The sequence below is a fragment of the Coffea arabica genome, chromosome 9e (assembly GCF_036785885.1).
Source record: "Coffea arabica cultivar ET-39 chromosome 9e, Coffea Arabica ET-39 HiFi, whole genome shotgun sequence".
In the NCBI taxonomy this organism is placed as follows: domain Eukaryota; kingdom Viridiplantae; phylum Streptophyta; class Magnoliopsida; order Gentianales; family Rubiaceae; genus Coffea; species Coffea arabica.
The window spans coordinates 27003534-27147712 of NC_092327.1; the positions used below are offsets into that span (position 1 = coordinate 27003534).

General features: G+C 34.2%; 4 protein-coding genes, 2 long non-coding RNA genes and 2 pseudogenes across 22 annotated transcripts; 6 read left to right on the forward strand and 2 right to left on the reverse strand.

The window, feature by feature from the left end:
* Window positions 1-9756: 9756 nt before the first annotated feature.
* Window positions 9757-13200, reverse strand: LOC113709714 (uncharacterized). The gene is made up of 3 exons (XR_003452778.2): window positions 12677-13200; window positions 10654-10732; window positions 9757-9924 (listed from the first exon to the last, which is right to left on the reverse strand). It is a non-coding gene; the product is annotated as an uncharacterized lncRNA (long non-coding RNA).
* Window positions 13201-16489: 3289 nt separating this feature from the next.
* On the forward strand, window positions 16490-36238 carry LOC113710533 (cysteine protease ATG4). 7 transcript variants are annotated; one of them, XM_072066362.1, is made up of 11 exons: window positions 16490-16623; window positions 17152-17185; window positions 26027-26175; window positions 27669-28107; window positions 28205-28290; window positions 28375-28425; window positions 28592-28971; window positions 32328-32466; window positions 35311-35366; window positions 35521-35591; window positions 35676-36238. In XM_072066362.1, the coding sequence occupies exons 4-11, from the start codon at window positions 27672-27674 to the stop codon at window positions 35894-35896; spliced, it is 1440 nt and encodes a 479-aa protein (XP_071922463.1). In that variant the 5' UTR covers window positions 16490-16623; window positions 17152-17185; window positions 26027-26175; window positions 27669-27671; the 3' UTR covers window positions 35897-36238. The 7 variants fall into 7 exon arrangements, with proteins under 7 accessions (XP_071922463.1, XP_027089389.1, XP_027089390.1 ...); XM_027233588.2 differs by lacking the exons at window positions 16490-16623; window positions 17152-17185 and adding exons at window positions 24391-24623; window positions 26620-26826; XM_027233589.2 differs by lacking the exons at window positions 16490-16623; window positions 17152-17185 and adding an exon at window positions 24392-24627.
* A 508-nt stretch (window positions 36239-36746) lies between these two features.
* Window positions 36747-47302, reverse strand: LOC140004321 (uncharacterized). Of its 7 annotated transcripts, none has more exons than XR_011821537.1 (7): window positions 46795-47302; window positions 46680-46721; window positions 46473-46550; window positions 45978-46040; window positions 45808-45900; window positions 41096-41156; window positions 36747-40913 (listed from the first exon to the last, which is right to left on the reverse strand). It is a non-coding gene; the product is annotated as an uncharacterized lncRNA (long non-coding RNA). The 7 variants fall into 7 exon arrangements; XR_011821536.1 differs by lacking the exons at window positions 36747-40913; window positions 41096-41156 and adding exons at window positions 43690-44040; window positions 44324-44381 and having other exon boundaries at window positions 46795-47300; XR_011821538.1 differs by lacking the exons at window positions 36747-40913; window positions 41096-41156 and adding an exon at window positions 43690-44040 and having other exon boundaries at window positions 46795-46894; window positions 47028-47298.
* Window positions 47303-51914: 4612 nt separating this feature from the next.
* On the forward strand, window positions 51915-63372 carry LOC113710518 (protein BREAST CANCER SUSCEPTIBILITY 1 homolog). 4 transcript variants are annotated; one of them, XR_011821491.1, is made up of 16 exons: window positions 51915-52054; window positions 52191-52244; window positions 52333-52403; window positions 54134-54247; window positions 55230-55702; window positions 56148-56258; window positions 56356-57324; window positions 57436-57536; window positions 57964-58150; window positions 58224-58324; window positions 58479-58602; window positions 58698-58863; window positions 59038-59156; window positions 59658-61718; window positions 62722-62811; window positions 62901-63372. XR_011821491.1 is itself a non-coding variant. In XM_027233569.2 (14 exons), exons 1-14 carry the CDS (start codon window positions 51996-51998, stop codon window positions 60006-60008), a joined length of 3000 nt encoding a protein of 999 aa, XP_027089370.1. In that variant the 5' UTR covers window positions 51915-51995; the 3' UTR covers window positions 60009-63372. The 4 variants fall into 4 exon arrangements, 1 of the variants encoding a protein (XP_027089370.1); XR_011821489.1 differs by having other exon boundaries at window positions 59658-62811; XR_011821490.1 differs by having other exon boundaries at window positions 62722-63372.
* Window positions 63373-72745: 9373 nt separating this feature from the next.
* Window positions 72746-74478, forward strand: LOC113709721 (uncharacterized). Its single transcript, XM_027232567.2, has 2 exons — window positions 72746-73088; window positions 73430-74478. The coding sequence occupies exons 1-2, from the start codon at window positions 73007-73009 to the stop codon at window positions 74347-74349; spliced, it is 1002 nt and encodes a 333-aa protein (XP_027088368.1). The 5' UTR covers window positions 72746-73006; the 3' UTR covers window positions 74350-74478.
* An 11542-nt stretch (window positions 74479-86020) lies between these two features.
* On the forward strand, window positions 86021-97876 carry LOC113710374 (transcription initiation factor TFIID subunit 5-like). Of its 2 annotated transcripts, none has more exons than XM_027233336.2 (20): window positions 86021-86221; window positions 86525-86919; window positions 87501-87582; window positions 87668-87746; window positions 87828-87925; window positions 88021-88077; window positions 90002-90089; window positions 90234-90343; window positions 90886-90993; window positions 91141-91292; window positions 92185-92295; window positions 92402-92471; window positions 92564-92603; window positions 93840-94004; window positions 94156-94232; window positions 94810-94926; window positions 96851-97116; window positions 97233-97328; window positions 97412-97487; window positions 97599-97876. In XM_027233336.2, the coding sequence occupies exons 2-20, from the start codon at window positions 86741-86743 to the stop codon at window positions 97650-97652; spliced, it is 2025 nt and encodes a 674-aa protein (XP_027089137.1). In that variant the 5' UTR covers window positions 86021-86221; window positions 86525-86740; the 3' UTR covers window positions 97653-97876. The 2 variants fall into 2 exon arrangements, with proteins under 2 accessions (XP_027089137.1, XP_027089138.1); XM_027233337.2 differs by having other exon boundaries at window positions 86027-86221; window positions 86469-86919.
* A 38032-nt stretch (window positions 97877-135908) lies between these two features.
* Window positions 135909-138608, forward strand: LOC113709739 (F-box protein SKIP19-like; annotated as a pseudogene).
* A 4924-nt stretch (window positions 138609-143532) lies between these two features.
* The window catches only part of LOC113709930 (probable cellulose synthase A catalytic subunit 3 [UDP-forming]), a 7763-nt pseudogene continuing 7116 nt past the window's right edge, over window positions 143533-144179 (forward strand).

The following is a 144179-nucleotide window of genomic DNA, read 5'->3' on the forward strand; positions in this document are numbered from 1 at the left end:
AATGCACCTTCAGAATTTCAAAATATAATGAATAATATATTCAATCCATATAGTTCATTTAGCATAGTTTATATTGATGATGTATTAATATTTTCAGAATCATTAGAACAACATTTTAAACATTTAAATATATTTCTAAAGGTAGTTAAGGAAAACGGATTAGTTGTTTCAGCATTAAAAATGAAACTATTCCAAACTAAAGTAAGATTTTTAGGACATGATATAAATAAAGGAACAATAAAGCCAATAAATAGAGCTTTAGAATTTGCAAGCAAATTTCCAGATGAAATAAAAGAGAAAAATCAATTACAAAGATTTTTAGGATGTTTAAATTACATTGCTGATTTCTTTCCTAAATTAAAATAAGAATGTTCTATACTGTTTGATAGATTAAAAAAGAACCCTAAACCATGGACAGAAGAACATACTCAAAAGGTTAGATATCTTAAAGAGAAGATTGAATCATTACCATGTTTATGTTTACCTCATCCTAAAGCTTTTATGATAGTCGAAACAGATGCATCAGAATTAGGATATGGAGGAATTCTAAAACAAAAAATAGATGATTCAAAAGAAGAATTAGTTAGATTTCATTCAGGAACATGGTCAGGACCACAAAAGAATTATTCAACTATTAAAAAAGAAATTTTATCTATAGTACTATGTATATCAAAATTTCAAGATGATTTATATAATAAAAAAATTTTACTTAGAATAGATTGTAAATCAGCGAAAGAAATTTTACAAAAAGATGTTCAAAATATTGTTTCAAAACAAATATTTGCTAGATGGCAAGCAATTTTATCTGTATTTGATTTCGAAATAGAATTTATCAAAGGAGAAAATAATTCTCTTCCTGACTTCTTGACTAGAGAGTTTTTACAGGGAAATGGAACGTGAAACCCACAAAGAATACATTCGCAGGCTGAGAAAAGAAAGGGACGATCCTATTCTTCAAAGAAAAGATAAAAACATTTCCCATAAATATCATACTTACTATATTAAAAATTCACAAGGACAAATTCAGCCTATTCCTCATCATCAAATTCAAAATCATTCCCCAGTTTATATTCGACCAAGTTTTTGGTCTGTTCAGACTCCAAAAGAAAAAGCCTTTCTTCTCAAAAGACAAATTAATTCCAATATTATTTTTAAAGATGTCCTCAAAAAAGCCGGTCATCCTCAAGAAGAGATTCAATATTATGACCAACAAATTAAACAGCTTCGAGAGAAACTCAACAAAATTATTTCTTGACTTTGAATTTTGCAGGATCATGGATTCAAAAGCAGGAGGTTCTTGACCTAAGACTCCTCAAGACTATGAGATGAGTCTTACTCCTGTAACTCAAAATAGATTCCAATTATTGCAAGATTTTCCAGCATTGACTTATAGTCAAGCTGCTCGTACCCCAACTTCTTCTCAAATAAGACCCATTCAACAGATTCCAAGAACCTCAGAAAAACCCAAAGAAAATTCATATTTTACTAAACCATTCACTCAACATATTACTTTGACTAGATTCCAAGAAGTCCCTCTTTATAACACTCTCAATTCCTTTACTCAAAGAATCTTTCCTTCAAAATGTTTCTGGCAATCAGATGATCCGTTTAAAAATCTGGATTATTATGAATTGATCCTTACAGATACTCAATCTGTGGAAATTTTTCCTATTCCAGATCAAAAGAACCCTGAAATTGTTAGTCATTCAAAATGCATTATAAAGAAAGTTTGTTCTCCCAATGAATGGACTTCTCTTTATTCAAAGAAATCCTTCTCAGTCAGATTCATTCCAGATGGATTTACTTATCAAGATTACAAAATGGCATGGTATCGTGCTTTTTTGTATAGACCATTCAATCATTCATGGTTTTTTACATTCAAAGAAAGTTGTTGCAGAGAATTCCCAATTTGGTTCAATCATTGGTGGCAATGGTTTGGTCCTCAAAAGGACATTCTACCTCCAAATATACTCGTGGGATTTCAAACATATCTCAAAAAAGCAAGGGGGGAAGAGTATACATGACCAATATTATTCCATATGGAATTCAAAGTACCATGGATTTTTTGCTGGAGTTTCAAAATTCATCAAGAACTTGAAAAACCACTTCCAATGTCACTAGTTCGAGAATTCAAGATCAAATGGTGGATAGGATTCAATCAAGAATTCTATGACCAGAGAAATGTTTTAAGATTCTTGGAAACAGGAGAGAAGCTCAATGGACAAATCCAAATCAGCAAAATACCAAAGGAGTTAACATTCCAACAACCCCACAAAAGAAAGAAAAAGAAAGCTGCTCAACAACGGAAACAGTTGCAAATGATTTCCTGATGAAAAAGATGATGCAAAATCCAGAAATGCTCAAAGAATATCTGAATTATTTGCAAAATCAAGATGAAAAGGAAGAAGACAAAAAAGATGAGTCAGTCGGATCATCATCAGAATCCACTTTTGATCCTTTTGTGAATTTATATTTTACTTGTAAATTTTCTCCATTTGCTGCCATTAATGTTTCTTTTGTTCTTTCACAATATTTAGTAGGGATTATTCCTTCTTTTATACAGCTTGAATCTACTCCACTATCTAATAAAACTACATATGTTTCTTTAAAATCTTCTACTTTTATTGTAACTAAAGCATACCACTTTTGAAATGTTATTTTTTCTATTGTATTTAAATACTGTTTTTCATCCAATGGTTTTTCTGAAATAATTATTTCTTCCGTGGTTAGAGGTTTTGAAGTAGAAGGTTGATTTTCTATTAGTGTCATTTTAGCTTCTATTTCTAAATCTTTAGTTTTTAATTCTATAATTTCTTTTTGTAATTGTTTTACTTGAATTTTTAAAATATTAATTTCTGTTTGAAGATCTTTAGTAGTTTCTTTTTTTCATATTATTTATGTTAAGGGATTTATCTAATAGTTTTGAAATACTAAATGGTTCAATTATTTTTGGCATTTTTTCTTCTTGTATAATTAAACTCTTTAATCTTTCTAAATATTCTTTTTTAGCTAAAGGATCTTCAATTTTTTCTATCATATCTAATAAAAATTCTTTATCTTCCTTTTTTGTTATTACATTTATGTATTTTGGATTATTTGAGCAGTTACAATCTTCTTCACTTTCTGAAGTACTTATGTCATTATAATAATCGTCTTCTGAACTTTGTTCCTTTTCATTTATTAATAAATTCATTAATTTATTCTTTATTTCTTCATCTCCTGCACAGATTTCATTAATTTTTTCTTTAAGTTTACATTTATTTGATTTATGTCCTATTTTCCCACATTTATAACAAACAATTTTCTTTTTATAAAATTTTTTACTTTTCTTTTTATCATATTTTTCATCTTTGTTAGAATTTCTATGTCTTTTATATTTTTTATCTTTTTTATTTTTCTTTTTGTATGCTGAAGGTGATTTAATTCTTTTGATACCAAATGCTTCACAAAATGATCCTACTTCTTTTGTTTTGGAACCGTACTTAATTTGAAGTTTTAATTCTGAACATAATATTAAACCTTCTTTTTTAACAAAAGCAAATAATTGTCCAAAAGTAATATTTTCGAATGAAATAACATCTGTTCCCATTTCTTTTTGTAAATTCTCCATTATTCTTTGTGAAAATAAACTTGGTAATCCTGTAATAAATCTTTCTTTCCAAAATGAAGCATTACAATCTGGTCTTCTTAATACATTTGTTAAAAACATATCTTTTTACCATCTAAAATCTGACAAAGTTGGACATCTTAAATTTGTTAAAAATGTTTTATTTGCATTTAACTCTTCTTTTGGATTTCCTACAAAATACATTACTATGGTAACAATTAAAAATTCTGCAGCATCTGATTGTACTTGGATATTACCTTGATCATCTTCTACTTCTATTGTATGATCTAATATTGATAATTTATCTTGAAGTGTTAAGGCATTATCCCACCAATTTTTTAATTGTCCGGTAAATCCTGATACTAGTAATGTTGCAATATTTCTTTCTTGAATATTTTTTAACTTGTAAGCTAGTCTAGCCATTCCCATTTCCTGTAAAGTGTTTAATACTTCATATTCTGCTCTTCCATCTATATTCCATTCATAAATTGAATCTCCATCATATTTTGTGGTATGAAATTTTGATCTTTCTTCATATTGAATATATGGGGGACTAGGTCTTGGATAATAATTTCTTGTGCTCACTATTTGCCAATCTTTTTTATTATTTTTAAAAGGTCTTCTTCTTCTTATTTTATTTATTTGATTGTTATCTTCTTCTTTAAATTGCTCTTCTATAGGTAAAATTTCATCTTCATCATTTTCTGAGTAGCTTGATTCTTCTGATGATATTTCTTCGTTTATTATATTATCTAATGTATTTATTCTAGGAGTTTGAGTCTGAGCTTCTGTTGTTAGACTTTGCAATGTTTGAGATATTCTATTTAATATATTATCTGTATTATTTATTTTTTGAGTATTAACACTTTGAATTAATTCTTGCTCTCTATCTCTTGTTAAGCTTCTAGGTTGAAAATGTGGTGTTGAAACATCATTAGGAAATTTTGTAACTGGTTTCTGAATACTGTCTATTTTAGTACTTATTACTTCTATATGTTGTGATATAGTATGAAGAATTTGATTTGTGTAATTATTTTGCTGATATAATTTTTTAATATCATCTAGATTCACATTATTGCTACTACTACTTGCTTCTGCTTCTCGTCCTTTTTTGAAAGGGGATGCAATAACTTCTCCTTGTCCTAAATTAATTTTTACTTCTTGTAATGGAGGATGAATTGAGGTTACTACTTGATCGTCTTTTAATTTTCATTTTTTATATAAACTAGTTTGAACATTTATCTGTGGTGTATTATATATATCAATTATTCCTATTTTTGAAATATAGAATGATAACCAAGTAAAGAAGGGAAAATCAAATTTTTTATTTTCTAATTCTTTTTTCCATTCTAATATTAAATTTTCTTTACACTGGCGATAATTGAAAAAATCAAATTCTTTTTTCTGTATTTTCTTCATCATCAAAATCTTCTTGTAAATATTTATGATTTATTTTATATTCTTTACTTATTACATTTATTTCACCTCGCATTTGAGAATGTGTTGGGGAATATTCTGATTTATTTTGATTGATTACTTCTGGAACAGGAGTTTTAAATTTAAATGTTGAGGAACTTTCGGCAATAAAAGTTGTATCAATTGATTCATAACTAGATCTTCTAGCCGGAATCCATGAATGACTTGAAGTTGAAGATCTTTCTCTAAATGAAGAAAATCTTAACAAAACTTTTCCACCAGGTTCTTCTATAATATCTTCTACATTTGTTTGTTCTATGTTTCTTGGTGCTTGTGGATTTTGAATTATAAATTCATTAGGTATACTAATTTCGTTCCATTTTAATCTTTTGGGAGTATAAGTAGTAGGTCTATCTGCATCAACTTGTAATAATGTTGTTTCATCTTTTAAAGTTGGAGTCATGATAAATTTTGGATTTAATTGAGAAGACAATGGTCTATAATACATTCTATAGATTATAGCAAAATTCTTAGTATGTTTTTCAAATTCATCACCTTGTAAATGAATATCTAATATGACTGAATTCAGAACATGTGGATCTGTTAAGTCTACTGAAAAATTTGGAGCACAGTTAAAGTAAATTGGTCCATTACATACATTTGTTTGAATCATAGATAAAAGAGAGGTTTTATATCTTTTGAGTCTCGTATCTCTTAAAGCTAGATATATAGGAGCATCTACTCATAGATGGAATGATGGTTTTACCGCAACTTGAATTAAACCTATATGAATATATCTATATCCTTTACTAAGATATTTCTAAATTGTATTATGATTTAATAACGGAATTGTTTGATATTCTTCTTGAATAGAAATCGTTTCCTCGTGAGTTTTAACTGATAACGCTATTTTGAAATCTAAAGGGCCTATTCTATAAATATGTTCTATTTTTTCTTCTGGAATAGTCCAATCTGAATTATTTACAGGCATATGATATTCATGACTTTGTACTGTATTTGCTTGTTTTGAATTAGATCCTATCTTAAATTGTCTAAGAAATGCAGCCATGTTTAATATTTTATTTAGTCTTTTATCTTATCAGGAACAATCGAGCCTATGCGTGGAACATCCTATCCTGGACTTACCAACCGACTTACAAAGCTTCAAAATCTTACCAATAATAAGATAAAATCGTAAATGAAATATATAACATAAAAGCATAAATTAGAAATTTTATATAAGAAATAATTCAAAATTAGCAATAACTATGGTCTGGCTCTGATACCAGAACCAACCCAGGCATATAAAAGCATATAAAATTTAGATAAACTTGAGAAATAAGACTTACAAATAATCAGAGTGACCTTTGCAATGGAAGCTTTAAATTTCAGAGGCTTTTGGATGAGATCAAATTTCGAACTTTTATTGAACTTCTTGAATTAAAAGGCGTACAAAGAAATATAAAAACTGGAAGAGGAAAGTTTACAGAGAGAAATTCTTAGAATTGCTAAAAGACTCGATCCTCTTTCTTTTGATATTGAATCCTATTTATAGAGACTTCTTTCTTTGAATTTCATTTGCATTTTCATGCCGACACTTTCATTTGAATGTCATTTGCTTTTCTTGCCGACACCTTATCTTCTTGTAATTGGTCCTTTTGAGATTCTTATCTTATCTTGAAATCGGCATCTTTGAGATTGGCCGACAACTTTATCAAAAGTCTGTCGGGTCTTGAGCACATGGGCCACCGAAAGGATCAAAAGTGGATTCTGATGATGATCCGGCTGACTCATCTTTTTTGTCTTCTTCCTTTTATCTTGATTTTGCAAATAATTCAGATATTCTTTGAGCATTTCTGGATTTTGCATCATCTTTTTCATCAGGAAATCATTTGCAACTGTTTCCGTTGTTGAGCAGCTTTCTTTTTCTTTCTTTTGTGGGGTTGTTGGAATGTTAACTCCTTTGGTATTTTGCTGATTTGGATTTGTCCATTTGAGCTTCTCTCCTGTTTCCAAGAATCTGAAAACATTTCTCTGGTCACAGAATTCTTGATTGAATCCTATCCACCATTTGATCTTGAATTCTTGAACTAGTGACATTGGAAGTGGTTTTTCAAGTTCTTGATGAATTTTGAAACTCCAGCAAAAAATCCATGGTACTTTGAATTCCATATGGAATAATATTGGTCTTGTATACTCCATTGGGAGTTATACCCCAAAATCGGTCAACAGAGAAAGAAAAAAACAAGAAAAATCGTTGCCTCCGTTTGTTTCTAGCAGAGCATAAAGAGAGTTTGATGTCTCTCCAATTCGGTCAAACATAGGAAAAAAAAAGAATTAGACCAAGTCCACAATTGTGGCTTCTTTCGTTCGTTTCCTCCCAATTGTGCTAAGAAGCAAAAAAAGTCAAAGACAAAAGAAAGTACAATTCTTCTATGCATTTTTATCCTCCCAAAAGAAAACGGTCCTACAATCTCTCCCTTTTCCTACTTTTTTTCCTACTTTTTCTCCTAAGTAATTGGTATCCAAAATACCAATTACTTCCTAAATAGCAATCCTATTGCAATTCAACTTCTTCAGCGTTTGCTTTCCTTTGGAGTGATCCCACTAATTTCCCAATTTGTAGTCAGCTACTTCACTCATTTTTCTGAAGCTTTCCACGTGCGAATAATCCGGAGAATCCGGCTTTGAAGGTTGGAGTTGGGCGGGGGCACGTCTAACTGTCAGGAAGTTTTCTGAAATATTGATTTTCTGCACCTTTTCTTCACCACTTCCTGCAATTAACACCAAACACAAAACCTGAGTAGAATCCACCAAATAGTGCAATATTTAGTCAAAACAATTATGCAATATTATCAAAATATCTCACTAAAATGCACCCTATCAGTTCTACTTTTCGAAACTAACATAAATCCATAAACCATACGAGAAACCTCCAATCACATGACTGAAAGAATCTAAATGCTCGTCACAATCAAAATCTCCATGACCAATTTGGTCAAAATAATAACAAAAAATAATAAAACTAGTATTCAAATTTTATTATGCATACCTCTTATTCAGCGAACAACTTCATAATTCATTTCAATGAATTGACTAGTTAAAAATGGATCTTAAACCTAAGATTCATGCCCCATGACATTTTTATCGCCCTTTGCGCCATAACTTTCATAACATCAGTTCTATTGCCAATAAATTCTGTGATTTGAGCATCTATCTATCAAGTGGAAAAGTGATCCAAAAAGAATAGGAATCAAATTTCGCTTTTGGTAACTGAACGCTGCCAATATAATCTCTAATAACAAAAAGGTGACCATCAAATATCCATAGACATCCTAAGATCACTTTCTTTGTGTCAACCAAGCTATTAAATGTGTATAGAAGGAGAAATGGTATTATTTTCAATTGTTTCATTAGGATGAATACTGTCAATCTAAATCTTGTTTTAATATGACAAACATTATTTGATGACTTTATTTAAGTATGCAGGATACTTTAAGTGAAGACCTTGTAGTGTTTGACATGGAAAACAAGGTGACAAAAGAAATAAGCCAATTGAGGAAAGCCTGATCTTTTGAATTTTGTTAGAATTTTGTTGAGGAAATCTTTACTTAATTATCGTGATAACATTGAACTCTAAGGTCATTCTCTAGTCTCTAGGGTCAACCTGTTTATCAGTGTCTAAGATATTTCTCAAATTATTTTTGAAAAGTTTTTAATAATATATTTTGTGGTCAAAATTAACTCTCTATGAGTTTCCTAGCATTTAATTTTTTTTTTGAATTTCTATAAATTAGTCAAATAATCTTTCATACAAATCAAAGTTAGTACTTTCATAAAAGATCTTGATTCATTTAGCAATCCATCTTTGTTTACATGCTACCCTCCCCTTTTCAAAGTTAAATTGTCATTTTATGAAAGTCAATGTTATATCTGACTTTCTCATTAAGGTCTGATAGATTTGATTGTTTTCCAATTAAAAATATCCATAAATCATTCATTATATCTAGATTAAATCTTTAAATTGAAACAATAACATTTTCAATCATCAAACACAAAAACCAATAGTCAGTTCTAACATAAGTTTTCTATGACCTCTTATTTTGTGGTCAAAATCTTTACAAACCATTAATTGTCCAATGGGTAATTAGTTCCATATGATTCTACAAACAACAGAAGTATTCTTCATTCTAAGCATTAGACTTTGTGAAGTGTTTAAGTGAAAATCTTTTATTGAGTTCTTGTGGTTATAAACTAACCTCTTATTTTTCTTGCAAAAATAATCTAGAGACATCAACGGTGTTTTAGAAAATTTGTGCAAGATTGAGGGCAATCTAGTTGAGCTACAACTTGCTAGCATCGATCCTTTGAATTTGATCTTCTCTAGTATTAGGAAAGTTGCTAGGGTTTGATCTTTTCTTGTATAGGGAATTAAATGTTGGAAAACCTCCATGGTTAGGCCTTGGTGCTGAACTATCATAAAAACCCTATTCCTTACTCTTCAATTTCTATAATTTTATTTTATGTTATTATTTTTCTATATTTTTACTCTGATTCTTTTATTTCTATTCAAAATATTTGTTTGGGGTATTCATTAGGAAAGGTTATGTAACGACCCCACTTCCTTATAGGGTGTACTCTAAAAGTTAGCGGATCGTCTGTCTGGCTCTCGCCAGAACTCGTTGATTTCACATTAACTTCAGAGATAACCGTTTAATAATTTCCATTAACCATACATTAACTCCAGAGATAACATTTTGATAAACCAAAACCAACCGTTCACATTCTTTTACAATACCTTGATGATACAATATTCCTACCTTATTAAGATACTAATCACAAGGCTAAAGTCTTCACGATAAATCCCCAAATTCCCTCGTTCGATCCCCGACCTCCAACTCCTGTAAGGAAAACAAAGCTAAAAGGGCTGAACTAATGCTCAGTGAGGTTTGCTGAGCAAGTAACATTTAATAAACACTTAAATCAGTACAATTAAGCAAGTAATGCACAATTCACTTTACAATCACTTTCATTAAGCAATTGAGGAAACACTTCACTAAACAATCACTTTTAAAAGGATACGGTACTCGCATTAGAGCCACTTCAACGTCATTGAGCATTCATTTTAGTGTCAAGAGACACTCATTTTACTGTCATTGTATATTCATTTCAATATCATTGCACATTCCGCCGATTCACCCCCTTATGTCCTCCAAAACAATTAACAATCCCCTACATTCAATAATCAGTTCAATAATCTCCCAACCTCATAGTAATACTCAAGTATACTGAAACATTTACCCAAAGCTACTGTCCTACCCAACCAAGCCCTTTGCTGGCTCGAATAGTCCGTTGAACAGAGGATATTGGGGCCTAGTTCAGCCGATGCGGCGAGGCACACATACGGCTTACATTCATGCATACTTACAGTAACATTCAGTCAATTATCGACCTTCAAACTCAACTAAGCCAAGTGCGATGAAGTACACCCTCGACTTAGAAGGCGAGAGACAATTGAGATACACTTCACAATGAATCATTTAGTAATAATTCATAATAAACACATTTGTCACATAATTGCACTTAGGTACACATAAACAATTAAACACATAAATTCAGAAAACACTCACCAAATATCCAAATGAACTATTCAGGAGCCAATGAACTATTCGCGAGCCTCGCATTTGCTTCCTGACTCACAGCTACTTCCTGGGGCAATTTAATAAGTTCAAAGTAAATATATAATTTGTAGTCGCATTTGCTTCCTGACTCACAGCTACTTCCTAGGGCAATTTAATAAGTTCAAAGTAAATATATAATTTGTAGGTAATCACTTATCATTCTTACTTTATTATCTAAACTATTATAATCAAGTTTGACCTTAAAATATAAATATATTCTTTATTTACCATTTATCCTACATTTTATTTCGAAACCTATTAATTTTATCATTTAAACCAAGAATTATACATATGTTCTAAGGTTATAGTTTTTATAGGTATTTAAATTAGCTGTAACCTATTTTCCACCCAAAATCTTAAAATGCAAGCTTAGAAACACTCCATTGGTTCTCCTTTTATCTAGCCAAAGTCTAAGTTGTGTGCACTTTAAATTTTATTTCACTACACTAGCCTCTAAGTTTCATAGTTTTTAAAATACTTGTGAAGACAAGCTCAAGTGATTATAAGCCATTTTAGAAATCAAAGTTCAAAGTTGATAAATTTTTTAGAGGTTGGCAACTTAGTATTCCTATGAACTTCCTTGATTATATCCTATATTTTGAATGAATTTTCACAAGTAAAATTGTTATAAGGTGGTTTGAAGGGGTTTTGATCAGTTTTGGTTCAAGTTCGACTTTTAGAATTCAAGTTAAACTCAAAATTTAAGCACTTGTTTAAGAATGGTTCAAAACAGCTTTTCAGCAACAGGTAGTCAAGTTTCTTCCTTTAGTTTGCTATTTTCTCGCTTAAACTTCCTCAAATTCAAGGTACATTTTACTGCCATTCTGTTATAGGTCGTTTTTGGTTAAGGCTTAGCTAAAATTTTCAGAAAAACTCAACAATACAATCGAAATCATCCAATCAACCCAAATCTACCAAAACAGTTCCGCATGCTTGATTAGCTCCCCTTTTCTTTCTCTAAGATTCAATTATTTCCTCTCAAATTAGGACAATCACAATATTCAGAGTAAAACAGAGGAGTAGGGATGTTTTGGATCAATATATGCATATATTCCAGGTTACAAGATGAAATCTAAGTTTGAGAAAACACGAGAGCATTCTTGGTTCAAATCTGGGATTTCCAGCCATATATCTTTACCAAAATTGCATTTAATGCATCAAACATTAACCAAATTTGACATGCATTCATCATTGAACATAATATATAATCCCTAGTAGGATTTCCATCAAGAAATTCACCAAAATCAACATTTAAAAGCTATCTAACTATCCAAGTTTCAACATAAGCAAAGCTGGGAGGAAATCCAGCAAACATTCGGTTCAAGTGAGGGATTTTCCCAACAAATTTCATCAAATCCATCCCAAATCGACATGCAATCTCATGACCACTGAAATGAGAACATGTAACTTCTAAATCCAGCAAAATTTTGAAGAAAAGAGCCAAAAATTGCAGCTTTTCTCTCGTTCTGTTGTCCAGAAAATTTTCCAGCCTTGCTTTTGCTCACATATCGATCTTTTCCTTGCTTTAACCTCTTAAAAGTCACATGCATGTTAAGGTTAATGTGTTATAAGGTGTTTTGAACTACCGTATGAAAGCTTGCAGCCAAATTCATAGCGAAAAACTGAAAATTTCTTCCTTTCGCTCTCTCGGCCATGTCATCAAATTTTTAGCAGCTTCTTTCAACAATTTCAGCCAAGTTTGTCAATGATTCACTAGTTTCAAAACAAATATCTTATAAGCCATGAGATTAAACATATATCATACATTTTTAGTGAAATTTCCTCCAAGTTTTCGAATGGACAGTTGTGAACTTCAACTCTCCTACCCTTGGCCAAGTCGAACTTTCCAGAAACGAATCAGTTTTCACACAAGATTTCCTTCAGCAAAACTCACTTTTCTTGGCTAAAAACTATCATGCAACATGAGAAATCAAGAGTGCTAGAAGATTGAGAGGTTTATTACAATTGTTACCTCCCTTTTGCAGACAATCTCAGCTGGAAAAATGTGGACAGTTTCCTCCCTCTGCTCCTCAAAGAATCGCACCAGATTTCTCTCTTCTTGCTCCCCCCGCTGCCTCTAGTTTGCACGCCAAACAGCTGCAGTCCTTCCCCCCTCTCAACTCTCTGTTGGTTGGCTTGGTAATAGGAAATGATTCACTCTTTCTCCCTTACTCTCTCTCGGGTGCAGACTTGGAGCAATGAAGAACCAGAAATGTTTCTCACTCGGTGGTGTTTTGGAATGAATGGTTATGACCGAAACTCTCTCTCTCGGTTTTGTTTCTACTGCTTGGTTGATAAGAAGAGAATTCGACTTATTTCCTTCAATCAGCCGACCACTCAAGCTTCCTCATTCGGTGCTAATCAATCCAAACTCTCGTTCGGTCACTGCCTACTCAACAATTTCGGTGGCAAGTTCATCTGGCAGCTGTCCAAATAACAATCATGCACCGCCCAACTATCACACAAATTCCACTCCTTTTCTTTTCCACCGTTTAGATAGCAGCACCTTACGTTTCCAAGCCCTCCACTTATATGTCTCCCTTTCAGTTTTATGTTATGAAGTACCGTTAGCTGGTTTCTTGGCTGCATGGAAAATTAACCAAAACTCTAAGGTTGGTTTGGTCTTCTTTTTTTTTAATTTTTTTGGTTCATTTGTTTGTCATGAGTTCGTGATTTTATTGCCTCACGCATTGCCCCAAAATTTTTCGTTTGTTCTAATTTGTATGTACCTTGAGAAATTTTCCTTATATCGATCCAGTAAATTTTCACACATTTAGGTTTTAAGGAAAATTAATTAGGCATGTATTTATTCAACTATACAATGAATTAAGATGTCACAATTTGCAATATGTCTATCGTTTGTTTATTTGATTCCTAAAATTTTCTACACCATTCTAGGATATTTCTAAATTCTCAATTTTTATATAAATTCAATTAGACATTTAATTTAACCATTTATTCGTTATAATATTTCTAATAACAAAGCAAATAAAACAAAATAAATTCAAGGCATACACATAACTCTTTTTTTTTTTTTTTTGAGTTCTCACAGGTTAACCTATCTAAGACATTACTATACTCTACCTACCAACTTATTCATTGCTCTAGGTTTGTCTATTCAAGACAATAAATATGTTCAAATAACATGAAACTAACATTAAAGGCCCCCTTTCCCACCCCATTATGCTCAATATTGCAAAAACACCAGCATCTGTCATATCTTCATTTCTCACGCTTTAACACTTCAACAAGTATGCCACCTCTATATTTGACATCTACTTCTTTCTTTTACCTCTCTCTCTCTCTTGGATGCACCCATCCTTCCCTTCACCTTCCTTTTCTTGGTGATTTATGTAGTGCAATCAATTTATAAAACTAAATAAACTTGAGATTAATTACAAATCAAGATTCTTTCAACTCTTAGTTTTATTGTAATTTAATATTTCGTAGAGCTCCTCCTAAGAATGAGAGAAACAATAATCTTTCCTTTATCAGTGATGTACATTGCAATACAATAAACGTAAAGGAGATAAAATCTTCCTCTATGATTTTTTCTCAATTACCCAAATTGTAATAAGCTAACAACTCATCTTGAGTTCCAACTTTATCATTATGTTGTTTGCAATTCATTCTAACTATTATTGATACTAAAATGAGAATAATAATCTACTACATTTAATTGGATTCAAGTGAACGATAGTATAGAATGTCAAAAGTTAATTTGTATATAGATTTGTGAGAGTGAATCACATTGTGAATACAGAATTGAGAATCATATTTTCCAAAACTTGTTTAGAATTTCATCATGATTAGTGATTTCTTGATTTGCTCAGTTTGTTTTTTTACCTAACTATTGAGAGTTGGTTTGTCAAACTACTAAGTCTATTGGCGACTATTGAGAGAAGAAGGAGAAGAAAGAGGGAACAGAGGTTGAGGAGAGGGAACAGAGGTTGAGTTGGAACTTAGGATATATATATATCTTGAATAGGTTGCCATATGAGGTGCCACATATGAGTTGGAGCATCAGACACTAGCCTATATATCATTAATCTAAATAGAAATACATTATCTCCCATGACAGTGTGTATCAAACCTTGAAAGGAAATCTAAACTTTCATCATTGTGGACATTAGTACTTCATCATTAAATTATTATTGGGTAAGCTACTTTGCAAGAATGCAATAAAAGTAGATGCATCACTATCCTATATTGACATCAACATAACCTCTTTTTCATCATTTTTTAGTGTCAAACTTGGCAAATTTTCTCCAACTCCTCTATCATGTTCAGTTGATCATGACACAATCATAGTAGAGAAATTCAAGATGCCAAGAAAAAGAACCAATTAATTAGATTAAGAGATTTATCAAAACTACCAATAAAACAAAGGTGAGAGCATATAAAATGAAAAGAGAGAAAAATCCTAGATATTGATTACTTAACTAAAGTAAAACAAGGAGAATAAAAAGATAAAGTGGAAAAGTGAACCAAAAGGAAGGCACTCGTGGAATAAACTAAAAAAGGAAAAGCAATTGATAAAAAGGATCAAATAACAAAAGTACAAGATTCAGCACTTGTAACGAATATAGACATTTTCAATAGAAGTCCTAGGAAAGAGAAGACTTGCATTGAACAGAAAGCAAAATACTCATAAGGAGCTAAAAGTAAATTACTTTATATTCACTTAATTTAGAAACTAAAAATAATGGTTTTATTTTACTAGTTGTGTCTAGCCATATATACATAGGCCATGGAAGTGGAATTTGAAACTTAAATTCTAATTTCAGTTTCTCAAATGATCTTTTTGTCAATTGAGTAAGAATGAAAAAAAATTGCACAAACAATCCATTACATTTGTACTTTGACTTTCTTTTGGTACTTGCATAAAAAAGAGGATTTTTTTCCTCAATTGTTAAGATTATATAATTATAATCCCGATTGTTTTTAGTTTAAATCATGCATATGTAGGTTATATTGCCAAAAATTTCAAGGTGAAAATGGAAACCATAATTGTTTCCTTCCAAAATAAACAAGATATGTATACTCGCATGCCTCTTCCTTCTTTTAAGTCCAAGTCACATTCAAAACAATTATTTTTATATTTGGGCAGGGATAGAGGATTGGAGTTTTGTGATCAAATCCAAACACAATTGTCAAATGACAATTATATTTTACCTTGAAATCTATACTGCCACTTAGATTTATTTAAGGCCCAAGTTTTAAGCTACTTTTCGAAATTTAGATCGAACAATGACTCAACAGAGTTCAAGGGTTAGGGGTCAAAATGTTCGATTGATTAGTTGTGAGTCAAACGGAATGATGTTATATTGATGATATAAACATATTTTAATTATACATAAAATAATTAAATAGAATAAACATATACTCATTGTCATTTTAATTTTTCCCTAGATGCCCTATATATTAACTTGTCAAATTTATAGTAACTAAGTTGTAATAGTCAACTCATATGTTCCGTTAGCTTAACTTTTGTATATCTGAAATGCATATTATGACTCTCTAATCTATAAGATGACTAATTTAGAATGAAATTAATAGTCATTTTAAATATGCAAAAACTAAGGTAGCAAATGAAAATAATAAAAGAATTTTAGGTGTGTAATTATGATTGTCCAAAATTTTAGGGGTAAAAGTACAAAATGAGAAAAGTTTTTAACTTTAAAAGAAATTCCTTATTAGTTCTCCGCCGTGAAGGCTTCCAACTCCTTATGTCCCCGTCACAAAGTTTTCACTTTTGCTGGTCATGTGTTTGCCTTGTCTTTTCTTTTTTTCTTTTTTTTTTAATGGTTTGTTTTGATTTCTTTTTTCATACTCACTTCTTCATCTCTCTCTCATCTTCCCTTCCATCATTCTTCATTATTTCTTCTTTTGATTTTAGATCTTTTCATCCTTTCTTATGTAAGATTTCTTCACCTTTTTCTTCTTTTCTTTTCATCTTTCTATCTTTTATTATTCATTTGATTTCAGATTTGTTCAAAATTCAACCAAATCTTAAGCTTTTAAGGTGCTCTGTTATGGTTGGTCATTTAGGAAAGTCTAAGAAAAAGATGAAATTTCGACAAAAATAGAACAAAACAAAAAACCAAGTTTTCTTAGATTTCAATGGTTTATGTCAAACTGGGTTTTTGACCGATTTTAACAGAGTTTCTTGCACTCGAGTTTTAATACTAACTTGAACTGGAGAACTAGATGGTTCTCGATTCGACCAGTCAAACCAACCAATATGCTCTAAGTTTAAAGACACAGGTTTTTAGTGTCATGAATTTGCTACAGCCATAGATGGAGTGAACTCTTACCCTTTTTTTTTTTTGAGCTTTTGAACATTTTTTTTCTCAAATTCAACCTATATTTTTCCACAATTGCTTTGAATGTGATTGAGGTTTTGGGAAGAAATATGTAATTGACATGTGCCCATTTTATTGCCAGGAAGGAGTTACACATTGTCCAAGTGTCGCCACTGGTGAGAATTGCTATATTACCTATAATTTTCTTAATAAATTAATTTTGCTTTACTAATTTGTAAATGTGCCCCTAAGTTTGCGATTTACAAAATTGTACTTTTATGCTGAAAATTTTGAGCACTATTCTTAATTAAACAAACAAATAAAGGGCATGGTTCATCATTTTAATGATTACCAAGAACTCTAATACTTTAAAAGAGTGCAGTCCTCTATTTAGTATTGCTATGATGGTACTCTAACGAAATATAAGGCATTAGTGGGTTCCTCGTATCCTCTTACGTCATTTATTAATATGCATGTCGTTTCTTGTTAGTTATTGCTATGTGCATATTTTTGGATGAATTTCATTTGGGCATGGTTGAAAACGGTAAAATAATGTTTATGAGATGAAAAGGGGCTTGATACAACTAGCCATGGGTAATTTTGGAATGTCAGGTTATTTTTTTTTTAAAAAAAAAAGATCTTCAAAATGGAAATGAAAATATATGAATGTCAGGTTATCAAGGCAATGGCAAGCCGAGCAAGCTCTATTACTGAAGAAGCTGGCAACCATCATATCAACTCATTATCGTGTTCCTTGCCTCTCTCTCCTCTACTAATATCACTACTGAAAAATTTACCAGAATTGAGTGGGCGTTGAAAAGGGTCATTACTGTCAGGTCTAGTGGAAGGGGAAAAGGGCACTAAGAATTTAAAACAAGATTTGAGTTTCCAAGCTTCTTCGGCGTTTACGGATGAAGTTTGTTAGGGAGAGCACATAAGAGTTTACAGGTCCTGACAGTGTTCTTGGGTATAGAAATGATAGAATGCTTTTGTGTCTGGGTTTGGGGATTGGGGAAGAATAGTGACATTGAGGAGACGGCGGTGGTAAGGGAGCAGGAGAGAACTACACCAAATTTGATCAAGAGAAAAGGTGGGATTGCCCATCATTAGAGATGAAGGGGTGACCAAGACCCGTCCTTGTTACTTTTTCATGCGGCGGTGGCTGCAGCACAACTAATATGAAGGTGGTGATGAATGGTGATGGTGGATGAATATTGCAGACTTATTATTTGAATCATCTGCTGAGCCTCAGTTGTCTGTTATAGGATAGAATATTTACTTTTGACTTAGGAAAATGGAGATGATTATTGAAATGAATTTAGTCATAACACCTCCTCTGAAGAACTTCCAGTTACCCGCTTTTCCGACGAAGATTCTTTCTATTAATGGTTTACCTATTTTAATCACCCTAAATAAACCCTCTAGCTTAGATTCATCAGAACCAATATTATACCATCGTCATAGCTGCTCTGAGAATACTTAGGAGACTATTGAATGTGTGGGGGAGGGATAGATTGAATGATTTGGAAGAGAAAATGTAAGTTAGAAATCTTGAATTTGACTTCTCCCACTTATACTATAAAAAAAATTTTAAAAAGAAAGGAGACTGTTGAATGGCAATCTTGCCGATCTTATGGGTCCAGTACTACATTCATGGAACGTCTCATATTAGACGGGCATTGGTTTCTTTTGCCTCATCCAGTTATGAGCTAAGAGGCATAAAATCTAAGGAAGGGACCCTTTCTTACTTGGAACAGCATTAAGAGTCTTAGGACTTCAGAAATCTTGCCGATTTGTGATCATGATTTTGCTCTTGCCTGTTTTCTAAAGGTTTATTTGTTTTTTTTTTGGGTAACCTGACATGTCATAAATATCCCCAACTGATTGTGCGAAAGAGAAAAAATGTGGTGGTGCCGCCAGTAAAAGGTTTACGTTGGAATGGAAAACATATAGTTAGAAGGCTAAAGCTCCATTTGGAGTTGCAGTGTTTTTTAAAAAACACGTTTTGGTACTTTTGAGGCATTTGATGAATATTATTTCATAAAATTAGGAGTGAAAATATTGGTGTTAAAAGTACTTTTAGCAAAAGTTCAAAGAGGACTGTCAATGGGTTGGGCCAGCCCGAGTTCGATCCGAGAAAAAGTTTGATAAGCCTAACCTTACATTGAGTCAGGCTGAGATTAGACATAAATATTTGGCCTAAATTAAATGTGAATCAAATTTGGACCTTATTAGATTCAAATCCGATATAAGCCCGATCTTTTAATATGTATATGCTATAAAACCTTTTTAAATTAATAACCTTGGAACCACATAAATTCTATTAATTTAAAGAGGTATTAATTGATCAATAAATTAATAATTTATCAATTTATGAAGTATATTACAATTCCAAGAAACTCTCATTTAATTAACTAAAATTTTATTTTATAAAAATATGAACTATTATATTAATAAAAGGTGGCTAAAAGTTTACTTGGTTTGCAAATATAATTTAATTCTATTAATATTTTCAATTTTCAATTTTTGTACATGACTGATATCATTTTTCTATAATAAACAGGTCAAAAATATATAGGGATATTACATGATAGATGCCCACCTTCATTTTATTAATGTATTAGATTAACAATATTATGTATATAAATGACAAGAAAATCTTATTAGATTAACAATATTATGTAGATAAATGACAAAAAAGTCTTCTTATAATAAACAAACACAAATTCTTCTCACATATCTCATTATTAGACTATGGTTTTCTAGCTAAAAGGTGTTCATAAATCAACAATAGAATCATATTTTAGGAAAATATGTAATTTTAGTGAATTATTAATTTATGATATGTACGGGACCAAAGGATTACATGATGTTTTCAAAAACTATATATTATCTTATTATTTTATCAAAATTATTAATTTAGCTCGTTAGCCAAAATTGGGATTGAGAAAAATTATTATTTAATAGAGGTTATTAATTTATCAAATATTAATATATAGATATTTTACTCTATATGTATATATATATAAAAATTCATATTTTCATATGTATAATTATATATCTAAATATATAATACTAATATTTTATACTCATGTGTCAAAATATATTAATATATATAATAAATATTAAATATACAAAATTGTGCCAAAAGATTCAGAACATAAACAATGACCCAAAATCCTAAATAAACTTATGAGTTAGAATCAATCATTCTGTTGCTTTCTTGAGGGCAAATAGGGGTAATTCATAGCTTAAACTCTAACTTTCTTTTTGGTTTAGTAAATTTTTGTATTGGTATGATATTAGCTACTTCTTATGCTAGGTAGGCAGATTCTTGGTTTAGTTGTTTCAATATCTCTAACTAGGGAGGGACAGCCGCGCGACGCGCGGGAATTTGGTGTTTGTGATTCAAGATAATTAATAATTATTGTTTAATATTTTGTAGTATAGGAACTGAACTATGATAATTTTATCATGTGATTTTAATAGAAAAATTATAAGTTACATAGTGAGTCAATAAAATAATGTGCAATGAAACATCCTTATCGTTATACTATGTAAGAATCCGTTGTGATCAAAAGTTATGTTTGAATTTCAACTGCAAAGATAAGGGTAGTTTGAAAATGTAAGAATGTTTAAAGTGCAATTGAAAATTATCCAAAAGTCTCTTCTAAAACTTATCCAAGATGATAAAACATTTTAAAGCATCAATTGGACCCCTCATCCCTCGAATCTATATATGTTCATGAAAGATCCCTTAAGCAATGCTTTTGATTTCTCCCTCGACTTAAGCTCAACCTGAATTATCAAGTCAAATTTATCCATCAATCACTTTGCGTCCAATCTAATCTAAAATAATTTTATTTTAGACTAACTATTTATATAATTTGGTGGGCATAATACGACTTAATCACATGTTTCTTACAGAGATAATAATGCCAAAAAATGATAGATAGATAAGAAACTTAAGTGGTCTTTTTCAAAGTTTTGTAGAAACTATTCAGATTTGGTGTTTTTTGCTAAGGGCATTTCTTTATAATCTCATAAATAAGTTCAAATTTGTATAATTGTTAAAGATCTGAATTGAAACTATCTTGATTATAAAAAATTGGTGCAAATAATATTTTCTAAATTTGAAACCGTAGAAAAAGGTAACTAAAATCAGAAGAAATTCCTCATATGAATTCGAATTGCAAACTATAAGTAGAAACTGCTTAATGATATTTTCCAATGTTTACTTGTATGAGTATCCAATATAGCAACTCTACTTAATTGACTCGTTTGAACTATGGATAATAGTTGCTTCAATCAAATCAAGAAACATTATTTATCATTGAACAACATAAAATTATGAGTAAATGAATTAATACAATACAATCAAAATGGTGCTATAGCTAAAGCATTTAAACTCATCAAGTTCCACTACAAATTCTTTTAGATAGCATAAAAAGCAAATTTTTTGTATTTGAAACTATATAAACAGTAGAATACAAGAATGAGATCATAACATGGAAAGCAAATAGAGTGCAAATGACATCTTAGTACTGTGTAGCATGATTAATTTTCTTTTTTAGTTTCAATGAAGTACAAAATTCTAAGTTAATAAATTTTACAATCATAAAATTCTCAATTAAAATAAACACAAGCTGAATTCCAAATCATATTACATGAAAAAATAACTACTTGAACCATACTATAGCCATAATATACAATGCCATAATAATTTTGTTCAACTATCAAAAAAATTTACAAGCATTAAACTATTGGCAGAATCACCGGGCCTCGACTCCATCCCTTCTTGCTATGCTTACTGCAACACCCACACCCATAAGCCTATTGCCTCAAACCCTCAAGTTTCAATCGCTTTCATCGATTTTTCATACTTTAGTTTCAACAATACTAATTAGCGTCTTCAAGCAATCTGAGGCCTTAGAAGAAGATGTCAAGGTTGGGGCTTCTTCATGGTAACTGGCGGATCATACCCTTTTGTTTTTTCTTTTTTTTTTTCCACTTGGGAATTTGGATTCCTAGCTACTTGGTAGCAACAAGACATCAGGAATTCTGGAAATTCATACTCCTTTCTTTCAAGAACTGTCAAATATATATCATGCTTCTACATGGTTTAGTTTGAGTGATATATAGTATGTGACGGTGTGTGTAGGTGGTGAATCACGACATACAAGAAAGTCTTTTTTTTTTTGCAAAATAAAGATGCATTAAAACAATGTCAAAGTCTATAGAGTAATAGTTAAAGTACAGTCATCCGTATGTTAATGACACCATTTTAAGTCTTGCAAAAGTAAGGGAAGAACAAAATCAGGATAGGATTAAAAAAAGGTGAAGTCTTCATTGCTGCTTCTTCCCCAGTTCGCTAGCATGTTTGCACACTTGTTTACTTTGCGGTAGTTATGGTAAAAACATAACTGCTGGAATGTAGTCAACAGATCGCTGGAGTCAAGAACAATAGGAGAAAGCTCATGAGAAATAAAGTTATTTGACTTAAATAAAGAGATAATACCTTGGCCGAGGAGGAGAAGATGATAAAATTACTTTTCTGATTATTTTAGAAAGTGACAACATTATCTCAAATCAGAGACAGAATCTCTAGGATCTACTAAGGAAAACAATACAATTAGTCAGTTGTTGGAATTAGAAGTATCAAAAAGCAAACTATATGGAGTTCTTGAATAAACCAATCATCAGAAGAAAAAAAAACTACATTCGAACCCAAAGAACTCACCTCAATTTAAAGGAAAAGCTATGCCTTCCACCAAATATTTAATAGCCATAATAAAACCAAAGGGGTGAAACCGAAAAAAAAGAAAGGGTATCGGCTAAACATGGGGGCATAAATATGATAATGGTTGTTCATATAATAATTAAATAATAATTAAGTTAATTAATTATAATTAAAATCCAATTATGTAAACATCCAATTAATTCCTTAACGGATGAGAAAGGTTTCAGGAATTTGGAAGGCTTGGATGTTAGTCTAATAAATGATTAAAAGGGCTTTTATATAATTCTATCAAAACACAAGCTTAATTCAGTTGTACTTGATACTCAACTTGGCACCAAACATATTGTAACATACCAAACTTGCCCCTAACCTTAAATGTCTGAAAGGTTATATAAGTAATTATAGCGAAATTAAAGCTGTAATGACTTGTACTCAATACTCCAATTACACTTCAAACACTCTCACATTCCCAAAATAGCCCCACCCTTGCAGTTGAAATCTAAAAATCGTCTTTGTCCTAAACTCGTTCTTATATAGTATAAGAATATGTTACCTAAATGCATACTCATTGCCTTTTGTACTCTACTTCTATTTTAACTAAGTATAATAGGTAGTTTCAATGACAAAACATGCATTTTATATACACCAGTTTAAACTCTATTTGAATCGACCACTATTATTTCTTGGTCTATTTTCTTCTTTTCTGTAGGTTCTTATATGACTCATTAGACAAATCTATTTGTTTACTTCTATTTGGATTCAAAAGTTATGTTTCTATTCAAACCTAGTCAGTGTGAACAAAAGGAGTGGACAAATCTTAGTATCAGTAAATTGAGGACCTTTGAAAATATATTGACTGTTGATCATATTTTATTACTATTTTCCATGTACTTTGAACTAATTGAATATATTATTGTTAAAAAATTCTTGATTTATGTACTTTTTAATGAACAGCTACTACTTCGTATATAGTTTTAATGTTCTGGTCCTATGGATGTTAAACCAGCTTTAGAGCTTAATAGTTATTGTAATTATATTAAGGAAATTAAGGAGCAATAAGTATTTTATGAATCAAGTATGAGTTTTATTTATCAACACGAAACTCATAGTCCGAATCCGAAAGTGGTACTAACTATATGACTCGAATCTAGACTTATTAAAACCTAATTTAGATGGCCTCGAATGACAGGTTTAAGCTCAATTTTAGTACTTTTAGAATAGCTTTTGTATTTAAAAAAACATTAGATTTAATCATTTGATCCTAAATTATGAACTAAATAAAGAAATAAATATATTTTAAAATTTTAAAATTACACATTATCCAATATACTAAGTACTTATTGAATTATATATCCAAACAATAAACTTAAAATCACTTAAGCACTTAATAAGTGCTTTTATTAAAATGTTTAATAGTGAAGTATTTTTCAATAAGTTACCACTATCCCAAATGGCCCTAAATTGGTTGTTTTTTTATTTTTAAAAAAAAACTATTAAGGACTAAATTGGTTTAAGTGAAAAAGTTCAGGGATGAAATTGATGAAATACCCAAACTTTTCCATTGAAATGTGAAGGACTAAAAGAGTACAAAGAGCAAAGGTGATGGACTTTATCTACGATTTTAGCAAAACTTTAGAATTGAATTCGATTTTAATACCAATTCCCTTGCACCCAATAGCACCCAATAGCACGCTACACCCTGTTGCGAGTCTCTGTCTCCGTCCCTCTTTTCTCTCTCGTCTTCTCCCCATCTGTGATCGAGCTCTTCCGCTCTTTCTGTGCTTTTTCCCAGAATTTTGAGACATTTGGTTTCGAGTGTTTCTGAATCTCAAGCTCACAAGTTAACTTCCCTTTTGATTTTTTGCCAAACCAAGGTAGGTTAGTTGATTTTCTTGTACTTTTACTGCTTTTAATCGTGTAAGATGGTACTAATAATTCTTACTCTTAATATGATGCTGTTTTTGGATGAAGAACGGGTTAATCTTCTTCTTTTTTTTTAAAGTTTAATTTGTTAATTTAGTCAAATTTATAGCTTTTTGTGGGATTACGTTCTGATTATTCAGTGTTTGGTTTCAAAGATTTTGCTGGTATTTATTTATTGTTTCTGTTCTTGAGCTGTGGTAGCAGGTTTCTGTGGTTGTAAATTTAGCCACACCTTAACTTTGAATTGAAACTTAAGTTATTGTTCTGACCTCAAAATTAATTTGAAACTAAAATTTTGAGCTGAAAAAATTGCAGTATAAGTTGCTATTGTCTTCTAATTGGTGCTTGGCCTTAAGATTACAGTCTGGTAAAGGTTGACACGATGAGCCCATGAAGAATTTAGATTGGCTAAGCTGTAGGTGCATATGTGTTTGTGTACATGGATGAATGGTACATGTATATGGGTATACATCATCTTTCTTTTGATGCCTTGTTTGTGATTTTCTCCGACTAGTTTGCTTCTATTTATGTAAGATAGTACATGGAGTTCTGAATAAGCTAAAGAAGTTCTGTAAGGATTTGAAGCTTGGTAATTGATCTTGCCAGTCATGCACCTGGTAGATGATGTAAAAGATAGAATTTTTTTCCTTTTTGGGGAAAGTATGCTTCTCAAAACAAAGTTGATTTTGTATTACCAAATGGAGGGTGGAAATCTTAATTAGATATGCTTAAATTTGGTTTTTCTTTAAAGTAAATAGCTGGTGTGTCAGAGCACTTAGTATAGAGCCTAATCTTGAAATCAAACAATTTTCCCAGCATTCTTATGTTTTATGCACAGGCTTGAACGCTCTGTTGTGTTATATGTGGGCCTGATTTGTGAATGGACCCAAGCTCATAGCCATTTTGTTCGTTATTGTGCAATTTTGTAGATCTCCCTGACCTGCTATGGAAGATAGTAGCCTGGGGTAACAGTATTTGAAATCATTGTTATTTCTAATATTTAATATTGAATTATCGGTCTTGGGTCATGCTCTCGTGATTAAATTGTACATTTGAATGTATTTACTTTCATTATTAATCCTTTTAATTTCTGTGGCAGTGAGATTATGCTTTATTTTGAGAAAAATTTTGTTTCTTGATGTTTGCTTTTCTTCTAGGATCTGCTTTTGTACCTAAACAATTGTACCTTTAGTTTTATAAAATGAAAGTTTCGCAACTCCAAATAAATTTCTTATCAATTCTACACATTTTCCATACCAAGGAATTCTAACACTTGGAAATTACAATATTTAGTTTTACAATTCTGTGATAGTGTAATTCTAATTTGATTCCCATTCTATGGATCAAAATGCAGACTAAAAGGATTCCTATTTTGCAAACTCAGTCTTTCAACTAAATGCGTGCATTGAAGGATATGACTTGATCTGGAAGATTTTCCAGTGAATAATTCAAGCTGGGCTGGGATATCCTTTCTAAACAAGTTCGAGATGTTCCTTCATTCATGTAAGTACTCTTTTTAGTTTTCTGAGAATTCCCTAGTTTCATAACACTTAATAGGCAATTCTGGGCCTTTTTTAACACCATCCTTATAGGAAAAAGTTTAAATTACATGTGAAAATAGTGCCTTTGGGATGCCCCTGATTGACGGGGTCCCAAATTTGAGGTTGATGGTTGTTATTTGTGCGTGACTTAGTGCAATTGTTGGTTGCTTGCTGTCAGAAATTATACTTGGGAGAGAAGGTAAACAATTTTTTTAAAGCCATTCTGAATATTCAGAACAATGTTGTCAATTTATTATTCTTTGGTTGTTATATTGGTTTTAGGGATATGATTACTTGTTCATGTTGGTTTTTTAAATCACATTCTCAGGCTGTATTTCAATGTGATTCCTTTGGTTTTTTGGCTTTTTGTTTCTTCTGGGCTTTTCAAGAACTATCTTGGTTTCAGCTTGTTATTTCAACGTTGCCAAAGAAGAATGATGGTGCATGTTTATTTGCAAAAGATGTGATCCAATGATGATGTGTCAAAATTCTAGAGAACAAAGAATCATCTAGAGGAGGAGGATTCAAGGCCTAGTCTCTACAAAATTTCTCAATGGCCTTGTTTCATGATAGAAATCTTGGCAAATTTTGTTGACAAACGAATAAATACAAGGTAAAAGGTTTACCTTTCTTTGTAAAAGGTTTACCTTTTGAGCACGGGTTTTGTCGGTAAAAAAAATTTGAAGTATTCTCTCAATTCTAATAAAATGTAATTGGATCAAGTATGAGTTTGCGATCAGAGCATATATGGATAGAACTTATAATGAGGTCTCGAAAAATAAGTAATTTCTGCTGGGCCTTTATCCAATGGAATCTATTCCAAACATATATGCCATGGTTCCTTACTTCGACAGGGTACAAATATCTAAAGATGGACAATTAAACCTATTTTTTGATTCAATAGAAGCTCAGAGAGGTGAATGGGGTCCCAACAAATAAGGAGAGGTGTGTTAGAGGTGAATGGTTAACCAAGGAATTTAGTTGGGGGATGAAAGACTGTTGCTATTGTGTGTTTGACTTGAGTCAAGATAGTGGTGAAGTTTTTGATGGCTAACTGTACTATCATATACATGGTTGATTTTAGTAGTGTTCTAAACTTTGTCCATGGATTATGGATTTACACCCAAGAGGAATGATTATGCTTCTCTTTTCAGAATTACTATACTTTTGGAATTACTGCATTACGTTTCTTGTCTGTAGCACTAACTTTTTCTTTCTTTTTTTTTTTATATATTTTTAACTGTAACCTTTTGTTTATCTCAAAGACATCATCTTTCTATCTCTACTCAAGTTTCTGGATTATTTAGATTGCTCATTTTGCCTTTTCCTCATTTGATATGCGTTTTCTACGGGCATGGAGTTTTGGTGATATGTTTTGCGCTAGAGTTCTTCTAGATCTTTGAACTTTTTGCTCATTTCAGCTGGTTTAATTATTATATGTTTCTTTTTGAGCAGGTAATGAAGGGTTCCTCTGAAAGGATTGTTAGTTCTAAACATTCTTCAATTGATTCTCCAAGAACAGTTGCTACCTCAACTTCTTCAGAGGCAGGACCAAGCAGCCATAGCATCCACAAGACCTCAGTGTGGTCAGGCTTCTTGGTGTCTGCTTTTGCCATCTTTAACAGTTACAGCGAGCCTAGAGGTAATAAAGTTTCCTCTACAAAAAACCTTGGATGGACTACGGCCTTGAAGAGAGTAGTAAATAGTGGCTCAATGAGGAGAATACTAGGACTAAATAAGCCTGGCATTTCTAGCTCAAGGAGCGACATATGGCTTCTAGGTACCTGTTACAAAGTCACTGACGATGACTCAATAACTGATCCTAGTCAATCTGAAGGATTTGCTTCATTTGTAGAAGATTTCTCGTCAAGAATTTTAATCACATACCGCAAAGGTTTGTTCATTGTATTACTAGTTTTTCACAGATTGGTCAATTTCTAGTGGAAAACCATATTAATTGATGATATAAGTCCTTTCTTGATGATCTGCAGGATTTGCACCTATAGGGGACTCTAAGTATACCAGTGATGCTAGCTGGGGTTGCATGCTAAGGAGTAGTCAGATGCTTGTTGCTCAGGTATATAAACTTGTGTTTGCTTTGATTTAGTTGGCTTACAATAATATATGACTTTCTTCACATAATGCTACTTGTACATGTCAGGCCTTACTTTGTCATCAATTAGGAAGATCATGGAGGAAAACTGTGGACCAGGTAAATAAGAAAATCATGAAGAGTTTGTATGCTGTTGAAGATGCATTTTTGTTTTGGTAATTTGTAACCAATGCATCCCTTCAGTACTTGTTTAATGTTGTCTTATCTGTAAATTTAGCCTCAACTAATGGTTGAATTGAATAATTTTGTCCCGTTGATCTTGTAGCCAATGGACCAAAAATACATAAAGCTATTGCACATGTTTGGTGACTCTGAATTGTCAGCTTATTCCATCCACAATCTTCTTGAAGCTGGCAAGAATTATGGTCTTTCTCCTGGCTCATGGGTTGGCCCATATGCAATGTGTCGTACTTGGGAAACATTATATCGCAGTAAGAAACATGATACTCCAGATGAAGATCTTTCATCGGTGATTGCTATATACGTTGTTTCTGGTGATGAAGATGGAGAAAGAGGTGGGGCTCCTGTCATTTGCATTGACGATATAACTACACATTGTGTTGAGTGCTCGAAAGGCCAAGTTAATTGGCTGCCAATCATTTTGTTGGTTCCTTTGGTTCTTGGACTGGATAAACTCAATACAAGGTATATCTTGTCTGATTCTTTTTAGTTGATGATTTCATTATTTAATGACCTTTTTCTCTTTGACACATAGAACTTAGTGCCATTGGATCTGTTGTAGTCTTCAATAGGATATTAACCAACAACTGAATACAGTGAAACCTCTGTTGGAAACATGTAATCATGAAAGTAATATTTGATTTTATTTCACTACCTTGTGTTTTCTAGGCTTTTAAAAGACATATGGCTGGGAACTTTTTTAGAAATAATGCACTGTTTCATGTCAAGAATGTAGTGGTGTGTCACTGGTCCTATAATATATTACCTCCAATCTTTTAAAAGGGTAAATTACATATAACCCCCCGTGGTTTCATCTATTGCCATATGACCCTCTTAATGTTTCAAAAAGTTCTCTTCACCTCCCTATGATTTTATGTAACGTGGAACATGACGGAAAATAGCCTGTGTAACGTCGTTAATTGAAATACCAATAGTGCCCTTAATCAAATGCTAAATCAATTGATGGCTTAAGTACCTTGAATAAAAGCATAGAGGATTACGTGGATAAATGCAAAAATCACAGGGGGTTAAAGTGGATATTTATACAAACTATAAGGGGGTTACATGGAGATTAAAATTTTATCACACGCTTTTAGAGCGCGTTTGGTATAAACGCTGTAACTGATTGTGTATTCCATCCATTTTCCACTTTACATAAAACCATAGGGGGGCTATGTGGCTATTTTGAAAACTTAGGGTGGTCATCTGGCATTATGTAAAATCAAAGGGGGGTTATAAGTAATTATGATAGAACCAGCATTCAATGTTTCGTTAGATATGGGGAGAGCTTTAGGGTTGAGAAATTTCTGAACATGGTCATTTAATTCTTGTTCAGATTTTTATTCAGTATGAAGCATTTTTTTTATCTGCCTTTTTAAGTGCAAATTGTAAATGTTGAATATATTTAGTGAATTTAGTTAGTTGCTCCCTTTGAAGTGTGAGTTCAACATACCTTCTGTACTTTTGCGTCACATAAAAATTCTTTACCTTCCTATTTATTTGGCAAGGAACATTTTTTTTCCTATACAGGTTTTTTTTCCTTCAGGTGATTTTTTGGTTATGATTTACTGAAAGTTGTTAACATTATGCTATGTTGTTTATTCAAAAACACGAACTTAAAAGAGAAAATTTTAGCAACTTTCTTCTTATTTTGTTATTTCTTGCTTTATTTTCTTACAAGCATCAGCAAACTACCTTGTATGTGTAAAAAAGAAAATAATGTGCTCGATAGAATTAAGTTAGTGCATAAATTTGTCCCATTAACTGAAAGAAATTCTTGGAAAGTTTTTGAGGTACAGTAAGAAGATGATGTCCTTAGAAACTTATACAAATTTACTGCTACAGTGAAGCCTCTGTTGGAAACATTTAATCATGAAAGTGATATTTTATCTCATTTCACTACCTCATATTTTCTAGTCTTTTAAAAGACATATGGCTGGGAACATTTTAGAAATAATGCACTGTTCATGTCAAGAGTGTAGTGGTGCGTCACTGGTCCTATAATATATTGCTTTCAATCTTTTAAAAGTAATGATGCATTAAATTATGATAGAACCAGTATTCAACATTTCCTTAGATATGGAGAGAGCTTTAGGGTTGACAAATTTCTGAACATGGTCATTTAATTCTTGTTCAGATTTTGATTCAGTATGAAGCATTTGCTATCTGCATTTTTTAAGTGCAAATTGTAAATGTTGAATATATTCTGAATTTAGTTAGTTGCTCCCTTTGAAGTCTGGGTTCAACATACTTTCTGTACTTTTGCATCACATAAAAATTCTTTACCTTCCTATTTATTTGGAAAGGAGCGTTTTTTTCCTATATAGATTTTTTTCCTTCAGGTGATTTTTTGGTTATGATTTCCTGAAAGTTGTTAAAATTGTGCCATGTTGCTTATTCAAAAAACACAAACTTAAAAGAGAAAAGTCTAGCAACTTTCTTCTTATTTTGTTATTTCTTGCTTGATTTTCTCTTACAAGCATCAGCAAACTACCTTGTATTTGTAAAAAAGTTAATAATGTACTCAATAGGATTATGTTAGTGCATAAATTTGTCCCATTAACTGAAAGAAATTCTTGGAAAATTTTTGAGGCACAGTAAGAAGATAATGTTCTTAGAAACTTGTACAAAGTGGTGAAAATTTGATTGAAAATCTTCAGATGAAGGAAACATTCTTTTGTAATGTTTGCTTTAGCTTTGCTCTGTATGGTTATAGAGTCAATATTGAGGAATAGTATGAGCATTTAGATTTTTACAGTATGTAGTTCTTTCAATTAGATTTCATACCTAGTATGTAGATTAGTACTTGTGTTGAGTGTTATTAACTGTAGTTCTTTCAATTGAAATTCCAAGTTAACGTACACTGTCATTCCATAGATGTCTACAATAATGTCTGCTATAGGAACTTAAGTATGCTTCTTTTCTGTTCTTTCTGCAACCTGTGTTTGGTTCCAATAGGAACACAGTGTGTTGCGAAATATGTGAAGAATACAAATCAGTCCATTGATTACTTTTGTTAGTAAAGAATCCTGTATAAATTGCTGCGGAGAGCATGACCACCTGGCCTCCTTTGCTTACCTAAAACCATCCACTTCCCTCAAAATTGCTTTGTCGGTGCTTGAAAGAAAGTATAAATATTGTAACATCCATTAGTCAAAAATTCCAAGTACACTTTAGGCATGAAAATTCCTGGTAGTGGCAAGGTCGGTCTAATCTTGCCTGATACTGCTAAAGGAAGAATGAAAGGGTGGTGGTACTGTTTTAAGACTGTGAACAGTTCCCATGAACAGTAACTTGAGGGGAAAGGGGAAGAAGAAAGGTATATAGGGGGATCTTGAAGTAGAGAACAAAACAAACTAATAAACAAGTAGCTGAACTTTTTGTTAATCAATTTCTGCCTAGAGTTATATAAACTACACAATTGCTGAAAATATCCTGCTAACCTAATCAAAGTGCATAATCTCCTTAGGTTCAGATTTCTAGGAACCATACATCTTGGAATATATAACTAGATGAACTCAAATAAATATTTAAATAACGGCATATAGTTGACATTTTTTTGCTCCTAATTCAGCTGCTTATCTTCAGGGGATGCCTAGGATGCCTAGTTGACACTTGAAGAAAATCATAAAAACCTCCGACTTTCGATTTTCTGGGGCATTTCATTGACTGCATTATTTATCATCTATATACAAAGTATCTTGCATCACAGTTTCTTCCTTAGCGCTGCAAAGGTCCTCATGTAAATATGTATAGGCCGAAATGTAAGCTTCATTCAAGTATATTTCACATGTTTAATGTAGCTTTTATATCTTTAATAGGTACCTTCCTTTGCTGGGAGCTACATTCTGTTTTCCTCAGAGCCTTGGCATATTGGGAGGCAGCCCTGGAGCTTCAACATATATTATCGGCTTGCAAGATGATAATGCATTTTATCTTGATCCACATGAAGTTCAGCAGGTTGAGTTTTCCAAAATTTTGTTCATATTAGCTTTGCAAGCCAACTATGTTTATCATTCTCATATAAGTCATAGAACTATTTAATCCTATTTTTGACTTCAAACTTATATGTTTGAAAAGTATAACAGGTTTAAACACAAAAACCTTTTGCTGTAATTTGCTACTTGTCATCTCCAGCATCATTTATGTGCTAGAAGGTCCATGAACATGCAGTGCTTGCTCTTTTTGGATGATATCTGGGATCAAAATTTTTATCTAACCTAACAAATAGGGGAAGGAATTTGCATATGCACTGTTGGTGTGCTTGCTCTTTTTGGATGATATCTGGGATCAAAATTTTTATCTAACCTAACAAAAAGGAGAAGGAATTTGCATATGCACTGTTGGTGGCTCAATATAACTTTTATTTGTATGGTTTCATGAAATTTGAAACTTAACTGTTGGAAAAGCTTATTCTCATAACTATATATGTTATTGGAGAACTACCTCATCTAAGGGAAGATTACTTCATACTATTGTAAATATGGAAGTTATCTTGAGGAAAATTAAATAAAACCAAATCAAATAATTATCCTTTTAGATCTTTCATGAAATTTGACATGTTAGTTTTTGACCTACTAACCCAGTCTCGTGGAATGAGCTTCTAAATGAGACACCTCTAGGACATCAAGAGACTTCTTTTGTACCGACAACACATTGACAGAGGTCTTTTTAGATCCACACAGGAATATGATAGGTTTTGATTTCTTCCTGCTGCCCAATCTGCTTCCCATCTCTAAACTTCAATTTTGGGGTTAAGGATTAGTAGAGACTGGGATTGATTATCCAAAAACTTTCTCTAATTGATTAAGACATTCTACCTGGGGCCATTGCTCCGCATGTGTGGATAATATTCTCACTACCTTATATGTTTTTGAAGACATTCCCCTAAGTTTGTCCTTCAGTATGAACTTGCCACTTTTGTATTGACTAAGGGTTTTAGAAAGCTAGCTTAGATTAAAAGGTTAAGGGGTCTTAAGATATGTAAAAGTTAAGAGCACACATTGAACATAATAATATTCTCTATATAGCATGATGACACAGGACACATTCTGTTGAGATAGGCTTGAGGGTAATCAAAAAGATACATTAAGAAATATATGAGGATAAGAGGGACAAATAACTTTTATGGGATTAGGATTCTGAATAGGGATTAGACTTCTACGAAGCATAGCATTAGCATGCATAATGATTCAATTTTCGAATTTATGAGAATATGTTTTTCATGTTTTTTCAAGTAGATTTCTATTTGCTTAGCCTATAAACCAAAGCTTTGATCATGGTCCAAATTAACTTTCCTACATCTTGCTTTCTGCCTTCATCACATGGAGAGGAGGAGACTTAGGGTACAGGAAGAATATTAAGAAGTGATTGTATTAGATCTGTCCCATTATAAAGGCTGAGATATTATGTGACTACACTATGGCTCAACTAATGGAATATCTTTCAGGAATATACCATAAGGTTATGTGCATTGACTTGAATGTAGTCATAGCTATTCTTTGAGACGGATGTTCCTCCATTGGATCTCTCTCTCTCTCTCTCTCTCTCTCTCTATATATATATATATATATATATACATATATATATAGGTGTATATAGGTGTTGCAATCTACTGCGGTGCTTAGATACCATTATTGCAGAAACTAGCTATTGTCCAAGTCACTTAGAGAAACTTGCTTTACAATTTCAGATCACATAAACTGAGTCACTTGGATAATCTAAAGCAATTTTTCATTTGAGTCTGATAATTAGGCTGCAGAATGAACTGTATGCAAAGCATTTTGGACTTAGTTCTCAACAAGCCTGATTGGTAAGATAGAAGAAGAATTGTTTCTTGGCAGAATGTTTTGCCAAGTCTGACGAATCAGCTGAAGAAAATTGTATGCCAAGTGTTTCGATGTAATTAGTTCTCAAAAAAGCCTGATCCATAACTTAGAGCAAGAACTGTCGCTGGATTGAATAGTTAGATTGTCCTTCCGCATTCTGGTAGTTAAATTTTAAAGGAATTGGCTTTTTATATCAAGTTGGTAGGCCTCGAGTGCGATAATTCGATTATAGTAATTTGTCTTGAAAATAAGCGAATTCGAGCATCAAGGAATAACAATGTTCATTGTTTATAAAATGGTAGAATTGGAAAATTTGTGTCTCATAGTTCAGTGGAAGTACCTAACAGAGAACAAACTAGTGGATGTCTTATTTGAATCACTCTGGTAAACTTTAGTCTTCTATGCACTAACTTTTTAAGATATACTGGAAGTACCTAACAGAGAACAAACTAGTGGATGTCTTATTTGAATCACTCTGGTAAACATTAGTCTTCTTTGTGCTAATTTTTTAAGATATACTGTTCAGCCTTTCAAATTAGGCAGCTCAACAAAAGATATAAGAAAAATCAGTTCTTTTACATATGGTCTGCCAGTAATCCCCAATGTAATGAAGATAGTCTGAAGAGGAAAGAGGAATGCGTGATGCACCTCCTTCAGGAATTTGATCCCCTACTTTTCAAAACATATACTTTTTCTTTTTTGGGTTCCAAAGGCTTGAAAAATGCATTTGATAGTTTCAGTATCTCAGTTAATAGCTTTAGAGTCAAACTCTTTGATGATTAGTATTTGGAGGCTATCTGAAGGATGGTAATACTTTATATTTTTACATAGTTTACAGTTATTTATGCTGTGTTGTGCATCTTCGTTTCGCACCTTCAGACTCTTTGCATCATAAATGTCTTCACTGTACAACAGTGTTGTTATTGTAATTGACTGCTTAGTTACCACTACTACTCAAATATTGGTTGATTCTCAGGTTGTCGATATTACGAGGGATAATCTGGAAGCTGATACCGCCTCTTACCATAGCAAGTGAGTTATTATCTACATGAATTTGCCTTGGTGGTTTCTCTTCCGTATTTGTTCTCCTCCTGCTTTTTCACTTCCTTCCACTCTTCTTTGTTCTCATTTTCGTTCATTGTTTTGCTCCATGTGCTCTTTGCCTCATTATCATTTTTCTTTTTAGCATTCTGCGACATATTCGTCTCGACTCACTAGATCCATCCTTAGCAATTGGATTCTATTGCAGAGACAAAAGTAAGCAGCCTTTGTCAGATGATTTGTTTTAGAATTGCATTTGGAATACCTGAGGATGATATTCACTTTTCCCATTTTTATCAGGTGACTTTGATGATTTTTGTGTACGGGCCTCAGAGCTAGCAAATCGATCAAACGGTGCTCCACTGTTTACAGTGACACAGTCCCGTAAATCTTCCTACCCTTCCCGTCACAATGATAACATCAATAATAATGCTGAGTTTCCACTACCTGGCTCCTACGATATGGTGCCCGAAGGTGAACCAGAAGGTTGTGCACATGAAGATGATTGGCAACTTCTTTGACTTAACCTCTGGGGGTTATAGAGACCAAATCAAGGTTGCGAAATTGTATGTAAGCTCTCTTAGTCTATTTATCTGCATGCACAACCCCAATTAGTCCATTTATCTGCATGCGCAACCCCAAATTCTCCTGATTGGGATCCCAATATATACGGCCAGGAGCACGATCTGTTCCCCAAAAGATGTAACATGTAACGTAGTTTTGGACTGCATTAACTATGCTTGTTCAGAATCCATATGTTATCACAGAAGTAAAATTTTAGATGGATGTTGTAAGCTAGTGAAGGTGCAATTCATTCTTTTGTTCAATGAATCATTGTATCCCGTGTGGTGCTTTCGTTCAAACGTTCCTTTTAGTTCTTGTTTCTCTGTGTTTCTTGATTTTACTGATTTTCCCTAGTGCATTTTGAATGCATGGCCCTTGAGATGTAAGATAAAACAAGTTTACTCTTTGCTTATATGCCCCTCTTAAAAGAGATGAAGCCTTCCACTCTCCACATGTTTTGGCGCTCAACAGTGGAAGAGCCAAAGAGTCGATTGACTTCAATGATTCACCATAATTACTTGGTAATGCATATTGTACAAAATGCAAAATGCCTATTTCACAGTGATGTACACAGTCATCACTGGTAGTGGTAGTGTGACGGCCCCACCTTCCCTTAAGGCGAACCAAAGGGTTCGATGGATCGCCTGTCCAGCTCCCGTCAGGACTTCGAAGTCGAATCTCATAAACCCTATAGTACGCGCGATGGGATCCAAAGAAAACGAACAAATGAAAACCACCAAGCTCCCATATAACTTACCAAACCAGGTGGTGAAACAGGACATCGATTAAACACTCACCAAAGCCATAGAAGCGTAACATCTCAATGAATACATTTAATAGACAAGGTTAAACTTGTAAACATGTATTTACATCGGAGACTTGAATAAATTAACATAAAGTACAATCCAAAGTATTCATACTACACAAAATACAATTAGGGTTTCATTTTAAAAAAAACTTAACAACATGACATTTATACTAGTTTGACCCCTTTCTTCCAAAACCGTGATTTTCAAGTTTGTTCCTTGTAAGGAAAAACAAAGGTAACAGGAAGGGGTGAGCTTACGCTCAATGAGGTACCAAACATATAGGAGTAAAATCATGGCCTTTCACGTTTAACCAATCAGATACATATACCAGATAAAGGAAAGCAGTTAAACACAGTGATTCAAAGGGAAAGGATACAAGTGGTCCTCAGGAGCCAGATTTCCATTGCAGTACTTGATCCGACCCCGTTGACTCTCCGTCAACGTAAATAGAACCAACATATCCGTAGACCCCACTTTACACCAATTTTCATCCATCAAACATACCCCTTACGGGGCCCGAACACCTCAATAGATACAGAAATGATAATACTCGAGTATACCGGAATCAAGAGTCTCAATACCCAAAGATTTCTAGAACAGACTACTGTGGTTCGTTATTTAATTGACCAGGCCCTTGCCGACTCGACTCGAGTAATTGAACCACAGGATTTGAGTTCAGAGGTCACAGAAGAGTCGTTGGATTCAAATCTCCAAACGGCGTCAGAACAAATACAGATACAAATAACAGGTTCAAATTCACATAGTAAATTGGCATACGAACAGACAAGAGAACGAGTGTGATAAAGTATACCCTCGTCTCAAGCAGAATAAACAGATAGTACATGTCGCGCCCCATTTTTTCGCGATGGAAAAATATAAGTATAAAAATAGGTATTTACAAAATATGTAATTTTATTTTAAAATAAATGAAAAGGACCTAAAATGGGACTTTAAAAAATGCAACAATTTGGGTCCAAAAATTTAGTCTAAAAGGGTTTTTAAGAAAAAATAGGAGTCGCCACTTGGTATGGAGTTTTGGTGTACCAAGTCACCCAAAAAATATTTTTGACAAAAAATAAAATAAATCAAAACCCTTTTTGACAACTCCAGGTCTTTGAAAACAAGAGAAAATAGGTTCGGGAGTCACGGTTGAAGAAAGGGAAGGCAAAGGTTTAATTGACTCAAACCTAAGGCACCATTTCAACCTAGTCTAAGCTAGTTGCGAGGTTTAGTCAAAATTTTCCTAATCTAACCCTTAATTTTATCACGTTTGGATGTTTCCTACATGGATGCAAATCTAAAAATATCGAAAGGGACAAAATGTTCATTCAAGGGTTTAATTGGATCAATCGCATTAATTGCGAAGGCCAAAATGAATCCTTGAAGGTGTCACGAGGATGCAAATGATGAAAAATAAAATAAAATAAAATAAAATAAAAGAAATTAAATTATATACATATATATAAGTGATCAAAGAAAAAGGGAATGCAACATAAAGGGTACGGGAGGCGAAAAAATTCGTGACATAATTTTCTTATACATGGATTAATAGGGTATTTAAACTATAGAGTTATAATCACCCATTTTCCATGTTTGAAAAATAATTATCCTAACATGAACAAGCAAATGAACTAGCTTAAATGAGATGCAATTCTAAATGACATGATTAACACCTATAGAGAATATGGGATAATATAATAGGGAATATCATACAAATGAGAAAATATCCTAAAAATGAAAATATGCATGAAAATGTAGTGAATAGCACACAAAGATGAATCTAACGCAAGACGGCCTAAAGGGTCTAGCGTTGGACTAGCCCATTTTTAAAAATCCTTACTAGCGTTGGACTAGCAAGTAAGCGGAGGGAGAAACCACAACTAGCGTTGGACTAGTGTGGTGACGTCATGCATTAACAATTTATAGTGAAACAAATAAAATATAAATTAAAACAAATAAACACATAAGAGCACGTAGCACATAACACGTAAACATAATATCTAGATGCCAAAATCCTAAGAAAAGCGGATAAAACACATAAACCACATAAACACGCAACCTATCTATTACATCGGGGAGCGCCTAACTACAATCTATGAGGGAAAAATATAATAAAATAAATATAATTATCCTATCTATTACATTTTTGAGGTATTTAAATACCTCTTGAATCATTGTAAAAATTAACTAAAACATATATAAGAAAATTTGAATGAATATTTAAATCAAATAAATAAAGCATATAAAAATATAAACACATAGGAACACATAAGAGCACATAAGAGCACGTAATTGACATTGAAATAATAAAAATAGGGGTACCTCCCGTTTGAAGTGGTGACTAAATGGAGTCAAATTGTCCTATTTATACTCACAATGAACAAAAGAATCATGGCACCAATTTAATTGAAAAAGAAAATAATAATACAAGTACTAAATTCACACTAATATATCAGACGTAAAGAAATTTAAGTAAATCTAAAAATTCCAAATTAAGTATATTCAAAAGTAGCATAATTAGCTATTAAAGAAAAGAAACAATCATAATAAAGAGAGTCAAAATTCATCAGGGACCGAATTGCAAAAATTAAAAACTTTTGGGGGACAAAAATTATATTTTTCAAAGCTCAGGGGTCAAAATTAAATGAAAGATAAAATTCAGGGACCAAAATTCAATTAATTTAAGGACCTAGGTGAAAGGAATTTAAAATGTTCTGGGCAACAATAAAACTACTCCAAAGATCAGGGGCCAAAGTGCAAATCGTAACCAGATCTGGGCAAGAAAAAGGGCATCGGGCCGCTCTTTTTATTTTACTTGGGCCAAACCTACCTAAGCCCAACTGAAAACCCAAGCTAAAACACACAGGCCAGCCCGTCTTTTTATCCCTCAAACCCAGCCAAAAACACATGGGCTCCAAGCTCCTAGCCTAACTGAAACCCAAAAGAAAACATAAACCAAAGCCCAGCCCCAAAACCTAACAAAACTAGCTCTTGGCCCAACCGAAAAATAAACATTAGCCCAATCCCCTTTTTTTTTTTCTTTTCTTTTTCTTCTTCTTCTACCCTTCCGGTTCTTCTTTTCCTTGCCTGGCCGGCTGAAGCTCCTCGCCACCGCCAACCATGGCTGACATGGCGGCTGCCGGCGCCGCCACCGCCGGTCGCCGGCCATTTTTCCGATCACAAAATTTCACCAAAATACACCCCCTCACTCGATTTTTCGCGTAGGTTCCGTTTTCGGAATTAGTTTTTACAAAAGATGATCCAAAAGTGGCCAAAATATCAAAATACAGTCCAGTTTTCATTTTTTAAAACACCCAAGTCACCACTAAAAATCACAAAATTTATACCACAACACTCCCTACAACCTCTACAATACAACTATGATCTTAGCTAACCGGAAAACAACAACAAAAGACTACATTAAGGCAAAACAGTCCCTAAAATTCTTTTTGGCATTTTATCAAATATTTAGCATACATACAGAAATATTACTTCTCTTTCTTCAACTTTGCTCAAGCCATTTCCCAAATTTTGAACAACACAACAACAACAATAAAAGACAGCAAAAGCCACAAAATTAAACGATAAAATGTGGGGTTGACATGGTTAATAAAGCTGGAAAAATACCTCCACTCCCGCAAGAGCTTCTTCGGTCAAAATTTTGAAGGAATTTCAGCACCTCACACTCCAATTGCTTGTTGTCTTCATTTCCTTCCTTCACCTTTCTTTGCTCCGAGGACAGGTGCATGTGAGATTGAGAGAACCAGAGATGGAGCCAAGAGAAGATTGAGGGAGATTTTTCTTCTTTTCTGTTTTTGAGAGAGAGAGCCGAGAGAGTCAGGAGTCCTTTTTTTTTGTTTGTGGCCTCTCTGATGAGGGAGAGAGCCGAGAGAGGAAAATTGAGCCAAAAAGGTGGAGTGTTTTCTTCACCAAAATGATTTTCTTCCCCTAATGAAAAGAAAGGTGCATGGGCTATCAATGATGAATTTTTTACCAAAATGGGAAGAAATGTTAATGAGGATGGAGTGTAAAAATGGGTTAATAGTGGTTCTGATGAAACAAAATGATTAGAATGATTTTTTTTATTTTCTTAATTTTCCTTCTTTTGTTTTGTTTTGTTTGTTTTGTTGTTTTTTTTAATTTTTCTTCTTTTCCTAAAACAAACCTGCAAAAATGAGAAAAATGCAAATTAAAATGCAAGAAAATAAATAATTCATTAAATAGAAAAATCTTGAGAAAATAATAAAAATTGACAAAAATTTGGTGTCTACAGTACAGTCATTCATATCACAGATTGCATGTACAGAAACCAAGTTAAACAATAAGTGAGGGGAGTGGTACACTTACCAGTTCAAGTACAGATACTTCAAAAGTTTTCACCCAAAGTGACTTTAATCACCGTGAAACCCTAAGAATAACAAAGGAAAAGTAGTTGAAGTTTCCACATCCAAAACCGAGTAAACAGGATGCACAAGTGAGGCTCGATTACTAGTCGGGTGCCTCTCCAAGTTATATACTAGTACAAAAGAATAAAATGCAATTTTTTGAGCAGACGGATAACAGTTGGTACGAGGGTTACAAACAACCCTAAACCCCCTCATTCTACCACAATGCAACTCCAACTTAAAGGAATTAGACGGCCTAAAGATTTGGACAGCATTTCCTCCTAAATTTCCTTACTTTTCCAGCCATCATGGCTTCATTTTTTCTCAAATCAGCCCTAATGTCGCCCACAAAATACGCTCATTTCAATAGCCGTTCAATAGATTCAAAGTCATACAAGTACAAAATTAAACTAGGAAAATGTCCGGAAATGAAGTTTAAGTCATAAAACAAAAGACAGGTTTGCCGTCGCTTAGCGTAACGGGCACAACCGAAGCTACGCCTATCGAATTGGTGTGAAATTTATACCATTTCGAAGCTAAGAGAAAGGGCTACAACTTTGATGAAAACCACTCAGTCCAGTTCGTAGTGTATCCAGGTCAAAATTTCAAATTACAAAACCAGAATCTCACAATCAGGCTAGTTAACTGTACTATACGTAAACGACAATAACTCAGGCTACCGAAGTCCGATTGAGGCGTTGTCAGGGCCGTTGGAAAGCTAATACATAGCACTAAAACTTCTGTGTTTTAGCCAAATGCTAATTCACTACAGATCAGGGTGAACAGATGCGATCAAATTGGTGAAATGTCAACACTGTCTACCGAACTCTACCTATGGCAGTCAGGGGTATTTTTGTCTTTTCACATGCTACAGTGCTCTGATTGGGCTGAAATTTTACAAGAAACTATAAAACATCATTTTATACAACTTTCATGTTTTAATCTAAAGTTGATTCGGCCTCCATCATGGCCGAACAGAACCGGGCAGAACAGGGTCAGATGAAACCCTAAACTGAAATTTATGCACTCTAGCTGAAATTTCTTTAGGCAATCAAAACTAACATACCAAAGCTTCATTTCACACCATTTTATGCTATCATTCCATGTCCCAACAATAGTCATCATATAAAATCAGAAAAATCACCAAAAATTCTAAAATTTGTCAAACTCTACTTTAAACCCTAAAATCTTCCACAAAATAATCTATTTAGCTACTACAACCCACTCATCAACTATTATGAAAGCAACTAGGAGGGATAAACGCGCTTCGCGCGATGAAAATGTAAAATGCCCTGCCCAATTTTGAAGCAATAAAAATTGTAATTTATGTAGAAAAAGTACATTTTTAGTATAGGCATTTCACAAGTTTAGATAGTTAGAGCCTGTGCTCTAAATCTGTAGATGGCAAGAGGGATATAATTCATATATAATCATATGGCGTAATTCTTATCTTTATTTTAATGGGATCCTTCATACATAAAGTGCGTTTCACAGATAAAATTTCTTTTGATGCAGAAAGTGTCCTTAATAATTTTCATGCCACGAAGGACCACCAAATCCAGTAAATATATTTATAGTTGAAAATAGTTCTTCATTTCTTGGTAAATTATTTTGAATTACTATGTAGTAATTTCAGTGTAGATAGTCCAGAGTTTCCATTAACATACTGGACGGTGCAATGATGTACTTTCCTCTTATTTTCTGTTGATTCTTGTCCACACATTTTTTTGGTATTTCCATGCAGATGAAGCCAAAAACACATTACCAAGGAATATTTAGACAAAAAGTTTGGCTCCTTTGGTGTTTGCAAATCATATTCATCCCAAAGGAACTGCAATGACTAATTATTAGTTAAAAAAGATCGAGAGGACATCAAAGTAACCAAAGAAACTTTTCAAACATTCACTACTAAAGCTTGATGAGTGCAGCAAGTAGGTTAACATCAATTTTGTGGCTAAACACCCATTAGCAAAGCCTGAATTGCTAAACAAATGCAATAACTTGTTGAACATTAAACTTCTAGTGCTTTGAATGGAGAAAAACGAGTAAAAGCAAACCAAGTTGTTTTGTCTTGTTTCATTTCTTGGTTTAATGAAGTGCAGAATAAAAAAAGTAAATGAACAAAAAAACACAGTACAAAATCTGCTATGTGGAGCAACATGAGACCCATATTACAAGACTTGTCAATTTCACAAAGTTGAAACCTCTTGAATTCAACGGGAACATAGACAAAGATAACAAGAAACCCTTTCATTCAAAGGAATCTAGGCTCTAAATTCTTCAATTTATCCATGTCTTCTCTAAAACCTGACGCAGCATGCTCTTGCAAATACACATAATGCTTAAAACTATCATTTTTCCCTTCATTTGCCGAAGAATAGGGCAAAAGAAACAGGGCTCAACACTTCCAAGCAGATTTTTTAACAAAGAAAAAACTGTAATGCAACCTCCCCAGCCAAAGTCAACTATGGACAGTTCATTTATATGGCTATAGTTCATTTATTGCAAAAAACAGCCAAGAATTTGGCAGTTACAAATAATCATCTACAAAACAAATTGTCATAGAACGGAAAAGCATCATGTTCCATAAATAATTAGATACATATACAAAACGTAAGCCATGTACAAACTGAAATGGCAATTGAGCCATATCAATTAGCAACCTAGCTACTACAAAAGTTTCTGCAGTTAAGTTCTTTAACAATGATAGATACATATTAGACATTAACTAAAAACGTCTAATAAAATTGTTATCTAGAAAAAGGCTAAAAAAAAAATAAAAGATTACAATAATCAATTTAACATTGAGCTGCATTCCTAATCAGAAAACATGAATGTGTCACACAGGCAGGACAACAGATTCTTTCCTCTTAGCCGCCCAGCGACACGATCACTCAATTCAACGTTCTGTAGCAAAACTCAAAAGCATAGTCATAAACTGCATAAGTATGAACAAACAATACATTGCTAGTCTGCACACACTACTTATTCACAGTCAAAATCCAAACCCTTAGCTGTCTTACAATAATCAATTTAACAGTAAGCCGCATCCCTAATCAAACCAGATGAATGCCTAACACAAGATCACTTAGTCTAACATTTTACAGCGATAAAAACAGAGACATAAACATAACTACATAAGTATAAATAATCAAACAAAATACAAAATACAAAAACAATCCTAATATACCTCATGTTTAACTTCATAAACATGAAAACCAGCCAAGCTAATCAATCGCCCGGCTTAGCTGCAAAAAGCCAGAACATTCACAAAGCCTAAATCAGGAAAAATCTCTTTTAGAGAAGAAAATAACTGTTAGTCTGCCTAAAAAGGATTAGTCCCACAATACAAACCATAAAAACCATTAACTCATTTCATTTTTTCGTAATCCAAATTCTATTCCTTCAATAAAAGAAGAGATACACACAGAATTTGAGGTTTACACAAAATCAACAGACAACAAGCACAAAATTTCCTTCACACATCACAATCTCAAACACCAAAAGCAACTCAAAGCAATGACAAAATTTAACCGATTACAATAGTCACAAGTACAAAATTTCTGATGGAATCCACTCATTAACTGCAAATGGCTGATCCTTCAAGCCTCAGAACCACTAAGCACCAAAGCAAAACATAACAAAAAAAAAAGAAAAAGACAGCCTCACATGCACAGAAATGAGAAGAGATGAGGAAACCAAGCAAAAAATGCAAAATCACCCAATTAAAGAATCTCCCCGGGGAAAAAATACAACCAACAAGTCTAGATCAAAGCAACAATTCAAATATTAAGCACATAATAAAAATCCCCTCTGAGCATAACTCATTCCTGGAAAAATGTCAAGACAATTAATCAACATACAATTTTTGGTACAGAAGGCTCGAAAATTTCACAAATCTTGAGGGAAAATATGTCCACCATGGGAGAATACCAAGAAAATTAATGGTGACTAAGTTTTACCTTTTAACTTTAGCTGCCAGATTTTCGCTAAAGCTAAACACTCAATGGAATTGCTATCAAATATACTGAAATTCTTAACAAAATAGCAGTTTGATGTCTAAACTCCCTTTTTCAGGTTTTAATCTAACTAATGAAGTTAGTGAGGTTGCTCAAATCATATGCCAAAATCATGAATATCCACAAACTTAGTATCCAAACATTTCTTGATAAAAAAAACTAACCAGTAAACCACAAATCCATTGTCAAGGGCTGAAAAATTAGGAACAAGCTCTTATTCATTACAATAGAAACCATGGCATAAAGCAATACAAAAGATATTTTTTAGCATAAAGCACTGAAAAAGGATCCGTGGTTAAGTTTGTCAATAGAAACCAAACTTTTTTGTTTTATTTTGTCATTCTCCTACAGACAACTTGTTAAGTTTATTCAGGCCTTTAGTTTCATTAAGGCCCATAAAAATTACACATAATACATTGACAGGTAACCATATCACCATACACGTAGACCAGATAGTATTAACCACAAATCCTAACTTCATGGTATCTAAGATTTGACCGTACCCTTTTTCATTTCGGGGCAGGAAGATGATAGATGATAGATGAAAGGTTGTGTCTTATCTTATGTTTAGAGTCCATCAATTCTTAATGTAATACGTAATAAAAAAACGTAGTACGAAGAATGAAGAATGCAGTACGAAGGTAAAGGAACTGACCACGTGAGACATGGAGTAATTGGTTAGATGGCATGTCTGAACATGGACCGCTAAAAGCTTTCTCGCATCCAAAATCTTGTTCGTCGATATTCCCTGCAGTAAAATGTCCTCCAATTGGTGCACTTTGGTGGTGTTAACAGAATTGGCAGAAGGCTAGAACATGAACTTACCTGTAAGTGTCACTTGTGAATCCTCAGGTATATCTACTATTATTTCTATAACTGTAGGCATTACTGCAAGAAAGGCCAAAACAGCTGTAATTAATCAAGACTGAACTAACTAATTGGAAGACCAAAAAAGTGCAAAAAGCTGAGGCTTGTTTAACACACACACACATCTAAAGTGCTTTCGACCAACAACATGACAATAGGTAATAGTGCCACAAAACAGAAGAGTAAAAGGGAACTAAACTCGGTGTATAATCAGTGCAATTGAGAAGTTTTGGCTCAAAAAATGTTTTGTACTTGATGCAATTGTTATGATAATATGAATACTATTCTGTCATCATGGTGTTTGGACTAAAACATGGAAAAGTGACCTTTTACAATACTAAGAACCAAACAACACAAGAAAATCTCAGAATAGGAACTTGAACTGCTCTTGATTCGTGATGCAGCAATAGAAAAATGAAACAGAATTATTCCCGATGCCACAGAAAAGCTTACCCACAACATCTTCTCAATTGAAGGTGAGCAGAGAAAATGACAAGCTCTTGCTTTCTCCTCATTTATACATTGCTCAACCTAACACACAGCTCAGCACCCAGAAAAGAAAACAAAATAAAAGGAAGTCAATAAAGAATGACAAATATAGCAAAACTGAAAGACAGAGACAAATAGAATTTGCAAGAAAAACAAGAACAAAAAAATTACCTGACGGAAGAAACTCCTATCAGACCTCGCACGTAAAAGGATCTGCAGAAAAGAGGAGCTTGTTAAAAATAAATAAAAAAAAAAGAAGAGGGAAATGGAGGAAATATTGAAATACCAATCTAAAGCATATATCTTCAAGTGCTAGTACCCAACATCCAATTCTTGCATCAATAAAGTGGAAATCTTTGAAACCCCACCTCACGGGCTCATCCAAGCTACAGAAATAAAAAATCTAAAAATTAAAAAGAATAACATAATCCTCATAAACAACAAAATAGTAGTAGCAATCAGAAAAGGGCAAAAAAGCAAAAAAAAAAAAAAAAGATCCGACAAGAACAGATAGTGTACTCGTTGTCTATTTTCAAAAAAAAAAAATGCAAGATCTGACAAGAAGAGACGGTAAGATCTGACGAGAACAAGAATGCACGAAAAAAAATGTGGAAGAAAAGGATGATTAAAGGAACAGAGAGAGAGAAACGAAGACGGTGGAAAGATCTGGAGAAGAGACGGCGGAAGAAAGAAGCGGCCGAGAGATTCTTGAGTTTTATGCGGCTAACCCTAAGCCGAGAAAGAAAATGGACACACGAAGCGCATCGCGCGAAAAAGATGGGATGATCCACGTGCGCGGCACGTGAGAGGACGACGAAAACCATTCCAGGTCATCAGAGGCCTTCGGCTCTTTATCTACTTATGTTGAAAAGAAGGAACTTTCTTAGCAACTTACCTCAAAAACTCAAGAAAGCTAGCAACTTAGGTCTTCCCTTTCCAAAACAACTCCACCAACCTCCTTAATCCTCCCTAGCAAGACGTTTCTATGGAGTAATTTGAGATTCCAATGGTTGGAACTTAATATTTGGCTTGGATTTGAAGTTGAAGATGAAACTTTTCCTCTCTTTCTTTCTCTCAAGTGTTCGGCCAAGAAGGAAGAAGAAATGGGATATTTTTGGTCAAATTTTTGGTATTTAGTAAAGGTAAGAAAGTTAGGTCAAAGTCCAACTCCAATCGGGTCGCGACACCTAGCACCTTTTAATGTTATTTTCATCCTCTTGTCTCCCAATACAAATTAATCTAGTTAACCTCCAATTATCTCCTAGGACCTGGTAAAATAACATTTCTTAATACAAAACTTCAATTAATCGTCAAAAATTTATCGCACTTGGCGCACTAGCGGGTCCCACATCTATAACGCACTTCAAACTTATCATGAACTAACTTATTTTATGAAAATGATTTAAAACCTATACTCACTTATAAAAATCTCTGAAAAATCACATAATAGGGTTTAATGAAGAAAATGCATGCGAGAAAAATAAAATAAAAGATTATGAAATAAAGAAAATTTACGGGTCCTCACAGGTAGTATGTACACCATCACCGTTGGATCTATAACATATGTGTAAAAGTTGAATTTTAAATTTAAATTTTGCATAGTCATCATTTGTTCAATACTGACAGTGTATAGGAAAAATTATTTGGAGACAAAAGAATAAACCTTTTACTAATTGGTTGAGTGTTTGGGAACTTGCAAGTGAAAAAATGTAACAAACATGACAAAGAAAAAAAATTTCACATAAAGAAAAAAAATGGTGAAACAATATGAAGGTTGTACTGAATTCTTGATTATAACTTTTCCCATTCCTCAATTTGCATGTTTGAGTAAAATCAAGAAGAAATCTTGCCTATGCAACTCCATCAAAATTTTGAATTTTGTTTTTTAGATCTACAAAAAACAAAATAGAAAATTTTGCACTAAATTCAGTAAATTGAGTTGCTCTTTAGACTTTTCATTGCAGCAAACTAATTTCGAGTGCATGTCTAAATAAACAATCTAACAACTTTTTATTTCCTTTCATTATAGGATAATACTTAACTCAACGATCAATACTAACAAGGGATATCTCAACAATATTAATCAAGCCACAAATTGTAACATAAAAATCAACTTATACTTGGGCCATTCTAATCAACAATATCTGAGACTTGAATTTAGGACTTAAAACTCTTGATGCCTAAACTTTGGTTGTTTGACTACTAGACAAACTTTGTGGCTCCAAAATAGAGCATTTTAAAGTTATGAAAAATGTATAACAAGAAATTTAATTATTGAAAATAGGTCATAAATTTTAATTTGGAAGTAGAACCATCAAGTTGTCACTACGCAACATCTATAGCGAGAAACAAATCCTGAAATGGCCGCATTTGGATTTGGTTGAAAATTGTTGCATATACGGGTGCAGCATTTTTACTTAATCAAGAATTGATTGATATCGAGATTATAAATTCAGTATTATTGAGTAATTTAACGACTATAACAACAACTTGTCTCTTTGCACTGATGAAAAACCACTAGTAATTAACATAAAACAAAGAAAATAAATTTTTTTTCTCGTGGGGAAGGGAGAGGAGGGAGAGGGAAAATTCACATGATGTGATGCTTAAGTTTAGATTGAAGAACCTTAGAAATTAGAGATGGTAGCGAATAGGGTAAAATTTGATATCCATCGGTACTTGACCCGATGGTTAATTCGACTAGATGATTAATGGGTAATTTGTTAGGGTTTGATATTGATGATAGGTTACGAACGTTTAGCCCAATAAGGTTGGTAGTAGAATTCTAAAAGTCCAATACCCAATACCCGACACACACACACACACACATATATATATATATATATATATATATGCATGCATGTGTGTGTGTGTGAAAAGAATTAATAACTCTATAAAACTTGTTTATTCTCTTTAGTTTGCAATCACACTTTCTATGCAACTCCTTGTTGAAAAATGTGGAATAGTTGTTCGAATCTTCTTTTAGAGTATTGCTAAATTTACCGTTCATAAATATTGAATTTCTCTATAGCTCTACTTAAGTTTAAAATTCAATTTAGTGTGTTGATTTAACATGATATGTATTGATTTTAGTTTGATAAAAGTTGAAAAAAGTTAATTTTCTTTTCTTGAATTATTCAGATTAGTAGATAGAAGGTACCCGATCAATAATCTAAACCCAAAATGAGAGGGTTTGATTATGAGAATTAAAACTTGTAGGGTTACCCAATAAGGTTCAGTAAAATATTTACATATGCAAGTTAGAGTTTGGTAAGAGAGATTTTTTAGGGCACTCGACTTGTTGCTCTTCCTATTAGAAACAAAATAATTAATGGAAAACAATGAAAATAAAAATTTTCTCCAGCAACAAAATAATTAATGTAAAACAATGAAAATAAAAATTTTTCTCCAATAACTAGGGTATTTTTTGTTGCGTTTTTCTAACATGTGTCCAATAACACGTTTAAATCCCACCTAATCTACCATATATATGCACACATTAATAATTAGTACTCTACATTTCATTTATATATTTGGGTCAAAAACAAAAAAACCCACTGTGATAAGTCTAATACATAGAAAAGCCCCCTATGGTTTCAAAATATACAACACGATACCTCATGTTTTGAACTAAATTGTAAAGGTGACAGAATCCGTTAAATTTAACGGAAATGACTTATTGGAACCTAAAAAAAAATTTTTATACTTAATTTTTATCAAATATACCTATTCTACCCCTTAACCCTCAATTCTCTCTATTTAGAGAATAAAACAAATGATTTTTTTGAGCTGTCTTTTGCTTAATTATATCAAGGTATTTTGGTCATTTTGTCTATTTCCGTTAACTTTAACGGATTCCGTCACCTTTACAATTTAATTCAAAGCATGAGGGGTCGTGTTGTATATTTTGAAACCATGGGGGGCTTTTCTGTGTATTAGGTTTATCACAGGGGCCTTTTTTGTTTTTTACCCTATATATTTTTTCTAATTAACTTTACCTTTTTAAAAATCTTACACCTGAAATACATATTAATGGGTGCCCAATAAACAAGACCCTTTTTTGTTTATGTAAATTTACATCATCATCTATGAACGTTTATATGACCAAAGTGAAGATTTGTGCAAACCTTTGGAGCCATATAGTTGATTAATTAGGTTATACGTAATTCATCTTACATAGAGATTTGAATTGTCAACAATCAAGTAATTCAATAGATCAAAAAGTCAAAGCCTCCTCGTTATAATTGGTTGATAGGGACGTACCATTAAGGTCATACCTTAACAAAATCTTAAATTCTTTAATTTCTCCTCATCATAACTTGGGGTTGAATGACTTTCTTTGAAGAACCATCCACGTGGAGCTACCTTGATTAAAAGTAATCACAATTTTTCATCAAATTAGAGTACTGATTGAGTATGTAAAAGTCTGAATCTTGCAGATTTAGTTCAACATTTATTGATATATTGCCTTTTGTGGAAAATTTTTTTAAAATAAATTGAGAGTGTTGGATAGAAGTTTGAAATAAATATTATAATGCTTTTTATGATGTGATATATGATATAGACTAGTGGTTGGAAAGATAAAAAAAACAATTGAAAAATGTGTTTGCGATCCAAAAATAAATATTAATAGAAATGGTGACATATCCAAACACATTTATTTGTATGAAAGATTAAGAGGAATGACCCGTATGCTTTTTGAATTTTTGAATTCAAACAATAATTAGGGCTTATTTGCGGTCGTGATAGTTTATTAAAAAACATTTAATTAGTAGAGCTTTTGATCGAAGTACTTTTTAAATGCTTAATCATATTGTTCGGATGTTTATTTGTATAAGTACTTTTTCTATTTGATAATGTATAATTTTGACTTTCTAAAATATATTTATCTCTTCACTTAGTTCAACATTTATAATAAAATTATTAAAGTTAATTTTTTATTTTTTAGAGCACAAAAGTTGCATACTGTTAAAGTTAATTTTTTATTTTTTTAAAGCACAAAAGTTGCTCTAAAAGTGCCATTTTTGAGTTTATGCCAAAAGTACTTTATTGATACTAACTAAAACTCTCACTCCTAAATTCAAAGAATAATACTCACTAAACGCGTGTACGTTAAAAGTGCTTTTGTCCTCCAAAAGCACCTTTTAGCAAAAACATTTCTTAAGTCTAAACGGGGTCTTAGTAATTTAAGTGGGCTTATGTGACTTGACTTTAGTAGCTTACCTCAAATTTTATTTATCCATTTATTTTTTTGATAAAAGTAATTTTTAAGAAAACTCGCGGGAATGAATAAAACTTAAAGGCGCGGTTTTTACTCTTTACAGAACTTTTGAAAATGAACCAAAAAAATTTGAAAAACCCGCGCCCTTCAAATGTCTCATTCTTCTTCTTCACTCTTCTGTCTTCACTTCTTTCTCCTCTCCACCTCAATTCACACATACCAACACACGCTCAGAAACACACACACGTTGATCGGAAGAGATTCTGATGGCGGCGGACACTTCTCATCTGGAGAAAATGGGTAGAGAACTCAAATGCCCCATCTGGTAATTGAGAATTCTCATGATCCTTAACCTGTTTTTCCCCCCCTCTTTTTATTTAATTTTTCTTCTTGTAGAAATAATTAGATTGGTTTGGTTTAATCATCGTGTGAATTTTATTACTCTGATTTGATTTTTGCAGCTTGAGTCTGTTGAATTCTGCTGTCTCGCTCTCATGCAATCATGTATTCTGCAAGTAAGTCTTTTCTTTTTCTTTTTTTTTTAATCTATTATATGCCTGAAAATTGAGATTAAGAAACAAAAAATTTTGTGATAAATTGCAGTTGCTGCATTGAGAAATCTATGAAATCAGCATCAGATTGTCCAGTATGTAAAGTACCATTTCGCCGTAGAGGTATTTGTTATGTTATGTTAATGCCTTTTTGTTCTCTGTTTTTTCCCACCGGGCAAGGTCATTCAAATTTCAGCAACTGTTACAAATAGAATCTAGTATTTTCGTTAAGAAGGAGAATGGTGAAAAGTTTAGCCATAAGAAATTTGTAATTTTATCAAATGGAGCTGAAGGGAATTTGATTTGTTTCCGTAGAAACGAAGGAACTAGATGTAACAAATATGAAATGAAACAACTATTGGACATGACATGCAAAAACATCACAACTCTAAATGGGGTCTTAGTATTTGAGGTTAATTTTTTTTCTATAGCAGAAATATTAAGATTTTTTTTAGCTTAGAAAGGCTTTATTGTTTGTTTTGATTTTCTGCATGCGACATCTTTTCTTTTTCCTGTAGTATACATTTCATTACAATTTTCTGTGTTTCTGTGGTATGTTTTGATTCAGATTCTTGGTCATCATTATGTGGTGTTTCTGTTACGAACTTACCATTAGACTGAAAAATTGAATTGAATTCTGTAAGCAGCACTTAATCAAATCTTTGAATGTGAATTTCTGCATCAGTCAACCTTAAGTGGGCTCATGTTTAGTGTTTCTTCTGTTGATTAGCTCATATACCCTTATACTCTCTGTACAAATCCCTAAGGGAGTTAAATTCATTCTCTTGTTTTTTCCCCTGCGTGTAATTCACTTGGTCACTACTTTGGATGGATTTAGGTAGGGGTGAAACATGAGTCAAATTACTTGAGGACTCTAACTCAGTCTTCACTCTTTAAGAGCTTCTTCCAGCTTGCTTTAAAAGTAAGCAACCCAAACTTGAATTGTACAAGTAACTCGTTCTTTGGTCAATCAAGCTACTTAAGCTTGATGTCATAAAGCTCATTTGGATCTTTTTCAAACAATTATTTTATGAATACTTTCTTTACAAACTTGTTAACAAAACTAAACCAAGCTTTAATAGAAATAGAAGCCAGCTCTGCTTGACTCATTTAAACCCTGGATTCAGGTTAAACGGTCTTACCTAGAAGAATGAACTAGACTAGGAAGAGGATAACAGGGATTAAGACGATTGAGTCTTTGCATTATTAGGTGAAATATTGCATAAAATATTGGCTTTAGCTGACAAGTAGGGCACTAGCTGGAAGTAAAATTGTCAGTATTCTGGAGATTGATTGGGGAAAGTGCTACCACTGCATATCTGCAAGTAATTGAGGCAGGTGCTCAGAACTCAGAACATCCAAATGCTAGCTCAAGTTAAGACATTAAATCATAAGGTAGTAATAGAAAAGGACGTTTCTGATTCTCTTGTACCCATCTTTGCATTTTTTAGCTACATTCATTCTAAAGGTACGGAAAAAATAATCTTGAAGAACATATGGGGGCAAAGCTACAGGACTAGAAGTTTCCATGTAAGTGCTGGAAGCAGGAATTACAAAGTTCTAGCAACCAGATGGTTTGCTAGATGAGGCCAAAAGAACCCAACAATAAAAGACTGAGGACATGAATTGTGTTTTACTCTATTCTTGTTTTCTCCCTTATGTCATTTAAATTCTAAAATTTGATCTTCATTGTACTCATCTCAAAAAGATTAAGAAGCAATATATTATTTGTTTCTCGCTGAGTTTGCTCCTGTTTAACTACCTTCAAGTAAGATTAATAATTGATTTACTTGATTTAGTTTCAATATATTTAATTTGGAAGATCACATTGGTTTTTTGCTTCACAAATGAAGAAATTCGTCCTGCTCCTCATATGGACAACCTGGTCAGCATTTACAAGAGCATGGAAGTAGCTTCAGGAGTCAATATTTTCGTCACACAGACAGCCCCTACAACTAGACTATCAGGTAGTATAAGATTTGTGTTATTTATTGGCCATAGAGTAAATATTAACTTGTAGAACTACTTCCAGAATGTTTTCATCAACCAAAGGTGTTAATCAACATGTGCATAGATCGCAGGCTAGCATTGCTGATGTTGCTTATGTATCTTTGTTTCCATTTATATGGTTCTTTGTTAGGAGTTAGTCAACCTGCTCCAGTACTGCAGTTTTTGGTTCATTTTCTTAAATGAATATTTGTGTCCTTTCAACTTTTACATGTTGGCTTCTAAAGTAAAAGAAACCCATGGTTTCTTATGTGGTAATAGATTATTCTCAATTAAAAGAAGCAAATGATCATACTCTGTGACACAGAAGATATATCACCTTTTACTTAAAATAACTGGAGCAAAGGTTAATTAGTTATGATCCTACCTGAAAGTGCTTCTTTTGTGTATATATGCACAAGACTAACTTAAGTGAGATGTAGCTTTGGCTTTCAATCAGCCATTCTGTTTACTAGTTTTTGTACAACATGGAGGGTGTCAGAGTCTATCCTCGTTCGAAAAATTAAAAGCAACTATGCCTGTTCACTTGCTGCTAATAGATCTCAACAAGCATGTAGCGCATGCACGGTTGACCGCACTGTCAAATTTAAGCCACAAGATCTCTTTCGCGGTTGTATGTTCAGGTTTTCACTATTATAGTTAAGCTTTTATTATATTTTGCCAAAAATGTTCCCCCAGCAGTATCCATGTCCCTTCCCCAGGATGGATGCTACTCAAGTTTCAATGTCTGAATCTTAGCATTTTGCTCTAAATAATTTGATGATATCTCGAGGCAAGCAATGAACTGCAATCCTTTTAGATCACTTAGCTTGAGAATGGAAATAGTTACCTAGTTGCTTGTGCTCATATTGACCCCTCCTGCCTTTTAGCCATTTGTGTGATGAGAAATGAATTTGACTAAGATATTAAGGTTAGAAAATTACCTTTTATTGTGTTGTACAGGGCATGAGAGCCATTCTGATGGTGATAAAATTGGTGATATTCAAGAAAATATTAATACTTGCATTGGGACTTCAGCAGAGGAGAACCAGAAAATATGCAAAAGAAAGGGGTCTAAAAGATCAACACAAGCTAAATGTCCTTTGAAGCCTTCCTTTCCAAAAAAGAAAAGGGTTCATGTTCCACAAAGTCCACCTTCTGAAACCCCTATTAGGCTTGAAAAATTGGTAAATGAAACTGCTGAAATCAGCAAAAATGAACCTGAGAGCTCTTTCCTGATGAAGGAAAAGCATGTGTTCAAGAAAAAGGGAGAGCCTTTATTTACTCCATTCTTCTGGCTGAGAGATGAAGAGGATCCTGAGAATCCTACTCAGCAAACAGATGAAGATCAGATCATGGATACACCACCTGATGCTCCTTGCTTCAGTGATATTAAGGATTCTGATGATGAAGTCCCTAATGAAATGCCCCCAGATGTAAGTATTAGATAAAATGCCTGCAGTATAAGTGTTTTAAGTGTTCAGCTGCATCACAATAAACACATCTATCTGTTCTGTTGATCTAACCTATCATAATACTGATCAGGATAATTGTTTAAAAATTTTCTTCATTACCAAACTTGCACTGGACAGAGCTAGTTTTACACGGTGCTCTGTATTCAGTGGACTTCTTCAATTAATTCTCTTAAGAGTCCTCAATTGTCAAATTCTTATATGCTTACAAAATCATAAAAGCTGCCAGAATCCTGCACATGTTTTTGTTTAGCATGTTTTTGTTTACCTAGATTGTGTTAACATCTATGATCAAGTTTGGTATATCACAATAGGAGTCACATAGCTTACTTTCGATCAATTCTAGAATGAAAGCTTTGCATTTAATGACAAAAATAGTACAGCAATACATGCTTTTCACTGCACGCAGGGGGAAAAATGTATTGCATACAGTGACATGGACTTGTTTGATAGTGAAATGTTTGAATGGACACAAAGAGGATGTTCTCCAGAACTTCAGTCAAGCCCTGTTCCAATGCAGGTATTTTCTGAAAGCACATTTCATTGTAGTAAATGTCCTTTTGTTCTTTAATCTTATCCATGTATTTTTCCATTAAACCAGCATTTAAGTTGTGCAGGCAGAGGAATGTGGAGAAGACATAATAGAGCCTGCCACACATATTACAACTACAATTGTGGATTCTAAAGTTCAGAACAGAGAAGTCAGGATAAGTGAAACTGACAAGGAAGATTTGGGTTTACCATGTCTGTCAGTTGAAATTCCCATGGATAAAATTGCTAGCAAAGCAGCTGGGATGTCTAGAAAGAGAATTAAGAAGTCAGTAGAAAACAGCCAAAGTAAGCGAGCCAAGATGACTACAAATAAGGCACGTAGAGCTCATAAAGAATCAGAACAAAGGCCTGGAAAAAGCATGCCAGAGGAGCAGTTTGGCAATAATGATAATGTATTCAATTTACCAAGGAAAACATCTAAACGGAACAAAAAGGTTTCCTTTGATGCTAATGTTGCAGAGGCAGCAGGAAATACATCTACTTCATCTGGTGGGACAAATCCTTTGTTCAAGGGTAAAAACAAAGTAATGATTGGTCTTCCAGATTTATTAGGTCACAAGAGGCAGAAAAGGGGAAGTAAACGTGAGAAAATTGGCAAAATGAAGGATAGTCTTAAACTAGAGAAACATAGCCCTAATTTAAGAGCCAAAAAGCCAGAAGAGTTGGATGAGAGGTTGACTCTGAAGCAATGTGGGGGTTTGATTTCTCATTCAGGTCAAAAAGTAGCTCCTGAGGAGGAGGGAGCTTTTGGTATGGATAGGGTACTTAGAAGATGTGGGGACAACCATGGAAAAAAGAAAAATAATTTGAAAATGGCAAGATGTTTCAAAGGAAATAAATCTGGAAATACTCTGACTGATCTGTATCAGAATGGTGATGGAGAGGTTGCTGCAGAAATTATTCCAAGCGTAGGAGCAGATCAGGAGAAACCTACCAGCAGAGAGACACAAAACCCAGCAGGTGTTCACCCGCAGGGTGCGTCCAGTCCTAACAAAATTCAGTGTGCATTCTGTCAATCTGCTGAAGACTCTGAGGTACCAACGCCTTTGATTTCGAGTATAGTCTTTCCTAAGTCCTCAATCAATTGATTTCTATTCTTGCTTGCTGAGTCAACAGCATAATCCATTTTCTCTACAAATCTATAGGCTTCAGGTGTCATGGTTCATTACCTCAAAGGCAAGCCCATTTCAGGTGACGAGATTAGAGGACCAAATGTCATACATTCTCACAAGTATTGCACAGAATGGTATAAATGCCTCCCAAGTTCTGTAAAGTTAACACTTACATGTTCAAACAATCAACATATGGTTCGCAAGATTGTATTGCAAATGCTTGCTAGGCACTCAACTTCATTCTTAGTGACTTCTTATGACACTCAGTATTTTCCTTTAGCATCAAGTATAATGCTAAGCAGAATGGATTATGATGCTCAAAAATTTAATTTCATATTTCAGCAAACATTTGGTGTTTCTAACATTCAGTAAGTTTAGATTTTGACTGTCTTTAAAATGAGCTCCCAGTATATTCAAATGATTATAGGGAAAAAACAAAACTGACAATTTTGCAGGTGAAATGCATTCTGAGACTTACATTAAGGCTTCCGCATCCAATAGTTGTAGGCTTGAAACCATTGGCTGTTGATACTACATTAACGCTTGTAAGCACATCTGCAGGGCTCCTAATGTATTTTTTCAAGATGATAATGCAATTAACCTTGAAGCTGAGTTGGCAAGAAGTCGAAAGATAAAGTGTGGTTTATGTGGAATGCGAGGGGCAGCTCTTGGGTGTTTCCAGAAGAGTTGCCGCAAGAGCTTTCATGTTACATGTGCAAAGTTGACCCCAAACTTTCGATGGGATTATGTAAGTGTAAAAATTGATTCAGCTCCAATGAGGCACTGATATTGTCATGCAAATTAACTTGTTTTGGTTGCAGGATAACTTTGTAGCATTATGTCCCCTTCATGCCAGTTGTAAAATGCCATGTGAAGCAACTGGATCTGAATCCAACACAAAGAGGAAATCTGCTCCCAAAGGGTCTGTTGATTTCCAAAAACTGCTCCTTCAACTTCTTTTCCACAAAATCTTAAGCCTCCCAGTCTCAAGAGCCCCAAACCCCCCATTGCCATCCCAGCTATTTGCTTAACCAAGAATTTATTGTTTCTTATTCCTAATTACATTTATTTCACAGGGATTATCATATCCAAGGGCCACAAGTGGTTAAGGATGATGTTAAAGAACATCTGCAGTGGAAATGTGACAAAAAGGCCAAAAACTTGATTCTCTGCTGTTCAGGCCTCACTAATGCTGAGAAGGTAAACAAAGGCCTATGGAGTATAGTTGGCAACTTGGCGTGAACTCAAACAAGCTCATTCAGTCAACTAATAAACTTAATTCATTGGAATTGCAGGATATTGTTTCCCAATTTCAGCAGTTGTCTGGAGTTATAGCACTGAAGAATTGGGATCTAAGTGTGACCCACATTGTTGCATCTACTGATGAGAATGGGGTTTGCAAAAGAACCCTCAAATTTATGATGGGTGTCTTGGAGGGGAAATGGATTGTGAACATTGAATGTCAGTAACAATGTTTTTCTACACACTGATTAAACTTATCTTAATTGAATCTGTTAAATCAATTCAAGTAGTTACAGTTTATGATTTTGCAGAAGATGATTCTCTTAATTGATTTATTTGGTTTAATTTAATTCTTGTTTCTGCTTAATCATCTTGCTGGCTTTGTTCCCACAGGGGTTAAGGCCTGCATTAAGTTAATGGAACTTGTTGATGAGGAGCTTTATGAAATCAAGGTTGATAGCCATGGAATCAGGGATGGTCCTAGCCGTGGAAGATCAAGACTTCTGGACAAGGTTATTTTCTATCTACACTTCGTTTTATGTGAATGAGCTTGTAAGTTAACTAGATCGATCAAATTGCATGAACAAAGTCTGATACCATCTCCAAGCCAGGGTTAGAAAATCTGAGTCATGTGTAATCATAAGGGTGGTTTGAATGTCAAAGCTTATGATTACTTCTTTTGAGACTTGTCCAAGTACTTTTAAATTTGCAGTAGTAGAGATGTTTACAAATGTTATTTCAATTATCTTTGTATCTTTTGTAATACTACGTCCTCTTTACATTCTCCGTCTTTCTATACTACCTTTTTGCTGGAAACCATTACTTTAGTCAAAGTTTGACTTTTTTCCATTTGTAGTCGGGACCCTTTGCTCCCAGGGTCTTGTATGCTTCAACTCATTTTACAGATCTATCAATGTTGATGCAGCAATTGATACGTTAAGTATACTTCTTTTTTTCTCCTTGATTTTGCAAAAGAAAATGGAACTTTGACTGTCAATTCTATGAACTTGCAGAAGCCAAAGCTCTTCAGTGGGTACAAATTCTATTTTCTGGGCGAATTTGTTCCTTCATACAAAGGGTATCTTCATGATCTGGTTATTGCTGCTGGAGGAACTGTACTAAACAGAAAGCCTATTTCTGAAGAGCAGAAAATCTTTTCATCGGAGTGCCCTCCTTCAACTACTTTCATTGTTTATAGCCTTGAGCAACCGGAGAAATGTGGGGCAAGCAAGAGAAACACAATACTGAACCGTAGACGTTTTGATGCAGAGGCTTTAGCTAGTTCCACAAGAGCTGTTGCAGTAAGCAATTCATGGATTTTGAACTCAATTGCTGGCTGCAAATTGCAAAACCTTCCGGAATGATGTTTCATATTGCATTTCATCTTCATTGGCATTTTCAACTAGAACATTTATCTGTCATTTTGATATGACATTCTTGCTAATTATCTATACAATGTAAAATGATGAAATATTATCAAAATTTCTTATGACACATTTTTTGGGAAATTATTTAAATGATCAGATGGAGAAGGGAAACACAACTGAAGTAGGAGAATTGAGTATGCTTGGGTGATGGCATTCTGAATGCTAGACTTTGCCAAGGCAAGCAGCGCCTGAAAATGAGAATACAGTCTGAGTCCATCTTTTATGTGAATGTAACGCTCATCTTTTATGTGAATGTAATGCTTGACGTGTACTGCCAAAGTGAAGTACATTGAAATTTTACTCAGCAAATGGATTAGTCCTATTTGAAATTATGGATGCATAAGGTAGTAGAGAGAATAGAATTCCCAAAAGATTCAGGAGGGAGTTCTTGCTAGTTACAAATTAAGCAGTTAGATAAGAAGCTACGAGTGCAATGTCACAGGTCTTCCATACATCAATTCTGGTCTGCATTGTGTTATATCGGCTGTGCTTGTGCCCCATGAATGCTTTGCTAACCAATTTTTAGTGCCATCTTCAAGCTCTGAGCTGTAACAAGGTCAAGCCAAGTACACAATCTCCACCAATGCTGCCGGAGTAAGGTTCAAAAGCAGATCTATTGCATCACGGGCAATAGATGCTGGTTGATTGAAAGCACCTTTCAGCAATCTCAACCTGCTGTTTCCGTGAACATCTTCATGACAAGTAATTGAAGCATGCGATCCTGCATTTTGCTTGTCACTACTCTCAACTATCATCAGATGCAGTGTTTTGATAGTTATATTCTGTGGCAAAGCCAAAATTTTTTCACAATATAAACTCAAAAGCCAAGTCATTATACCACCCGGACAACCCAGATCGTCATTTGCATTGTATCCAATAAGTTCTTGTTACTGAAATGTCGCTGTTTTAAGTTGAAATGCTGTTTCTATATGTCAGAGTTCACCCAGCAACATCCTGTTTGTTGGTACAAGAAAATGAAAAATTTTGTTTATTTGTTATAGTTAAGCACAGATGCCATTTAGGGTGCGTTTGGTTCCCATGGAATTGAGGTTTAGAATTGGAATTGGGGTTCCAATTTCAATTCTGTCGTTCGGATTCTGCTCCACTCAAAGAATTAGAATTGAATCTGAATTCTATGGGGTTCAATTCCATGAATTGAATTCTTTACTGGATCAAAAGAATTCTAATTCCAATTCCACAACTAAACCCTGATAAACGGGTCTACACGCGGATCTAATATGGGTCAAAAATTAAAATCGGGTCAAGCAGAAATATGAAACACAGGCATTCTCTCTCCATCCCGATCGCTCCTTCTCCACCATCTTTCCTACTCCAACCTAACCTCTCCCACTACGGTCTCCCTCTGCCTTCCGTTTCTGTGGATTGTAGTCGACAATTTTGTTGGCGAGCACGCCTTGAGGTAGGCTAACCTTCAAGAGTCAGAGAGACGGAGATCTGTTGTGCATATGCATCTTTTTGGGTTTATCTAAATTCGTCCCTATCAGTTGTCCCTATCAGTCCCTATAATCATGCGACTGAATATGAGTTGGCCTTTCGGCCCCATAATCTTATAATCCTCTTTCTAGGTTCTTTCCTTCAGCTTTTCTGCTTTCCCCAAATTTTAGACACATTTAGGGCTTGTGAAAGGTAACTTTATCTTTGAAATTTTTTCAATTAATCATTGGTTATGGGCTTTATTACATAGCTTTTTTTCATTGAATACATTGCAATGATTTGTTCTGTTTTCATTTCTATTTTTTCTTGTGATGAGTGCTAATTCACCATCTTGCTCTGTTATCTCTGTGTTTTAGGATGGAGATGGTAGTCTTGGAAGAGGGTTTATGATTGTAGTGTTTTCTAGTTTTTAGTTCAATAAGAATGAGCAGGTAGCACTTGTGAATGTGATAGCCCGTTTCCCGACTTTTTTTCCTGTTGCAATGCGCTACACATCAATGATATCTGCTCTTTTTTTTTTTTGGGTTACAGAGATATCTGCTCTTACATTAGTAGCTCTCTAAGTTCTAGTGGAGGTGCTTGATTCCAAATGGGTTTTGACTGAGTTGGAGTTGAATATGAAATCATGTGAAGTCTGTATAGAAGAAATTCTAAAGGCTTAATAGCCAAATACATCAAAAGTTAATTTTTTTTCAAAAAGATTGTAGTGTTTTCTGTGTCTAATGGTATATTGTGGCATTAATTTAAATATTAATCAATTCCCTAGTTGATTTTTCATCTCATGTAAATTGTCAAGACGTTTGCTTCATGGTCTTTATTTCTATAAGCATGAGCTACTGTTGATTGGGATTCTTGATGTCAATTAGTAATTATATATCCTGAATAATTATTAACTATCCAGTTATTAGTTTGGTGCAATAAACTGAGATACTTTGTATGGGTGGCAACGTTTACTGATTAAGTGCTAGTTAATTGTTCCTGAAATGGTTGCTTGTCTTCAGTTTTTGCATGCTTTATGGTAAAAGCATGCATTAGTTATTCACAAATATTCAGAATACCTTGAACACCAATCTGCTTATGCGCTATATGCTAGTATATTGGTTTTCTACTAAGTTACACAAGCTGAGTGGGAAAATTTTTGGACTGAAGAGCAAAGGAAGATTATTCCTTTTTGTTTTTGTATTCTGTTGAGAAGGTAGGTTTCAACCTCTTGATCAGTGTCTGGCTCGTGAATACCGGATATTCTTGATTTGCATTTCTAAACAAGTGTAATGATTTCTGTGAGGTATGATTTACTCCCACATTGCTCTTATCCAATTCATTGAACACAGTTTTGTTTCCATATTAACTTTGAGTTTGAACATAATATGTAAGGTGTTCATGCGAGATTGGTAGACAAGGACTTTGCTCCAAAGGTATCTATTAATCTATGTTATAAATGTCAATTTTCTTGGGAGGCGCTGAACATTAGATGAGAATGATATTAAGAAACAAGAGGAAAAGCTAGAGGCAGGTGCTTCCTTTATTGGATGAAGTTGATGCTGAGATGCGAAGAGTACAACATGGGTTGATGAAGATGAAATGGAAAATGAAGAAGAGGAAGATGGAATGGAAGATAATGGTCCAAATAATGATGGTGGCATAAATGCTATTAATGAGGAATCGAACAAGGGAGTGGACACAATTTTGGAATGCTCTAGCACGAGCAATGATTGTTGACTATCAAATTAGACAAAGCTATTATGCAAGTTGAAGTTTGATAGGAACTTATTCAGACTTAATTGAATATTCGAGTGGCCATTTACTAAAGAATAGTAGTAATGTATAATTGTGCTTTTCTTTCGCATTTTTTTTTTTGCTTAAATCACTTTGTTTGCATATTTATCTATTGAAATTTTTTGTAAGATGCAAAACTCAAACATTTATGATAGGTACATGCTATGACTTCCCTCCCCAGTTCATATAATAGAGTAGGTTTTTAATTTTCTAAAATTTAAAGTTCCTAACTTAAAAAAAAGTAGCAAGGTTTTAACTTGATAAATATGAACTACTTTTTAAGTTAGAATATGTAATTAGTTTTTTATTTAATATAATTTAATTAAGAATATTTTTTCTTGCAGAAAAGGAACTAATTGGTTTATTTCTTTAAAGCTTTAGTAGCAATTAGTTAAATGGAAGAAAAAAATTATTAAAGGCACTAATTGGTTTTTTGCTTGAAGCTTCAGTAACAATTAGCTTAGTGTTAAAAAAGTATTACATAGGAAAAAGAAAAAAAGAAAAATTTTATGTAAGCAAATGTTGGATGGAAACAATTCTAATTTTTAATGAATTCTTCTCCCATCCAAACAAAGAACTTGGAATTCAATTCGTATCAATTTTATGCATTTTCCAAGCAAAAGAATTCCAATGTTTTGGAATTCCAATTCATAGAAATCTAATTCTATAGAATTTCAATTCCAATTTAATTCCAATTCTGTAGAGCCAAATGCACCCTTAAGGTAACCCTTGATGATTTGCACAGCTCCTTAGGCAGTGACATTATGATAAGTGAATGATGCTGTCTCAGGTGATTCCAAAAGTAGGAACACCCTGTAAGGGCATCTACAGTGGATTAGAATATAATTCATATGTCACATCAGTATTTTACTATTTTCTCTTTTATTATACTATCACTCACAATGAATTACACTCTGCACGGTATAATAATATGGGTCTACAATCAAATCAAACATTTATTTTCAGGTTCTTTCGAGCATCTTGTCATCATCCACACTCCATGGAATGCATTTGCAATTAGGTTCTTCCACCGCCACATTGGTGAGAGTAATGTTTTCCACCCCTCATTGTGTTGAATACGGTGGAAATTGGGAGTCCGACATTGATTCCATTGATGTTGCATTTTCCTGCTGCCCGACGAAATCAAAATGCTTCCTTATCTCCGATGGAGTTTTTGAACCTCCACAACCCATACCAAGGTTATAATATATGATGTGTAGTGCTTTCTCATATTCGGATTAAAATAAGTAGGTCGCGGATACATGGAAATTGGATATGAAAATTTTGGTGGATTTTGAAAATTTGTTGGATGGTTGGAAGTGGATAAATTTAAGGGATATGCATAATTTTGCACATTCGTAGGAATACCAGAAAATGAGAAATTTGGGTAATTTGGGAAATTTTGGTGGTTTTGATTTTGTGAGGAAGATGAATTTTCTATGTTTGGAGCATTTAACATATTTGTAACACTAATAAAATTCTCATCCATAATCACAAAATATTGAAATTTTGAAAAATTGTGCAAAGAGGTTGAGCAAAATGAGTGAGAGAGTAATAGAAATAATAGAGTAGAATAGTGAGATATGAAAAAAAAGGGGTGACTTGTGTGTTTTATATTGAGAGAACCAAAACATGACCGTTGAAAAAAAATTTTGAACGTTGTAAATTTAACTTGCTGCACCAAATTTTAGCCATTGTCCGTGCCAAAACAAATTTATCTATTGCTCCAAAATGGCCCACCATTTCTCTTTTTCAGCAACATTACATGCATCAGGCCACAATGGTTGGCCGTGGAATGAGGCCGTGTCATGGGAGGCATTGACACTCCACGGGAGATGCTCTGACAATCAGTAAAGGTACAAAAGTACTCCTAATTTCTTGGACCTAAAAGTCTATTGATGCCTAGCTTGTGAGGACTATTTGCAGGTGTGTTTGGATCTTGGAAAACTAAGTGAACTCCACATTCTCCTTGAATATCTTAAATAGCTTTTGGCTTTTCTGCATCAGCTGGGTGCATAATCCACGTACATACTCAGTCATCAACTGCTCATGTCTCTTGAGGATGGAAGCCTGGTAAATCATGCTGGCTGTGACACAACATGCACATAATCTGCTGGCTAACAATAATCAAAGGATCATATATGTGGAACTTGATGCCTTGTTTATCAAACTTACTGTTCTGGCTTCAGCAAAGTATACATGTTCACTATGGATGTAAATCAATAGGGACACATACTAGTGTTTTTAGAAAACGTGCTATCTACAGACTTCCATAAGTTATTGCTCTGGGGAAAACAGACGAAACAGCAAGTCTACCATTTATTACATGGATGTTGTGAACTCGTGATAAGGAACAGAACCGAATTAAGAGCTTGGCAAGGAGTGTATGACATTAAGTTATTGGCGTTACAGATTTCCTAGACGTTTCTCTACTTGTATTTTTCTATTTCAATTTCTGCTCAAAGTCAGTTTAACGCATGTATTTCTACTCCAGCGTAGGACAATGAGAGTGATTTACTATGGTTCTATTAGTCCTGTAATTTCAGTTTATATGTTAAATGCATGGTAGTTCTGGTTCAGGTCGCAGTTGCAACTCTTCAGTCTCTTGGACTTGCTGATCACAGGCCTTGGTTGTTGGTTCAGGCAGCCATAGTCACGGACAAGAATCATCCTTGCTTCAAGAATATGCAAATCCATGTTCATTTTTAATATTATAGTACAAAAGTATTGTAGTACCAAGTAGAAAGTAGTAATGAGCATTTAGAATTCTTTGCCTAAGATTTATCTTACAATGCATTAATGACCCATGCAAAGGAAGAAAGCAAATTCACCAGCTAGACTTCCCCATGCATGTCATTAGTCATCATTTGATTATTGTCATAATTTATACCAAATTCACATAAACCAAGTACCAAATGTCAATGGAATAACAAGAAAATGTCCACATTAAATCCATTTTTCGTTTTAGTGAATTATTACTCAACATACAATGGGTGCTGCGATCGGATAACTTTTCTTAGTTTTCTAATTAAGACATATGCTGCTAAGTAATTACTGTAATTGATGAAGCCAAATCCAATGGGGAGTACAAATTTGGTTTTCTAGCTGCACCATAGAGCAATAAAGAGCACAAAAGAATACCTTGCTTCACCATAGATATTGAGGGCATATCAGTCACAATATTATTTTTTGCACTAAAGTTAGCTTTATTTAAAATTGTGAAAAAAGAAAAAAAAAAAGAAGAAGTTCCGGGAGTTAGGTGCAAAAATATTAAACGTTGGGGCACAAAGTGTGATTTTAGTATAATTGAGAGGTGCAAAGTAAAATTAATCCTTAGGTTTTAACTTTTGATATCCTGTAACTCAAATGATTCTTATAATGAGTTTTGGATTCCATAGCCGCTAATAAGAAATTCACAGACACAAAGATAACATCATGTCAGATTAAAAGGGCTTTCTAGAATTGGATAAATTCTATTTTGTACCTTAAACTCTTCAACCTCACTTTGCTTCCATAATTGGCGGATTATAAAAACTACGTAATGACTCATTAATTTTATGAAATCCACCATTAGTTGAACCAAATGGTTCAAACTTGCCGAAATTAGGGTGAAGTGTACCAAATCACGTTTTGGAGTACAAAATATCCCAAATTTAATGAACTTGTTTGGAGTAAGAATGAACGTAGTATTTAAGGGTGCAAAATGAAATTTACCCCATCACAAAATTATGAATTTTATATGCATTGAACTTCACACCATGAGCCAAAAGGACGTTTGAGAATTTGCCTATTTTTTCCTCTTTGGACTCCGCAAGCATATTCTCCATCTTATATTGTATAAAGCAATTTTATTCTAGTGTAGATCATTTCAGTAAACCCTCCTGACGTATGGACTCATTGCACGCCAATTGTTCACATTTTTATTATTTTTAAAAATACTAGCAATTTAAGTGATTTAGCTTTTAGTATCTTTAAAGTGAAGTTTATAGAGTAAAAATTAAAAATACGATTTGAGAATCAATAAAAACATTACATTCACCAAATGAAAAATTTTCAACGGTTTGAAGAAATTTTTTAGTACCCTCAGAGCTTTGTAAATAATCAACTAGTATAGCAGGGAAGGAAAAAAAATTGAACTATTAAAAATTTAAAAAAAGATATTCCATAAATATGAGGACTGAGGAGGGACTGAACTACACAAATTTTTTTAAAAAAAAAGGGAAAAAAGAAATGGAGTGGATAGTGGAGGGAGGATAGTAAATGAAGAGATTGGCCTGAAAGAATGAAGAGAAGATGGTGACGATTGACGATTGAGTAGGAGTAGAACTAGGAGCAAATGATGACGTTTGACTAAAAAGAAAAAAAGAATGAAGAGAAGAAAATGAAAAGGAAGAGAAACCGAAGAATGCCAAAAAAAAAAGCTAGAAAAAATATTTCTAAGAAAGATTTTGTCCAGAAATATTTAGACACTGTTTGATTTGAAGGAAAGAAAGGGAAAGACAAGGATATTGACAGAAAATAAAGGAAAAGAGAGCATAGGGAGAGTGGTTTCCATCTATTTTGTGTGGATTAAATATGGAACGAAAAGAAAAGAAATACTAAATTTTTATTTGGTTTGAAGAAGGTAAAGAAAGGAAAATAAAAGATCAAACATTAATTTACTGGAAAATTTATCTTTTAAAAATTTAAATTATTTAAATTAATTTAATTTCATTTCCCTCCATTTTCACTCACTTTTGGACGGAAATTATAATTCAACAAACTAACTAGACCCTTTCCCTCCCTATCCTTTCTCTCCTCAAAAATGAATTCAAACAACAAAAACTAAATCCCTTAAATTTCTCTCCTTTCCTTTGTCACCCGTTCTCTCAATCCAAATGGTGCCTTAATAAATCTAACTGCTTTACATAGAATATTACTTGAGTTTTTTAGCAAAACACTCCTATTTGTATCCAGTTCATCATAATATGCTTTCTAATCTAATTACAATGGATTAAAATAAAGCTAATACCGAGTGTGTTCGGATAGCCATTATTTGATTTCAAATTATTTACTTGCATCACAAATACAATTTCCAACACATCTTTTTATCTTCCCAATCACCTTTTATCTCACATATATCATATCACAAAAAATACTACAATAATTATTTCAAACAATCTCCTATTCAAACACGCTTGGTATTACATTTACGTTAAACTACAAAACTACTCATAAATCATCACATTTTTGATCTGCGACTTTTCTTTGCCTTCATATCAATCTGATGCATATACAGCGTAGTTGTGTCCTCTCTCTTTTTTTTTTTTTTGGGCTAAATCTTGCTATCATAACGCAAAAAGTTAAGTTTTCGAGTACTTTACTCCATCACTCTTTATTGCCTCTAATGATTAGTTGCCAAACTTTTTTAGCACTTAACCCCCTTAACTAACCATGAATCATTGGGATTAGTCTAATAGTCAAGGGAGGGCTTTTAGAGTTTTTCACTACCAATTCTAAGATTCAAATTTTGTGCTTGATAGGTGCAGATGGAAAGGGCGTGGAGAGGGACATGAAGATTAAACAAAAAAAAAAAAGACTAACCATCAATGCTAATGATGTAATTTGTATACTTCAATCAATGAAAATTTTAATTTTAGCACTTTACTTTCTAACTTTTAGTTCCTCTAACATTTTTATCCTTGGCATTATTTTTAAACGGTTAAAGTCAGGAAATATTAAGAAAAAATAAGAATTTTTTTTTTATGAGGATTTGAAACCAAAATCAATATAGAATTGAAACTCTTGCATCATGAGAAATTATCTGATGTCCAAATTGTCAGAATTGGGTACTGAAAATAACTTTGACCTAGACATGCATATAACATGCATATGTGATTTTTTTCAGCCTCTTTGTCAATGATTTGATATGATTGGTCTAATCATGTTCCTTATGCTGGAATGATAGTGTGGAAACATTTTTTTTACTCATGAAATGAGAGATTTTCATGAGTTTGGCAAACAGTAGACCCATTTTTGTTATGTTGTTATTAGTTAATTATATGTGTTGACATATTTTAAGCCAAGCATATTTAGAATTTCAATAGTTTTAGAAATTGATTTGTTATTTGGTAACTATATTAGATTTGGTATCACAGTTGGTTTAGGAAATAGGTTGAGTCATGTTTTTGTGTTATAATTAGAATATCATTGTAGTTATGTTTCTCTATTTAAGGACTTGGAATCCTAAGTTTATAGTTGAGGAAAATTAGTAAAGTAAAGCAGAATATTTTGTTTCCTCATGTGCTTTTCTTATTGTTTATTATTTGTAAGATTTTAGTGTCACTTCCACTGCTGATTGTTTGTGCTAATAATTGGTATTAGAGCCCTACGTTTAAGAGTTTGATCTTGGGGTGTCTCTAGTGCCTAGAGGTTTACAAAGTTTGTGATAGAGGAGCTTGTGCCATAGAAAGGTACAGAGGTTATGGTAGAATACTCGTTTATTGAAAAATTGGACCACGAGAATTGGTCTTGGAGTACTCACTTGTTGATTGAAATTAGGAAAAGCGACCCTAATGGGACAGAGGTCTAAAAAGAGAAATTCTATTGAGATTCTTGGTGTTTTGCAGTGATTAAGGAAAAGATCCTGCCAGATTATTGATTGTCACAGTGGTGTTTGATGAATGCTGAAACCACGAAGGCCAAGAAATTCAAGTAAGGAAGAAAAATTTTGTGAAGGTACATAAATTATTTTAAGTTACCATGAAGAAAGAATTTGTCAATGGTGAAAAATTAAAAATTTTGCAAACAGTAAGTACTATTGAAGAAAGACGAGAATGGAAGTAAATAATGGAGAAATATCTGACAAGGTGTGGTTTGGGTGACATTTTTAAATTAAATTCTTTCTATCTTTTGCCAAAAGAACTCAAGAAACAGAAGGGAAAGTTTTTTCTTTCTTTTTTTTAGGATCATACGAAATCCATGGTTGAAGAATATTATATGAGACTCTTTATTGATTCTGAAATGCCTAAATGTTTTTAGTCAGATCTCTGTTTCATTTCAATGGAGTATGATTATGTCTAATCATAAATCAAAACTTGGTTTGACATGGGAAGTTAATTTGGAAAAAGATACGTTTGTTAATAAAGAGACTTTTGAAATTTTTAATATGGGTAAAAATTATGATTTGCATACTTTGTTTGGGGTGATTGATGAAGAAAAATTTGTCAGTCAGTGCATTAATTTGATTGTGGATGAAGATGGAAAAGAAATTGTTAGTGAAGGTTTTGATTTGAATGACGATGTGCATGACAATATTTTTGAGGTGGTTGAATCTATTGGAAATTTTTTGCGATGAAAATTATTGCCATAAAGGAGATTATGAAATGCATGATTTTTTACTTGAAGATAGTGTGGGTTATTATTATTCAAGAAAATATGGTGGCTCTAATTGTGAACGGGTCAATATGGATTACTTTTTTGATCGAGGAAAATCCGCAAAAAAAATCATATGCAAAATACAAGTTTTGTCCACCTCAACGTGTGAAGAAGAAATTAAAGATTAATTACAAATTGGAGTTGCAAATTAGCTACACTACAACAAAGATTTGCATGGAAATTGTTGCTCGTGATGGAGTTGGACTTGAAAACTTAGAAAGCTTGGTTTAAGAGAGGCATTGTTGACATATTTTAAGGCAAGCATATTTAGAATTTTAATAGTTTTAGAAATTGATCTGTTATTTGGTAACTATATTAGATTTGGTATCACAGTTGGTTTAGGAAATAAGTTGAGTCATGTTTTGGTATTATAATTAGATAGGATTTGTGGTTATATTTCTCTATTTAAGGACTTAGAGTCCTAAGTTTGTAGTTGAGAGAAATTAGTGAATTAAAGCAAATATTTTGTTTCCTCCTGTGTCTTTCTTATTGTTTATTATTTGTAAAATTTTAATGTTACTTCCACTATGTGATTGTTTGTGCCAACAATATGTTTTTACCTTCAAATTCTAATCATGAGGAATATTTTGATATTATATTTTTGCAATTTCATGTTCCTTTGGGTGAAGAGAAGAATAACAGGCAAAATAAAAAAAAGAAGTGAAAATAAGGTAAGAAAGTATTCTGATAGAGTTGGAACAATTGAAAGGGGTAGAGTGCTCTAAAGACAAGTTAAGGACTGACATGTTAATTCTCCAAAAAAGACTAACATGTTAGATGTGACAATGATTAAGAGCGAAATGAAATGTGTGAAAGAAATGCAAGTAATTTCATCCATGAATTCACCACGAAAAGTGGAGCTTAATAAAAATAAAATTTTCGGATTAGCAAAAAAGAGAATGAATTAAAGTATATAATAATAATAAGTTTCTATTATGCGGCAAGGAAAAAAAAAACAGAAAGGATAGCTGGAGGTTGGTTTGGAAGGTGCGGAAAACTGAAAACTCAAGCAAAAAAAAAAAAAAATGTTCATAGCTTCTGAGCCTTTTTAACTGACAATTGCAAATCTATCGAATTGGGCTGGTGCCGATAAAAACTACAAAGATTTGGAAAGGTAACATGAAACTACTTTTAAACATGTGAAGATTAATTCAATAATAGTCTTACATATACATACATGTACATATACATATATATACTTTTCAACAAACTTATTATTATATGTATATGTATATGTATGTATGTATGTATGTATGTATGCATATATATATGTATGTATCTTTTTTGTTCTTTTGGTGAATAAGATTGAGTGCAATTCCATCAAATCTATCAAATTCGGGCTTAGTGCAAGTAAAGAGGAAAAGTTTTGAAAAGGTAACAAACTATTGTGCTAAAATGTGAAGATTGAGTAATACTTTTTTTTCTGTGTTTTTTTGGGTGGATTAGATTAAGTCCAATTCATCTTAAACTCCTTCATACTTTGTTTTTCAACTAAATTTGACTACTTTTCTAAAAGTAATTCTAAAGTAGACATAAGGATATGTCATGTACTTAAGGCACAATACTTAGAGAACTTTTTATTTTGATTTGGATCAACTACGTGGCAAATCTAATAGTCATTGGCATTTAATCAATATGCTATTGCCAATTGAAAACAAGTGTCCTAAAATTTGATTCGAATGGTGTCTCATGTATAATTAATGGGTTTCACAATTTTGTTTGGAGTATTTTACTGATAAAAAATCAACTACTAAACTTACCAAATAATTAGTCGGCCAGTGAAATTGCTCCTATATATAATATAATAATAAGAAAAGAGTAGGCAAGGTCTTTTGGGCACATGCAACCAGAGAGCAAATTTTTGTCTAAGAAGTCAAAACCAAACAACAACCAATGAACGGAACCAATAATGACCACTGATTGCGCCAAAACAAGAAAATATAATGCTATGAACCAACCATTCTTTGGTGAGCTAACACCATCAAACTTTGACTAATACAATCAACAGGAATCAAGACAACCCAGATACAGAGAAAGGGAGAGGATTTGAGAGAAATAATACAAAGAGGGAGGGAGTTGAAAGCTACCTCTCTTTTTGGATCTCTCAAAATATCTTAGATTAGTTCTATACATTGTTTTTGTTTAACCCCAAAGAGTACTTTTTTCTTGTCAATTCAGCATTAATTCCCTTCCCTATTGCCTCCCTTCAATTTCTTGAAAGGTTTCATGTTTTGCTTCGCCTTTGTTGTTATCTCTTGAGGTTTCTAGTTGTTTTTGGAAGAAGAAATATGAGCAAATCTCGAGTACATTCTACTCCAGATTTGACTTCTTCTACATCTGAAGATGATTACGATGATTCGGGTTTGGAAGGTAAATTCTTTCTCCTGCTTCATTTTACATTTCTTTTGGCTTGCATTTGATGCCAAAGTCACTTTGGAAAATCATGTGTTTAAAAGGAAGCGCGGTTCTTGAAGAAATATACATTTTTCTATCCTTTTTGTTAATTTTTGGATCAAAAAAATATCAGACAAAAGAGATTTCAAAAGATTTTGCACTTGTGATCCTAGGTATCAAAAAAGAACAAAATTTCTTAACAAAATGTCTCAAAATTTGAAGGGCTCGTAGCATGGAAACCTATTGCCAAATGTGCATTATTTGGTTCCATTGATTTTCGAGTAATTTTGTTATGTTGATCCTTTTTGATGTTTCAGGGGTTGCAGCAAATGTGAAATTGTTGCTAAAACTAATCCAAGATCACAACAATGCCTGTCACAAACAAAAGAATGATGGGAGGAGAAAGCTAAGAGTGGCTACAATGATGACCATCCTTGACAATGTTAGAACCCGAATACAAAAGTGTCAATTTGTTGGGAATAAGAGATCAGAAGCAGAACTGAGGCGATGCAATACAGATGTTCAGGCTAGGGATGTCACAAGGGAGAGCAAGCATGGAGGAGATTTAAATGCTGATGAGCAAGAAAAGCTAAGAAAAGCATTGAACGCGAGCTTGGCAGCACGAAAGAGTCTTGAAGCAATGTGTTCAAGCCTAGGGAAAGAGAAAGAAATCATGGAATGTGAACTTGCGAAAAGGAATCATGAGGTGAATGAAATGGAAGAACTGATAAGCGACCTGAAAGAACAGAATGAGACATTGTTAGAGAAAGTGAAAGAATGTGCTTTAGAGCATAGAGACTACAAAAAGTCTGCTGTAGGTGGTGCAGGATTAGTAGTTGGGGCTGAAATTACACAAGGACATACCAATGCTATCCTCCAGGAGCGTAATCGGGCACTTTCAGAGCATCTCTTGCGATCACTCGATGGATATCGATCAATCAAAAGGAAGCTAAAAGAGGCAGTAGAGGAAAATTTGGTAGCTCGAGTGATGATGGAGGAAATGATGGTCAAATTTAAAGGAAGCTTAGAAATATTCCGCAATTTCAAAGAAAAAATAGCAGCATCAGCCTTGAGTGATCCTTCAGTTGATGATATCCAAGAAGAAATCGATCAATTGGAGAACATTTTTGAGTCTTTAACAGTGCAGGTTGCAAAACATGGTCAGAAAAAGGCAGAATGCATGAAAGTAAAAGGCGAGATCATTGGTAATCCTTCAAAGACCTCTGTTGTTGTATGAGAAAAGGTGGGGTTAAAACTTACAATTGTGTGTTTTTTCGGATATAGTGATGGTGAACACAACATTTTCCTTCCTTTTCAAATGGAGTACTTAGGGACAAAAGGAAATGTGACAAAACAAGATTTATTACTGAGATTGGTTGGGATTCGGGGCCTTTCCAGTTGAGGTTTTGTCCAATTTTGTGAACTGGTATAATGTTGATATAAACTAACATATTTTTATTATTCTCATAAGTTTTATATCAATTCAATTATAATGCATATTTACATCAAAATTGTACTAATTTATACTAAAATTCTATCAGTTTACACAATTGAAAAGAACTAAAACTTGAGAGGCCTCATTTCCGGTTGCATATTTTGATTCATGTGCAGTTGACTAGTGATTAGCTTTCTAGATTATCTTATCCCTTGAGAACTTGTAATATGCCAAATTCTTCCTTTTTAGAAAGATTGGATAGGGAATTGTAACGCTTGATGATAAGTTAAGCCTTTCTTGATGATAAGTTAGATACCTTCTTGTAGCTTTAGATAGGGTATAAAGCCCTTGTTTTTGGCATTGGCAATTTGATCAAGATACCCAAATTTATCAATACTAGTGCTTGACGGTGTGCAACTAATAAAGAAGATAGTAATAAAGATTCAATTTATTTTTTGTTCAAAAGTATTAATTTAAAAGAGTTCAACTATATTAGTATTTTTAGGAAAATGGTAGTTTTTTGTTAGGAGAGTTATAGTTAATTCAACACATGTGGAGTGGTTGTAGATAGGTGGATTACGTGATTAGTTAAAATGATGTAATTCTTTTTAAAAATAAGAGTAAATTAGGTAATACATTAAATGATGCAATTTATTTATACCAAACTCCCCGATCTTTCTTTATTTATAGTAAGATATATATTGGCCACCCATTACTCATGAATAGTTAATTTTATGATTTTTTTAAAAGTATGATATGCAATGCACATTGAGAAAACATAATCATCTATGGAATCTAAAACCCTCATTGTATTTCGTACTTGATATTGATGAACGGAAGGAATTCTTTAGCATATGCTAAAATAGAATGTCCTAATACGTAGAAATTTAATGATTTTCCAACATATGTATTGACAATTATTTTAAGAATGTCAAGATTAGCCATATATATGTTTTTTGCCTGAGCAAACCGCACACATGGTCATTAAGCTTTTTTAAATTTCTTATTTTTGATAGTAAAATTCTTCTTTATTCAAAATGATCTCTCAACCAATAAAAAATATTTTGGACCAAAAAAATATATGTTATCTTAATAGAGAGATCATAATTGTATATCTTTATTAGTTGAATGACCATTTGGTTCCAAAAAAAAATTCAGTGACCAAAATAGGAAATTTTAAATAATTTAAAGACCTGCATTCCTTCTACTGTCTTTTTAAAAATTTCTATTGTTTAATGGAGGCAAATGTGATGGTGTAGGCCCTTAAAACATTTATTATATGAACAAGGTTCTCGAATCAATATAAGCCAGAAGGATTCGCAATTCAATTAAGAAAGAAAAGAAAAGAGTTTCTGAGGCCAAAAACTAAGAAATGAAGGAATGGAACTTGAACGATTTTTATTTAATAAACTGACTATCTCGGTACTTGCACACACTTAAACAAAACAAAGGACACACACGCACATGTATAGACTCATTAGTTTCCTAACTAACAAATACTAATCTGAACCAACAAGGGAAACAAAGACAAATTGGATTCAAATCATGACTCATGCATAGCCAAACCTATTACTAAAAAAAGTAATCTTGATCTAATTCCTGCATTGCCTCCCTTAAATCAAGATCTTCAGACTTCACCAAACATCTTCTTCACCATACCAAACATCTTCTTCAACTTGAAAAATATTTTCACCTTTAATGGTTTCGTAAAAATATCTGCTACTTGATTTTCACTTTTGCAATAGTCAATGACAATATCCTGATCTTAAACTAGTTCATGAATGAAGTAAAACTTGATGTCAATGTGTTTGTTTCGCCATGAAACACCGGATTCTTTGATAATTCAACAGCAGATTTGCTATTACAATAAATCTTAATAGGACCATCTTATTCATATCATAGAAAACCAAACATTCTTTTTAACAATAATACTTGAGTAGCACTAGATGCAGTTGCCATATACTCTGCCTCTACTGTAGATAATGCCACAACTTGTTATTTTTTAGAGGACTGTGAAAATACACTGCTACCTAAATAAAGGCACAACCCGATAGGGCTGTCAATTTGGCCATTTAAGTCGGTCTTTGATAAGTCTAGACTTGACTCACCTAGCTATCAAGATATTTGGGTTTCAAACCATGAATTTCGGGCTTATATATGTGAAGCTCATATTTGGTTCACATTGGATGAGGGCTTTGAGTCTAATTCGAGTTTAATCCAAATTCGCTTATTACTCCTTAATTTCCTTAATATAATTACAATAACCATTAAGTAGTAAAATTAATTTGTAATCTACAATATTCAAACTACACATAAATTAATAAAAAGTTCATTAAAAGTATATAAACCAATAGTAATAGGGCTTTCAGTTTTAGATCGTGTTATAGACTAAGAGTAATAATAATTAGTTAATGGACTACTAATAGGTTTTTCTCTTTAAATATATTTATTTGATGAATCTAAGTCTCTTCAAAACTAATTTTTTTATCTTCAAAACCAATACTAATTATTAATAGCCTAATTATACATGACATATTTAAAAATAATACATTTATAGTTATGTACATTAGGCTATGTGTCTATATTGATATTTCAAGTGGTTCTGGAGTGAGCCCTCAAATAGTGATAAATGATCTAGTTAATAAGAGTAGTAGTAGTTCATCTTCTACAGTAACGCATCTTATAGGTATGAGTGAATTTCTATCTCATATTGCTACTGTAGAAAATGTACAACTACAGAAGAGTAAACTGGACACTTACTTTGAAGATGGTCTTCTTACCGCCACAGAAGATTCGAGCTTGGATATTGTCAATTTAGATGCTTTGAAATTGTGAAAAGGCACGACAAAACACAAAATTTTACCTAAGATGACTGCTAATATTTTAGTCATTCTTATCAGTACAATGGTTTCAGAAGTGACATTTAGTGCTAGAACAAGAGTGATTTATTCATATCATGCTTTTTTGACTCTAGAAACTGTGGAAATGTTGATGTACGCTGCTGATTGGTGTCGAAAGCTACACGAAATTAAGAAAAGAGAGAAGGTAATTATGTAGCAACTTACCATACCATCTATTTGAAATGTATCTTATAGTTGACTTAATCTTTTTCTTTAATAGTATTATTTTTTATTCAGCAAAAAGTTAAGTCAACACGAGATCTTATTACCTATACCTGGGCTATACATTTTTTTAGGTAATCTATATATTCACCTTGTAACTTTTGGCTGCTTGTTCAAAATATTTGTATATTATTTTTTAGTTGCTAGCACTTATATATATATATATATTGGATGAAAGTTTGAGTTTTGTCAGTTTTTTTTAACTTGTCAAAGTCCTCGAGTCCTAGTTAGTGTACTTATGTATTATTGAAGTTTTGCCATTATCAATATCATATTCACGGTATTCTTGCATTAGACAAGAAATAAGAAAGGGCTGGTTTTGTTAATAATAAGTTTGAATTAGAAGTTTCTTATCTTTTTTCTTTGGCTATTTTGGAAGCATATTGGTGCTAAAATGTACTTGTTTTTGTGGCTAGTTCATTGTGGTTGATATGGAAGTTTTTTGGATGCATTTTGGTCCTTTTTTCTTGGATGTTTTTAGCTATTTTTTGTTGATTTTTTGGGCTTATTTTTTGCTAGTTTTTTGGTCTGTTTTTTCAAACTATTTCGGTTGGTTTACTTGACTTTTTTCCTTGGCTGGTGTTTGGCTGTGTTTTGGTAGCTCAAGAGCACATTGAAGAGGACATGTCCAGAGGTGGTGACCAAGAGTGTTGAAGACACAATTGACAATGCATTTTCCCTTTGAACCTTGTTCGTGTACTTTATTGATTGCGTGACAAATTGATTGGTTAAATACTTTAAGACCCTATTTGATAACTCAATTCAATACTTAAACTTAATAAATTTATATCTTAACATATTCAGACAGTTTGATAATCAAAAATTGAACATCTAAATTAATTAAGTGGCATTGAATTTTTTAGGCAAAACTTGCTCTCAAAATTAAGTGATAAACTATTCACTTATCACTGAAGATGATATGCTCTAAGATGTATTAGATTTGATACTTAACAATTTAATAAGTTAATGGAATTCGATTTCTGTTTCAGTTTTTAGACTTCAATTTTATTAAACGTACCCCATGTTGGACACTTAGACTTTCATGTGGCCCAAATTTGTAAGCCTAAGTTCGATGTTTTATTTGTTGGATTTTAACGTGTAGGACTTGTATGTTTATGAATGTTTAATGGACAATTTGTGGTCTAAATTCGATCAGGAACATGTGAAAAACTATGATCCATTATAGAAATGAATTGTAGGCTATTATCATGCTCAAATTTTGATCAAGAATAGGTAGTTCGACAGCTATTTTGGTAGCCTGATTTCAAGCCGCTCCAGAGTTAGAAATTGAGTTTCAACTCGCGAGCCTTTTCGAATCGAATTTGAACTTCCTTTTTTCTTGGTTGAGTCGACCTCGAGCTCTATTTTCTTGACTCGTCAAGCTCGAACTCGAATTCGAGCCTAGAGACAAACAAGTCGAGCTAGGTTCGATAAGTTCAATACTCGATTCGACTCGATTTATTTGCAACCCTATTTATCGTGCTTTGGATGTGATCAATGGGCAATTTTTCTATTCTAGTGTATATTGTTAATGGATTAATTGGTGATATATATGAAAATACGAGATAGATAGTTAATTTTTGTTTTTGTTTTTACCCAAGTCTGATAATTTCGCAGGTTTCCTGAAAAAATTGTTGTTTCCTGTACAATTTTTCTCCATCTGAATTGATATAGATGAGTATTTCGTTTAAATGATCACATGTATAACTAGTTTGCTATATTCTTTCTATTTCGCATACATGAAGAGAGACTCCAAACTTTTCATGTGGTTGGTATATATAGAAAATGAAAAAGAATAATGAGGGTTTGTATGGATTCCTTTTTTCTTCTTTTATCTTCAAAAAACATATGATTTAATTACACATCTACAGTAATGCTTCTAAAATATGCAAAATTCGCCAAAGATTTAAAAACACCCTAAATACTCCTAAAGAATGCACCAAAAATAAAACTCAAGTTTGATATATTAGCATGCTTATTTTGACCAGAAAAAGAGCTTATTTTGGATTCACCTAATACTCTGTTTATTTCTTTTGTTGATCTTAACGCCAAATCACCCTGTTAGGTTGGAAAGCTAATATCATGATTTCCAATGAATTTGTCTACCTAATGCATCAGCAGGCTATATAAATCATGCAATTTTGCTGTTAATTATTAGATATATATACACATTATTATTTTACGCGTATATTAGTGTGAATTTTTTTAATTGTAATTAGTATGAATTAGTGAAAGGCATAAATAATTCATCAATAGTTTTTGATATAGTATTCATATTTACGTCAGAAAATTATATGTACTTCAAATATTTAACTACTATATTGGTCTTTAGAAACTTTTCTACATACATTATTACAATGTGGCAATATTCATTAAATAGTATAATACATGAAAACAATAATTGGTATTCTTTAAGATTGTAATAGAATTTTCTCTTCAATATGATTATACGCCTACTCATATTTATTTTCTGTTCAACACAAAAAAAAGCAATCTATTTTTTTGCGAATGATTTATTATTTTTTTTTATCAAAGTTAATAAACTTAACAATGTAATAATTAAGTCCATATTAAACAAAGTTACCATATATGGATAAAAATGAATAATTCAAATTTATATAAAGAAATAAAAGTTGTTAGAAGAGAGAGAACGAGAGTTAAATGTTGGGTAAAACCCAAATATCCATTTATTAATTCTCTTCAATTAGTAATGGCACTACGAGAGATAAATGATTTATTGAAATAAGAGCTTTCGTGTGTGTGTCTATGCATATATATATGTATGATATATTTATATGTATGTATGTATGTATTAGTTGAGCTGGTACCATATATGGATAAAAATGAATAATTCAAATTTATATAAAGAAATAAAAGTTGTTAGAAGAGAGAGAATGAGAGTTAAATGTTGGGTAAAACCCAAATATCCATTAATTAATTCTCTTCAATTAGTAATGGCACTTTGAGAGACAAGTGATTTATTGAAATAAGAGCTTTCGTGTGTGTGTCTATATATATATATATATATATATATGTATGTATGTATTTCTATGTATGTATGTATGTATTAGTTGAACTGGAAAAATTATATTTGAGTCTCATAAAAAAATAAAAAAATAAAATGTTAACTCAAGAGTGTTATTTACAGCATGGGTAGTGGATAGGATAGGTAAGCAAATAAAAACTTTTGAATCGATTAAGCAAATTGGGGAAAGTAAAAAAGGAAACACATTTTCGGTCCTTCTCATTTGTTGACCACACTTGCAATTTTCTACTAGAAAAATCAGAAATTATCCCTAAAATTCTCACCACCACCACATCACTAGAGAACCCTGTCCTCATTAAATTCCACAAAATTTCGATCTCTATTGCTTATTATTTACCTTTTCCCCATATAGGATTTTTAAACTAAGTCTTATTTTTATTTAGTTTGTTTTGTTTAGAAAACTACCAATTGTAGTTTCAAGTTTAGTAGTTTAGTGCTTATAGGATTTGTTAATTGATGTTCTATATAAACACCATACCGTAAGAGTAGTCTAATGATTATACCTGACAATTGGACGAGTTGGGCGAATTTTAAGCAAGTTGATATTGGATTTTTACTTAAATGGGTTATATCCAACCCGTTTAACTTTAGATTGGGTTGATTTTGGATTGGGTCATATTAGATTATCTCAAACTCATGACCTAAATATGGCTCAACATATTAATTAATATAACTTAATACATAAACTTCTCATGACCTAAATATGGCTCAACATATTAATTAATATAACTTAATACATAAACTTTCTCACATACATTTTAACACACAAAAATTTTTTTTTGCACTCAAAAATATATTTTCACATACATAAATATATTTTCACACACACTCACTTCTAAAATTCCTTTAAAACACATCATAAATAGAATAATATTTTATATTGCTTATATTGTGAATTTTAGATAATAAATTGTACTTTTAAATAGATTAGCTAAAAATTTGTTTACTCTATACTTTTTAATATTACTAATTGATTGACACTTGTTTTTGTCGCAACTTATTTAACTCATTTACTATTCATATTTGTTTTGTTGTAAGTTGTAATATTCTATGTATTTAAATTATTGAATGCTAGATTATATTATGCTTGAAAATGTAATTATCAAACATATAATTTGTTGTATTATAATATTGATAAGTAATTATTAAAAATGAAATAAAACAAGTTGGAGAAAAGTAAAAGAATATAATTAGAACAAATTTAAAACTCTAATCTACGTACATGAAATATTAACAAATAGAAACAAATAGCAATCTAAGAACAACAACCAAGAAAAAAAAGAAAAAAGGAGGAGGAAAACAACATACTCTTAAAATGCATAATAAATCATTATAAAAGTTGAGTAAGTTTAACTACTGTTGTAAAAGTAAAATAAGCATGAGTTTTTATTTTAAATTTCTTTTTTCTTTTAAATAAAAATTAAAAAAATTGATTGAAAACATGTATATGAAAAATTGTGATTATAAATTGGTCAATAAATTGTTAACACATGTCCAAATGCAAGTGGTTGAGCATATGTGCATTGAATCTTGTATTTATTGTTTTGAATTATTTTTAAATAGGTTGGATATTAGGTGCCCAAATAAAAAATCCTACCCGCTCAATGAATAAGTTAGGCTCTGTTTGATAATTCAGTTCAACACTTAAATTTAATTGATTCAGATCTTAACATATATTCAAACTGTTTGATAACAAAAAATTGAATATCTGAATTAATTAAGTGGCATTGAATTTCTTAAACAAATTTGCTCCCAAAATTAAATGATAAGTTATTTACTTACTGAATGTGATATGCACTCAAATATATTAGATTTAATATTTAACAATTTAATAACTTAATGAATTCAGACTTTAGATTGTAGATTCCAGTTTTCGAACTTCAGTTTTATGAAACGCACCCAAATCTAATAAAATCTATAACCCAACTGACCCAACTCATCCTCTAAAATTAATAGATGAGTTGGGTGAATTGTTCGGTTTTGAGTTTCTTTGTCAGCTTTAGTACCTGTTTGGTTGCCACTTCGGAATGACAATGACAATCACTATCAAAATCTTTTCAATCGGAATAGCTTTATGCTATTCCTTTTTAGGTGTTTGGTTTAGGAAAAGCAATGGGAATGATTATTGATTTTGTTGTTTGATTTATTCACAGTCATCAATAGGAATACAAGTCCAATTCAACAACTATTTTCCTGTGAATAAATAAAAAGTTTTGGGATAATTTCATATACCTCTCTTGCTTGGAAGCTTGTTCATTGCATTCAAGTGGAGGAAGAGGTTGATGGTGTTAGTCAAATCCGGACCACGATTAACTTAAATCTGGACGCGGTTACCAAGACTTAACTCAAATTCGAACCCGGTTCCTAGCTAATCCGGACTCATATGAAACGGATTCATGCTTGTGTTAAACAGGTACTTAGAATACATGGCCAGATTTGCTATTCAATTCATGGCCGGATTGAACCTAAGCCGATTTACCTATAGTTAGGCAGTTTTATCCAACATAAACAAAATAAAATTTGTACATAAAATTAATACTACTATCATTAATATAATACATTTCTAACCAGAATCAAGTCTTTTATAATACATAAAGACCATCTACAATAATACAAAAAAGTCTAGTGATGGTGCTAGCCAAGTTAGCATTTTGATCAACATATGCCAAAGTAGTATACTAACTTCCAAATCCAAAAAGTTTAAAACTATCACAAAAGACCATTCCATGATGGTAGTAGTCTTTAATAGACAAAAAAACTAGATGCAATGGTTGATTTTTAATAGTTAGGAGGATAAAGAAGGTTAATTATGTATGGATACTTTGCATCAACTGGAAGTTGAGAAAATATATTCAGCTTGGCTTATTCATTAGAAAGGATATCAGTGCTTTGAAAACATCAGGGGTATGGAGCCCAAGTTTGTAAAGTTCTTTCCACAATTGTGCTCTTCTCTAGTAGATGCTAGTTGCTCACGAGCGTCTTTATTTGCCATTGCATTCACGATAATAGCAAAATGGCTAGTAAGACTAGCCACACATGAAGTAAATTACTTAGTAGCCTTTGCAAATTGTGCTTCAAGAGATGGTGCTTGGGCATGGGCAGACTTCATTTTTTTTGGCTCCTTTCTAGTTGCTGGTGCTTGTTGTTTCTGTTTTCGTGAGATGCTTGTGCTTGTTGCATTTGTATGAGTAGTTTGTGTGACTGAATTTTCTTCTACAACTTCATTAGTTTCATCTATTGCATGGGAATTTCCACCCTCTACCTCTTCTACTTCCATGTTGTAAACCGATAGCTCTATCCTTTCATATACAATTTCCAGATCATTCAAATAAGGAAAACTTAAGTCCCAAGTATCTTTTGCCTCTCTATGTTTCTACAGATGTTCATAATCTATTGTCAAAACTAATTTCAAACATTAACAAAAAGAAGTGAAAACTTGCAAACATATTAGAAATATGAATCAACATCGTTACCTTGATCCAATCATCAAACCACTATCTCTCACACTGTATTTTTTGTTCAACATCATTCCATTTGCAGCCAATTTCTTACAGCATTTCTATAATTGCGTGATATTTGCTTTTCGACCACTTCAACTTTGAGTCAATGTGAGGAGAAACCTACTTAGTAAAGGTTGGCATCTTAATTAAAATTCTTTTATGTAACTCAACCATATAGTTGTTCTTGAACTCACAATCAGCTATCCATATGAGATCACAAACAAGTTCTCACACAATAAGCCAAAAGTGCGTCTATCCATCTGAAGTTTACTCTTACAACCGGTGTCACTTTCTTTAACTAGTCTAAACATATAAAGCATTCTTTCAGCTCTTTTTTCCTTAGACTTGTTAACTGTCACTTTTTGTTTACCAAATACAACAAAGTAATATGATACCACATTGCAAAGATAACAACCTGAGCTACGGCCATTGTACACATTATACAAATATTACAAATTCACCTTTGTCGTCTAATTGTAATAGGAGAATGAGCCATTCTGTATAAATATAAATACATAATTACCAACTTATTATAGTAAAACATTCTATTCAGAAAGTTAACTACTTTAAAACTTGAAAAAAGGTGAAAAGCTTTCAATAGATGCATTTACATACAACATCAACCATAAAACATATCAGAATAAAAAAAAGATTCAGAAAAGTAACCCCATGAAATCATCTTGTAAGATGAAGAGAGAGAGTGTGTTACCTGAAATTTCTCTGATTAGAACAAATTTCACTGGTGTATTTGGGATGATTCGCTGATTCGATGCTAGTTGTCGTAGTTGAGAGATGAGAGAGAGACCTTCTGAAGTTTTCGGGAGACAATGATAGGTAAGGACCAAAACCCACCAAAATACTCGTTAATCACATTTGTAGAATTTTAGATTTTCCATATTCATAGATTGACACCGATAGTTGTCAACCAAATGGTCCAAACCTTACCAATTGGAATCAACCCCTTTCAAAAGTCATAGTGAAGGCCCATTACCACCAACCAAACAGGTACTTAGTTTTTGATATCTTTGCTAGCTCCACTAATGATAAAAAGCATATTTATAAAATCTGACTCGACTTGAAGGTTGAACTGATCGGCCCAATAATCCGAGCATTAGATCGGGTCGGGTCTCTAGTTGGATCGGACAAACCCAGTTGACCCAATGGTTCAACCAAAAATCCTATCGATTTTTCAATTGACCCAATTTACCTTTTTTTTTTTTTTAGATTGTGGGTTTTTGTTTTTGAAACAAAATGTTTATATGTTTTTTATAAGATTTGTACATTAGACCTTCATTTAAATATGTATATATGTATAGACTTTACCACTTGTTTAGTTTTTATTTGATAACTAAATATTTTTTTATAAACTTGTTTATTTTTTATTATACAATTAATCTTTCTAACTTTTAAATTGACAATATTTGATTAGTTAGAAAATTACTTTGTTTTTAAATAAAAAATAAAATAATGAAAAATAATATTATATTTTTTAAAATAAGCGATATAAATTTTGTTTTTATGTTTGGCTATATTATTTATTTATTTAAAAGTATGATAAAAATGAAATTAAATTTTCTATTAATATCTATATATTTATTATATATCTTTTTAATTATAATAATTAGTACCTAAAAGTACTTTATTATATATTTTATGTATATTAAAAGTATTATTTTATATTTATAAATATTAAATTAATAATCACCGGTTCAATCACTGATCCAGTGACCTCATCCCGCTGCCGGTTCTTTACCGGGCCGAGTTTAATAACAATGGATAAAGGCCCCCAACGTTTCCTCGTTTTCGTCTTCTGGCCTCGGGAACTCGTTTGTCCTTTCTTGCTTGAGTTTTGAAGCCTTGCGGCTTCAAATTGAGAGTTGTTTGGTTATAAATATTTTGATGGCCTACACCCCAAGTTAACAGCGAGCTTAAGTCGTTGGCTGTCCCGGACCCGCTGCACAAAGTTGTCTGGAGCTGAAGAATGCAAAGTAATGGGCAAGAATTAGGTAAATTTTTTTTTTTCCGTTGAGAGCAGATTAGAATCCCATGAAACTATTTTTGGAACAAATTGGGCTACTGAGATGGACTCCTGCAATGATAAGGTGACTAATTAGGAGCTGGTTGAACATGATTAGGGCTCGAGATTTAAATCGAGTGTTAATATTTTAACATCAATTGGTTCTTTTCATGGTTTAATAATGGAGTCGATTTTGTAGTTAATGTGCTAATTGTGTTTGTTCTTGCTTGTAACAGTGGAATGTAGTAGGCACCTATTGATTTCCGTTTAATTTGAAACAATTTGTGTCTAGATGATAAGAGAAGCTGCATTTGAGAGCTGAGACGAGGGAGGAGTAAATTCGAATTGCAAGCTGTGTGGGATTTGAGTTCAAGTAAGTTTGACGAATTCTAACTTGGGTACAGCACCATTTCTGGTCGTACCATACCCTAGCAGCAGAAATTTTCCGGATATTGGAATTTTAAACAGTATCTTTGAGCAAGAAAGAGGGTAGAATAGAGTAAAAGAGATGGACGAAGAAGAAATTGAGAAAGCTGTAATGACCTACTTGAAAAAGAAGGGTTTCAAGCAAACGGAGTTGGCCTTCCAAGAAGAACAACAGCGACAGCATCCCAAAACCGCCTTGCACTCCACCAATTCCCATGTTGACCCTGAAATCGCTTGTCAAATCCTCTCATTCTCTTCTGAGTGAGTAATTTCCGCACTTCATTTACTTTTTCTATTAGTTGATTGTAGTTGATAATTAGAAGAACATAAAATTGTGCCTCCATTAGAAAACTGACAGGATAATGCAGTGAATGCTGAGAGACCAGAGGTAAGATGACAAATTGGATTTGTGTTGGTTGTTTGTAGAAGCAATTAGCTTTTGGGTTTTGTCTGCATTTGTCCCAACAGTCATCTTTTTCATTTTGAAGAGAACCTTGTCGGGATTAAGTTTTAATTTTGCTAGGATAAGCCTGTTAATACACTTTAGGTTTGACTCTTTATTTTCTATTCGAATGTTCATATTGAATTATTATTAATATATGTGAAAGCTAAATGGTATTCTTTTTCTCCTTCCCGGGGTTTGATACCTCCATATCTTCCATTTATAACTATTCTTTTCTATCCCACTTTTTTCTCTATTTGATTTAATATGGTTAATTTTTTTGGCTTAAATGAGGGTGAATCAGCTGAAACAAGACATTTTTATTTTTTTATTTTTTCTTGTTTGTTATATGGCAATGATCAAAAATCACTTAACATATTGCTATTGTTTGGCTATGTAGATTGGAAAGTAATCCTGCCCAGTACCATGAGGGATATGGCAAGCTTCGATCATGGGCCTACAGTTCATTGGATTTATACAAGGTTTGTTAAATGAATCAGAGTATTGCATTACATTTTGATTCTATTACACTAATATTTCTAGTGATCATTTTTGCCAATTATGCAGCACGAGTTGCTTCGAGTTCTGTATCCTGTTTTTGTTCATTGCTTCATGGATCTTATTGCAAAAGGTCACATTCAAGAAGGTGATTTTTGTTTTTGAATTTTTTTTTGCCACACTGCTTAAATTCTTAAGTTTGTAATGAATAATGCTGCTTGAATTTCAGCAAGAACTTTGTTTAATAGCTTTCGTGAAGACCATGAGATGATGCATGCACGTGATCTCCAAAAACTGGAAGGTGTTCTGTCGCCCTCTCACCTGGAGGTTAATTACCATTCTACCTGTACATTGCTTGTGATCTTGGCATGTTTTAAATTTGATTGCAATTTGTCCTCAATTATTTTCTATTATTGTGATAGGAAATGGAATTTGCCCATTCTCTAAGACAAAGCAAATTCAACATTAAAATTTGTCAGGTGATTTCTCCAGCTTCTGTGTATAAAATAATATATTATTGTCTCTCATGGGTGCAAAAATGTTTCTTTGGCTATGATCTTGAACTTCCTTGAACTAGCAGAATGTGCATGATGAGGCATGTACCTTTAGGGATGGCAATGGGGGTGAATTTGGAGAAAAGATGTGCCTGTAATAACCACAAGGCCAACTAAATATACCTCTGGCCCTTTTGAATTCCTTGCCAAGTGATCCTTACTTTTTTGCCACTTGAATATTTTAGTCCTTAACTAGAGTCTTGGAAAATAAGGTTTTGATGTGCAATGTTGGAGATATGTATATTTGGCTGGACTTTTATTAAAGTACTAAATTGGCCAAATAATAAAAATTATGGATAAATTGGCTAAAACAAAAGTTTGAAGACTAAATTGATTACAGAAAGGAAGTCGAATGATGAAATGAACTATTTTCCTTATGTAAAACCGATATTAAGAAATATCACAGCGAAAAAGTTTGGATGTCAAGATAATGCAAAAGTGAGTTTTGAAATGCTATATGGTAATCTGAAGTAAGCTTGAAAATGCCATTAAACAAAAGGTAACAGAAGTTGCACCAATCAGCGTGATGATGGGTGGTTTACAAGATGCCGACTTAGGTTAGGATGCCTATCAGTCTTGGTGTTGTTCATGATTAATTTCATACAAGTATAAAAGAGAGCTAATTGTATGTGTTAAATTAAGGTGAAGAGGGAATTGTGTAGGTTCCATATTTGTTAGTTAAGAATTAAGGAGATAGTTGGGAAAAAAGTGGGGCTATGTTCTTTGTGAACAAGATATTTTGTAGTACAAAAGTAGTTTGACATGAATAGACTGAATAGAAGGCAATCAATTTGGGGTGGAGGAATAACTGTAGAAAACCTTTAACATGTTTTGCTGTATGTGATGCATTTTATTAACAAGTCATGTTATCTAGTACATATTATGGGCACGAATGGCGTGTTCCCCATCAGGCAAGTGAGAAATTTGAACCCCCAACCCAATCCCATTCCCACTGCACCTCATTAACAGCCCCATTTGGTCGGCACCTTTTGGATATCTGTATAATTTCCTTCTCAGCATACTTCCTGTTCTTTTGCTTTCTGTGTGTATAATGCTGAGATTCTTTTGAATTCCGCGTATAATTTGATTTTATTGTATCTGAGATTATTGTATTGTCTCTGCAAATGTAATTTGATTTTAAAAAGCTGGAGTATCAATATAAGGAAGTGCATTAGTACTTTATTAACAATACGAGACTATCAGCGTAAGAAGCTCAATGTATCTATATCCTATGATTTAGGGACGTGAAAGACACATCTTGCATCTATTAATGTCAAGAAATCCATCTAAATTGCATGCTAAGTCAACTCTAAATGAAGAAAGTGTTAACGCTCTGTGCAACTATTGTGTACCATGCTTGTTGTCCTTAATAGACAGCTGTCTTCATTTAGAGTTTACCTCTTTTAACAGTTATGCCATCTGAAGTGGTACCTTTTCATATGAATTAAGTAACATATGTATGTTGGGAGAAGGCTTTCATTCTGCTAAAATTATAAATAGCAAACTGAAGAGGAAAGAAAGGGGAAAGAACTGATGCTTTGATTAAATTGGGAACATGAGACAAATTATGCATGTAGCTTTGGGTATTTAGTGCTGCACACTAACTAGATTATATTTGTCTCGTAGAATGCTTTGATTACAGTACAGTTTTACAATAGTGCTAGTCATGAATTCAGACAACCTAGTTTATACTTATCTTCTTATCCGAGCCTTAGTTTCTTGGTCTATTTATGGTCCTTCAGTTGCATTTTTCTTTCCTTGGGGAACAAGGCCTCTGTTACCAAGTTTTATACTGTGGTTTCAGTTTAAACACTATACACTCACTTTCTTTTTTTTCCCCCCCTGGCAGTACTCGTATGATCTACTGCTGCAATACCTTCACAAGACGCAGTCTGTTGTAATGCTTGGACTAATAAATGAGCACATCAACTTTCAAGGTACATTTGCACAGATCTCACTTGTAAATTAACTATAAATGCTCAATTATAGGGTGATGATTGCTCTTTATAATTATATTTGTTGATGTTTAATTCCACTGTATTTTATTGTTGATGTTTAATTTCACTGTATTTTATTGTCAGTCTCTCCTGGACAACCAACTTCAATTTCTGATGATGCTGAAGTTGTTACACTCATGGGCAGTGGCCAGGATGCCGTGAATCTGATAAATCAGAAAGAAATACATTGGGGGGTAAGTAAAGAAGCAGATGACTGGAATTAGGTTCACCTAAACATTTATGAATCTATATAGCATATTGCCAACAGCTAATTATACTTGGATTAAGTGAGTATTTGAATATGAAATGTGATTTGTCCTGGTTTGTTTTGATTGTTTATGACATTTCTAAGGAGAGGGGGTTTGCTCAAGTACTTGTAACCTATAAATGTTTATGTTTCCGCCACTAGGTCAAAAAAGAAAGTTCGAAAGGAAAAACTGGTAGTGCATAGTCAATCGTGCAAGTACAGGATAGGGATTGGCTTATTGGTGCGACAGAAAACAGTATGAAATGTCCTTTGGGTGGAGATCTAGTTTTGTGCTGTTACCTGCTGCTTGGGAAGGATACAAGTTGTAATTTTTTTTTTTTGGTGCTGCTGTGACTAATCTAATTCATTATTTACAAGATTGTGGGTGGATTAGACTAATGTTGCTTGGAAATTGAAAGTGCTTATGTTTAAGTGATTAGTATCATATTTCTCTTGCAAAGAGAAGCATCACATTGTAAATTGCAACAGTTGCTTGAAGATAGTTTGGAAGAAAGGTTGGAGAAGGCAGGAGCTCTGGTTCCAGATTCAGCAAAGGTGGATGGAGAAGCAAGGGAAGGAGAGGTGGAAGAGAACAAGGTGACATGTGGTTGTTTTTTAGTATCATCTCTTATATTGACATTCTACCATTATTTGAAATGTTGTATTTGTATCCTTCCTAATGGAAGTACTGGCTTGTCATTTTTTGAACCTTATGTTTTATACTGCTACTCTTTGCCTTGTTAGAAAAGACCATATGAGGGAGGAAAGCAAGGTGCTTCGCTCAAGAAGTCAAAAAAGGATAAGGTTGCTACTGCAACAGGCAAAGCTTCTCGTGTGGAGACTAGCACAGTATCTGTGGCACCACGTGTCAAACCAGAGCTAACCTTGCCATCGATGTACTTTGCTGACATTCCTTATGCATTTTGTTTACTATGTCTAAACTTTTTAAATCCTCTTATGGTACTTCTGGTGTAGAACACAGATTTAGCATAATAGCAGTAATGGACATAAAGGAGCTTTTCTTTTTGGCTGTAAAACAGTGGTAAAGAGAAGTGGTTTTTGTACAATCATCTAGCTAATAGGAGAATAGTTGGATAAATGTTTTCTTTGCCCTCTTTGACATGCTATGTGTACACAGTTCTCTGCTATGTATTAGACAATTCTGTGGTTGTGAGCAAAATGACCCCAGCAAATGGTTTTGTATTCTCCTAACTAGTTGTATAGGCCTGTGGACAGGTCAAAACTGTAGGGGTGCGTGTGTTGTACTATAAAATCTGTCATGGGAGCAACTTGTTGATCCATGTTTACCAAACTAAAGAAAGTGGTTAGCAATCAGATAACCATTTAGTTTGTCTCAGACATTCATTTAGTTATGTAAAGGGCCAGGGCCAACTCAGTGCATTTGGTTTTCACCACAGTGGGTTCTTTGTGTGGCTTACTTGTGCAGTCTTATCCTTGTGCAAAATAAGTGGGTGGTATCATTTATTGACCTGGTGACCATCTAAAGTGAAGATGTATTACTTTAGTACCATCTAATTGTAGAATGGACCTGTTTCTGAGGACCATGTTCCACCACATCTATGAATGGTCTTTCTTCTACACAAACATATATATTCAATTAAGTAAAAGAATTGACAAGTTTCTTTTCTATAATTTGTTTCACCCATTTGTTGCATTTATAATTTCTATTTCTGTTCAATTGCAGCTTATATATTATTTTTTGTGGAACTTTCTAGTTTGTTTACATATTTTCTTGTCTGAAGCACTCTAATTGTATTTCTTTCTTAGACCGGCTGAGGTAGAGCATTCTATTCTTGAAGATCTCCGGAATCGGGTACAACTGAGTAGTGCAGCTCTTCCTTCTATCAGCTTTTACACATTTATTAACACACATAATGGGTATGTGATTCAAATTTTGTAAAGCTTTATTTTGGATTGCTAGATTTCGAAGTTCTGCTTTGTCATCTATTGGTATTACTTGCCAACCTCGATGCTGGTCTTCTAGGTTAAATTGTGCGTCAATATCCCAAGATGGATCACTCGTTGCTGGTGGCTTCTCAGACTCATCGCTTAAGGTTTATGAATTCTTTTTGCTATTGAATGTCTTTCGCGAACTTTGTGTTTTCTGCTGTTTTTATTCGTACTAATCTAGAAATCATGTTTCCAGGTTTGGGACATGGCCAAGCTTGGGCAACAAACTGGTTATGGTAATTTTATTGACCGTTTTGCGTTTCGGATCATCTAACTTTTCCTTGAACATGCATTCTCTCTCTCTCTCTCTCTCTCTTTTTTTTTTTTGCTAATCTTGAACATGCAATCCCACATGACACTCTTTGATTTATTCAAGACTTTTGTTAAAATTGAGGCTAGATTGTGTATATCAAAGCCAAGGTAGACTGGTCAGGCTACTTGTCAATGTAAAAAGCTTAGAGAACAACCATTCTATCTAATGACTTGGACACTTGGAAGTCTGCGTTCTTCTTGGATGTTTGAAGACTGGAAACCACACAACCATTTCTAATTACAAAGGTAGAGATGTTGCTTTAAACTAGTGGAACAATACAAAAAGCCCCTGGATAGAAGCTGGATTTTCAAATGCTCACTCTAACTTTTGTCTTGGAAGAGTTTGACCATTATAATGATGCCCTTTTGTAGTCCTCATTTTAAACACTGATTTGTAATAATCGTTGGGACAGGTCTCTGTAGTTTCAGGGTTAAATTAGGATAGTCGTCGTTAAAGTGGCTGGTCAAATAATGAAAATGTCAAGAAGCTTGTTTTTTGAATTCTGTTGGTGCTAGAGAAGCCCTTGGAATGAAAAGCGTCGACGTTTCGAAAACTCTACTGACAGTACCTTTTTTCTGTTTTACTTTATTGAAATAAAAAATGCAGTCAATTCTGGGAGGGGATGAATGTTTCTTAGTGCATGATAAGTGTTAAAGTAGAAATAACATTAGAAAAATTTTTATAGGGTGTTGAAGATTGATTGATTTTTACAAGGTTCATCAATCCTCTCCTGTAGTTGACCTTAATGTCCAATTGTTGTACTTGAAGAAACCACACTTTATTCCGTTTCTTGAGAGAATTTACAATCTATTGAGGTTCTGCATATTCTATTATCTACGGTTGTAAGGTTTACTTGGTTAGGATTAGGTGGCTGCCATTCTTCAGAACAATCTCATGTATCACCTTGAAGCATTTTTGAGGAAATATAAACATGGAAGATAAATTGATCGTCCTTATTTTGGCATTTAATAGAGTACATGCGTAGCAGCCTGTAGAGTTTAACTACTCAACATGCCTGCTTTGATAAACTCAGATGTCTTAAAACTCCCTTAAGTACTGCACGTATTGGTTTGTTTTTCTATCTGAGATTATGTATTTAAGAACAATGTGTCCCTTACTAGGATATGAAGTAACAGTTAGTTTGAATTGTCTTCTTCAGCTACTTCGCAGATAGTAGAGGATTCATATCCGAGTGACTCTTTACTTGGTGCAAACAGTGGGAGAAAATCATATACATTATTTCAAGGCCATTCTGGACCTGTATATTCTGCTACTTTTAGTCCATTTGGAGATTATATTTTGTCTTCTTCATCAGATTCAACAAGTATGTGCTAATTTGCCGGCAACTGGTTATTGGTTTTACATACCCTGGTTATGAATTCTCTTTGTTATTTCTGTTTCTTCAATATCTCATTTCAATTCCTGCAAGTGCTTCTCAGACTGGCATTCACTATTATAACACTATCATTTTGCAGTTCGTTTATGGAGTACAAATTTGAATACAAATCTTGTTTGTTACAAAGGTCATAACTACCCCGTATGGGATGTTCAGGTAAACCTTTTTATTTATTTTGTACAAACATACTTGTGCTTGTTAAAGGTCAAAACTGGGATATGACATACCTGTATCTGCTGTTAATCATTTTAATAACATATGAACATGAAAAGAGACTAGGCAACCTGTAAAACAGCTTTTTGGAAAGAAATTTTTGTATCGTGATTTTCATTTGGTGCCTGATTCGTTTATTGCACTGCATTTCAAGTTTTGTTAGAGGAGCATCTGATGGGCATTACCTTTTGTAGCACACTTCATTTTGTCTTTAGTGTTGTCCCATGCACTTTTGCATTGATTTTCTTCTACAGAACTTTCATGGTTTGGAAATTAACAAGCTATTTTAACAGCTTTGTTATTTTCTTGAGGAACATTCTTTTAGCTATAATTGCTTATTGGATCCACAGTTGTATTTTGTGGAATTAAGCATAGTTGACAGTTCTAATGGTTTCCATGATTGCATTAGCTTCTTACTGTTCGTGATTGTGATCATTCTTTCAGTCAAACTATTGCATGTGTATAAGCTGTTAACTTTGATCTACTTTATGATGTGTGTTCAATTTTCATGTCAAAGCAGTTCAGTCCAGTGGGACATTATTTTGCCAGCTCTTCACATGATAGAACAGCAAGAATCTGGTCTATGGACAGAATGCAGCCTTTGAGAATCATGGCTGGTCACTTATCTGATGTAGATGTAAGTATAGCACGGTGCATTATAGTTTGCATTACTTTTTGAAGGTTTCTGGTAAGGTAGAGACTGAAAGCTCCTCAGAGTGATGGACAGACGCTTGACTTTTATCACTTCTCAACTATTGCCTTCAATAATTTTTTAGGACTGATGAGAGGGATATTTCCTCAATATTTTGACTACTCATGCCTGCTTTTGATAAAAGGAATAGATAGTCTGAATGTCCTTATGACAGTATTCAGTCCCATATACATACTGAGATTTTTTTTTTAATTTGAACTAGATTGGAATTGCATCTTTTATGTTGGTTCAATTTCTGTGTTATATAAAAGCTATATAAATATTACTTTTCATATACATTGGTTCTGTAGGATCATTTGGCATCTACAAGGCATAATATTGGTTTTGCCCTCTGAACTGCTTATTCTTTTTAAATATTTCTCATGAGCCACATTTTGTGCAGCTTATGCAGGATTTTTTTAATTTTATTTTTTTATTTTAATGGCTCATATCTGTCTTTTTAGTGTATCCTTGTCCTTGTGCTGTTCTTATTTTGTGCATGCACTTTTATATTGAGAGTATTGTTTCTTAAGAATCCATTAGCTGTGTACTCGTCCTTATTCTCTTTTAGTTCTGTGCAAAATAAAGTACTCCCTCCCCAAAGGAGTGTTTTTTGTTTGACAGAGCATGAAAATAATGCTTTTTGTTTCACAGAGCATGAATACTAAGAGAGTCAAATATAATTTATTGTTTAGTTTAGACTGGGAAACATGTTTTGTCCATCATGTTAGTCATTTAAACAGACAGATAGGAATATGGGTGCTACTTCCTTTTCAAGTTTGTCATGTATTAGACAGGAGTATATTACAGATTTCCATGTGATATAGGTGCATCTTATTTGGAGACGGATAAAAGAAGAGTTGACATTTTTACTCCATTGTGGTTTTAGGCCTTACATGTAAGATTTTGATGTTTCTTTGGTGCATAGAAGTACCAAATTGTGGTTCAGGACCATGCAGCTGTACTGCTTTGTATTCTTTTTCTCTCTACTGTTTTTGCTTTTATTTTGAAGATGTTATCACACAACAATCCTGCACATAGTTTCTGAATGCCAACTCTTTCCAAGAATCAAGAAATATTAATCAAAGCCTGAAAACATTGTAGTTCTCGTGGGTATTGCTGTGCAGAGTGCTACAGTTTTGGGTGGACACTAATTTCTTTTGTGCAGCTCTCTGCATATCTTTTCTCCCCTCATGTAACTTTTTATAAACCTTAAGCACTTACCTTTATATGAGCTTTTCACACTTTTGAAGTGTTTTCTTGATGTCCAAACCCTTAGTACTGTTTGTTTGGCTGTGCGATCACATTATTGTCCTCGGTTTGGATTCTGTGAAGTTTAGACTATGGGCAAACGTTTGGAGCTAGTTTCTGGTTTGACATTGTGGTTTTGATCCACAAATGCTGATACACATTTAGCTTGGAAAGTTGGAAATTGATTGTTTATGTACACACAGTTTAAAGATGTAATGTGGTCCTTTTTTTAGAATGTACAGACTATACAATCAAACTGGCGATCATAATACTTTCATGTTTGAGGTGAAAGTGAGGTACATATGGCTCTTGAGCAGTACTTCAAGATATCAATGAGTCTTGTGTGTTGCTAAAATAATTTTGTGTCAGCTGTTGAAACATGCAAGTATGACCAGGTGTTCATACAGGCAAGTATGACATTGATGTATACTTGTTGCCACCTTTTGCATCTTTCCCTACTCTTAAACATGCTGTTTGCTTTCCTATGACTTGCACTGTCATGTAGCTACAATTCTTTTCAAAAGGGTTGTCTTTTCAATGTCGAATATTCTCATAGCTATTTTTCCCTGTGTAAATATCTGACTTCAAATATTTTCTTGTGCAACTTTTCTTTGTGTAGTGTCTGCAATGGCATGCTAACTGCAACTATATCGCAACTGGATCTAGTGATAAAACTGTTCGCTTGTGGGATGTTCAAAGTGGGGAGTGTGTAAGAATATTTATTGGTCACCGGAGTATGATCTTATCATTGGCTATGTCCCCAGATGGACGATACATGGCATCTGGTGATGAGGATGGTACAGTTATGATGTGGGAACTTGCCAGTGGTCGTTGCATTAGCCCCTTGGTTGGTCATACATCTTGTGTATGGACACTTGCTTTTAGGTGGGACACAATTTGCATATCCAAATAAAATCCCGCGGCGCTTCTTACTTTAAAATAAAGAGAATAATGAAGTATTCAAGCAATTAATCTGTTATTACTTGTTATTCATGTCTCAGTTGTGAAGGTTCACTTCTTGCATCTGGTTCTGCTGATTGCACTGTGAAATTGTGGGATGTAACTGCAAGCACAAAACTGTTAAAGACAGAGGACAAGTAAGTCTTACTCCGTGCATGGCCATCCATCTGCTTTCCGATTATCAAGAGAATCACTTGTTATTTGTTTTGATTATCATCAGTAAAACTGGAAGTATAAATAGACTCCGGTCACTGAAGACTCTACCAACAAAGTCTACCCCAGTTTATTCTTTGCAGGTAAAGTGAGCTTTACTTTCTTGTTTTCACTGATGTCATAGTTAGTTTCTGCAATTTAACTAGAATAAACAAGTAACATAGTTACCTTGTGTGTTCATTCATCTAAAGCAGTTCTCACGGAGGAATCTTCTATTTGCTGCTGGAGTACTCTCAAAAAATACTTAAAAAATGTGACCTGACTGAAAGAACATTCATCATACTGCTCTATGAACATGTTTCAGCAGCTAGTTGCGATTCCTGCAACTTGTAATTTTAAAAAGGAAACATTTGCTGTAAAATATTCACAGCTAAACTTTTGTTCTTGGATCTTATCTGCTGTAGGCCTTTTCATATGCAGTTGTAGTAAGAATTTAATTCTATATTGAACAGCTGTTTCCATATGTTTTACATTCTCTGCGTCCAGTTTTTACATCTTTAAAGTATACCCGACTATGCAGCAAGTCTTGAAACTTGCATGTTTTAATGAGACTTTCAATGGTTGTATGCATCGGCATGAAGTGTTTTTGAGCACGACCCAACTTAGCACTGTTCTGAACATTGCTTGCCCTGTTTCTTCGCACTCTTATCCGCCTCGCCAAAAGAAGAAGGAATAAAACAGTTATTTATTGATTCGGTTATTTTGGGATTGGCTATTTCTGTTTCTGAGTGTATTGTTCGAGTCATTGCTGAGGGGTGTGCGGTTAGATAGATGAGATTACAACAGGAAAGGAATCTACTTTTGTAAGGTTGCTGGTTATTCAATTCAATCTGCGATATTTGCAGATTTTCTGAGACATGCTGAGTTCGAATTGTAGATTTTCCGATACATGACAGCTCCAATTCATATAGAGGTTGACACCTTTTCTTGCCTTTCCAAGTTTATGTTTTTATCTAGCATGTTTTTGGGAAGGAAGACCAGAACTGCAGTTTCCGTGAGGATTAGGTGTCTTTAGGCCTGATTTTCATAAATTTTACTGTAGCGGTGTATATGAAAAAATTGTTACTAAACAATTGTATACACTAGCACAATAAGAGCATATAATAGAACTTCTTTACATTGTTTAGAATTATGTGCCAAAAGTTGCTTTTGTTTATACCTGTTTTAATGCAAATGTGGGTTTTTGTTATTGTATTCACAAGAAGTTGTAAACTAAAATCGGTTTAGTGGTAATGGTAATCATTGTATCTAAAATTAATTACTTCGAACCGACAACACCATGTCTATTTAAAGCTCCCTATGGTCATTATTACTTTTATCAGTGCACAAAATATATTTTCATAAAGAAGATACTATATCAGTCATACATTAACCATTTCAAAGAAGGGATGATAGGTGAACACGTTAGACGCAAAAATAAATCAATAAATAAACAAATAAAATTAGAAACACAAAAAGCAAGAAACATTAACCTTGGTTCTTAAATAATCAAAAAGCTAAATGTGATATTGATATGATAATCCTGAGTAGAGCTTTTAACGAATCAAGTTGTTTGTAAATATGTTCATGTTTGGCTTATTCGAATTTGAAAATAAGCTCGATCATGTAATAAATAAATCAAATTCGAACACAATGTTAAACTCGTTTGATAATTGAATCGCGCACGAACTTGTTTGTGAACACATATATAATTATAAAAATAAATAAATACAAATATAACTACATTTAATATTATTAAATATATATTATATTTTACTAAAAAAGTAATTATACATAAATTAATATTATTTATTTTTTTAAAACCAAGAAATACAATTAAACTTATTTTAAATAATATATTATTTATTAAAAATATAATCAACTCATCTATAAACTCAAATTTTAGTTTAAGTTTGAGCTCGACTTCGACTCACTTAGTTTAACAAGTCCAATTTGCATTCGAACTCACATATGTATACAAATAAATGAATCAAATTCAAGTAATACTTATGGTTCGTTTAATATTTGAGCCCAATTCAAACCCTATTTGTATAACATACAAAGAGGGGCTGAACACCAAGTATTCGATGCTATCTAGCTGATTAATGCTCTAATCCTGAGTAACAATCATAAACATGCCATATATTGAGCTTTTCATATTAAACATAATATTCCTGCTAAGCGTATGCCCCATGCTTCCCTAGACACAATGTCCGAACCTTGCTTAAAAGATGGAAAATGCTTCGTAGACAAGAACCTTCTAAAAACAACTAAAGAATAAAATATGAAAACTACCAAAAAGAAAACGATAACTAACATAGAAACTACTAAACAAAAAAAATTACTATGGCGGGGTACCCTAATTAGAGCCCTAAAAGGCTTTTGTGGCAGCTTTATTGACATAAACAACTTCATTTTTTGGTTCAAATCCTGTATCATAACCCTAAGTTCAAAACTAATCTGCAGAGTCGTTCAAAACTAATTTTTAGATTTAACAAAGAATAGTAAATTCGTCATGTCTTAAAATATACATGTGCAACATCGCAACGTTTGTACCAATGGAAAAAATAAGTGCAAAATCAAATTTCCTTAAGAAATTATTTCCAAGTCCTTGCCTTGAGACATACACTATATTGTGATAGCACAAATTTTTTAGGGGTTTTGGAATAGTGTACGCTTTATGTTTTAATATGGCTTTGTAAAGTGAGAAAATTTTGTCTGGTGAAGAAGGTTTTAGCCAACTAGCAGTTTTAGTACACATCGTTGTTAAACTGTGTCCACTAGTATGGTACATTATGCACATGGCAATAGTTTCATTTATGTTAGCACTAGAGGTGGCAAAATGGGCGAGATGGGCGAGATTTGTTTGGGTTTGAAATGGAACCGAGTCATATGGGTTTGGGCCCAACCTTACCTATATGTGTTTTGGGACTAATTTGGGCGGGAATTCTTATATGTGTCCTTATATTATAAATTCCAAGTTCTTATATTATATTATTTACCTATATGTGTCCATGGCAGAGATATAGTTTTATCAAAAACTATTGAAATTCATCAAAGTTCAGAAGATGATTTTTATAATGGCTTAACTAGTTCAGAAAGTGAAAAAGATTGTAATTGTTCTAATACTCCAAAATATATAAATGTTATAACTAAAAAAGAAGATAAAGAATTTTTATTAGATATAATAGAAAAAATAGAAGATCCAATAGCTAAAAAGGAATATTTAGAAAGATTAAAAAGTTTAATCATTCAAGAAGATAAAATGCCAAAAATAATAGAACCTTTTAGTATTTCGAAATTAATAGATAAATATCCAAATATAAATATAATGAAGAAAGAAACTACAAAAGATCTTCAATCAGAAATTAATAATCTAAAAATACAAGTAAAACTATTACAACAAGAAATTATAGAATTAAAAACAAAAGATTTAGAAATAGAAGCAAAAATAACTTTAATAAATAATCAGCCCTCAACTTCTAATTCTAAAACAGAAGAAATATCCATATCAGAAAAACCAGTAGACAATGATCAATATTTAAATACTATAGAAAAAATGACATTTCAAAAATGGTTTGAAAAATCCACAAATAGCAAGAAATATAGAACAAACTACTGCAGAAGATATTATAGAAAAACCTGATGGAAATACTTTAATAAAATTCGCTTCATTAAGAGAAAGACCTAGTTCAAGTTATTCATGGTTACCAGTTAGACATTCAAATTATGAATCTACTGAAATAAATTTTCCCATAGAAAATACTTCAACCTTTAAATATAAAACCCCAGTTCCAGAGGTAATAAATCAAAATCAAACAGAATACTCTCCCACACATTCACAAATGAGAGGAGAAATAAATGTTATAAGAAAACCTTATATAATAAATCATAAATGTTTACAAGAAGATTTTGAAGATGAAGAATATTCTCCTTCCTATTCTGTCATATTAGATATTCATCTACAAGGAAATGAATTTGAAAAACCTATTTTGTAGTTTCAAAACAAATATTTGCTAGATGGCAAGCTATTTTATCTGTTTTTTATTTTGATATAGAATTCATTAAAGGAGAAAATAATTCATTACCAGATTTTCTTACTAGAGAATTTTTACAAGGACATGGATCGTGAATTGATGGCTCAAAGAACAGATCGAGAATATACCAATTATTTGAGAGCTCAGAGAGATTCTCCCAAACTTCAAAACAAAGAAAAGGCTATCCAATCCCGAGGATATCAATATTTTGTTCAAACTAGCCATGGTAGGCAAAGTATTCCAGCCTATCAAATTCCTAAACATGATACCATATACATTCAAAAAAGCCCTTATGCTACCATTACTCCACAAGATAGAGCTTTTATTATTCAAAGAGAGATTCAGCGAAATACTATCCGAATTCAAGTCCTGAGAAGAGTTGAAAGAAATGAAGAATTTATTCAGTACTACAAAGAACAAAATAAGCAATTATCTGACCAGCTTAAAGATATTGTTTATTAATATTGCAGGAATATGGATTCAAAAGCAGGGAATTCCAGGCCAAAGACTCCTCAAGATTATGAGATGAGTCTAACTCCTGTAACCCAAAATAGATTTCAAATATTGCAGGATTTCCCAGCACTAACATATAGTCAGGCTGCCTGCACTCCTACTTCTTCTCAAATAAAACCTCTTCAACAAATTCCAAAACCCACAGAAAAATCCACTGAAAATACCTATTTCACCAAGCCATTTACTCAACATATTACTCTAACTAGATTTCAAGAAATACCTTTATACTCTACACTCAGTCAAATTACCCAAAGAATCTTTCCTCCAAAATGTTTTTGGCAACCAGATGATCCCTCAAAAAATTTGGATTATTATGAATTAATTCTTACAGATACTCAATCTGTAGAAATATTTCCTATTCCAGATAGAAAAAATCCAAATATAGTCAGCCATTCAAAATGTATAATAAAGAAAGTTTGTTCTCCCAATGAATGGACTTCTCTTTATTCTAAAAAATCCTTTTCAGTAAGATTCATTCCAGATGGATTTACATATCAAGATTACAAAATGGCATGGTATCGTGCTTTCCTTTTTAGACCATTCAATCATTCCTGGTTCTTCACATTTAAAGAAAGTTGCAGTAGAGAATTTCCAATTTGGTTCAATCATTGGTGGAAATGGTTTGGACCACAACCAGAAATTCTACCTCCAAATGTGCTCATGGGATTTCAGACATACCTAAAAAGAGCAAAGGGGGAAGAATATACAAGGCCAATTTTATTTTTTGAGTATGTTCTTCTGTCCATGGCTTTGGATTTTTCTTTAATCTATTAAATAATATAGAGCATTCTTGTCTTAATTTAGGAAAGAAATCTGATATATAATTTAAGCATCCTAAAAATCTTTGTAACTGATTTTTATCTTTTATTTCATCTGGAAATTTAGTAGTGAATTCTAAAGCTCTATTGATTGGTTTTATTGTTCCTTGGTATATGTCATGTCCTAAAAATCTTATTTTTGTTTGGAATAATTTCATTTTTGGTGCAGAAACCACTAATCCATTTTTCCTGACTATTTTTAAAAATATATTTAAATGTTTAAAATACTGTTCTAATGATTCAGAAAATATTAATACATCATCAATATATACTATACTAAATGAACTGTAAGGATTGAAAATGTCATTCATTATATTTTGAAATTCTGATGGTGCATTTTTTAATCCAAATGGCATTACATTCCACTCATAATGTCCAAAGGGTGTTGTGAATGCTGTTTTGTATCTATCTTTTGGATTTATTAATATTTGCCAATATCCTGATTTTAAATCAAATTTTGAAAATATCTTTGCTTTAAATAGTCTATTAAGCAAATCTTTTTTATTGGGAATTGGATATCTAATCCATTGCAATACTTTATTTAATGGTTTATAATTTATTACTAATCTTGGAACTCCTCGTTCTTTTTCTGCTTGATTCATAACATAAAATGCAGCACAACTCCATGGTGATTTTGAGGGGGTTATTAGTTTTTTATCTATTAATATTTTTATCTCTTTTTTACAAAATTCTAATAAATCAGAATTCATTTGTATTGGTCTAGCTTTAGTTGGAATATTCTTTTCATTAAAATCTTTTTCATAAGGTAATTCTATCATATGTTGTTTTCTATCCCAAAAAGCATTAGGAATATCTGCACAAATTTCTTTTTGTAATAACTCTTCTAGTTCTGATATTCTTTTTTGTATTTTAATATCTTTTAATTGTTCTTCAATTTTTAAATGAGACTTTTCTTCTTTAATATAGCTTATATGTTGTTGTACTTTGGTAATAGCATTTATTGTTTTATAAATAGAAGATGTTTGTAAAGTCTGTAATTCTCTCTGTTTTATTGGAGTTAAGAACTTAAAAGTAATAATTTTTCCCATTATATTTATCGAAATTCCTTCATTACTTACTAAAAATGGATAAATCTGTATTAAAAAAGGTGTTCCTAATATTATATCATGATTTATATTTTTTACAATTATGAAACTATGTTTAATACAATATTCATTGTTACATATTGATCCTTTTGTAAATTTATATTTTACTTGTAAATTTTCTCGATTTGCTGCCATCAATGTTTCATTTGTCATTTCACAATATTTAGTAGGAATTATTCCTTCTTTAATGCAACTTGCATCAGCTCCACTATCTATTAGAGCTACAAAGGTTTCTTTGAAATCTTCTACTGTAATTGTTACTAAAGCAAACCATTTTTGAAATGTCATTTTTTCTATAGTATTTAAATATTGATCATTGTCTACTGGTTTTTCTGATATGGATATTTCTTCTGTTTTAGAATTAGAAGTTGAGGGCTGATTATTTATTAAAGTTTGTTCTCCCAATGAATGGACTTCTCTTTATTCTAAAAAATCCTTTTCAGTAAGATTCATTCCAGATGGATTTACATATCAAGATTACAAAATGGCATGGTATCGTGCTTTCCTTTTTAGACCATTCAATCATTCCTGGTTCTTCACATTTAAAGAAAGTTGCAATAGAGAATTTCCAATTTGGTTCAATCATTGGTGGAAATGGTTTGGACCACAACCAGAAATTCTATCTCCAAATGTGCTCATGGGATTTCAGACATACCTAAAAAGAGCAAAGGGGGAAGAATATACAAGGCCAATTTATGATAGAATTACCTTATGAAAAAGATTTTAATGAAAAGAATATTCCAACTAAAGCTAGACCAATACAAATGAATTCTGATTTATTAGAATTTTGTAAAATAGAGATAAAAATATTAATAGATAAAAAACTAATAACCCCCTCAAAATCACCATGGAGTTGTGCTGCATTTTATGTTATGAATCAAGCAGAAAAAGAACGAGGAGTTCCAAGATTAGTAATAAATTATAAACCATTAAATAAAGTATTGCAATGGATTAGATATCCAATTCCCAATAAAAAAGATTTGCTTAATAGACTATTTAAAGCAAAGATATTTTCAAAATTTGATTTAAAATCAGGATATTGGCAAATATTAATAAATCCAAAAGATAGATACAAACCTATTTTCTACATATTTTTTTCCTTTAATTCATTTTTTATTTTTTATATAATTTTAATATTTTTTATTTATTCAATTTCTTTTAGTTTTATTAAATAAACATGCAAGTGCTTTATACTCAGGATTCGCACCAAAAATTGGATTAACAAATAAAGGAAAAGATAGATATACAATCATATTCCAACATATATCAAGATGGCCAAGGTACTTAGGGTGTTGAATATTTATTCTCATCATTGTCTAAGGATGACAGGTCTAAACTGATTGAAATGCTAAAAATTCTTGTGGATAATGACTAGAAAGACTACTAGATTATATTCGCTGGTATGACTATAAAAATTATTAAAGATAATTTTTGAATCTAAGACTCCGTTTGGATTGGCTATTTTTTCAAAAAATAAGTTTTTCAAATACAATGATACAGTAATATACAATAACTCAAAAAACATCCCATCCATATTAGTATATCAAATATTTCAAAAAAATTTTATAGTAAAAATTTTTCATATATACTGCTACAATAAAATATTTCAAAAACACCCCCCAAAAATAGCTAATCCAAACGGAGCCCTTACTATTTGAGCCCAATGGGTACCCAAGTATTTCCCAAAATTTTCCATCAATTAATGGGTACAATTGGGATTTGTCCCATTTTAAACCCAATATCAAATTCTAGTACCCATCCCGCCCAAAGTCCCCATGGGCATGGGTAACCCATTGGGATTTGGGACAAATCACCACCTCTAGTTAGCACAAATACAATTGTAGGGTGCGGAAAACCTAAATGATGCATAAGCTTTTCAAAATTTATACCTTTGTCTTCCAATTGTATGTTTTTTTGCCCCTTGATCCTTTAAAACCGTGTAATTACAATTTTTTGTGAAATTCAGATGTATTTTCTAGCAAAAACCTACCTTGAAAAGACATAGTTTTGATGTGCTTTTGTTATCTTTATGGGCTCAAATGGACAAAACTACTGTACATATACACATTAAAAAGTTCGAGGGAGAAAATTATATTAAATAGTTTAAAGACTAAAAATATGCAATCCTGAAAGTTTGAGGATCACTTGGATTTTTTTTGCTTTCGTACAAAAATTTGGCAGTATACATTTAACCTATAGTTGTCAATACCAACTGAATTATGTTGATCTGCTCATTAATTAATGGGTTTGAATTAATACTCAAAGAGCATTCATCCATAAATTGGTTGCTAATACAAATAATATAAAGAAATGTAACCAACGTTTATTGGAAAATACAACCCTAAAGATTTGGAACTGGTAGTGATTAGTGGTAACCATTGAATAAGTTTCTTTAAGGAATAAATATAAAAGTAAAAGCCATGTATCCCTAATCTTCTTACCAGCCCTAAGGTATGAGTTTCCAGGTCTAAGGGAAAGTATTCGAACATGGCCAGTCATAATAGAAGAAATGGAAGATCCTTCTACAAGTTTTTCATTGCTTCTTGATAGTACATCGTCTTCAAAATGAGAGAGAAGATGATACACTCAGATTGTATTATTTAAGGGTGGGTTTGATAAAACTGAGATTTGGATCTATTAAATTATTAAATTGTTAAGTACTGAATTTGGTACATTTGAGTGTATATCACATTAAGTGATGAGTGCATAGATTATCACTTATTTTTGGAAACAAATTTTGCCTAAAAAAATTCAATATTACTTAATTAATTCTTAATTCAGATTTTTTATTTTTTGTTATTAAACACCTCTAAACATGTTAAAATTTGAACTCGTTAAATTTAAATGTTGAAAAAGGTTATCAAATAGGGCCAGTGTTTATTAGTTGCCAAAGATCCTACTCCTACAATTGGTAGATCGCTGGTGTCACGATCCGGGTCCCAGGGTTAGTCCAAGTAATTTTTGGACCAAAATCCACCGATCCAAAATAGTTAACCCAAATTACTCAATGTCCATTAGATCCAAGTACTTATAACCCAATCCATTTCTTTCCCAATTGGATTGGGAAAGAAATGGATTGGGTATAAGTACTTGAGCCTAATGGCTATTGAGTAATTTGGGTTAATCATTTTGGACCATTGGATTTCGGTCCAAAAATTACTTGGGCCAGCCCTTGGATCCGAGTCTTGACGGTATCAGAGTGAATCTCGTGTGGCTTCTGCGCGGGTGAGCCTGGGCCAATCGGGTCATGATAGTTGGTATCAGGGCGAATCTCGCGTGGCTTCTATGCGGGTGAGCCTAGGCCGGCAGGTTATGATTCCGACTACGCAAGGAAGTGCAAAGAACTAAGTGCTGTGTGGAAACCACCTCTAGAACTTACGAGATTAAGTGCCCCGTTAGATGGGGCCACCTTTAGAGTTCAAGCATGACCAATTGGACAGTCTGAACAAGTGTCACGATCGATGGGAACCTCCTCTAGAATCTACAGGACTAAGTTTCACGTCGGATGGAGGCCACCTCTAGAACCCGTACGACAGAAAGTCCTGAAGGTGGGAAGAATGTAGTATCCCATATTGGAAGTGAAAAGGAAATGCAATGGGTATAAGTACTTGGGTCGAATGGCTATTGAGTAATTTGGGCTAACCATTCTAGGCTAGTGAATTTCGGTCCAAAAATTATTTTGGCCAACACTTAGACCCCAGTCATGACAACCGGGTTAATCAAATAAGTTGTGTTCTATAATAGCGTGATAGTTTGCTTTATCTTCTTTTTGTTTAAAGAAGGAATTCGATATAGTCGGTCTTAAAACAAATTGAAGATTTAGACTCATATGTTTGTGACGACCCCACCGCACCCATAGGCGTACCAAAGGGCTTAGCGAACCGTCTGCCTAACTCGCTCCAGGATTCGAAAACGCAAAGCAATAAAAGTTATATAAATCGAAAGAGTACTATTCACAATATATACATTGGCAAAAGAGTTCTATTTACACCCTCAAAAGTAAATATCCAGACTACTACATCACCTTATGATAATGACCAAAATCAGAAAGTAGACCCGAAGAAGGGTCCTTACACGGATCACTATAACAAGAAGAATCAGCTTAATTGCCCGGTTATTACAAACTAAACCTAGCTATACTAGTGACAGTGCCAAAGAGTCTCCCGCGTCGGCCCCTGTTAAGAAAAACAAAGGGAAAGGGATAAGCTATAAACTTAGTAAGTAAACAGGGGTAAAAACGTAAATGACACATTAAGACGAACAATTACGTCACAAAGATGCCAAGTCAAAAGAAAAAGAAATAACAGCACAAGTTAAGGATACAGGTTGGCTCCAAAGCCAAGTCATTTGTCACGTGTGACCTCCTGTCGACACTCCGTCGACCACAAATAAGGGTCCGTAAAACTCCACTTGTACTCCCACCGTACCCCTTATCACCCTCACTGGCCAGTCAACCGCACAAAATGGCTCGAGCAATCAAAACAAAATCAAACTTGGTTCACAAACGTGGTGACCTCAAGACTAGGTTGGATTGACTTCGACCAAACCCCGGCCGGCTCGAATAGTCCGTCTAGGTCTTGAGATCGGGTCCCAAACTCATCATATTTCATAACTCACAAAAGTCACCCCGAGCGCCAAGGTCAAGGGGTTCAGTTTCAAAACAATTCATATACACATGTCATGTATAAATACAGGTGCAAATTAGGGTTTAGGTCGAGTGTGATAAAATACACCCTCGCCTAAATACCCTTTCATCCACATTAAAGCACATAAGCGATTTATACATACAAGCGGCCCGAATACTTACTGTAAGGATCGAAAATAACCTAAGAGGGGGGGTGAATTAGGTTTTCTAAAACCAACTAAGATATAGGTCACTCTTTTTCAAGCCTACCCTTTTTTTCTCAAAGACCACTCAATGGATCAGTTTACAAGAAAGCACAAGTGTTCGTGAGATGAAAAGGTGAACAGTTTATATAGTAAAGCTATAAACGAAAGTAGAGAAAACAAACCAGGCTTCAAACTCCACTTGAGTTTGAACAACACTTTATATAATCAAGCTACTTCAAGTTGAACAATCTTGCAACCAATATCTTGTGTACAAGGGAAGGATCACTTCCTTCTTGCCCCAAACCTCACTTGGTCAAGCAAGGAAGTTTTACAAACACTCGAATAACCCTCACAGTGCTATACTATTGAAAAAGTTGTGTCACACTTGAAAAGCTACAAGAAAATTGCACAAGCTAAGAATACAAATGTTCATTTGGAGTATTCTAACACTTGAATCACTCACGATTTGATGTAGACTTGATGTGCAAAGTTATTCTGAGGTGGTTGACTTTGTTCTTTTTATAGGAGACCAAAAATTTCTTCAATTAATGCTGTCAACGGATAGAGGGCATCTGAAGAGTCAACTAGCCGTTGGTGCTGTCGGACGTTCGATAGTCAGTTTTTATGCGTCCGAGCGAGGTCAGTGAGTTCGAGAAATTTTCTTGAACCTCTTAGGACCTCCGATCCCCTCTCACCATGCGTCCGAGGGTAAGATGCAGACTTGGAGGTTCCCCTTCAATTCCTTCGAACGGCCGATGCGTCCAATGTGTTGCGTCCGAAGTGCAGCAACGCTTGTCGGACGTCCGATGCTCAGGTGTTGAGCGTCTGATCGTGATCAGTAATCGTAGAAGCCCTGGCTTGTCTTCTTCGGACGTCCGAGTCTGAGTTCTTCATACGTCCGAAGTTACTCAATGGATGTCGGACGTCCGATACTCTCCTTTTGTGCGTCCGACATCTTCCTCAGCACTTTTCACCTTTTTGATCTTCTTTTTGTTCTAAGTCCACAGACCTGTTTAGTGCCATTTCTGAAAAGAGTCTCTACAAAAAGTATTAGTAACAACCGTTTGTTTTGTAATCATCAAAAGATATGAATTGAGATAAACAATCTCCCCCTTTTTGATGATGACAAAACACTTGGATAGAGCAAAAAGAAAAGTAGAAATACGAGCTGGGATAACAGCTTCCCCTAACGAAGTGCATGAGTAAAAGAAAAGAAACGCAACTCACCCTAAAACTGACTCCCCCTGACTAATTTCTTTACACCATCAGTGCTAATCCATTTCTCCCCCTTTTTGTCATCACAAAAAGCAGGTATGCCATGTCTGATCAATTTTGATACTAGCAACATCAGATAACATCAGCACGATCCATCAGAAACATTGGCAACAAAAAATTTGACAACAAAGATTTTTCAATCAGATAATATCAGCAAAATCCATTCATGCTCAGCACAATCCGGAATCATCAGAAACATTCATTCATAACATCATCAGATAACATCAGAAACACTCAGTCATAGCATCCATAGATAGTAGAAAATATCCAGTTGTACAGACCAGAACTACAACTCTTAGTACATAGCATACAAAAAATTTTGCAGTGCAAAAGATGAACTATAGTCCTAAAAATAAAGTGCAGTGACCTAGCAGTGCCTAGATAGTGATTTTAGATGATCCAGGGCTCCTCCTGGCCAGACGAAACTGTTCAGGAGCCACTTCTTCCTCAGTTTCTTCATCGTCTTCTTCATATGCCTCCTCAGTAGCTGGAGCCTTGCCTTTATCCTTGGGCTGAGAGCTGGAAGCTGGTGTGGCCTCAGTACCAGTAGTTGGCCCTGTGGGCTTAGGTCTTGGCTCTTTCTGATGAGCATTTTCATTATTTTCAGGTATAGGAGGCACAAGAAGGTTTCTTTTTTCAATGAAAGAAGATTGTTGGGCAGGGGTCATGGTCATCATGAGACCATCTTCAATAAGCATAACATGTTGTTTGAGGTCTTCAAGCAAGGAGATGACCTCAGAATTGGGACTTTCTAGGATGAATGGTGAAAGGAGAGACATAGTTTGACTGATCACGAGGAGTCCTAGGAGTGACAGGGTTTTCATGAAAGTTTTTCCTTCTAGACTCAGCCACAGTCTCCTTATAGCACCAATGGCCATCAAAAAATCTTACGTTCTTTCTTTCAAAATAAGCTTTTGAGAAAACTGTTGAAGCAATGTCTTTGGGTGATTTTTCAGAAAAAGGTATTTCAAAATGGGCAAAGATAGGAGTCAAAAATTTGTCATAAGAGAGTTTCTTACGACTGTCAGTGCTAATTTTGAGCAGAAACTTGCACATCACAAATCCAAAGTCAATGCGGATTTTTTCAACAAAACAGTAGAAAAGATAGAGTTCCATTTTGTTTGCATCTGTTCTGTGGCCATCAGTTGGCACCAACAGATTTGAAATGATGGTGAAGATGATCAGATTCTGAGGACTGAGATCATCTAATCTTGCCTCAGCAGGAGTATTGAAGTGGGTTTGAAAATAGGTCATGAGTTTAGCATTGTAAAAATGATGGTAGGCAGAAGGAAATTCCTCATACGAAAAGAAATTTACAATTTTTCCTTTGTAACCATCTTCAATTTTTGTTTTCAAAATGGAATTTACAATGTCAGGTGTTAATGTGATGTTCACAGAGTTGACCCTAGAGATGAGTTCTGTGTGTGAGTTACCCTTTCTAAGATTAGCAAAGAATTGATAAAGCATGTCAGGGTAAAAGGTATTAGGAATGGTCAGAAGATGAACCCATTTTTGGAATTCAAACAGCTTAATAATAGGTTCAAGATCAAGCTTACGAAATTCATAGGGAAGGATGAGCCTTTGGATGATGAATCCTTTTTGAGAGACCAACTCAAATCTGTCTCTGGCTTCATCATCAATGAATTTTGGGAGAGGAGTGGGTTCTATTACGGGCTGAGATACTGGATCCTTCCCAGAACGTTTCCTTTTCGAGGTTTGTGTGGCAGATGACCCAACATTTTGAGCCTCAGTTCTTGTCCTTGGAGATTTCCTGGTGGAGGGTTCAGGTGTTTGCTGATTCTCAGCAAAGTTTTCTTCATTCTACTGATCATCAGAGGGATCAGCAGATTACTTTTTCTTGGATTGGAGAGTGCTCTTCCTTTTTGCAGTTCTTTTTCTTTTACCAGATGGCCTTGTGACAGTTTCATCATCCTGGGTAGCCCGTTCTAGTTCCTCATTTCCACCAACTGTGTTTCCTTCAGAGTTCTGCTCTTCCATCTGCTCATCAGATGGTTCAGCAGTTGGAGAAACCCTTTTTCTTTGGGCAGTTTGCTTCACTTTACCACCACGGGTCACAATCTTCTTTTTTGGTGCTTTGGTAGACGGTTCCACAATTTCAATGTCCTCATCTCTAAGTCTAAAGGACCGTTCGAGTAGAACCTCCCCTGATTCTAATCATGATGCAATGTGGATGTGTTTTTGATGCAGAACGTGGTGTATAGAGGAAGAATGCAGTATGAGCAAATGAGAATGCACTGAAATGCCGCAAGGAGAGAGTTATGAGAAGTTAGGGTATCGCATGTGAATTGGGAACTATGGGATAGTTGGGGGTTAGGAGTGATTTCTATGGGTGGTTAACGGGCAATAGAGGTGTAATGGTGTTGGTTGAGTCAATTTCTTGGAACTTGATTTGAGGAGAGAGGAATTTGAATTTTAAATATGAGAGGAAACTGAAAGGTTGCGTCCGAAACCATGGAGGAAAATGAACTGAGTAAGGTGGGTAACTGCCTTTTAAGGCCCAATGTTTGAGTGTCGGACATCCGAACGAAGTGAAGTGTCCGACACAACCGTCCGAACCAGTGCTTTTCTGAAACGGGACGAAGAACACTGTCGGACGTCTGTTCCAATTCATCGGACGTCCGATAAAGATTGACCAGAAACGAAACTTAGAATATTTTTTTCTGAAACGCCCAATTTTGTTCTCAAGAACACAAATTGATCCAGTTGAAGAGCTTTTGTGAGGATATCAGCGATTTGATCTTTAGAACAAACAAACTGAACATAGATTACCCCCTTGGAGACAAGATCGCGAATGAAATGATACTTTATATCTTTGTGCTTAGTCCTAAAGTGTTAAATGGGATTTTTTGTCAGATTAATTACACTAGTGTTGTTACAGTACATAGGTACACATTCATATACTAAACCAAAATCATTTAATGTGTTTTTCATCCATAACAATTGAGCACAACAAGCACTAGCAGCAACATATTCAGCTTCAGTAGTGGACAATGAAATAGCATTTTGTTTTTTACTAAACCAAGATACTAAGCAATTTCCAAGAAAGTTGCATATACCAGTAGTACTTTTTCTATCTATTTTACAACCACCGAAGTCAGCATCAGAGAAACACATAAAGGAAGTTCATGACATTTTGGATACCACAAGCCAAAGTTTAAGATTCCTTTAAGATATCTAAGAATTCTTTTTACCGCATTCAAGTGTGATTCCTTTGGACAGGATTGAAATCGAGCACATAAGCATACAACAAACATGATATCAGGCCTACTGGCAGTTAAATAAAGTAAACTTCCAATCATACTTCTATACTTCTTTTCCTCAACTTTTGTACCTTTTTCATCTTTGTCAAGTTTGGTAGATGTGCACATAGGTGTTCCAACAGGCTTTGAGTTCTCCATTCCGAATCTTTTCAGCAGCTCCTTGGTATATTTTGTTTGATTTATAAACGTTCCATCTCGGGTTTGAACCACTTGGAGTCTAAGAAAGAAGTTTAATTCTCCCATCATGCTCATTTCAAATTCTTTTTGCATGATGTTGGAAAAGTCCTTGCACAAGCTCTCGTTAGTAGCACCAAATATGATATCATCCACATATATTTGCACTATTAAAAGATCTCGTGAGATTTGTTTTGTGAAAAGTGTAGTATCTACAATGCCCCTTTTAAAATCATTTTCAATCAAAAACCCACTCAAACGTTCATACCATGCTCTAGGAGCTTGTTTTAATCCGTATAAAACTTTTGAGAGTTTAAAAACATGATCTGGATAAGATTCATTTTCAAAACCAGGAGGTTGGTCAACATAGACTTCTTGATCTATAAAGCCATTTAAGAAGGCACTTTTAACATCCATTTGAAATAGTTTAAAATTTTTGAAACATGCAAATGCTAGAAACATTCTAATGGACTCCAGCCTAGCTACAGGTGCAAAGGACTCATCAAAGTCTATTCCCTCTTCTTGAGTGTATCCTTTAGCTACCAGCCTGGCCTTATTTCTAACAACCTCTCCTTTATCATTCATTTTGTTTCTAAAAATCCACTTTGTGCCAATGATAGGATGGTCTTATGGTCTAGCAACCAGGGTCCAAACCTTGTTTCTTTCAAATTGGATTAACTCTTCTTTTATAACTAAAATCCAGTGCTCATCATTCAATGCATCAACAATATTTTTAGGTTCAAAGTGTGGTACTAAAGCAAGATTATCTACTAGTTCTGACCTTTTCAGATGGATCACCAATTATAAGTTCCCTGGGATGGTTCTGGACAAATTTCAGGTTCTTGGAAGATCATTAGGAGTAGTGGTATCTCTGTCATTCACTTCTCCAGCTAGACTGTCTTGAGTATCAGCATTCTTTAAATCAATTTCTGGTGAAGCAGAGTCATGATCATTAATTGCTAACTTCTTTAATTCTTCTTGTACACTTGTATCATCATCTTCACCACAATTCATGGAAATGTCACCATTAGATTCATCAAAAGTAATGTGTATCGCCTCCTCTATAACCAGTGTTCTACGATTATAGACTCTGAAACCTCTTTTGTTTTCACAATATCCCAAGAAAATTCCCTCATCAGATTTCTTGTCAAACTTTCCAAGATGTTCCTTGATGTTCAAAATGAAACATTTACAACCAAAAACTTTAAAGTAACCAACAACAGGCTTTTTGTCAAACATGAGTTCATAGGAAGTTTTGTTCAAAATTGGTCTTAAGAGAACTCTGTTCATGGTATAACAGGCTGTGTTTATGGCTTCAGCCCAAAAATATTTTGATAAATTGCATTCACTAAGCATGGTTCTAGCAGCCTCTTGGAGAGTTCTATTTTTTCTTTCTACAACTCCATTTTGTTGGGGGACTCTAGCAATAGAAAATTCATGTGTAATGCCATTGTTATCACAAAAATCTGGAAAGCCACAAAAATGAAATTCAGTGCCATTATCACTTCTAATTTTGATAATTTTCCAGCCAATCAAATTCTGAACTTTAGCAAACAATGATATGAAGTTCTTGAAAGCATCATCTTTATGTGCAAGAAACATTACCCATGTATATCTGGAATAATCATCAACAACAACAAAATAAAATCTCTTACCACCAAGGCTTGCAGTTTGTGTAGGACCAAACAGATCAAGGTACAAAAGTTCTAGTGGCTTTGAAGTAGAAACACATTTCTTGGGTTTAAAAGATATCTTGACTTGTTTTCCAAATTGGCAAGCATCACATATCCGATCCTTTTCAAATCTGATTTTTGGGAGACCTCTAACAAGATCCTTTTTAGAAATTTCTTTTAGCAAATCCATATTGAAGTAACAAAGCCTTCTATGCCACAACCATGGGTCCTCATTTGCTACTTTGAGACATTTGAGATAGGAGGAATCAATTTTTTCAAGAACAACTATATAGATATCATTAACTCTTTTTTCTTTGAAAACAGTGTTAAACTTTGAGCCAAATATGAGACATTCAAGCTTCTTGAACAATAAAAACAGATTCCTATCACATAATTGGCTAACATTTAATAAATTGTAGCTCAGATTGTCAATAAGAAGGACATTGTGGATAAAGGTTTGACCATTCTTACCAACATCACCAATACCAACAGTTTTGGCTTTGTTATCATTACCAAACGTTACCTTTCCACTTGCTTTTGGTTTGAGTTTAATGAATTGTGATGCATCACCAGTCATATGTTTTGAACATCCATTATCAATGAACCATTTTGAATCTTTAGTATTGTTATCCAGGTTCACCTACACACAAACTCACAAGATAATACTTGGAACCCTTTACATGTTGGGTCCTTGAGAGTTAGCATTATGTCTAACCATCCACATGCATTTCATGTCATTTCTCATGTTTTTCTTAACATAACAATTGCTATTCATGTGACCAAATTGACAGCAGAAACTGCACATAGTTGATAAATCACTCGAGTGAACAGGTTTTATAAATCTGACTTGCCTTTTCCTATAGACAGCAAACTCATTTGCTCGATAATTTAACCTATTCTGATGAATATCAAAGTGAGATCTTGTGCTACTTCTTTGAAAGAGGCTTTGTTTCTGATGTTGGAGTAACTGATCAAGATCATTCATTCTTCTTTTCAAGCAGTTTTGTTCCTTTTTAAGAATGTCACAGAGGTTTGTCCTTTTGTCAAGTTCAGTATGTAAATCAAATTCAATCTTTTTCAGGTTATCATTTTCATTTTTCAAATGTTTGTTTTGTCGCCAAAGGTTTGCATTGTCTTGAATCAAAAAATTAATTTTCTGTTTTAGTTCTTTGTTTCTGATATAAGATTCTTTCAAATTATTGTGCATTTTTTTCAAAAATGAATTAACATCATCATCAAATTCATTGTCACTATCAGTTTGGGAACTACAAGCAGTTACCTCATCATCACCAATGGCCATGAAAGCCACTTGAGCAGATTCCTCTTCTTCCTCAACTTCATCTTCTGAGTTGCAATCATTCCAGGTGATCTAGAAATTGTTGAACTTTGATTTTCGTTCAACCTTGTTCTCCTTCTTTTTCTTCATTGGACACTCATTTGCATAGTATCCTGGTTGGCCACATTCGAAACACTTATCAGTCTGCTTCTTGTTGAACTCTAGTTTTCCTTTGTTTCTGAAGTCATTAGACTATTTGGGATGGAATTGCTGGATCCACCTTTGCTGAATCTTCTCTTGTTGAGTATTCTTTTGAAGCCTCGTGTGATGAGTGCAATATCACTGTCATCACCTTCCAAATCATTTCCATCCTGTGAGGCTGTTTCCTCTTCGTCTTGTGAAGCTTTCAGAGCAATACTCTTTCTTACCTTGGTGTCTTCTTCATCCTGCATCTTAGATTTAAGTTTCAGTTCGTAAGAAGTTAGAGAGTTAATCAGAGATTCAATGGGTAAAGTATTTAGATCCTTGGCTTCCTCAATGGCAGTCATTTTGCTTTCCCAATTCTTTGATAGAGCATTCAGGATTTTTCTGTTTTTCTCACCTAGAGAGTACTCCTTCTCAAGCACCTCTAAATCCTTGATTAGATCATTAAATCTACAATACATTTTGTCAATATTTTCATGAGGTTCCATCTTAAAAGATTCATACTTAGTGACCAGAATGGATTTCTTTTGCTCTCTCACATTCTCGCTTCCCTCATGGATCTCTCTAAATTTATCCCAAATTTCTTTTACAGATCTGCAACCTTTGACTCTAATGGACTCATTTGAGTCTAATGCACTGTATAGAACATTCATAGCCTTGACATTTAGAGTGAGATGAGTTCTATCTTCAGCAGTCAACTCACTTCTTATTTTTTGTCTCGGCCTATGAGTAGTTTCATCAACAATAGTCGCGTCATATGGACCTTCACTAACAATAAATCACAACTCAATATCAATGGATTGTAAGAATATAATCATCCTTTCCTTCCATCTCACATAGTTTGATCCATTGAACATTGGAGGTCTAGTGACAGATTGTCCCTCAAAGAACATGGCATTGTTGGTTGTCATATTTACTCCTAAGCCGATTGAGTTTAATCTCTAGGAGACCAAGTTCTGATACCAATTATAAGGATCGAAAATAACCTAAGAGGGGGGGTGAATTAGGTTTTCTAAAATCAGCTAAGATATAGGTCACTCTTTTTCAAGCCTACCCTTTTTTTCTCAAAGACCACTCAATGGATCAGTTTACAAGAAAGCACAAGTGTTCGTGAGATGAAAATGTGAACAGTTTATATAGTAAAGCTATAAACGAAAGTAGAGAAAACAAACCAGGCTTCAAACTCCACTTGAGTTTGAACAACACTTTATATAATCAAGCTACTTCAAGTTGAACAATCTTACAACCAATATCTTGTGTACAAGGGAAGGATCACTTCCTTCTTGCCCCAAATCTCACTTGGTCAAGTAAGGAAGTTTTACAAACACTCGAATAACCCTCACAGTGCTACACTATTGAAGAACCTGTGTCACACTTGAAAAGCTACAAGAAAATTGCACAAGCTAAGAATACAAATGTTCCTTTGGAGTATTCTAACACTTGAATCACTCACGATTTGATGTAGACTTGATGTGCAAAGTTATTCTAAGGTGGTTGACTTTGTTCTTTTTATAGGAGACCAAAAAATTCTTCAATTAATGCTGTCAACGGATAGATGGCATCTGAAAAGTCAACTAGCCGTTGGTGCTGTCGGACGTCTGATAATCAGTTTTTATGCGTCCGAGCGAGGTCAGTGAGTTCGAGAAATTTTCTTGAACCTCTTAGGACGTCCGATCCCCTCTCACCATGCGTCCGAGGGTAAGATGCAGACTTGGAGGTTCCCCTTCAATTCCTTCGGATGGCTGATGCGTCCAATGTGTTGCGTCCGAAGTGCAGCAACGCTTGTCGGACGTCCGATGCTCAGGTGTTGAGCGTCCGATCGTGATCAGTAATCGTAGAAGCCCTGGCTTGTCTTCTTCGGAAGTCCGAGTCTGAGTTCTTCATACATCCGAAGTTACTCAATGGATGTCGGACGTCCGATACTCTCCTTTTGTGCGTCCGACATCTTTCTCAGCACTTTTCACCTTTTTGATCTTCTTTTTGCTCTAAGTCCACAGACCTGTTTAGTGCCATTTCTGAAAAGAGTCTCTACAAAAAGTATTAGTAACATCCGTTTATTTTGTAATCATCAAAAGACATGAATTGAGATAAACACTTACGTAAAGAACAAGTATAGCAAAAGTGCGAAGATCACGTCGCGTGCGACAGCTAATAGGTCCCATTAGCTCCGCCTAGCCTGCTACCGTCTGCAATAGAAGGTTGTACCACATTATTCCACAAATGACTACCAAAAATGTATAAATCAAGGAAAATGGCAAAACGGACACGCGCGCGCGGAAACGGCGAACGGAAACGGAAACGGCCATAAAAAACGGAAACGGCAGATTTGCCACCCCAAACCCTTTTGGTCATGAGTTAGGCTATGAATGTCGGATTAAGGTGTATGAGACATCATTTCGAAGCTAAGAGAACGAGTCACAACTTTCATGAAGACATCAAGAGCTAAAATAGACCTATTCATCATCAAAATAGACAAAAACTATAGCCACCAGAAACTGTCTTAGGCAATTCAAACAGTTTAGAGTGTTTGGATCGTTTTGTATGCTACCAAGGTCCAAACGCTCTGAAATTTGGTAGTTAGATAGATCACCCAAAGCTCTACAACTTTTATGAAGGCCCTTCAACCCAGATCTCAACGGAACCAGAGCAAAAATGCACGAAACAATCCCAGCAGTTTATGTTCAGGTTGTCAGGCAGGCCCTGTTTGAACGACCATAACTCAGGACTCGTTGATCTGAATCAAGAAATTCCGAAAGCGTTGGAAAGGTCAGTTATAAGGCTATAACTTTTGTGTTTTGGCCAAAAACTGAGTCAACACGGATCCCAATGAAAAATGGAACCAAAGCTGCAGGATTGCACTATCCTGTTTTTTGTCTTTTCTAGGTTAGTTAATTTCCGCGGCGCAAATGCGTGGTCCAAATGCAAGCATCGCATGCAAGTTTTCTAACCATTTCCACTCCAATACAACACACATATACCATCTCCTAATTGTTCTATAAGAAACCTGAAATTCCTTCCCCAACTTAACCTCAAAACCTAGCAAACACTAACCATATTCTATGCTCTAACCTTACAAGCTCTAACTAACTTTGTCTATCCATATACCAATCAAACCCTAACTATTTAAGCCCTAGCTAAGCCAACCTAACTCCCTTTAAACTAGGGTTTCATGACCAAATTGAATTTTGCTAAGAACCAACCATACAAGTGAAATTATCACACCAAAATTCCATTGGCAAGCCAAATAACCAACCAAACCAACTTAAGGAATCATGAAGCAAGGAACCCTAACTTCTCCTAGTTTTAGCCAAAATTCATGCAACAAAATACCACCAAAATAAACCATTAAACTACTCTACAATCACCATGTATACCATAAGAGTTCACAACCACAACAAGAACATCACTTTCATGGCTTCAAGACTCAATCACCAAAATTTAACTTTCAAGTGAGATGTTTTACCTCCAACCAAGCTTTGCAAGTGATGGAATCACAACAATCAAGTGCTAAGGCTGTTTCCCTAAACTCCAAGATCAAGATGAATGGCTAGAAGTAGATGAACTTGGAAGAAATCTCTCTCCTTTCGTGCTCAAGGCTCTCGGCCCTCTCTCTCTCTCTCCCTTTGATGTTTGTTTGTTTAATGACTTATGTTTATCTTGTATTTCCTATGATACAATATAAGTCAAAACTCATAGAAGATATTTTCACCTCAACCAATCACACAAAAGCTTGCATTTTGCTTCTTAACCCTTACAACTTCACTTTATCTTTCTTACTCTCTTGCCCACAAACATATGGAAGTCTTTCAATTAACTCCATAGGATACATACTTAATCTAGTTTAAAACGCTTAATGCCACTTAATCGCTTCACTAATCACCCTCATATCTTAACCACCCCTTCTTAATCATACCTTATCCTACATATAAGCAACTAAACAACAACCTTTTTGACATTAACAAAATTAGAGGTTTTAAATCCAACTTAGGGTTTCTAATTTAGTAGAACACTAGAGGTTTTACTACTTTAGGGTTTTTTAACTTTTTAAACCTATTTAACCTTTGTAAAATAAATCAAATCCTATACTTACCTATACAAAAACATACATTAGTATGCCTAATATTAACTCCAGCATGAACTTGTGATTAATACGAAAACTGGGGTTTTAGCAATAACGCAAATTAGGATTTTCTAAATATTTAGAACAAAATAACAGTTAAAGGATTACCACCAACCCTAAAACCACATTTTCAGGCAAAAATGACGCTAATATTGTTTAATTCACATAATATCAAAATTAAGGACTAACCGGGTTCTCACAACCTCCCCCTCTTAGAACAATTTCGTTCTCGAAATTAATACCTTGGTTCGCAAACAGAGAAGGGTACTTCTTCTGCATGTCTTCCTCCACTTCCCAGGTGGCTTCCTCCACATCATGATTTCTTCATAAAATCTTTACCAAAGGTATCTGTTTATTCCTTAATTCTTTCACCTTTCGATCCAAAATTTGCACTGGTTGTTCCTCGTAAGTGAGGGTCTCATCTAGCTCCACATCCTCAGTGTGTAGAATGTGAGTGGGATCTGGATGGTATTTCTTAAATAATGAAACATGGAAGACATTGTGAATTCGAAACATACTGGCCTGCAATTCCAGCTGATATGCCACCGTCCTGACTCGTCGTTGAATCTTATACGGTCCTATATATCGAGGTTTCAATTTCTTTCCTTTCTAGCCAAAACAGTTCCCCTCAGTGGTGTAACATTTAGGAACACCATGTCTCCCACCTCAAACTCCAGATCTTTTCTTCGATGATCGGCATAACTCTTCTGTCGGCTCTGAGCTGTTCGTAATTTCTGGCGAATGATTTTGACCTTTTCTATTGCTTCTTCAATCCACGGTATTGTGGTCGAATCCAACACTTTTCTCTCACATACTTCATCCCAAAAGATCGGTGAGCGGCACTTGCGCCCGTATAAGGCTTCATACGGTGCCATTTGTATGGTGGAATGATAGCTATTATTATAAACAAACTCGATCAGGGTGAGGTGTTGGCTCCAGTTCCCTCCAAAATCCATAACACACGATCGGAGCATGTCCTCAAGGGTTTGTATAATTCTCTCCGATTGTCCGTCTGTCTGAGGATGGTAAGCTGTACTTAAGTTAAGTTTGGAACCCATAGTTTCTTGCATCCTTTGCCAGAATCGTGACACGAAACGGGGATCTCTGTCCGAAACAATACTCACCGGAACTCCATGTAACCGTATAATTTCGTCCATATACAGTTGAGCTAGTTTTTCTAGGGAGTACTTCATGTTTACGGGAAGAAAATGGGTTGATTTGGTTAAACGGTCCACAATTACCCACATGGCATCATGTCCTTTTTGTGTCCGCGGTAATCCTGAAACAAAATGTAATCCTGAAACAAAATCCATCGTAATGTTTTCCCATTTCCACTCTGGCACTTCCAAGTGCTGGAGTAACCCTGAAGGTTTTTGGTGCTCAGCCTTAATCTGTTGACAGGTTGACACGTTTGTACAAACTGAACTATCTCATTCTTCATGCCATCCCACCAGTATAACCTTTTCAAATCTTGGTACATCTTTGTCGTATCAGGATGTACAGTATACCGCGATCGGTGAGTTTCTTCCAATATCTTCCTTTTAATGTCTTTATCCTACGGTACAACCAACCGATTGCGATATCTCAATACCCCATCTAAGTTCACATTAAAGTTGGGTATCGACCATTTTCCAACTTTCTCCTTTCATTTTTGCACCTGAGAATCATCCTTCTGAACTTCTTTTAGACGAGGTATTAGAGTAGAAGTTATTGTAATATTGCTAAAAAGCACTGTCGGCGGTTTAAGTTGAGGATTCCATTCCCCGGCTTTCTCTAATAGTTCCCACACTTTTACCTGCAAACTTGACACCTGAGCTTTCCGGCTAAGAGTATCAGCTACTACATTAGCTCTCCCCGGATGATACTGAATGATGCAATCATAATTCTCTAAGAATTTCATCCACCGACGTTGCCTCAAATTCAACTCTTTTTACGAAAATAAATACTTGAGGTTTTTGTGATCGGTGAATACCTCAAAAGTTATCCCGTACAAATAATGACGTCACTTTTGGAGAGCGAAAACTACTGCTGCCAATTCCAAGTCATGGGTGGGATAGTTTTGCTCATGAGGTTTTAGCTTCCGGGATGCGTACGCTATCATCTGCCCATTTTGCATAAGTACACAGCCTAAACCCATCCGGAATGCATCTGTATATACCACAAAACTGTCCTTTTCGTTGGGCAAAGTTAGAATGGGTGCGGAAATCAATCGCCCTTTCAACTCTTGAAAACTGGCCTCACATTTTGACGTCCAGACGAATTGATTGTGAATTTTGGTCAAATCCGTTAGAGGTCCAGCTATCTTGGAAAAATCCTTGATAAAGCGGCGATAATATCCTGCTAGCCCTAAGAAACTCCTAACTTCCGTCGGGCTTTCTGGTCATTTCCATTCAGTGACTGCTTTTACCTTAGCGGGGTCCACCGCTATACCATCTTTTGAAATAACGTGACCTAAAAAGGATATTTTCTCCAACCAAAACTCACATTTACTAAACTTGACATATAATTGGTGTTCCTTAAGAATCTGTAGTACTAGCCTCAAGTGTTGTTCATGGTCCTCACAAGTTTTAGAGTAGACCAAAATATCATTAATGAAAACTACAACAAATTGGTCCAAATACGGTTTAAAGACTCGGTGCATTAGGTCCATGAACGCGGCTGGAGCATTGATCAATCCGAAGGGCATGATTGCAAATTCAAAATGTCCATACCGTGAATTAAAGGCGGTCTTGGGTACATCCTCCCTTCGTATCTTCAACTGGTAATATCCCTGCCGAAAATCCAACTTCGAGAATACAACTGCGCCTTGTAGTTGATCAAACAACTCATCAATAAGTGGCAGGGGATATTTATTCTTAACGGTGAAATTATTTAACCCTCGATAGTCAATGCACATCTATAGTCCTCCATCTTTTTTCTTTACAAACAATACCGGAGCTCCCCACGGCGATTCACTTTCCTGTATAAATTCTCGATCCAACAATTCTTGCAATTGTGTCTTTAACTCCTTAAGTTCTGCAGGAGCCATATGATAAGGAGTTTTTGATATTGGCTCCGCTCTAGGATGCAAATCAATTTTAAATTCTATTTCCCTTTCCGGAGGTAGTGATATTAATTCTTCGGGAAAAATCTCAGGAAACTCATATACCACCGGTACATTTTTTACCTTCAGTTGATCCACCGGAGCATTAATTAGCATTGCTAAATACCCTCGGGCACCTTTTTGTAGCAATTTTCGAGCTCGAATTCCAGAAATAAGAGTGAAAGAGCTTAACTTTCCTCGTATATCTAATTGTAGTACGGCCTCACCCGATATATGAAAGTCAACCTTCTTCGTACGGCAATTCAATTGTGCATGGTATTTGGCCAATCAGTCCATCCCCAAGATGATATCATATCACTTAAGAGCGAGCTCAATAAGGTCCACGAACAATTTTCGCTCTCCTATCCATACCTCACACCCTTTGTAGACCACATTAGCAATTAAACTCTTATTGGTAATGGGGGTTTTTATTTCTAAATCATACGGTAATTTTTCATCTTTAACATCTACATGTGCCATAAATGCAGGATTTACAAAAGAGTGGGTAGCACCAGGGTCTATTAGAACACTTGCGGTATGCCGAAAAAGAGAGAACGTACCTTCGATGACTGCCGAAGGGTCAGTCACCTCTTGTTGACCCATTGCATATATTCTGACTGGTACTTTGGGTCGATTTCACGCTGCATTTGTTGGCTTAGCTGTGGTCCCTTCTGTCTGTGGGATATGCCATTCTTTCTGCATCTTAGGGCATTGGGCAATCAGATGTTCCGTATTGCCACAGTTAAAGCATTTTCGCACCAAACTATTCTTCCAGCAGTTATCGTCTGTGTGATTGCCCCCGCAGAAACAATAGGTCTGCCTAGTTCCTGCAGTTGATCCTCCACGCTGGGCACCCCTCTGGGGCCCTCGCCCTACCTGACCTCTCCTAAAATTACCCCGATTTGGGATCCCTGCGGGTCGTGGACCACCCGTTCCTCGTCCCATCTTAGAGGGTGGCTCACTTCTCGAGCTCTGCCCGGCTATAAAGTTGCTCGAGATAGGTTGCCTCTTTTTTCGGTCATGAAAGGCTTTTACTTGTCCCCTATCTGCCTCAATTCTTTGTGCTTTTTCTAATGTCTAGCTAAATGTGTCCAACTGAACAGCCGCTAATGCCTCCTGAATCTCCACATTTAAGCCTTGAATGAAGCGGCGAATTCGCTTTTGCTCCGTTAGCACCAAATCCGGAGCGAAGCGAGAGAGTTTCGTAAACTGGATTTCGTATTCTGCCATACTGGATGCCCCTTGGAGCAGGCGGATAAAGTCATCCTCCCGCCTCTCATGTACGATGGGTGGTAAATATTTCTCATTAAATTTTCGCATAGTTGACCCACGTCCAGGGGGTCTGTTCTCGCTCCCACTTGGCTTTAATCACATTCCACCAAGTTCGGGCGGCCCTCTCAAACTGAAAAACAGCAAAAGATATCTGCGGTTCCTCTGAATACCCAAGCGCGGTAAATATATCCAACATGCGGTCCATCCAACCCTCCGCTACGTCAGGGTTGGGTCCACCTATAAATTTTGGAGGTGCAAACTTTTGGAACCGTTTTAAGGTACGGTCCTCTACCTCGTGATTACCCGTATTATTTCCAGGGTTTCCGGCATTATTCCCCTGGCCATGATCCTGTTGGTTAACCATTCGTTTTAACAGGTCAGCCATTCGCTAGATGGCTGTAGTTACCTGATCCCGCTCATTCTCATTTTCTCTTTCGGGGTCTCGTCCTCGCCCTCTACCTCTACCTCGACTGCCGGAGTCCATTTAAGTTCAAAAGTCTATAAATCGAAACATAATGTGTACTTATTATTCGAGATATGAACAAAATAAAGAACACAAAATATAAATGTTTATACACGAAAGACACGCAAAAGAGAAACCCAAAAGATTGTACTCAACTATATACATGTATTTACAAGGTCACGCTAAAAGATACACAAGTTATCCGATATCCGGTCGGTACAAAATCCATTAAATACATGAGCACTCCGACTCCAAAATCCAGTCAGCCAGCCTAATAACAAAAGAAACCAGCCATACTAGTTATAACAAAAGCAGTCTATCAGATGATCAAAAAAAAAAAAAACAAAGTCCAAGCGGCGACCTTACGTGCCTCCCCTAGGCCCCCAATCCCCAACAGAGCCTAAAGTGTCCACCTCGTCCATCGGCTCTGGGCTGGTAGCTCGTGGTGGAGCCTCCGCGGCCACATCTAACAGAACCTCACAGTCCAGCATGATCCCCCGAGCCCGCTCCCTCAGCTGCCCCTTCATAGCGAAGAGGTGCTGGTGTGTGTCGTGGAGCTGACGATGAAAAGCGTCCGTCCTCTCCTCCTCATCTCTGAGGCCCTGCTCCAAATCCCTAATGCGCATGGCCTGTCCGTGGGCTACCCCTCTGGCCTCCTCTAGCTATCTAACCAAGCAATCGTTCGCCTTCCCCAGGCGACGTAGCTCGTCGTCCACTGCCAGGACGATTTCGTCTGAGTAGCCAAATGTGTATCGGCACTCACATGGCCGGTACGATCGGCCAAAATTTGAGTACAGCGTATACGGCCCCCCAGGCCTCCTATGAAATCGGAGCACACGCCGGCGTAGCACCTGGTTCACCGGGCCCCCTGCACTAGGAGGTCTCGGTCCTGGTCCTGATCCACTAGGTTCCCCGGCCTCCATACCTACTAAACATTATTTGGTCAGTCCTTTGGCATTTCAACTTAAAATATACCATTCATCTTAAATAGAATAACATATTCCTAATGCCTATCACATATGTCCCCATTGCCCAAGTTCTCTAATTTAGACGCTTTGATATCACCTGTGACGACCCCACCGCACCCATAGGCGTACCAAAGGGCTTAGCGGACCGTCTGCCTACCTCGCGCTAGGACTCGAAAATACAAAGCAATAAAAGTTATATAAATCGAACGAGTACTATTCACAATATATAAATGAGAAAAATGCAATTTTGGTACCTAAACTTTGACGCACGGGCGGTTTTAGTCCCCAAATTTTGGACGAAAACAAATTTGGTACCCGAACTTTCAAATTTTGAGCACATTAAGTACCCTTGACGATTTTTTCCCAAATTGTTACCGGAAAAAGCCACGTGACTGTCACGTGTCCGGCCAAAATGGAATAAAAAAAGGTCAAAAATGCAGTTTTGGTACCTAAATTTTGACGCACGAGCGGTTTTAGTCCCCAAATTTTGGACGAAAACAAATTTGGTACCCAAACTTTCAAATTTTGAGTACATTAAGTACCCTTGACGATTTTTTCCCAAATTATTATAGAAAAAAGCCATATGACAGTCACGTGTCCGGCCACAATTGTATAAAAAAAGGCCCAAAAAATATCAAATGCCATTCTAATACTAAGTATTAAATTTAAGGACTAATAGCGTAATAAAGAAAAAATCCAAGGACTAAATAACATCACATGAGTCAACAAAACCCAAGAACCGATACAAATGAGCTCCAATTCCAGACAAATTTTGTGACTTGATTCTTAGATTAATGTACTGGAATTGGAGCTCATTTGTATCGGTTCTTGGGTTTTGTTGACTCATGTGATGTTATTTAGTCCTTGGATTTTTTCTTTATTACGCTATTAGTCCTTAAATTTAATACTTAGTATTATAATGGCATTTGACATTTTTTGGCCTTTTTTTATACAATTGTGGCCGGACACGTGACTGTCATATGGCTTTTTTTGGTAACAATTTGGGAAAAAATAGTCAAGGGTACTTAATGTGCTCAAAATTTGAAAGTTTGGGTATCAAATTTGTTTTCATCCAAAATTTGGGGACTAAAACTGCTAGTACGTCAAAATTTAGGTACCAAAACTGCATTTTTTGCCTTTTTTAATTCCATTTTGGCCGGACACGTGACAGTCACATGGCTTTTTCCGGTAACAATTTGGGAAAAAATCGTCAAGGGTACTTAATGTGCTCAAAATTGAAAGTTCGGGTACCAAATTTGTTTTCGTCCAAAATTTGGGGACTAAAACCGCTCGTGCGTCAAAGCTTAGGTACCAAAACTGCATTTTTCTCTATATAAATTGGCAAAAGAGTTCTATTTACACCCTCAAAAGTAGATATCCAGGCCACTACATCACCTTATGATAATGACCAAAATCAGAAAGTAGACCCGAAGAAGGGTCCTTACACGAATCACTATAACAAAAAAAACCAGCTTAATTGCCCGGTTATTACAAACTAAACCTAGCTATACTAGTGACAGTGCCAAAAAGTCTCCCGCGTCGACTCCTGTTAAGGAAAACAAAGGGAAAGGGGTAAGCTATAAGGTTAGTAAGTAAACAGAGGTAAAAACGTAAATGGCACATCAAGACGAACAATTACGTCATAAAGATGCCTAGTCAAAAGCAAAAGAAATAACAGCATAAAAAAAGGATACAGGTTGGCTCCAAAACCAAGTCATTTGCCATGTGTGACCTCTTGTCGACACTCCGTCGACCACAAATAAGGGTCCGTAAAACTCCACTTGTACTCTCACCGTACCCCTTATCACCCTCACTGGCCAGTCAACCGCATAAAATGGCTCGAGCAATCAAAACGAAATCAAACTTGGTTCACAAACGTGGTGACCTCAAGATTAGGTTGGACTGATTTCGACCAAACCCCTGCCGACTTGAATAGTTCATCTAGGTCTTGAGATCGGGCCCCAAACTCATCATATTTCATAACTCACAAAAGTCACCCCGAGCGACAAGTTCAAGGGGTTCAGTCCCAAAAGAATTCATATACGCGTGTCATGTATAAATACAGGTGCAAATTAGGGTTTAGGTCGAGTGTGATAAAATACACCCTCGCCTAAGTACCCTTTCATCCACATTAAAGCACATAAGCGATTTATACATACAAGCGGCCCGAATACTTACGTAAAGAACAAGTATAGCAAAAGTGCGAAAATAAAGTCGCGTGCGACAGCTAATAGGTCCCACTGGCTCCGCTTAGCCTGCTACCGTCTGCAACAGAAGGTTGTATCACATTATTCCACAAACGGCTACTAAAATGTATAAATAAAGGAAAATGGCAAAACGGACACGCGCGCGCGGAAACGGCGAACGGAAACGGAAACGGCCGTCAAAAGCAGAAATGGCAGATTTGCCACCCCAAACCGTTTTGACCATAATTTAGGCTATGAATGTCAGATTAAGGTGTATGAGACACTGTTTCGAAGCTAAGAGAACGAGTCAAAACTTTCATGAAGACATGAAGAGCTAAAATAGACCTCTTCATCATCAAAATAGACAAAAACTATAGCCACCAGAAACTTTCTTAGGCAATTCAAACAGTTTAGAGTGTTTGGATCGTTTTGTATGCTACCAAGGTCCAAACACTCTGAAATTTAGTAGTTAGACAGATCACCCAAAGCTCTACAACTTTCATGAAGGCCCTTCAACCCAGATCTCAACGGAACTAGAGCAAAAGTGCACGAAACAGTCCCAGCAGTTTATGTTCAGGTTGTCGGGCAGGCCCTGTTTGAACGACCATAACTCAGGACTCGTAGATCCGAATCAAGAAATTCCAAAAGCGTTGGAAATATCAGTTATAAGGCTATGACTTTTGTGTTTTGGCCAAAAGCTGAGTCAGCACGGATCCCAATGAAAAAAGGAACCAAAGCTGCAGGATCGCACTGTCCTGTTTTTTTCTCTTTTCTGGGTTAGTTAATTTCCACGGCGCAAACGCGTGGTCCAAATGCAAGCATCGCATGCAAGTTTTCTAACCATTTCCACTCCAATACAACACACATATACCATCTCCTAATTGTTCTATAAGAAACCCGAAATTCCTTCCCCAACTTAACCTCAAAACCTAGCAAACACTAACCATATTCTATGCTCTAACCTTACAAGCCCTAACTAACTTTGTCTATCCATGTACCAATCAAACCCTAACTATTGAAGCCCTAGCTAAGCCAACCTAACTCCCTTTAAACTAGGGTTTCATGACCAAATTGGATTTTGCTAAGAACCAACCATACAAGTGAAATTATCACACCAAAATTCCATTGGCAAGCCAAATAACCAACCAAACCAACTTAAGGAATCATGAAGCAAGGAACTCTAACTTCTCCTAGTTTTAGCTAGTTTTAGCCAAAATTCATGCAACAAAATACCACCAAAATAAACCATTAAACTACTCTACAATCACCATGTATACCATAAGAGTTCACAACCACAACAAGAACATCACTTTCATGGCTTCAAGACTCAATCACCAAAATTTAACTTTCAAGTGAGATGTTTTACCTCCAACCAAGCTTTGCAAGTGATGGAATCACTACAATCAAGTGCCAAGGCTGTTTCCCTAGGCTCCAAGATCAAGATGAATGGCTAGAAGTAGATGAACTTGGAAGAAATCTCTCTCCTTTCTTGCTCAAGGCTCTCGGCCCTCTCTCTCTCTCTCCCTTTGATGTTTGTTTGCTTAATGACTTATGTTTATCTTGTATTTCCTATGATACAATATAAGTCAAAGCCCATAGAAGATATTTTCACCTCAACCAATCACACAAAAGCTTGCATTTTGCTTCTTAGCCCTTACAACTTCACTTTATCTTTCTTACTCTCTTGCCCACAAACATATGGAAGTCTTTCAATTAACTCCATAGGATACATACTTAATCTAGTTTAAAACGCTTAATGCTACTTAATCGCTTCACTAATCACCCTCCTATCTTAACCACCCCTTCTTAATCATACCTTATCCTACATATAAGCAACTAAATAACAACCTTTTTGACATTAGCAAAATTAGAGGTTTTAAACCCAACTTAGGGTTTCTAATTTAGTAGAACACTAGAGGTTTTACTAGTTTAGGGTTTTCTAGCTTTTTAAACCTACTTAACCTTTGTAAAATAAATCAAATCCTATACTTACCTATACAAAAACATATATTAGTATGCCTAATATTAACTCCAGCATGAACTTGTGATTAATACGAAAATTGGGGTTTTAGCAATAACCCAAATTAGGATTTGCTAAATATTTAGAACAAAATAACAGTTAAAGGATTACCACCAACCCTAAAACCACATTTTGCAGCAAAAATGACGCTAATGTTGTTTAATTCATATAATATCAAAATTAAGGACTAACCGGGGTGTCACAATGTTAATGGGTGTTAAATGAATAAATTTAGATTCCAACTAGTGTTTTAAAAGGTGAAACGTTAGGCAAGGCAATTTATATTATTCCAGGAGAGATTAAAGCTCGAGGCACAGGGCATAAAGCCCCATGACATTTAATTTTTAATAATCTAAGACTTAATAGGATGGAATGGTCTATTATTGATACAACATTAACTAAATATACAACATATAATCACTAAAATCATAATTACATTGAAAAGAAACTCGAAATTGTTGCAAAAGCCAGAAATTGAATGTATTTTAGCATTGTATTGTACTTGAACTATGAAAATATGTCTACCGGTAGCAAACAATGAAGCACCAGAAAAATCCATTCGGTTTTTTTTTGAGTTTTTCAATTGTTTCTTCGTTTTTCCTTTTTATTCATCTAATAAGTAGGCATGGCAACATGAGGCTTTGGGGCGGGGACCTTTCTTTGCCTTCTGCCCTGCCTTCAGATAACTCCCTCGGTCCCACACAACGTGCAAGTGCTCATGAATATTTTTTTAATTGTTACCATCTACTCTACTCTTACTCTTACTCTAACATATTCTAGAGAGAGGCCCAATTGGACCAAATGGAAAATCAATGGGAACTGAACCACCATTGAACCAGATGAGTGCACAATACACCTGTATGTATTTGGAGAAGTCACATAGTGGCAAAGCGATGGAAGGCAAAGTTTGAACATTTGACCTCCCATCTCACCGAGAATTTAAGTCATTGGTAGTGCCCAACAACCTAAGCGGCTGTAAGTGCCCATGATTGGTAACTTCATTTTTGTATTTCTCGAGTCTAACAACTAAATTCACTACTATTACTACTACTACTACTGATAGTACCATAGTTGTTGCTGCTACTATTACAATTACTAATAGTCTACTACCATGCTCTACCTCAATTTACTGCTATTACTAATTAATCACATGTAAGGTCAAGAGCAACCTAAGAGGGGGAGGGTGAATTAGATTGAATAGAAATCAAGTAAAAATAGCAAATTTTCATCCAACTTTACTATCCAAATTAATCTAAGTGAACATACACTTGAGCCTCATACAAGATATTAAATAAAAGGAAAAGAAAATAAAGTAAAAGATAGATAAACCAATTTATAGTGGTTCAATCACCCTCCTTGATGCCTACATCCACTCCCAAACTTCTTCAAGTTTGGAATTCAATTCACTAAGAATTTCTTCCAATCTTAGTGAAGCAAAGCAACTTGTACAAAGAAGGGATCACGCTTTGCTCATACCAAATTTATCCAAGAGTTTGCTCAAACACTTTCCACTAAGAGTTTGTCTATATTAGTAAAAGATAGACAAACCAATTTATAGTGGTTCGCTCACCCTTCTTGGTGCCTACGGCCACTTCTAAACTTCTTCAAGCTTGGAATCCACTAAGAGTTTCTTCGAATCTTAGTGAAACAAACCAACTTGTTCAAAGAAGGATTTACCCTTTAGTCATACCTTTCTACCCTAATTGAGCCAACGGGTTTTACAACTCTCACTAGTCAACCCTTTCTAAGTTATAATTGAATGCTCACCCAACCAATGAAGTAACTCTTTTCACTTTTCAACCTCACAAAAAATATAAGTACACATACAAGGAGTAATTTTCCTCAAAATCAGTCTCACAAAACTTGTAGTTTTATAGGCAAAAGTTTCTCTAATATTTCAAGCCTTGGGGTATTTATAGAAGATGAAAATCTGATCCAAGAAGCTCCCAACGGTCAAAAACACTCGTTGTTAAAAACTAACCATTGTGATTCTCGAATGCCTGAACCAAATGCTTTGCATCTGAACTATACATAAGAAACCCAATCGGACGGCGATCCAAATATTTACTGTTCGACAAATGCATCCGAAAGAGATTAGTAGCTTTCCAAGTTTTGCATTTAATTTTCGAACGGCTGATAGAATGAGTTAGCATTCAACATTTTATCCGATGTTATTTGCTTCAATGTTCGGACAGCTGACCCTTCATTATGCTTCCAACGTTGTGTCCAATGATAGGGGATATCTCCATTGTGGTGTTTCGGATGTCCAATCAAGTAATTGTGCGTATGAAACTGCATCTGATGCTGAGCGACAATTTTTATTCCTTCTTATTTTTCATTCATTCTTTATTCGGATATTTGAGCATCTATTCTAGCAAAATTCTCACTAAAAATATTAGTCCAAATCATCATTTTGCCTTGTTAATCATCATAACTAAGGATTGATCGACTTAAATCTTCATTACAGATAACTAATTAAGAATTTTATTTTAATTAAGACTCATTTATAGTTTTTAGGTTATATATAAAATTCATATTTATATTTATTAAGTATGCAGCGGATAGGGCAAGGGATGGAGAAATTTCTAACATTATGATGAATTTTAAAAAAATTCTACAAAAGGGGCATTTTGAGTGCTAGATTCTGTCCAAGGGGTCTTCGCATTCAGCAAATGCGAGCTTACGGAGCTTGCATTTGCTGAATGCGAAGTCCCTTGAATTTTGCGACCAACAAAACCCAAAAAAAATAAATAAATAAATATAGACCTCGCATTTGACAAATGCGAGGTCAGCAACCTCACATTTATCAAATGCGAGGTCTATATTTCTGACCCCTAAATGTTTTTTGCGGGTGTAGGTTGTAATACGTGACTACACAATACACGACGAGGTCGCGTATTGTGGTCGCGTTTTCTTCTTGGTGGCCATGATTTTTCCATGAATCTATATTTTGCCATGATTTTTCTTTTTGCTTCAGTTGTAATGCCATTTTCCCTTGCTTTATGGTTTCACTGCAAATTATAAAATGATTTACAATTTGCAATGAAAATTTCTACAAATTTTACTACTTAAGGCTCTAAATTCATTAGAACTGGAAAAAAAAAAAGATCCATAATATTGCCATCAATACTTGATAATAATTTGTGGCAATAAATCTTAACCGAACTAGTAGGCTTTCGGCTTTACTGTATCTCGCATCCGATAAATGCAAATTCCTAGACAATTATATTCAAAATTTGCTTTTTTTTTTATTAGGAGCACACAATCATTTTTGTTTTTGCATTGACATTTATCATAGAGGAATAAATCCTTTTTATTTTAAAACTCACACGAATTAGAAGTTAGCAAATGTGAGCTCTCAGTACAAAATTTTATCTACTAGTAATTCTTTGTATATAAATAACAAAAAAGTTATATTTCTTATAGATTAAAAGATTTGATAATTTCTCGGTTAGAAAGGTTGTATGATGCTCAAAAGCTGTTGGGTTGATGGCTTTTAGTAAGATTATGCAGCAAAAATGAAGATTTGTGAATTGGGTGAGTTTGGAAGAGAGAAAACGCAAGGAAGAATAAGAAGAAGAATGAAGAAACTGACCGCATATTCGTTTTGTTATGGCCGAGGGATCAATACGCGACCCCATGGTCGCGTTTTTAGCTTTGCGGTTGCAGGTTGTAATACGTGACCATGAGGTCGCGTATTGTGGTCGACCTCAAGGGTGTTGTGTTCAGATTGCGTACCTCGCATTCAACAAATGCGAGGTAATACAGCTCGCATTTGGCAAATGCGAGCAATTTTTCCTTTTTTTCTGAGAGACTGACCTCGCATTTGTGAAATGCGAAGTATCTGAACTCGCATTTCACAAATGCGAAGATCATAATCTTGGAACTAACTTCAAAAATTACCCCCCTTGTAGAAAAACTTTTTTTTTCATCACAATTTAAGAATTTACTCAATGCTTAAGGCTTTGGTTAGCTGATCGCCCAATGAACCTACATACATCTTGATACGAACTCAACCCAACAAGGACTTGTCATGAAGAACCAAGTCGATCAAGCAGCGAAAAATTTTATCTTGACCAAGCTATGGATACAAAAATATGGTAACTAAACCAATCAATGACTGCTCGAGATTGGTTAGAAGGGTAGAATGATGCCACAATTTCAACGCAATCTTGAATTGATAAGTTGATTGAAAACTTAAGAATCCTCTCAAGTATTCAAGAAAAAATCTCTTAGACAAGAGACTTGCTAAACACAAAGTGTTTTGCTAGAATTTTCTTTAATTCATCTTGACTTCTCTACTTACAAACATATAGCTAAGGTCTTTTTATAGCCTTTACAAGACTCGAAAACCTAACATGACTAGAACTCACCTAGCTAGACTTCTAGCCCTAACTCTGCTAGAACTAGGGCACTAACTCAACTTAAGGCTCAACCATGGTCAACATGACCTAGCCTTTTAGTTAACCAAAGCTAATGACTCAAGTTAACTCCAATTAATACTAATTAACCAACTAACAATTGCTGAAAAATAATGACAAACAACATGCTTAAACAAATAACATTAAAAAACAAACAACTTGATTAAACACACTAAACTTCAAGGAAGGGACAACTAGTTTTGTTAATCTTCAATGAGCCTCTATGAATCAACCACTTTCATGACTTGAACATGAACCATGGATCCTATGCTCGCATCACATCTATTGTTATTTTCCTTCCTTTTATTTCTAGATTCTTTTTCCTTCTATTTCTTCATTTTTCTTCCTAAAATTCAAATAGATTCTTCAATCTTTGTGTTAATTGACTTCTCGTATAAATATCTAAACTAATTCAACTTCAGTAATATGAAATTATTTGAAATATTTATCGAGATCATCATTACGTACTATTTTCATTGATTTTTCATTTTGATTAAAATACTCGTTTACTAACTTGATAATATGCTTTTTTAACTTTTTTTTATTACAACAAAAAGAAAACAAAAGAAAGGAAAATGTTATTTGCACTCTTTTTTTAGTTAATCACTCTCCTACTATTATTTTAACCATATAATTTTTATTTATTAAATTATATAATAAAATAAATGATAGAAGTATAAATAACAAAGAATGAAGTGCAGATAAATAATACATTTCTTAAAAAAAAAAAATTACCACGAGAAAACTTTAAATAAGTCATAGAGGATAATTGAGTGACCCGCCTAAACTCACTCGGAGCACCCAATTTGACAGCTCTTTTACCTTTCTTAAAACGGGCCAAAACGGTAACGGTTACAGTGATAGTGACTCTAATCCAAACTGCACGAACCCTAAAATCACAAATGGAGGGAAAGGAGGAGAAGAAGAAAGCCCCTTTGACAATCAAACAACAAGAAGCATGGCTACCGGAAGGCCCTTCATCTGCTTCCCCTTCAGAAGCGATGTCGCCGTCGCCGCCGCCGCCGTGGGTGGACTTGCCAGCGGAAATAACGGCCAACATATTGCACAGGCTTGGGGCGATTGAAATACTGGAGACTGCATAGAAAGTTTGTACGGCATGGAGGAATGTGTGCAAGGACCCTTGTTTGTGGCGAGAGATTGACATGTCAAGGAATTTGTGCAAGCACCTTTGTATGCAGCGAGAGATTGACATGTCAAGGAATTTGCGCAAGGACCCATGTATGTGGCGAGAGATTGACATGTCTTACCCTGGGAATCTCCAGGACATGCCTCATCATGACCTGCGAATCATGTGCAAGCACGCAATTGATCGCAGCCAGGGGCAATTGGTTGCTATTAATATTGAGTACTTTGGTACTGATGAATTGCTTGAGTATATTGCCGAGAGGTAATACATGTATTTGATGTTATTGATTAAATGTGCTTGCATTTGCATTGCTGGATATGTGAATTTATTTTCAGAGGTTTTTTTTTTTTTTTTTTTTTTTTTGCTTTTCATTTTCGTGGAATTTGCCGCTGTTCTATCTTGCTTTGTGGAAAATGTGTGAGAAGGGTGCAATGGAGAAGTTACTCATGGAAAGGGCACAATTTGGCATGCTTTGCTGGTATTTTTCTTAGTCGATAAGAAATTAGTAGAAGGCTAATGTTATTGGCTTCATTTCTTCACATGCATTTAAGAAAAGTTAAGAAGGACATGGAGTGCCATCAGCAATGCCTTTTAACAAGTGACCAAGAATTGTGCTTTGTTTTAAGAAAATATCCCCTACTCCCTCCATATATGTTTGTCAGTTATATGAGGCTAATAATTTATTGTGGAGTGCCTGTTGTTTGCGTAATTTATGTTATGCGTTTATTGTAGCACCAAAAATGTTTTTATAGGATAGAAATGACAGTTAGGGAGCCATTCTAGCACAGAATTTTAAGGACAAGATGTATGACTATCATGGGCTGGTGTAATGGTATGAACTTATTAAAGGGCTCCCACTTTTGGAGTTCCTAATCTGACAGGCCCATCTGTTATAAAAGTATGGTGGCCTACCACAAAAGGTTTAGGTACCTTGCTTTTAGGACAGGTGGGTGTTGACGATTAGAACCTTGCAATTTGAAGTCTCTAGTTAAGTCTTGTCTTTTGCGTTGTTATATTGACAATGTAGCATAGGTTTTACATCAAATAATAACAACAGCAATTGTGTGCTGCTCGCGAATTTTGGGAGAGCTGAGGATGCTGTGTAACACTTAACTGATTAACTTGCAGCTATGGAATGCACATTATTTGTCTGCCATTTGTATGTGAAATGCAACTTGGACCAGAAATCTGAAATGCAAAGGGAAGGTCATAGTCAGGGGCACATAGTGATGGGTTGTATAGATGCGCGCTTGTCTTGGTTCTTGTAGAAGGCCATGTGAAGTTCTTGTCAAAGCAACATAGTATCATAATATTTTACTTGTTCCCTCACATATGTCCTAGACTATTAGCTTAATTACTGTGCCTTAAGCTGTGTAACAGTTTGCTTCCATGCTCATGTTAGTTTCCATGGATGACCCAAGTATGACGTCTGTTTCTTCTACTTACTGGCAATTACCACTTCTGAAGCTTAAGGTTTTCACCTTGTTTTACAGATCAGGTCAGCTTAGACGCCTTCGACTTGCATGTTGTTATGAAGGCCTGGGTAAAGCTGTTAAAAGTTTTCCATTATTGGAGGAGCTGCACCTTTTCTTCACTGAAATTCCCAGTCCTGAAAGTAGTTGGCAGTTCTTGCCCTTTGTTGAAGTCATTCACATTAAACCGCAAAGCTTATAGACATCAAGGTATTAATGATGCGGAAGCTTATGCTGTTGCAAAGACCATGCATGGATTGCGCCATCTTCGACTTTCTGGGAATGAGATGACAAATGACGGTCTGCGAGCAATTCTTGACAATTGTCCCCACCTGGAATCTCTAGATATTAGGCAGTGTTTTAATGTTGACCTTCGAGGTGAATTAAAGAAAAGATGTTTTGAACAGCTTAAAAATCTGAGGCATCCTCATGACTCCACTGAAGATTATGAATTTGATGTTGAAACTTCTGAGGATGACTCATTTGACGACTATGTATCTGGACTTTCTGAATCATCTGGTGATGGCTTTGATTCTGAGTATGTTGACTATCTATTATCTATAGGAGCAATGGAGGGGTCTGACAGTGAAGGAAACAAAAGTGACACTGTACTTATTGGGTTTAGTGCTAAATTTCTGTACATATTTAGCATTAAAATTCTGTTTTTGGTGACTGTTTAAGGTCTTGGCAAGTTCTTTTATGGCATAATTATTTTGGTTTCTTTTGGGGATGGCGGGTGGGTGAAAGAAATCCTTCTTTGCTTCTTTTCATTTGGTGAAATAAACAATGGCACTTTTTGGTGTTTAAATTGGTTCTTGTTAGCTGGAATGGATCAGAGAGCATGTAATGCTGGTCTATGAAATAAACTTGCTGAAGAATTTATGGCATTTTTTGTTCTTAATTTTGTCTTGCTGCAATAGGTTCTCTTGGCACAAGATTTTTAAACAATTTTGTCTGAATGCGCTTCCAGCATGATTGGCTGGTAGAACTGACTCATGTTTATCTGAAATGAATGTGGTTGAAGGCCGCTTAGCTTAGTTTGCTTTTGCTATGTCAAGCTAGACTCCCTCTTCTATCAGGTTCGATTTCAAGTGCATGTTGTGTGGGTAATGAACTTCCTGAGTAATAAGAAGGTTCTTCATTGTGTCTACGGTGCCTTGTTGCTTCGCTGCCTTTGCCTGGGGGTTTTGTTTTGTGGATTTTTTCTACACTAGTCATACATAAATCTCATAACCACTGTTCAGTTGGCTCCAGTTTCCCACATTCATATATGGCCTCATCTTGCTTGCTTATGAGGTTTTAATATTTGCTTGTTGAACCTGAAGTCTTTTTCATCATTAGTAAAAACACACGATTCACAAGGTCATCAACTTGCTAGTCATGCGGTAGAACTATTAGTGGCTGAAAGGTGGAAAATTTCGTTACAAATTAAGGGTAGAATTAGGTACACATATTCTTATAGTAATTTGTATTTCAGCTATGACTTATGTATCGATCCAGAGAAAATAAATGTTTATCACACGATTTAACTTCGATGCACAGTAGTGTCTCCATCACAAGAAAAGATGGCATCACACATTTTCATCACATGAGGATTATCAACGAAAATAGAGTTGTAAGAGGCGTTGTAACTTGGGCCCTGTTACTTTTAATTCAGTATTTAAAATTAATGGATTTAGATTTTAACATGTTTAGACGTACTTGATAACAAAAATTGAACATTTGAATTAATTAAGTGGCACTCAATTTCTAGAAAAAACTTACATAAAAAATAAGTGATAAATTATTCACTTATCACTTAACATGTAAGTATTTTCTATTAAGGATATAAGCCGTTAAGTGAGGAACCACTGTTATTTCTCTTAAAATAAAAAAAAGTTTTATTTGTGCATAAACATTAGCAACACAATATTAACAGTACAATTAAATTAATTCTAATAATTATTTGATTTATAAAAAATCCTTTTTAATTAAAAATAAGTATATTAGTAGTAAATTTTAATGAAATATATATTTTTTTATTAAAATATTTATACTAATCAGATTTGGGTCCAAAATAGTTCGGAACATATAAATCCATATCCACCCCATTTTGGCTTATACAGAAAATTGATCTGAGTTAGATTCGAATTAATGGATTTACCATTTGTCCCGAATACTGGAAAAGAAAAAAAAATGATTGAATTGGACCGGGTTCGAGCCTGGGCTTGGTCCGTTGAGAGCCTTAGGTGGAGCTAGGCCTTGTGGACAAGGAATAATTATCAGCATGTAGATTTGTTATAGAGTTAAATCTTTTAACATCATAGTTATTTTTAAACTTAAATAGGTTGAATATTTTTCTATAAAGTGAAACTATATAGCATTTTTATATAAAGAGAGAATTTTAAAAATGTGAAGGAGGGGACATAAAATAAATATTCAAACTTTGTGAAGGGTCTAACGTAAGGAACTTTACAAAATTATGGGGATTGAGGGGGCAAACAGTGTTTCTAGAAAATTGAGGGGATGCAAATAAGGTGCAAAAGTGAAAACACTATTTAAGTGTCAAGCCTATATTATAATTTCACAAAACTTGAAACGAGCAAATAGGTATTTTTAAAAAAATTGAGGGGATTCAAATTAGATGCAAAGCTGAAAATAGTACAAAATATCAAGTCAATTTTACAATTTCATAAAACTTGTGAGGGAGCAATTGCCCACCCACAAGTACATATGGCTCCGCCATTGACTGTGGGTAACCATCAAATAATTACTCATCTATTTATTTTATTTTCAACAATTTTGATTTTACAAAGTGTAAACTCAATTTCTGTGACAAAACCATTTCTACAAATAAACACAAGTTTTGTTATCTGCACACAAACAGGTAGAGTGTGCCTTAATAGCAATCCTGTATATAAATCCTCTCTCAATCACAATATAATTAAAGAATAATTCTTGTCTTGCAGTTCATGTAAGCACCTTAATTATATCTAGAGCAATACCAAGAGAATGTTAGCCAGGAGCCATCCTTTTGGTTCATCCCCAAAAACCAAAATACTCCAATATTGTCTATGTTTTGTTGGTAATTAGCACATTGGTAGGACATAATGCATCAACCTTCATGTCTGAAACTTCTTTCATTTCAGTGGCGGAGCTAGAATATTGTTCAATTGGGCACAAATTCACATTTGTAATTTTTTTTCTAATCCACAAGTAACTAGTAATAACAAGCATGTGTTTAATATCAATAATAACACAAGTAACAAAATCAAATTTTTCATAAATTTTTTTTTTGTATAAAATGGAGTCACTTTTTTTTTTAAATGACTTAAATATAATAAATTAATAAAATTTTACTACTTTTGATACAAAGTACAAAAGCAGTGAGACAAGGTAGAGGGAGGAGTTTGGTATAAATAAATTATGTCATTTAATGCATTGCTTAATGTACCTTTATTTCTAAAAAGAGTTACTACATCATTTTAACTACCTAATTTTCTATTACCACTCCACATGAATTGAATTAACTAACACTTTTCTAACAAAAAATTACCATATTCCTCAAAATACTAAAAAATTGATCTTTTTTAAACTAATACTTTTCAACAAAAATAAATTAAATTTTTAAATATCTTTTTATTAGTTGCACACACATTGAATGTGTGCTTGAAATAATAATGTGTGAGAGTTTGATGTCCTAGATATTTGCTGCTATGTGTTTCTTCTCTTCCTTACTTTATCACAAGTTACAATAATAATCTTACTAGATCATGTAGTTATTTGAAAATTGAATGGGGGCAAAACTTAAAAATTTTAAAAATTTTTATGCTTAATAATGGTATTTTATTTGACCCAGTGGGGGCACGTGCCTCCGCTGGCACCACCAATGTAAATCTGCACGTGTTTCATTTCCGTTTGGATTATCTGTTTTTGAGGGATGTTTTTGAAAAATTTTACTGTAGCAGAGTTTTTAGAGTATATTTTGGAATATTTTTAGAAAATATTTTGGGATATTTAAGAGTAGAAGAGTTTCTAGAATATATTTTGAGATATTTTTAAAATTTTAAACTAATTTAAACTAATTTTTAGATTACCTTCTAGAGTACTTTTTAAAAATTTTTATTATATTTGAAAAACTAGTTTTTGAAAAGGACTCCCATCCAAAGCCAAGGCCAAGGTCCATTAGTCAGTTTTCATGGTCAAGGAGCAAATTCTATTTTCGAAATAGTGTGTAGGCTAATATACACACAATCTTGTGGAATTGATCAGTAGACATGGAAAAATCCAGGAAAACTGTGGGAACCAAAAAATATTGAGCAATTTTCTCCAAAAATTTTTTATGTTTTCCATGAACATATTTTTCTATCACCTTTTTAACTCATATGTAGCAAATAGTAACTCCAAAAAATACCAAACGGAATGAAAGTTTTCCACAAGAAAACCAAAAAGATCCAAATACTCTTAGATTTTGGTGAAGATGCAAAACAGGAATTCCTCTTCCTGGCGGGAATTGGAAAGAAAAAGATATCGTTTCTTCATGATTACTAATTCTAGAGTATAACTTGGAAGCTAACCACTGATTGAATTACTCAATAATGAAAGCTTGCAGAAGAAAGCATCTTCTTAACTAGTCTTATGTATCCTCTTTTGTTCCTTCCCAATTAGCCTTTAATGTATTTTATGGGATCAAATTTAGATGCCTGATACATATCATCTATTGATAATGTAGAAAAACTTAACTATATCCTTTGCTCATCAGACGACTTAATTCAACGTAGAAAATGCTACAACCTAATAGATGTCCTTTAAGATCGAATGTTATGCACTAAAATTGTCATAAAGAAGTATCTCAAATTCTTTCACAACGTTAAAAAAAAAAAATCTTTTGCAAAACTCTACAACTTTGTGCATTTCCTCCAAAATCTAGTTTGACGTGTAATACCATAGCTTTAGCTTATTTGAAAACTACTCCTTGACTTGACTTCACTAGTCCGGAATGCTGAACAAATTACCTAAGGATACAAGACCAGGAAACCATGGTAAAGTACCCTAGCACTGTATCATTCTATGTAATATGAACTGCCTTTATTACTTGTATCAAAATTGGCTTTACCTGTGCCGGCGGAGTTGTTGATGATCTGAAGCCAGGATTGCAAGAAATACAAGAGAAGGGACAAGTCTTTCTTTTTCCAACAAACTATTAAAAAAACAAAGAAGATTAAGTTGTGGAGAAAACGGTCTGTATCTTAATAAAAATGTAGCTATATGTAGTTGGGAGCTCCGTCCAGATTTTCTTCTACTAAACGAAAATTTTCTTCACACCATGGTTGGATGACATGAGTAAAGAGAAACAAAGAAAGAAAGAAAGATAATATCAGTTCAGTTCTTGTGACCTTTTTCTTCTTCCTCTCGATCATCTTTGCGATGATAATGTGAAATATATCAGTTGGGACTTGGGAGACTATTTTCAGTTTTCTTGATTAATTGCATGGGTTTAGCTTGGAATTTAGGCTTCTATCCTGCGCGTCCCATTGTTGATAATATAGCATTCAGGGTTTTGATCTTGTACTGGACCACTTGTACAAGTGCTAATGGCTGGCCTTTCTCTTCCAACTGATCGTCTTGATATGAAAACGAGAAGAAAATTTATTGCCGTGGCAAATTTTGTTCAATGTTGATGCATAGAGATCTCAATAGCTAGCTAGCTAGTACTGTTGCAATTTAATTTGAACTAGCAGCTAATTGAATTTCTTGATCTATATATTGAGAAAAGCTTAGCTAACTTCAACTTCAATCGAGAAACGGGTATATGTATTTGTTGGTCATGCAATGGACATGAATGCTGGTCTGATTGCTGGTTCTCATCACCGGAATGAGCTAGTTGTCATCCGGCTAGATGATGGCTCATCAGATGCTGTAAGTCTTTCAACTAGCTATGTTGCCATACTTACCTGTCTGTATAGAGTGCTATATTCAGACAACTTTGTTTGCTCCAAGGCTCCGGTTCCCTCTGCCATTACCAAATTGGGGCAGAGGTGATATGACCAAAAAATTTACCTTAACAATATTTGAATTGAACAGTCTAGATTGGGTTGAGTTGATATGGATCTCTCTGCAATCAAACTTTGTGATTGCAAAGGCCTTAAATCTGCTCCACGGCATTTACAATGTTAGGACTTAGGAGTACTATTTAATTACATAGGTTGTTTGTGACAAAGGTTGAAGTGGTTACTCTAAATAAGAGGTTCACAATTCAAGTATAAGGCTAGTGATAATTGTAGAGAAAAGAAATATGTTGTAGCATTAAAATAGGTGTTGTGACAATATTTGCTTTCATACATAATCATTTTTTGCGTCTGCCAAAAAGGCAAATACTATTCCTAGCTAGTAAATCTATGGTGTGTCAAGTCAACAGAGTGAACTTACTCATTGGCCCTTCCTGTACTTTTAGCCTAGGCTGTTCCAGCAGCTGCAGC

Excerpts from the sequence above, each read along its gene's own strand:
- LOC113710533 (XM_072066362.1), top strand. The coding sequence starts at position 27,672 with ATGAAGGGTTCCTCTGAAAGGATTGTTAGTTCTAAACATTCTTCAATT. Across the intron at positions 28,426-28,591 it reads GGAGGAAAACTGTGGACCAG|CCAATGGACCAAAAATACAT; the intron begins GTAAATAAGAAA and ends TTGATCTTGTAG. Across the intron at positions 28,972-32,327 it reads CTGGATAAACTCAATACAAG|GTACCTTCCTTTGCTGGGAG; the intron begins GTATATCTTGTC and ends TATCTTTAATAG.
- LOC113710518 (XM_027233569.2), top strand. The coding sequence starts at position 51,996 with ATGGCGGCGGACACTTCTCATCTGGAGAAAATGGGTAGAGAACTCAAA. Across the intron at positions 58,325-58,478 it reads AGGAAATCTGCTCCCAAAGG|GGATTATCATATCCAAGGGC; the intron begins GTCTGTTGATTT and ends TTTATTTCACAG. Across the intron at positions 58,603-58,697 it reads GCCTCACTAATGCTGAGAAG|GATATTGTTTCCCAATTTCA; the intron begins GTAAACAAAGGC and ends TTGGAATTGCAG.
- LOC113709721 (XM_027232567.2), top strand. The coding sequence starts at position 73,007 with ATGAGCAAATCTCGAGTACATTCTACTCCAGATTTGACTTCTTCTACA. Across the intron at positions 73,089-73,429 it reads CGATGATTCGGGTTTGGAAG|GGGTTGCAGCAAATGTGAAA; the intron begins GTAAATTCTTTC and ends TTGATGTTTCAG.
- LOC113710374 (XM_027233336.2), top strand. The coding sequence starts at position 86,741 with ATGGACGAAGAAGAAATTGAGAAAGCTGTAATGACCTACTTGAAAAAG. Across the intron at positions 88,078-90,001 it reads TCAACATTAAAATTTGTCAG|TACTCGTATGATCTACTGCT; the intron begins GTGATTTCTCCA and ends CCCCCCTGGCAG. Across the intron at positions 92,472-92,563 it reads TCTCAGACTCATCGCTTAAG|GTTTGGGACATGGCCAAGCT; the intron begins GTTTATGAATTC and ends TCATGTTTCCAG.